General features: G+C 42.2%; 1 protein-coding gene across 5 annotated transcripts; it reads right to left on the bottom strand.

The window, feature by feature from the left end:
• Positions 1 to 37,864: 37,864 nt before the first annotated feature.
• Positions 37,865 to 118,175, bottom strand: SYT9 (synaptotagmin 9). Of its 5 annotated transcripts, none has more exons than XR_014167185.1 (8): positions 117,724 to 117,971; positions 79,560 to 79,905; positions 76,080 to 76,626; positions 48,106 to 48,226; positions 47,022 to 47,193; positions 45,061 to 45,190; positions 42,149 to 44,477; positions 37,865 to 39,170 (listed from the first exon to the last, which is right to left on the bottom strand). XR_014167185.1 is itself a non-coding variant. In XM_081906867.1 (7 exons), exons 1-7 carry the CDS (start codon positions 117,869 to 117,871, stop codon positions 39,096 to 39,098), a joined length of 1,539 nt encoding a protein of 512 aa, XP_081762993.1. In that variant the 5' UTR covers positions 117,872 to 117,971; the 3' UTR covers positions 37,865 to 39,095. The 5 variants fall into 5 exon arrangements, 3 of the variants coding, with proteins under 3 accessions (XP_081762993.1, XP_081762995.1, XP_081762994.1); XR_014167186.1 differs by lacking the exon at positions 37,865 to 39,170 and having other exon boundaries at positions 40,719 to 42,330; positions 44,319 to 44,477; XM_081906867.1 differs by lacking the exon at positions 42,149 to 44,477.
• Between the last annotated feature and the right edge of the window lie 12,411 nt (positions 118,176 to 130,586).

The raw sequence follows: 130,586 nt of genomic DNA, 5'->3' as shown, positions 1-130,586 counted from the left end.
CCATAGAGCAGCAGGGGCAAGCAGGAGAGGCAGAATCAGTAAATACAGAGAGGACCCATGAGGCCGAAAGGACACCGGAACCAGAACCACGACTGAGCGAGCCGGTTGCGCCAGACCAAACAGCCCCATCACAGCCAGCATCCGTGGAACACGAGCCAGAACCTGAACCCCGGACCAGGGAACACCACAGGCCGCAACGCACACGTAGGCCGCCGGCGTACCTTGAGGACTATGAATGCGACCTCCCGGGCAGGACTGGAACTTAGAGGGGAGGGGTGTTATGTACTGAGTTGAATAGGATCCAAACTGCAGCAGTCTGATTGGTCCTAGAACAATAGGCTCCAAAAGGCAGCAGTCTGATTGGTCCTAGAACAATGCAGCAGTATGATTGGTTAGCAGGAACCACCCAATCATGCTCCAGATAGAAGTGAATCCACAACCTGATTGGCTTACAGTAGAATTCCGGAATTAGCCAATCATGTGCAGCCCATTGTGTAAATAATGTATATAAAGCAGATACTCTGAGGGGACATGCATTCATTCCTCCTCACCACTATGAGCTGAATAAAGAGCATGAAATCACTTTGCGACTCTGAGTATATTTCAGATGCAATTCACTGCGATTTTAAACTGGGAAAGGATTTAAGCCAAGTTGTTTCCTTTGAACGTCAGTAAGGCTATGGCTAAATGCATATATTGGATAGCAATCTCCTCTCTATTTCTTTGTTGCTTTTGGTACAACTACCTATGATTTAAGGAGGTACACTTCTGCCAACACAAACCTTTCTTAAAAATGAACTGGTTCCTAGAGTCAATGTTCGATCAGTTGAGAGGCTGCACAGAAGTCCATTGTGTGTTCTGGAAGTTGAACTGCCCTGGGATCTACGAATGAAGGGCGGTATAACAATTTAATAAATAAGAATAATAAAAATAATTAAGACCTGTAACTGTTTTTTTATAAATGTGCCAGACCCTGGCGTCCATAACAAGCAGAAAGAGAGCACTCTTCTCACAGTTAAGAGATCTAGAAGACCCCAGTAGTGGTGCAACGCCATCACACCAACTCCTTCTGGGGGAGGGAGGGAGGGAGTGGCTGGGGAATGGCAACAGCTATGTGGCAAGAGTAGGAAGAGCTCTAGGTGGCAGTAGTAATTTATCCCCATCAAAATTTTGTGGGAGACTTTAGTCAAACATAACTATGCATGAGTGTTAGTGTATGAATGGGTTAAGACTAGAGAGTTCTGTTCCTAGACTCAGTTAGGCCACATCCCCTCACATCTGAGAGAGAGGAAGTGAGGCTGCTTCTCTTCCTGTTCTTCCCTCACTCTCTCTGTGCCATGTAATCCACCAGGGAGGACATGTCTAAGCTTTGCTCCAAGTTTAGAGGACGTGTTTGAAGCTATATTTCTGCACTTGCTACCCAAGAGTATTCTCCCTGTGTTCTTCTTGCTGCTGTGTGGATAAATGCATGAACCTGACCTTTGGACAGTTTTGAAAGTAAAGCATTTTAAACTTAACAGTGTGTGATCTTTTCATTGCAAGAGGGATAGAAAAAAAGGACAGCTGTATGCAAATAAAATAAGGAGGGATTAGCAGCCCATACTCCCATGTTATAGTGCTGTTTGACTTTCGTGTGTTTTAAATCTGACATTGGTCTCTCCTGGTGGAGAGTGTCCAAAGCACCCACATTTTGATTCCAGGCACCCTACACACATGGGTCACAGGGATTCCTATTTTCCTCCCACAAATTTTGGCCTTCCTGCCCCCCAAATTTCTGCTAGGAGGGAGTTTGGCTCCCCTTGTGTCCTGCTGCCCCTAAAATTTAAGCCAATGATTTGCCACAGAGAACTTTCATCAAATTCATACTCATCAGAAACTATGTGCATATAGTTTATTTATTTGTGAATGTTTATAAAAGGCCAGTAAGCTCAAACCTGTTTCTCTCTCTAAGCACATTCAGTAACCATGAGCTTACTGAATAATTATTCAGTTTATTCAGTTCCCATGGCTCACAGTTGCTTTAAATAATTGCTCCTGGTACCCAAAGAGTTCCCTATGTGGAATACCAGCTAGATAGCCTATTTGAACAAAAGGTTATCGCTGAAGAAATACCACACGGGCCTCCTTTTCACATGACATTTAAAGCCTTCCAATTAGCAAGTGGTATTAGATAAGCTGTCAAAATCTCTGTTTCAGTAGCACAACCTATGCACATATTACAAGATCTGGACATTTATTTCCCCTCATATGACTTTTTCATGACATTTTGGTTGGCAACCATCTGCCTCTGTAAAATAATAGATTTCCATTGTTGCTTTGGGTGAAAACCAGGTTATCTGAATGAAAGCCTGGAAGTGATATGGAGTCCCATACTTGCAACTGAGATATCACCTTGACCTCACAAGAAAAAAAAATACTTCTGTGGCTGGTTTAGCTGTAGAAGATTTCTGGAAGGTAGACTATCTACTCAAGCTGCCTGATAGGATCCAGGGTGTTGTGTTTTGGGATTGTCTCCCCCCTTTTTTCTTTTCTTTTCCAGATGAACTCTTTTGGCCTTTATTTCCCCTGAGAACAACTCAAAAGACAATGAGGGCTGTAGGTTCATCACCATGAAGTGCTATCACCATTTATTTAAAACAGGTTTATCGCTCAGTCCAAACCTACCTTACAAGGTTGTTGTGAGGATAAAATAGGATAAACTCCAATTTCATGTCAAAAGCTATATGTATATAGTTGTGCATTCACATGCTTTCTATAGATTTCTGCATTTTTGAAATAATCTGAAACTGACACACTACATACAGTATTTAGGTTCTTCTCCAGAAGGCTCCATGATGTTGTCACACAATTTGTTGTTCAGCATCATGCACAAATAGATATCACAACCTATAGTGCATAAACGAGCGTTCTTATAACAGTGGTATACCATTGAATATGCATTTCTACATCTTTCCATAATAGATGATTTATGATGTTAACATTTTTAGATGATTTTTATTGTATGGCTTTGCACAAAACTGTTGTGAACCATTCTGCTTTTCCTTTTCTGAATACTATATTACAACTAAATAAACAAATAAAGTTACTTGGGAACAAGGCTCATTGAATTCAGCAAGGCTGAGTAAACACACAGAGGATCGGGCTGCACTATGCTTTGTATTAGGTTGGAGGAAGGATTTTAAAATGGTACTTAACTTCTAGAAAATAGGAAGACATTGAGCAGATCAAACAGGGAGAAAGAGTTTGCTCTTGCTCTTGGAAGCAGAAAGGCTAATAAGAGCTTTTAGTCTGCCTGATTCATGTCTGAATCTTGTTTGGGAGTGTTATGATTCCATTTAGACTGCTATTATCGGGTCATTAGAGCTGCATCCAAGCATAGAACTGAAGGTTAAGACGCTATTAGAATTTTGTTTGTGCATCTGTAAATGGAGGAACGAGCACAGGGCTCATACCAAAAGTTTCAGCAAACCGGGTATCATCACAAGCCAGTAATATAGGAAAAACAATATTGTTCCCTTGAAATGTTCTGCTTCCCATGAAGTTTACATTAGGGTGCAGTTCTAAATATCCTCCCTGGAAGGTCATCCCATTGGACATGGTAGGACTTGCTTCCATGTAAATATCTGTAGGATTGTGCTGTTCTCCTAATAAAAAAGGTGTAAAAGCCTTATACATACCAAAGTATTCCTTTATTCTACACTGTGTTGCACCTGACTCTTTCAATGTTTTGTAGCATTTTATTCCATTACTATGAATATTTACACAGAGACGTAGGTCAAGGTGTGTCATGACTTTTGATTTACTCTCTGATCCTAAACACTTGAATGTGTTTCAGTGAAATTTATAATAAGTGCTTGATCCTTTTTATTCCTGTGATTTTAGCTTTGTTCTGACATAACGCTGCCTTAATGCAATTTTCTTACCAGTTGTGTTCCACCTTGGGAGGTTTTTCTGCCGAAGGATGGCTTACAAATAAAGCAACAACAATAATTGTTGCTGGAAGAAGCGCCTGGGAATAAGCAGACAATGCCCAATCCTACATATGACAGGCCAGAAGGCTTCAGTACCTCAGATGATCCTCAACCACCCACCATTGTTGGGAAGACTACTGCTGTCTGCCAGCCACCACTGCCAGGAATCAATCTTGCATGGACCCTATTCCACATTTGTAGCCCTGTGTGTGTAGCGCAAGGTTCACATTGATTTTTAATTATGCCAGAGAAACCACCCCTGAATTGGGATTTTCCCTTCAGATCAAAATATGTGGGGTCGCTCACAGAAATAACTAGCCAGATGGAGTGGCACCCCTGTGATTTGCCTTCTGGGAAGTAATTAGGAAATTTATGTCTGAACCAGGCCTTAGTTATTTACATTTGGATCCATCTCTTTCTCCAAGGAACTTCACAGACAAAACAGGAATGACCTTCACACCACAATCAAGATAGGTAGCTGGCTCTTTGCCTTAAGAGTGTTTTGCTATTAAGGTTTCTCAAGTATTCATCTATAAACGCAGGGTGTGAATGTGGCAAGGGGTGTGAAAAAATACAGGAATGATAGTTAAGATTGGCTGTGACTCCCTGTTGTGTATATCCATGGTGATGAATCCTGATTTGTTGCACAGTGTGGAGAAAGTGGATAGATAGACTTTTTTCTCCTCTAATGAAACTAGAACCAGGAGTTGGTCAATGAAGCTGAATATTGAGAGGTATGGAGCAGAAAAAGGAAGTACTTCTTAATGGATATGTTACCTCACAGATGTTACTTCACAGATGTTAAAAGGAGATGAGATAGATTCATGGGGGATAAGGCTATCAATGGCTACCAGTCACAATGGCTATATGCAGTGCTATTTTTCTAGAAAAAGAAGGTGCTGGAACCCACCATGAACACCTCCCTCATTCTCTTAGAATGGCAATGGCGCCCACCTGAGAGGGGGCGGAACTGAGTTCCAGCTGGAAAAAAGCCCTGGCTCTATGGACCTCTAGTGTCAGAGGCAGTATGTGCCTGAATGCCAGTTGCTGGGGACAGGAGTGAGAGAGTGGTGTTACGCCGATAGACGTTTACAAGATTATGCATGGTATGGAGAAAGGGGATAGAAAAATGTTATTCTTCCTCTTTCATAACAGTAGAACCAGAGGCAGACTTTGGTCTTTCATATTTCAGCGGCACGCTATGAGAGGCCCAAATTCATCACCCTCTGCCTCTTGCCTTCTGCTCAATTCATTACAACCTAGTTGTGATGCCCTGCAGCGTCTCGTACACTCAGCACCCAGTGTGATCGTGCTGCCCTAATTTGGCCTCTGCTAGAACTTACTGGACATCCAGTGAAGCTGAATGTTGAAAGATTCAGGACAGACAAAAGAAAGCATATCTTCATGCATCACTTAGTTAAACTATGGCACTTGCTCCCACAGGAGGCAGTGAGGGCCACCAACTTAGCTCAGTTGGTTAGAGTGTGGTGTTGATAACACCTAAGCCACAGGCTGGATCCCTGAAAGGGGATCAGCTGCATATTCTGGAGCATTGCATGGGGTTAGACTAGCTGATCCTAAGCTTCCCTTCCAACTCTACGATTCTAAGTGGCTTTAAAAGAGGACTGCACAAATTCATGGAGGAGAGGACTCTCCAAGGCTACCAGCAATGGTGACCATGCTCTGCCTCAGTGATGCTTCTGTATATCAGTTGCTGGAAACCACAATAGGGGAGAGTGTTGGGTCCTTCTTGAGAGTTTCTCATGGGCAGCTGTTAGGCCACCGTGGGAACAAGATGCTGGATTAGATGGGCCATTGGCCGGATCCAGCAGGCTCTTCTTATGATGTCCAGCTTGGGGGCTTCTCCGAGCAGCTGGATGGCCATTGCAGAAAGCTAGATGCTTGACTAGATAGGCCAGGAGGTGGGCAGAGTGCTGTTGCACTGACGTCCATCTTGCAGGCGTCCCAGCAGTAGCTGTTTGGTCAGGATCCTGGACATGATGGGTCTTGATCCAGCAGGCTTATCTTATGTTCTTCAATCTGATGCAGCATAACTTTCCTTATGCAATATATGAAATGGTCATTATAACCAGACAAAAAGAGTTCACATCAACACGTGGAAGAAAAAATGTACAAGTTATAGAAACATATGAACTATGGCAATGATTTGCAAAGCCCGATGATAGTGACATGCCACCATTGAAAAATGAAGCTGCAATCCTTTACCTACTTACCTGGAAGTAAGCAGCAATGAACACTATGGGGCTTATTTCTCAGTAGACGGGGATAGGATTGCACTGTTAATGAATATGTGACAGGGTACTAAAATTCAGTGTGGTTGTTGTATAGTTCAATCTGTTTCGTTTCATTTCACCCTGTTGTCAGTTTATTCCTCTTTAGCATGGCAGCTGCTTAAAGAACATAACTTGTATCTCCCAGTTGGTATAAGATTTCTGTCTCACCCAGTCCCATTCACAAGCTGAACTGAAGCTTCCCTTGCTGCTTATTCTTTAAATTAAAAGAGCTTAGACAGTCCCTTTAAACTGTCAATTATTTTAGAGATTTTTTTTTAATAAGAAGACACACAACAATATAATATCTGACAAAAGCATTGCCCACACTACAAAACGAGTTAACGAAACAGATTGTCAGTTTCCTTACAGTAATTTTGCAGCAGGTGAAAAAGACTCATTTTTGTGTTTCTGCTCATTACATAATTAAGCAATATGCAGAAAATAACACAGATGTAGTTGGGTACAGACTCTCAGTGTTTTGGAAACATGAACAGCATGCAAGGCATAATTACATACATACTACATTCTGAGCTAAATATTGTCAGTTTCTAAAACTGAAGGGCACAATTCTCAGTGTGCTGTTGCATAGCTCCTATTCATCTGAAGAAGACTTGCACAGGAGATCTTAGTGGATTGTGCTTGCTTACAAGTTATTTAGTACTATAAAACTCACGTCCTGGTTTTTGATCAGAAAAAGTTGGACGGTATGCTTTCATGCAACGTCATAGTTGATATTAAGCATATGACAAAATCTGCATCATGTCTTTTACCAAATCAAATCTCATTTCTTTAAATTTGCAACTCTAAGCTGCCAGGGTCACAGTTTGGTCCAATGTGTATATAAAGAAGTTGTGAAACTTATCAAATGCCAAAAAACCCCAAACAAACCCCAAACCCACAAGTGTTTAAATGTGATGCCCCCTTCAAGATTGTGTCCCCAGACCAAAGAGTCCTTTTGCTCCCAGCATCTCTGATTGACCCTATATGAATATGGCTGCTCCCACAGCCCTAAAAGAACAACGGTGTCCATTCTTGTAAGCTTCACGTCTGATGCTTGCCAGTAAAAAATAAAATAAAAAGACAGATTTATTTGAGCGTGTAATGCATCCAAGAAACAGCAGAATAAATTAGAGCTGCCATATGGTCCTTTTATACCTGTTTTTGTTCTTGTTTTGCCACGGACCTGCCTTTTCATTATCTAAGCCTGGGAAATACTCATGTTGAAAATAAGTAATAAGTAAGCGAACAATCAGGAGCAAAGGTTAAAATACCTGTTAATGATCAGCGTAGATATTTAATTATCTGTTCTGGGCTCATGTCCAATAAATACATAATAGATATTGAAACATGCACACCCCGTCTTACTTATGTGCAGCCTGGTCCTATAGGCAGGTACACAGTGGTTGAGATCGGCTTGTATTTTATGGGAGGGATTCAAGAGCACATTGCAAAGGTAGATTTGTACAATGAGAGAGGATTGAAGTGCCTCATCAGCCTGGGCATAACAAATCCTCTCTCTTTTTTTAAAAAAAACCCAAACAAACAACTTTTTGCAGTTAGGAAAGTGATGCACTGAAAAGTGTGAGATGAGCTAACAGTTACTGGCTGGCTATTTCAGCTGCACCATGCTAATATATTGGCTTGGCTACCATGCTAGTGCAATTCTGAGATTGTTGTACTGACAAAGCACTGCTCGCATTATTTCAAAAACATTTATTTCCATTGGTTGGGCCACTTGATTTTAAGTAAACTTTCTCTGAAGCAAGTTTCATTAAAACCCAAAGGATTGTATTGGAGTTTAGGATCTGGGACCTGCTGAGAAGTTTAGAGACTGGAGGTGCTAGATCCCCTTACTTTAAAACCAGGCTTGGGTGCAAAGACAGTTACCCAACAGCATTGAAAAGTGTCCCCTAATCTATATTTTCCCCATGCTACTAGAGTCACCAACATGGTATCTTACTTCCATGCACATATCATGTCTAGCTAGAGTGGGACACTTATGTCTATCACCATAAATGTCAAAAACAGGCATGATTTGGCATCTTTTGGGAAGTTGAACACATTAGACCTAAATTGCAGCCATAACAATATACAATATGCATTCAGAAAAAATCCAAATCCTAAGAAATTATGGATTTTCTATCTGAATCCATTTTTTTTAAAAAAAGAACAAACCGTTAACCCAGGCCCATCTTACTTTTAATGAGTATTATGTTGTATTTTTTATTGTTATAAGCTGGGTTGAATTTTGTGCATTTTCATGTGTAGGCTACAATTTAATGTTCTTTGTAAATTGTTGTATTCTGTTAAATCTCTCTAATTATTGTTTTGCACCAGATAGGTATCCAACCCAGAGTGTTGATTTTCAGCATTACTCACAGCCACCAGAGAGATCAAGGGTTACTTGAAAGTACTTTTGTAAATCAAGCAGCTGCTATTTAGAACAGAGTACAACTTAGCATTAACAACTGTGGTCAAAATTATTTTGTGCCAGTGAGGGTTTATAATTTTTTTATGCTTAGGAAAGTGAGGAGGTAAAATCTGTTAAGTGAAATTATTGACTGTGTGTGATTTAAATTACCATTTGTAATTGTTGAAGATGATTTAGTTTGAAGAGCAGTTTCATAACTGTATCCTAAACGAATAGAGATTCTGCTAGTCTTTGGGAAGAATTCTTGAAAACAAGTGTGAGTTATAGCAGTTGTCTAACTATATTTCTAAAAATAGCCAAATGAAAACTGTCTCAAAGAACAGCAGGCCCACTCAGTGTCTGATCTTTATACAAACTTACGTTCTTTACCCACCCAGTTATTTATTATTTTGAAAAAGATGCACTCCAGCACAATCTTTTCCTTCCCATTAGGTGTGGGCAAGATGTCATCCTACTGCAGGTGAAAAGGGCCTTGTGGAATTATCTTCCTTAGGATAAAATATATGTGCACACACTGTGCTGAAATCACTTTTGAAACAGAGTTGCAAAACTCCCATATGAACAAAGACACCAGGCAAATCCACCAGGCTCATTTCTGCAAAGTAGTTTTATTTGTTGACATTTTGCTTTCTTTCCTAAGTTAGATTACATATTGCATCTCCTTTCCTTTGGCTATGTCATCTCTGTTGCACGTGCTTCTCACAGTGTTGTGGGACCACCTATGTACTTTGCACAGGAAAGCTATTTATCTTTCGAGAGAGAGGTCATTATTATCGCTCATCCAGGAACTGCTTACAGAAAGCCTTGCTGATTTAGAATTGCCAAGGGATATATTAGGAGTAATGCAGAATTTTGGACAATACAGATGTGCTTTGCAAGCATACTTTATAACACTTTTCTTGGAGCTGTCTCTCCAAAATTTATTATTTGCTTTCAAGTAAACTTGGTTATGATAAGGCTTGTAAGTCACAGAATTGTTGAGGTATTTAAAGAAGCTGTTTATATATTGCGTGCGCACGCACACACACGTTCTTCTTTTTGTTCTTCTTTTCAGTTCCAGTTAAAGTGGCTTGCCTCTTAAGCCGCTATGTCAACAACTATAGTAGAGAACCTTGACCGCCTACACGATTCTGTCAAGGTCTTCTAACTTCCTTTGAACTGTAGTCACAAAATCAAAGAAACAGAAGGAAACCTGAAGACCCACTTCAGGGACAATGAACATAGGAAGACCATCATATGTACAGACCTGTGGGAAACTCACAACCATAAATTTCCTTGAGGCCATTTCAAAGCCATCTAAATTAGTGACCACCACCACATTTTGTGGTAGAAAATTCTATAGCATTCAACTATACCGGTAAGTTGCAGAAAGTGCCTGCCAGAGAAACAGTTGCTTCTTGCTCAGTCCTAACCATATATTACAGAGGAAAGCAAAAACAGAACAGCTGTCACATCTGCACAGTAGATTTAAAGCACTCTTAGGCCACTTCAACAGTTTTGGCTTTCCCTGAGGAATGCTGGAAAGCGAAGTTTGTTAAATGTGCTGACAGTTGTTAGGAGACCCCTCAGAGGACCCAGTTCACAGCACCCATAACAAACTGTGTGATTTTGGGGAGGAAGCCATGGCAGTACAAGTGGTATAAGAGGGCTTTAAATATATGGTGTGGATGTGAATAGGAACTATACTAGTTTAGGGTAAAATCCTCCCCTTTGCCATTAAATATTATGGGTACATCCTGCAGTGCTTACAGTGGGTAAGAGTGAGCATGCAAGAGTACATAAAGAGGGGACTGGCGTAGCAAATTTATATATTTTACTAATTTCGAGCACATCTTTGTATTATTGCTGTTTCCGCTGCTGTTTGCAAACTGAAGAGGGAACAAATTGATGTGCAAATTACTTAGGCGAAGGTTAGAATGTTTTTCGCCTCTCCTAGGAAGCAGATTATTGTAAAGCAGGAAAATATGAAATACATAGATGAGGAATCTGAAATGTATGAATTGGCAAAGTCCAGATCAAAGAAAGAAACTGGGTCATAATTCTGAAAAGTCCTATTCATTTATTGTCTCCCATATATAAAGCTTAAGCCAACTTGTTCAAAAATGCTAGTTGACAACATTTCAAAAGATTTCCCCATTTCTAATCACCCGTTTTGAAAAATGAAATAAAGAAAAATACAGGATTGGCAGACGGTAGATGGCTAAATTAATTATTTTAGCAAAAACACTTCGCTGAGTTGATGCAAAGACAGCAGCTTGCAGAAATACAGAACTGGAAATAAAAAAAACTGTTTGAAAGCCATCCTGCAAATTGTCTTTCCTGACACCTAAGGATATTGCTGATGTTTCCATGGCAACTGCTTGTTATTTATTTCTTTTTTAATTGCCTGTGCATCTCATTCTGGCTATGACGTTTGCACAACTAAAACTCGACACTTTGTGGTTTTTGTTTCTTTGATGTACAGCTTTGGCAGGCTACCACCTTTTGTCATTTTCCATATTTTTCAGGGCTTTGGTGGTCCACTGTTCTTTTTATGCTTCACACTTTATTTATATGGCAACAAAGAAGGAGCAGCATGTTTTCATATGGTAATTTTGCCGTTTCAGATGCAAACAAGATGCAAGGAGATGGGTGCCTTGACACCACTCTGCTCAGTGTTTCTCCCATACAAACACACAGTACTTTGATGGCTGTCACTTAAGAGGACTGATAAATGCTAAGCATGGTAATGTTACACCATGTGTCTCCATTCATTAGATATTGCTGAGGATGTGGGTTTTGACATCAAGGCACTATGATGCAGAGGCAAATCCAGGTTTGCTCATGAGTGTCCATCCAGCAGGGAACTGATGATTATGGCTTTCAGATTAGTATACCTGTAGAATATGAGCACATTGCAGTTTGTGAGCACATGTTTGTTGCCACCCCATTTTGCATGTTGAGGTGTACCCTTAAAACATCTCTTTTTTTTTTCCATGCATAATTTTTATTGGTTTACAAAAATCAAGGTACAAAACAAACTGTATCAATACTCTTATTGTTTCACAAAAAAAGGAGACTTCCTTCAGCCTTTCCACGAATCGTCCATACTAATAATAAACAATAAATCCGCATTTCTTTGTTTGTAATGCCGTAAGTCATTCTCGTTCGTCCGTTTTCCTTTGGCATTACCCTTTACTTCTTACAAAGCGCCTTTGAAACCCGCTAGTGTTATCTGTTCATCGGTTAAGCTTTCCAGATATTTCGTAAAACTTTCCCAATTTTCAACAAACCTCTGATCTTTTATGTATCTGATTTTTCCTGTCATCCTGTCCATCTCCACATAGTCTAATAGTTTGGATCTCCATTCCTCCATTGTCGGTACACTCTCTAGTTTCCAATTTTTAGCTATTAGAACCCTTGCTGCCGTTGTTGCATATTGGAACAATTTGTAATCTTTCTTCTTTATCTCCATTCCTACCAAACCTAGCAAGAACGCCTCGGGTCTTTTAACAAAGGTATATCTTAACATTTTCTTCATTTCATTATATACACTCTCCCAAAACCCTTTGACCTTTTGGCATTCCCACCACATATGGTAGAAGGTCCCCTCCCTTTCCTTACACTTCCAACATTTGTTGCAGGATCCGTACATTCTAGCTAGTTTAACCGGGGTCAAGTACCAGCGATAAAACATTTTCATTAAGTTCTCTTTAAGTGACACACAGACCGTAAATTTGAGGTGTTGTTTCCAGAGTTTTTCCCACTCTTCAAAATAAATATTGCGACCAAAATCTCTAGCCCAGTGTGTCATTACCGCCTTGACCTCCTCGTCAACTAGGTTCCAGTCCAGTAGATGCTTATACATTTTAGATAAGATTTTTGTATTATTCTCCAGAATCTCGGTTTGGAATCTAGAATTTTTATCAGCATACCCTTTGTCTTTGACATCTTTCCTAAACATATCATTTATCTGGTGGTAATGCAGCCAATCATATACTTGGGATTTAACCTGATCGTACGGCCTCATTTTCCACTTTCCTTCCTCCTTCATTAGCAGTTGTTCGTAGGTTGCCCAATTGGCTCTCGTATTGGTCTTTTTGACGGACATAACCTCTAATGGAGACAGCCATTGGGGTGTTCTGGGTTCTAGCACATCCTTATACCTTTCCCATACCTCCATCAGAGGGCCCCTGAATATATGGTTCCCGAATCCCTTATGTCCTTTCTTCCGCCCATGCCACAAATAGGCGTGCCACCCGAATCGATTATCGTGACCCTCTAAGTCTAGCACTTCCCTATCTTCCAATTTTATCCATGTTTTAACCCAGCATAAACATGATGCCTCGTAGTATAATTTCAGATCTGGTAGGGCGAAGCCTCCCCTTTCTTTCGTATCCGTCAATAATTTGAATTTTACTCTCGGCTTCCTCCCCTGCCAGATAAATCTGGAGATCTCTCTATGCCAGGTTTTAAATATCTTTGTACCTTTGATAACCGGGATGTTTTGAAAGAGAAATAAAATTCTTGGAAGTATCGACATTTTAATTGTGGCTATTCTGCCCCAGAATGACAGTCTAAGCCTACCCCACATTTCTATGTCCTTCTTGACTCCTTTCCATACTGTTTCATAGTTATTTTTGAATAGATCTATATTTTTGGGTGTTACCCATACCCCTAAGTATTTCACCTTCTTTGTCGCTTCTATTTCTATTTCTCTTTGTAATTCCTCGATTTTGTCTACATGCATATTCTTAGCTATTATTTTTGTTTTCCTTTTGTTTAATTTAAAGCCCGCTACTTCCCCAAATTGATCAAATTCTCCGAGTACCTCTTTTATTGAATCCAGTGGGTCTTCCATTGTTACGACCAAATCGTCTGCAAAAGCCTTAGTTTTGTGTTCGTGCTGGCCGACCCTGATTCCTTTAATTTCTTTGTTGTCTCTAATGGAATTTAATAAGACCTCTAGCATCGTTATAAATAGCAGTGGGGATAGTGGGCATCCCTGTCTTGTTCCTTTAGTTACTGTTATTTCTGCCGTCTCCACATTATTTATTATCAGTCTTGCTCTTTGTTCCGTGTAAATTGCTTTTATCCCATTGTAGAATTCAGTACCTACTTCCATATGTTCCAATTGCTTCAGCAGGAATTCCCAGTTTACGTTATCGAACGCTTTCTCAGCGTCCACGAATAGCAGTAGACCTTGTTTATCACACCTTTCTGTTAAGTATTCTATAATATTTATAATATTTCTTATGTTATCTTTCATTTGCCTGCCCGGCAAGAAGCCGGCTTGGTCTTTGTGAATACTTTTTACCAAAATGGCTTTAAATCTTCTTGCCAGGACTCCCGCAAAAATCTTATAATCTATATTTAGTAAGGAGATCGGTCTATAATTTTTGATTTGCTCTAAGTCTGAATCTTGCTTTGGGATTAGTGTAATCAGTGCCTCCTTCCACGTCTCCGGTATTTCTCTTTCTTTAAGAATGTTGTTCATTACTTCTTGTAGTGGATTCAGCAGAACCGGTTCCATCTCTTTATAATATCTACTGGTGAACCCATCTGGGCCTGGGGCTTTCCCATTTTTTAAGTCTGTTATTATTGCTTTAATTTCCTCTGTCTCAATTGGGGCGTTTAGCTTCTCTTTATCTGCTGTGGAAATCTTATTAATGTTCTTAGATGTTAAGTATCTCTCTATTTTTCTCGTCTTATTCTTTTCTGTATTTTTAAAGAGTCCTCCATAGAAATCCAAAAAGGCTCTCCTTATTTCTTTAGGTTTATTTATCTCTTCTCCTTCCACCACTATCCTGTTTATCGTGTTCTGTTCCTTTCTTTTTTTCAATTGCCAAGCTAGTAACTTCCCAGTTTTGTTAGCATGTTCAAAATTCCTCTGTCTCAATCTTACCCTTAAAACATCTCACTTGTCCACCTACTAAATTTAATGTTCAATGGGAACTCAAAGGACAACCAGCCCAATCCCTTTCTGAAGTAGCAAACCTTCAGCTGCATCTTCCCATCTAGCCTCTGCTTAAAGACCTGCAACGAAGGAGAATCTAGCACCGTAAAAGGCGGCCTGTTCCACTGGTAAACAGCTTTTATCACCAGGAAGCTCTTCCAAAGCTTTAGTCAAATTCAGATTTTCTTGTTGTTTGAAACCTTTGGGGACCTGTTAGGATATTGATGTTCTGTTCCACATAAACAAATGTGTGGAGCTGTTGTATGTCACATGTCTGTTTACATTCCAGCACAGCTTGCTGGGAACTTTCCTTTGGGTATAGCTTTTGCCTTTTGCTTCTTGCTCTTGGACACGAAGGAGAGCAGACATATTTTCTTTGTCCTGATCTACGCTGAATAAACTGCTTGCAAATATGCTTTACATATGCCTCTGTCCACCCTTCTGTCGTGAAGAGTTTGTTATCTCTGCTGGCTTCCATGCTCAGCTTCTGAAAGGCTTCTGAAGCTCCAAGTCACAGTTTTGATGCAGAAACAAGGACTGGAGTTTGACCGGCAACTGACTGGTGGGCTGGAGCCAGCTGGAGGCCTGCCCTTGGACGCATCACAACAGGACCTTCCCTCTGAAGCACAGATAGTCAGAGTGAGGCACTCCAGATATTGTTGGACTACAACTCCCATCTTCTCTGACCACAGGCCATGCTAGCTGCGGATGCTGGGAGTTTGAGTCCGACAACACCTGAAAAGCATCCCAGGTGGGTAGGAGGTGAAAAGTGTCAAGTTGCTCGTAAGCCAGAGAGTGAGATTCTGTGGGTCCAGAGTGGACTTTGGGGGAGTGGCAGAGGGGAAGTGATCAGGCTCCAGAAGCAAGAAAAGGGACGGGAAAACAATTTTGTTGTTTTAGTTGGTTGGATGGCCTATTTAACCAAGTATTTTGTGAAATTGGAAATCTAACTGGTCTCCTCACTGATGTTTATTTTATTTGCCTTATGATCATAGAAATGTATAGCTGGAAGGGACTGCAAGGGTCATCTAGTCCAACCCCCTGCAATGCAGGAATCTTTCACCCAATGTGGGGCTCAAACCCATGACCTTGAGATTAATAGTCTCATGCTCTACCGACTGAGCTATGATGGAGTTGCTAATCTGTTTATGTTACTTATTGAAATTGTTTCTATGAATCCTGTAATTTTTATATATCCCCAGTCCCAGCCTGTATATCTTCATTGCTCTGTTTCATTCTTCTCTGCTCTGGGACTGAAATACTCAATGAATATAAATACTACTACTGCTGTACTATTAGTAGTAATAACAAAAACATCTGTATTTCCTTATCGTCGCAACTGTGTTCCAGTTTTCTATATCCATCTTAAACTATGGTATCCAGAAATGGGCACAGTGAGATGTTACCAAAGCAGAGTAGAGTGGTAACATTACTTCTTGAAAGCTAAATTTAAAATTAAATATAAATTGAATTTTTGCGTGGATTTTCTTTTGTATCTAGATATTGCTGTAAACCTCTTTGGTATTTTATATGACATAGCAGTGTATACTTTTTTATATAAACAAGAAGTGAAGACTCTAGCACTGTTGCAGGAGAACAACTTGTCTCCTTGCAAGATAATGAGGGTCCGTCTCCAGCCCAACTGATATTTAAATAGCAGATATCAATGATGATATAGTGTGGATATCCATGCTGATTTCTTTTTCTTTTTTAAGAGACATTTTATGGAGAATCTATGGCCTTCCAGCTATCAATACCTGGAGGACTACAGACCCAGATCCTTGCTCCACACTACATCCCAGTGTTCATTGGTTCTTAAATTGGGCGCAACAATCGGATCTTCATCTCTGTATCCTTGTAGTCAGGGAATCATGTACCATTCACCAAGCACAGGAAATAGCCTTAATGTAGAGAAGCAATGTAATAAAGCTAATAGCAAATAATCCTCGTTTGGTGCAGTTCCAGTTTTTTGGGGGGTGGAGGGTGGGGGGTTGCAGTGAGAAGTGGAAGCTCCCTTTTCTTTTTAAAATGAACTCTTTACACAGTAATTGCTGGAAAAAGCAGAATGTCCTTAAAAAAAAGATTATGTGATCATGCTGGCTTAATGCATTGTGCTGAATGAAAAGTGCAGCATGTTTACAAGATGGATTTATGGTAATGACGCACATCGACATTCATGGAGATCTCTCTTCCGCTATTGTGTTATTCTGTAATACTTCATGTTGCCCCCAATACAGCAGCTTGAATCCCTCCTATAATGCATACGAAGGGTGTTTTTTTGACACAAACAACACATGACACTCCGTTTGTCTCCAGTAAGATTATATGCTACAAAATTCAGCAATGGAGTCTTCTGTCTAGCTATTTTACTTATCTGTGACTAGGGATGGAGGAATAGGTCTATTTTAGTTCAGTTTCAGTTTCTCATTTTTTCCAGGCTCAATTTTCAAGATTGGTTTGCTTTTGGGGGGTGGGGGAGTATGAGTGGTCATGAAAATTCACCATCATTATATAGTGCACACACTGCCTAATGTACACATTGTTGCAGAACAGTGTTCCTAAAATATCATCTATTCTTGTGTTTCATAAGGTATTTTGGAAAGCGCAGATTAGGTGAATTTGCGCTGAAATGTGAACTGAATCAAATTTCTCCTCCATCCCTGCTTATTGCATTTGTATTCTGCCCCATACCAAAGTTCTCTGGATGGCTTAATAAACAAGCAAAAGAAAACTTAAAAGGGATGGAATTCCTATATAAATACAGAAAAACAACAAAATGGAACGTGCCACACCCTAATAATAATAATAATAATAATGATAATAAACAGCACCATGTTATCTAAGTTATTTTAAACTCTTTGAAAATAAGAAAAAAAAGAAAAGAAAAGAGAAACATTTTGCCTGTAAGGTGAAAAGCTTCTTGTAGATGTGAGATTTTTATCGGGAAGACTTGGAAGTGTTAAGAAGCTCCCACTCATGCAGGCTTTCTATATTAGATTATAGATTTGCAGCCCTAACTTGTAAAGAAGAACTACATGGTTACATGCGGCTGGGCATCCCTAATTGCTTGCCCTGAAATAACTTTTTGTCCAAACATGAATGTAACACAAACACAAAATGTATGTTAGCCAGAATACGTATTTACAAAAAGCCTCTATCCCACTATCTAGCTCACATTAACAACAATTACATGAGAAAGACTAATTTGCTTGTTTTCTTTTTCTGCACCCTCCAAGAACAAATCATTTAGCACCTTTCAGAGCCTCCCACTCATTCCCCCCACTTGCTCTCACAAGGCACGATAGACAAGTCTCGGTACTGCGCATGATAGGCTAGACACTTTCAAGGATCTTGCCCACATTACAGGGCCAAAACAACTGAAAGAGTTCCTACCAAATCTGACCCAACAGTTCTCTGTACAGCTCCTCCAGAATTATATTAATAGTGCTACATACGAAGCTTGCTTTTACTAAGTCAGACCATTGGTCCATCAAGCCCAGTACTGTCAACACTGACTGCCAGCATCTCTCCAGGGTTTCAGGCAGGAAGCCTTTCCCAGTCCTACCTGGAGATGCTGGGGATTGAACCTGGGACCTTGGGCATGCAAAGCAGATGCTTCGCCACTGAGCTATGGCCCTTCCTCAGTGTTGAGTGCAAATGTGAGCAACTTCACCCTTAAAATACACTTAAGCTCAGCTCAGCACAACAGACTTCTGAGTGTTCCAAAACCTGTACATTTGGGCTAGATTTCAACTGCCTGTTAACCTTAGGAATAGCTTTGCTGGATGGCAAGTTGAGGATACAATGGTGAAAGAGAAGTTTTATTCACTATCATCACTGTCACACAGTAAGCTTACGTCCTCCCTGCTTCATTTCCTAATGCTCCCCTGAAAAGCAACCCAGATTCCACAGTACTGGAGAGGGCACTTCAGAGCAATTGGCCCTTTCCATCTCACCGTTCCATGATGAGACCAGGGCCTCTGAAGAACCAACAGCCACAGCAACCAGAAAATCCCCCCAAGAGTTCATGAATCCACTGGATTCCATATATTACTGGGGGCACCGTTACAGCCATTCCAGACTTCAGTTAAGTTGGGTCTGAGTCCATAAGGAAATGTCCATTCATCCATTAGTACAGACAACCATCAGTTTTTCCACCCATTCCTGCTGCCAGCTACCATTTGGAATACTTTATAGCTATAAAAAGGTAAAAGACCTCTGACAGTTAAGTCCAGTCATGAATGACTCTAGGGTTGCGCACTCATCTCACTCTATAGGCTAAGGGAGCCAACGTTTATCCACAGAAAACTTCCGGGTCATGTGGCCAGCATGACTGATGAAACCAGAGCAGCGCATGGAAACGCCGTTTACCTTCCCACTGGAGCGGTACCTATTTATCTACTTGCACTTTGATGTGCTTTCGAACTGCTAGGTTGGCAGGAGCAGAGACCGAGCAACAGGAGCCCACCCCGTCGCGGGGATTCAAACTGCCGACCTTCCGATTGGCAAGCCCTAGGCTCAGTGGTTTAGACCACAGCACCACCTGCGTCCCCTATAACTATATGTCAACATTAAAATCAATTTAATATTAACATGTGGGTTGATTCTTTCTACCATACCATGGACCATCGATATATGAAATCCAGTTTGATTCTGGCACCCTGAATAGATAAAGCTAACTTATATGAGTTGGCTAAATCATTTCCTTTACAGTACAAACTGTACAAAATACCTCTTTTGCTTATCTCCTTCTTGTTGTGATGCCCATAGATCTCTCTTTCCTGCAGCCTTCTAGAGTTGTCAGGCAGCTTTCTAACATCACTGCCCTGAATTCTAATGCTGTCTCATTCTCCCATTTTCATGCTTTGCTTTCTGAGTCATTGCTTGGTGTGAAGTTTTCTCTAGATGTCTGTCCCAGGTCCAAATGAGAACATTTATATGAAGCTGCAGTTTAAGTCCCTGAGTGGGACTATGCAGAATGATCTGTAAGATAACTGGTCAGAACAGTGAAGATTCATTGGCTGTTTCTATTCAGAATAAACACAACGGGTACCAGAGCAGATGAAAGAAAAGTGCTGGAAGGCCAGAAAATGTAACAAAGTTTCAGGCAAAGACCAATACATTAGCATGGATTAAAATGTGATTATATGTAAAACAGCTTAGGAATCAAACTGGGTATTACGCAGGCATTTTACTGAGACTCTAAGTGGAATGTGAAATACCACTGACATATTGGGTCCAGTTCAGTTCTGGTCAATACTGTTTTGTGTGTGACTAATGCCAGAAAGTTCAGGCTTGGGCATGAAATAATTCCATAAAACACCCAGTGTTTCTTACACACAGTAATAAACACCCAATAACCATGAAATCATAATTAGAATCAAGGCAGACCTTCCTCTGCAGCTGCTAAACTAACTAAAGAGATTGTTTTGCCTGGGGAAAGGATGTATCAAAGTAATAGACAGATTAGTAAGGGAACACTCCCACATTCCCAGTTACTCACAACATATACCCCCTCCCAAATACAACAGTGATGTATTCATTCCAGTTTGCAACTTGGATTTGGGCATTTGTGCTTGCCAAACATGGGGAAATCCTGAGGGAGTGGGCTATATATATACACGGATATAGTTTCTCAACAAACACCCAGGAGCTGAATTTGTAAGTAGCATGTAAGGAGAGGAAAATGTAGTTTATAGTAAAAGCTTGAATTTCTGAAATGAATTTTCAGGCATCATCCATGAAAACTGTCCCTCCCTCTTTCCTACACTTGGTTGCTTAATTCTATACTTGGCCTGATCAGACTCTAGCAGTGGCCAATGCTAACTGGGCTCAGATCCCATTTAAAGATGGAAATCGTCCATTATTTCTTCCATTACAGGACTGAATTAAGCCTTATTAAAATCCAAGGAATTATTTCCTTTGGGTCACCCAGTTTGCAACAGCCCACAAAGCCAGCCTCTATATTCACACTCAGTCCTGAATATGGCAATAATTCGCTTCCATTGTAAAGAAATGAGAGGCATAATTGCAGGACGATCATTCAGTAATTGCAATCCAGGTATTCTCAGTTCCTAAATCAAGCTTGCTAGTGCATGAATAAGCCCTGGGGATTGAAGTCAATTTGTGTTTTGTTCACTGCTGTCATTTCCTATATTGATGGACTGAGGCAGTAATGGAGTAATGTAAATGTTGAGCAATTAAAAATGTGAGGCAGTAGGAAATGCTCTTGGCTTGTTCACCAGAAATCTGACAGAAATGATTACCAGTGTTTATTGTCACTGCACAGTCAGATTGTTTAGGCTCATGCATTTTTATCTTATCTGTAAATATACTGTATAAATTCGAAAGACACCAGATTGGATCCTATCAAGTGCAAAAGAATGAAGGGGGTGTGTGTAAAAATTCCAGTACTGTTTCATCTTCCTTGCAACATGGCAGTCTTGCAAATGCTCAGAATGTGATGAGTTTGGGAAATAATATTATAGCTATACTTAAACTTCAGTTGGTTTCAAACTGGCTTAGCGGTCAGACTTCTATCTCCTTTATAAATCCCTGGGTGATATCAAAAGGTAATAATACTCAGAGTAGACCCATTGAAGTGACCAGTCCACCAATTGCAAGCGGTCTGCAGTGCCTATGACTAACACTGGAAATCACCCTCTATAATTATATTAGCAGGAGCACGATTATCTTCTTGATATAGTTACTTGTTTGTTAAATTTGATTCCTGTATTTTGCCACAGCAGCTCATGCCTGCTGAGGGTAATAAATAAAGCAATTTATGATAGGTTTTCAAGACAGCTTGTGGGCCAGAGGCATGTCTAAAGAAAAATCCCATTGCCTGCAGATCAAAGGGGGCTAACCAAGGCCTCCCTCGTAAAAAGTTCCAGAACGGAGAAGACCCTCTATCAAATTATCTCTAACTGTGCTTCAGTGGCTGGTAGAACAGAGAGAAGGGTCTTTCCTGAGGATTTACAAAACTAGACAGGCTGCTATGCTGAAATCCTGTTTCTAGGGCTAACCAAACATTTTTTTTTCTAGCCCCTCACCACTTACCATGACTTTATACATAACTCTCCCTTTTAACTTGCGCTTTCTTCCTGTTTTTGTCACAGTGTTGCTCAGTAGCATGTGGTCATTAGACTAGAGGGATTAGGCTAGTCTCCTAAATGTTCCCCTGGTATCTCCTTCCCAAAGCCTGGGAAGCTTTGGCTTAGGGAGGGGACATGATGCTCACGCACGCGATGTCAGGACCAAGCTGTCAATGTTTCCCTTTTTAAAAGGGAAATTCCCTTATTCCGAATAGGATTCCTCACAAGAAAAGGGAAAGTTGACAGCTATGGTCAGGACATCACATGCGTGACATCACCTCCCTCTCCCCCAATCACAAGCTGGAGCCTCTGGCCCTAACTGTGCCCCTGTGACAAATTTCACCGCATGCCACTGGGGTTGCTATTCCTTCATGTTCTTGGTGGATAATCTATCAGAGAATTTCTAAAACCCTCAAAAAGAAACAATTCCCAGGGATGATTATTCAGAGCAGGCCTGCTCTAAACATTAGTGCTGTGTCCCCCCTATTAAGTGCATACCACATATGGGGCGTTGCCATAGAGTCACATACTCAAGTCTAAATTTCTTCATAAGGATTTTTGAGACATTTTTTTATTAGTATGTTTATTTTAGAAAAAAATCCCAAGGGAACTGGAGTGCAAGCGTCATTTGCATGAGATGTGCACTCCACCACATTTCTAAAATGTTTTAATGAGCCGCTGTGGGACTATATGGATGCTTTCATCTTTCATGCTATATGAGAAGCTGCGGACTATATCTTTCAAATCCAGCCACACAGGAACACAGCACATGTCTGACAGCGATTATATGTTGCACGCAGGAGCAAAAACAGCACTTTGAGAAGCACCAAGAGATTAAACGTTGTACTGCATTGTTAAACGGTAGTTCTTACCCCCCTAGAAATCAGTGGGAGTAAAGAAAAAAAGCCTGTGATAGGATTTTGAGAAGCTATCGAAGCACAGTGTGCCCAGATCTGGGATGAGAGATTGCCAGACTGCTGACCGAAGACACTTAAAGGAACAGACTGCTTTCGAGGCCTGCCATCTTTCCCATCTTGAGTGCATGGCTCAGGTACGCACACCCTGAAGAGCCTAGGGGCTGTGAAGTTGTATGTTGAAACCTGTCTCAGTAATGGCTGCTGTTTCCTACAATTGGTGCTTCCAAGGAACTGGCTGCTTGTTGTTTTATTTACTAATATCTGACTGCACATGGAGGTTTGATCACATCCGGTTTAGATATTTTGACCGTCAATAACATAGGTAGTTGCTTTACACTGGGCCTGACCATGGGTCAATTTAAATCAGTATTGTCTTGCCCTAACTGACAGTGACTTCTCCAGGGCTTCAGGGGAGGGTGGGGGATTTCTGGATATGCCAGAAGCTGAAGATGGGACCTTCTGCACACAATGTAGATGTTCAATGATGATTAATTGCACCTCACCTCATTTTGGTGTGAGGTGAGAATATTTATGGCACGAGTAATAAAAAGAAATTGTTGTGTAGGTGAATTGAATTGAAACGTGGGAGATTACAAGGGGTCAAAAAAAATGGATGTACCGTGCCATATTAGAAGCAAAAGAACTTGTTTTGATGAATTGGAAGAGCTGCAAAAAGATTCTATTGAGCACATGGATTGATAATATGGACAGACTAGCTACATACGAACGAATTGCATGTCGACGCTAATTAAGAATGGATAAATATGAAGAAATCTGGAAGGAATATTTAAACAATAAGGCGGACAGAAGGGGAAGTATTGGGAGGAGAGGTGGGGAAATATTGTTAAAAAGGTGTAAAGGTAAAGGTAAAGGGACTCCTGACCATTAGGTCCAGTCGTGGCCAACTCTGGGGTTGCGGCACTCATCTCGCTTTATTGGCCAAGGGAGCCGGCGTACATGTGGCCAACATGACTAAGCCGCTTCTGGCAAACCAGAGCAGTGCACGGAAATGCCGTTCACCTTCCTGCCGGAGCGGTACCTATTTATCTACTTGCACTTTGACGTGCTTTCGAACTGCTAAGTTGGCAGGAGCAGGGACCGAGCAACAGGAGTTCACCCCGTCACGGGGATTCGAACCGCCGACCTTCTGATCGGCAAGTCCTAGGCTCTGTGGTTTAACCCACAGCGCCACCCACGTCCCTTTACAAAGGTGTAGTCATAGGTATATCAGTATTCAAATCTGAATTGTCAGATTGTGTTATTAGTGTTATTATAGTTTTTGTTTTATGTGTCTTCTGCGGTTGTTGTTTGTATTGAAAAAATGATTAAATAAATTAAAAAGAAACAAACCACAATGCAGATGTTCTGCCACTGAAGTACAATCCTTGATAATGTTTATAATGAACTTAAAAGTTCCTGTTTCCCACACTGGCCAACCAGTTGCCTATTGGAAGCCCAAAAGGCAAGACATGAGGAAAGCAGCCCTCTGCAGCTGCGCTCTCTAGCAACATTAAAAACATTCAGAGGCCCACTGCCACCAAGCCTGAAAGTAATATAATATATTTATTTCATGGCTAGTAGCTTATATTTGTGGTAGTTTATATGTGGAGCTAGGATCTTAGGAGCATCACTTTTCACTTGCTTACGTTTATCTGTGTATCACATTTTAATGCCCATTTACCTAATTTGGAGAGAGACTTTTTAGAGTGCCATGAAATCCCTTTTTTGTTTTTACCACCCTGAATAAAATGGCGTCATTGGCAAATTGGCCACATCCCTCACTGACTCCGGGTAATTTTTGAGCAAAAAATGCACGCTTCTCAATAGTAATCCTTTTGGGATCTAACATGAGAACTGCCCATTTATTTCCCCAGCTTCCTCTTCTCTAGCCAGTTACCTGTTATCTTTACCAGATGTGTTAAGTTTGCTGAGGTGTTTTCAGTGAGGAACTCTGTTTGTGAGATCGCCCCTATCCACCTGTTTGTTGAATTCAAAAAATGAAATGTAAGTTACCTTTGCAGAAGCCATGTTTCTGCAACACATCTTTAAGCTAACTGGCCTTGAAGTTTCTACATCCCCTCTGAAAAATGTTGTTACATTGGCACTGGGGTATGTAAAGACACTGGTCTTTTCAAATCTGGAAGACAATAGCTGCTTGCTCTTCTCAGAAGCCCAGCCATGTAGCTGTTCCCAGGTGATGATGGTCGTCCCAAACTAATACTGGAGCAAGAGGAGAAAAAGCTACACTGTAGACCAGTAACTGTGACCTGCAGCAGTTGTCTTGATAGTGAAGTTCTATTAGAAAGTTAGTGTGGGGAGGGATGGAAGTTACCTCAGAGGAAGAAACAGCAGCAATCTGAAAGCGTCCCAGATGTGTGCATTTCCTATAATTGCATAATGGTGATAGCCAAAAGGCCAAACTGAGTTCCACACTCTGTGCCACTATTATCTGTGAACCACCCTGAGACCTCCGGGTACAGGGTGGTATATAAATTCAAAAATAAATAAATAAATAAATAAATAAATAAGTGCAATCATGGCTGCATGACTAAGTTGGTGCCTCTTTGTAGTGGAAAAAGACTCCACATGAGTGCTACTATTTTAAGCTTTTGAGCTCTACTCAGCTTAATGAGCATGCTGTTGAGTTATATAATTTGGAAATAGAGTGCAATGGAACTTGCTCCCAAGTAAGTGTATCTAGGACTGCAGCTTAGCAGTGCAACAAGTGCCAGCAGGGGGTGCCTTAGCTAAATCTTTTCTCAGCATATATATCAGTGTCTAGTTACTTAATGGGTCTGCTTCAAGATTTTGCTTTTAAAAAACCGCAAATATTTATTACAATGTCATATAGGGGAAAAAAGTCACTTGCCTGAAAGGAGATGAAAAAACCCCATCCTGCTTTGCATCCCTACAGTCTGCATTATTAAATGCATGCAGATTGTTTTGATTTAGGGATGGGAGCTTTGTTTTATTTAGTGGCATGTTCACTGATTCAGATCACAAATTCACAGTTCTCATAAAAACAGGCACATCTTCAGCTGTTTCAAATTCAATTTCATGCAGGACGAGATTGTCTTGTCTCCAATTAGCATCCCATTGTGAAGTGCCCATCATTTTGATTTATCATTTCAAGGCGGTAATTTTCATACTGCATCTAAGATGATTATTCAGAACAACACTCTTAATAAATGTTGTCATCCACTTTTATCACTGTGGTTAAATAGATGTAGGAACTTTGATTAAAAGTGCAACATATTTTTAATATGTGAAAGGTTCCCTGGTATAAAACATGGCAATGCTTCTTAGCATTCACTCTGTCGTTCATTCAATCTTTCTCTTTCTTTCTTTCTTTCTTTCTTTCTTTCTTTCTTTCTTTCTTTCTTTCTTTCTTTCTTTCTTTCTTCCTTCCTTCCTTCCTTCCTTCCTTCCTTCCTTCCTTCCTTCCTTCCTTCCCTCCCTCCCTCCCTCCCTCCCTTCCTCCCTCCCTCCCTCTCTTTCTCTCTTTCTTTCTTTCTTTCTTTCTAAAATTAAAAGCATTTTTATAAGGGTCATACCTAATTGAGCATATATGCCTTGATTAGCTCCAGAGTTATTTATATAGTAGGGATTATTACATTTACAATAAATTAATGTTTGCTTGATGTGCTTTGCTTGATTATAAAATTTACAACCTTTTAATGATTTCATTTATGTATTTGGAAAGCATTAAATATCTCCGACTCAAATGCTTAATTAAATGAGATTTAGAAATGCAAAAAAAAATAGCAACTGCATTCAACTGCTTCTTTCCAAGTATTTTCTTCCTCTTGTTTATCTACCAGTGGTACAACTATATGGGTAAGAGTCAGAGTTAATTTTCTTATAACAATCAAGTTACAATTATATTCAATGCTAGTAATTAGGTGTACATTAATAACTAAGAACTCCAGAGGAGGATGTGCATCTCCATTCACATGAAAGATCTACCCCAAATTCTTCAATGGGTCTACAATGAGCATCAGTGCTTATCCACATGCAAATTTGCATCAGCTACATCCATGTGACCCTGAATAAAGGGGTCTTCCGTACTGGATAAGGGGAACAATGTTTAACACGTGGATCCTGCAAAATGTTGCAGTGTGCACTCACAGCCTGGAATGCTCCTGTTCAGGATTCCAGCCAGCCATGCCTCAGGATCCTATAAACTGTTAGAAGCTCAAGAAGGGTATCCTAATCCTAGCTTTTTGTTCTTATTTGTTTTATTGACACTTTCATTCCATGACTACTGAGTATGCTCAGTCCACTCTTGGGTTATATAGTTGTACTTTGGCAAAACTTGGGTGTTCCCAGAGCATACTGAAACCTCTTTCATGCTCTTCAGTGGTCCGATTTTGCCTCCAATCCTGTGTTGGAAGCCCCCACTTGAGTCTACTATTAGAGAGAGTAGTTCTAAAACAATCAAGACACTCAGCGGCGATGTAAAACAGATATGGTCTTCAAATGTCTTGGTTAAATAGGCTTCAAATGTCTTGGTTAAATAGCCTGTTTGAAAGAATGGTCATTGTAATATTCTCTTTAGGCCAGGAAACTGCGGTTAAGGCAATATATTTATTTACCGAGATATAAGAACTTGTTATTTCCTATTAATAATAATCCTCTACCAGGTCCAGCCTGTATAAAGCTCCTTCTCAGCATCCAGGCATGTGATTAATATCCTCTTATGAGACATCCTTTGGGAGCTGCTCTGAAACAAGTGGCGACATATACTACAATTATAGTGTTGAAATATCATTCATGCAGGTGCTATTTTGTGCACTACAGATCAGAGCCTGGTACCACAAAAAGGATAAGGAAAACATTGATATAAAGAGTGGGGAAATACAAGCTTGGAAGCATGGTGGTTGTCAATGTCAGTTAGTGTACTATCCGTGTCTTGTTCTTTGATATTATGGATATTATGATTTCAATGGTGTTATGCAAAAAATAAACAGTAGTAATAATTAGCACCTTATATTTGAGACAAGAAGCTTATGCAGTCAAGATGGGTCTGGATTTGTTCCTTCCAGAAACTCGTTCTCCAATAGGATTATACTGTGCTTTTTTCTGAGGGTACTTAAGGGTACACAATACTGACACCTCTCCCACCCCCCAATGTGAAAAGTGTGCCACTTATTGTAACAACTTCATGGTGAGTATCAACACCTTTTTTTATTTTACAGCACTGGGGGCATATCAGGTCTGCCAAAGTGTTCCAATATCCTCCCAAGTCTTTGCGTCTTTTTCTTTCCTCTGTCTCCCATATTTTTGTTTCGTTTTTTTAGAGTAAAGCCTGAAGGAGAGTTTCCACCCCCATTGTTCAGCCCAGACACTGAGGTCCAGCTCCGAGGGCCTTCTGACGGTTCCTTCCCTGCAAGAAGTGAGGTTGCAGGGAACCAGGCAGAGGGCCTTCTCGGTAGTGCCGCCCACCCTGTGGAACGCCCTCCCACCAGATGTCAAGGAAATAAACAACTATCTAACTTTTAGAAGACATCTGAAGGCAACCCTGTTTAGGGAAGTTCTTAACCTTTGATGTTTTATCATGTTTTTAATATTCTGTGGAGAGCCACCCAGAGTGGCTGGGGAAACCCAGCCAGGTGGGCAGGGTAATAATAATAATAATAATAATAATAATAATAATAATAAGAGTAAGGCAACCTCTGATAGAGGGTATTATAGCTGCCAAGTAACTCATGGCACACTACATGCTTTCCATTAAACCTTCACCAGCTTAACAGAGTGATACTAGTCATTCCACCTCGGAAAATAAATTTGAAACTGGATGTCCAACTACAACTCCCATCATCCCAGATCATTGGCTATGCTGGCTGATAGGAGTTGTAGTCCAAAATATCTGGGCAGCACCAGATTAGGGAAGGCTACTCTTGACAATACGATGGAAACCTCTGGTGGACTACTGCAGCAACGGTAGCCCTACCAAACTGCAGATTTCCTGAAAGCTTGAAAAACAAGCTAAGGTGGCTGTACCCACTTAACTGAGAGTAAGGCCCACTGAGCAAAACAGGTCTGAGAAGACATAGAGAGGATAGTGCTGTAAGATAAAATATGTCCAAGAAGACAATGCTGGAGATAAGTTGTGCAAATCAGGTCAGAAGCCTGAAGTAGAATAATTTGAGGCTGGTGTCAGTGACACCCTTGTATTGCCTTCAACAGATCAGAAAAGCTGATGATTTGCTGTGAATAGCAATAGTGCGAAAAAGCCAAACATCACATTTTTTCAACAGAAATATTTTATACAGTCAAAACTGTGACACAACAACTAATCTCTATTATAAGCCTCTGTTACTAATAAGAAGAGTTTTCTCAAACTCATTAATCCTTGAGATGTCTGTGTCCCTCCACAGTGGCCCACCACAGTACATAGTTTTGGCCCTAATAAAGCTAATTAAAAACAAGTGATAAACCAAAGGGGGAAATATTTTGGAAAGTGTTTGAACAAGCAAAGCACAGAGTAAAGTTTAAATGTGCTTAAGTTTACTGCTAAAAGAAAACATTTGCCAAATTTATGACTGGGGGAAGGGAGCAACGAGGCAGGAGAGCAGAGTTAATGAGTTAAGGCATGTCAAAACTGAACAGCAAGTTACTTTCTCATATATCCCTCCAACACAGTTAGTGGAAAGGATGACAAACAAGAGTTGAAAGGAGAAGGAAACCTTTTAAACATCATCACCCTGGCTGACATGTTAGATTTCAGAAACACCTGACTGGCCACACTATTGGAAATGGAATGCTGGACCAGATTGGCACTGGTCTGATCCAGAACAAAGGGTCTTATATTAATGTTATTTATATAAACACATGCACAACACCACACAAAGACAAAAGCTGAGGAAATAGAGAAGAACATCCTATTGGATCAGACCAAGTATCCATTTAATCCAGGCAAATGCCGCTAGGAAACCTGAAAGCAAGGCATGGAGGCAGCAGGCCTTGTATCTCCCAGCAGTTGTTACTCAGAAGACTCTTGCCTCTGAACATGAGGTCCCAATTTAACTATGGTGGGTTTATAATTAATCAATAATACAATAATATGCTTTGCATACAGGCTTTGGTACAGTGATGGTTTAAAATTGTGGTCAAGCTGCCACAAGTAGCAGTGGCTAAAGACCAAAAATGCTGGTGCCACTGCTAATGGTGGGTCTTATTTGCATGACCCGTTGGAGAATTTCTCCTCCTCCTAGAGAAATTTGACTAATAAAGTCAATACAATGTTCAGCTTTTTTTCTAATTACAGTGGTACCTCGGGTTACAGACACTTCAGGTTACAGACACTTCAGGTTACAGACTCCGCTAACCCGGAAGTAGTACCTTGGGTTAAGAACTTTACCTCAGGATGAGAACAGAAATCGCACGGCAGCAGCGGGAGGCCCCATTAGCTAAAGTGGTACCTCAGGTTAAGAACAGTTTCAGGTTAAGAACGGACCTCCAGGATGAATTAAGTTCTTAACCCGAGGTACCACTGTACAGTTTCCTTTTTAATGTCTCATTATTGAGAAGTTCTTTCCTCCCAGAAATTAAATGTGGCTGAAGGACTTTCTACTAAATTCCCACTCTCAGAGATTTTGAACTTGATAGTACTGAGGTCATTCTTCCTCAGTGGTTTGCCAACACTCCTATCTCTAATGATCTCTCTAAAGAACTCCTGGGCACCACTCTGCAGTGAACTCCCTCATCCTTTCTTGGCCTCCTCTATTCAAAAGCACAATAACGGAACATATTCCCCAAATTGCCAAAAATATTCACAGCTCAAATGTGAGCATAAACAAAAATTAATGACTAATTATCATAACATTTTCTCTTTCTGGTTGTTTTCTTCCCCTTAACTCTGATCAGGGAGGAGATAGTGTGCCCTCAGTGCTGCATTACATGTTTGGTCTGGCAGAAGAGAAAAAGACTCTGGAGAAAGAGATAATGTAGCACAGCTGGTTTGATAATTCTAGAATGGAAATTTGTCAGTGAGCCAAAGAGAATCTGCAGAAGAGTATGGCTCAATCCTTAAGTCCAGATGTCAGAAGAAGCAGAGGTCCTCTGGTCCAGACATTAAGTGGCATCAGACAAACTTCTCTCCTTTGGTGGAAGAAACAGCACAGGCAATTCTTCCAGACCCTTCAAGTGTCCCTATTTACAGAAGCCATCCTGGTTTCTGATTTGATCCCAGAATGTCCCACTTTTCCCTTAGGACCTCCCTATTTTCATCGGAGGGTATGGAATTATGAGACTCCCGAGCCAGGGAGCTAAGTAACCATTAGAAGACATCTGAAGGCAGCCCTGTATAGGGACGTTGTTAAATGTTTAATTATGCTTTTATATGTGTTGGAAACCACCTAGAGTGGCTGGGGCAACCCAGCCAGGTGGGTGAGGTATAAATTATAAAAATATTATCATTACTGTGGAATAGGACATCCATTTTTTCAATGGGGAAATGTTGGAGGCTATGCTCTTCTGAGGAACAGCAGAAGTGGGGCGACTTCTTCATCCCAGGTGACAGTGTGAGACACTGTTTGGCTTGAAATGCTAAGTGGCAACTAGCAAAACTAACAAGGGTGGTCAACCGAATAGGGACATGCAAGATCGCCTCTAAAATAAAAGTTTTTATGTTCCATAGACAGTGTGATTACTACTACATGGTTGGGGCCACCACATGTCTGCTGTAAACCAGATTCTAATTTCACACCACCATTATAGGCCTGGCAGTGCATGCAGTAACAGAGAGCGCATTTATCTTCCAGATCCATGTGGGAAGCTAAATGCAGACATTTGGAGCCACCACATGTACCCAATCACCATCATGATTAAATTGAACCTAAGCCAGTTAAGTAAGAGCTATTAGTCTCCAAAAGGCGGCTGCCTTTTTGCATCTCAAAGTGAGAGAAAGCACTCTAGCCCTCATTTCCATAGCAGAAACGTACTTACCTTAATTCATCCAATAAGCTCACCAATTTCACTTAAAAACTATCTGAAAACAAGCTTCTGGTGGCAACCGGAATTACTGACTCAGGGAACATTTCCCAGCCTGAGAACCGGATTAGAGGGTAATGATTTAATTGATGGTTGAGTGTGCAGGCAAAATGTATGTACAAAATAATTTCCCTAATTATGTCTTTTCAGGGGGCTGCAAGCTCTTATTAATTGGGTTTCAGACAGTAATTACAAACCAGTTGCAGTTTGAGGCACAGTGTAAAGTGGGCCCATGCTGGTTGTCTTGGAGTGAAGAAAATATCAAAACAAACAAAAACATATTGTTTGAGATTGTGATGAAGAAAGGAATTCAAAGCCATTAAATATTGGAGGGGAAGTAGCACTGCAGGGACGTATGTGCTTTTCTGGTTGGTATTACAGATGAAGAATTTATGGTCATTTATTTAAATTCTTTGGCACAATCCAGCCAAAGTTAAGCATTTTCAAGTCCAACTAATATAAGCAGAAGGAAGTGTGCATGAGCTTAACAGTGGAATCCAAAACATGACTACTTTGAACCCATTACATTCACTAAGACTTACTGCAAATCATGGGATTGCAGTCTATTTCTCCCATTGAAATTTATGGATTATCTGTGCTTAACTTAATTTAATTTGTATCTTACCCTTCCTCACAACAGACCCCCGGGCAGCATCATGTCCATTCCTAAGTAAATGTATTTTGGATCTGAATAGGTTCCTGATGTTTCTCCCTCTTCAAAAATTAGCAGCAGAGTGGAAAAAAGAAACATATATTCCTGTTGTTTTCACCATTTGTGATCTTTGTTGATGCTTTTGTGACTCTACCTTAAAATAGACAATGATGTTTGAAGGAGACTGGATGCTGTGCTTAATTTGTACCAGTGTTCAATGCCAGAGCTTAATCTGAGAATCCATGATGTTAGAAATGGGATTGTTCCCACCTTCACCATGGCAAGGACAAATATGTGACCTGGCTGAGCTGGAGCTGTTGCACCAATGCTGAGCAGAGCTGGGGAACCTGTGATAGTCTGGCAACAGCTGGGGTACCTCAGGTTTTCCAACTCTGTTTTTAGACACTCCATTGGCCATGTCAACTGATGGGGCTGATGGGAGTTGGGGTCCAACACTGGAGTGCCACAGGTTTCCCAGTCCTGGAACTGCTCAGGGCCAGGATCTAGAACAGGCCATGGACTTATGGCCTCCTCCCTGGTTGGGAAGCTTCAGCTTCCTAACTGGGCCTTGTGTCATGGGACCCAAACTGGGCTTATCAATGCTAGTGCTCCCAAGGGTGAGGAAGGGTGTGTGTGTCAGCTGTGATGAGGTCTCAACAAAGGACGGTGGGTCTTTTTGTTGTTGTAACTCCCTCAAGCAGGGTGTCACTCAGAGAAGCATCTTCTGATTGTGCCTCAGGGGTATCGTCTCCATTTGTGCTAGAGAGGAGGACCTTGATCTGGAAGGCCCATGGTTCAGTGGTAGAACATTTGCTTTGCATGCAGAAGGTCTGAAGTTCATTCTCCTGGTAGGCTAGGGAGAGAACAGTCTGAAATCTTGAAGAGACATTGCCAGTTAGTGTAGATAATACGAGATGGACCAATGGCCTCTCTCAGTGTAGAGCACCATGGTATTGATCCCCACATCTTTAGAAGAGGTCTTGTGAGATCTGGCAGGCCCTCACAGAATGGCAGGAAGTGTGCACAAGCAATTGCACAATGCATTTCCTTAACTACTGGGTTACCAGAGAGTGGTCTTTACTCCATATAGAGGTAAGAATATTGGAAATTAGGGGGAACAGCTTCCAGATCAGAAGTGATTCCAAACAGACTTGAGCACCAGTATCTCTCCCCTGCCCACAAATTAAACACAGATTGAATAACAACCTTCAATAAAAGATTCAAGATACTGATGTGCATACATTTAGCCTATGAGTATTTCCAAAAGAGCTATGTAGTTCTATTTGAATTGTGTATCTTCTGTAAGTATGTGGATTAAAGTAATGATTTAGAGATGCATATTCATAGAGATATCTTAGCAGGGTGTTAACTGGAGAGAAAAAGATAACAGAATGGAAAATTAGCCCTTTTGTCTCTGAACAGCTTTGCACCCCAGATATGTATCTCTGTTAAATGCAGAATAAGATCCATTATCCACACTCTGAAAACTTACATTCCTGCATTTGCTCCCGAGACTGCTTCTTTGGCTGAATTTGTCTTAGGTTATTACAACAACTAAAACTGTACGTAAACAGGAAGGATGTGACACATAGAGGAGCCATTGATTTAGAGGAGCAGTACTATTAGGGACGACGAGGGACGCAGGTGGCGCTGTGGGTTAAAGCCTCAGCGCCTAGGACTTGCTGATTGAAAGGTCGGCGGTTCGAATCCCTGCGGCGGGGTGCGCTCCCGCTGCTCGGTCCCAGCGCCTGCCAACCTAGCAGTTCGAAAGCACCTCCGGGTGCAAGTAGATAAATAGGGACCGCTTACCAGCGGGAAGGTAAACGGCGTTTCCGTGTGCGGCTCTGGCTCGCCAGAGCAGCGATGTCACGCTGGCCACGTGACCCGGAAGTGTCTTCGGACAGCGCTGGCCCCTGGCCTCTTAAGTGAGATGGGCGCACAACCCCAGAGTCTGTCAAGACTGGCCCGTACGGGCAGGGGTACCTTTACCTTTACCTTTTACTATTAGGGACAGTTTCATAGATATTTGTACCTCCTTTGGCTGGAACAATTGCTAAGAGCTTCCAACAAGCAAAGCCTCTCTTCGCAGTGAGGGGTGAAAAATGAATGCTGTCATTTTAGAGCAAAAACAAGAACCGTCTCACTCTGCTCCAGTGCTGCCTTACAGTACATCAGGCAGTTTGGGCTGACAGTGAAATGCAGGAATGAGGTGCAAAACCTTTTTGAACTTCTTTGAGGTTAGTGCAGTAGTTTTATACAAAGACTGGGGAGAGCCAGGTACAAATTCTCTCTTGAAGCGGTCACTATTTTTCAGACTAACACAGAGTTGCTGGGAAGAACTGTGTATGATGCCTGAGCTCATTGGAGAGGTTGGCTACAAATGCACTAAATAAATGTTTTCTTTCAACAAACACATTGCAGACATTAGATTGTCTGAACATTAACCAAGATCCTGGAAACATGGGCTGCAGTCCTGCGCCTACAACAAAGAGGGTACAGAGTGGCTCCAAATTTCTCGGCGGTACAGGAAGCGCTGGCAAGTTGTATGTTCAAATTTATGCAACCTCAATTTAAATCTTTTTGAACAATCACAGTTTTCCTACAAGGCAGGTTCATGGTTGTTTTGGAGAAAACATAAATGACAGCAATTTGCAATTCCAAAACATTAAAAGTATTCTAAGTTTTACCACATAAATTAAAATATGTGACCTTCTTGGTGACTCCATGAATGAAATTGAGGCTTGTGGTTTAATTAAATTGGAAATGGCAAACTATTCTATATATAGTCTGTAGATTATTGATCACTGTGTTAAAAGGGCAAATCAGCTCAAAGACAGAGACAAAGGCGATTCTAAATGGTTCCTGAAATGCACTTTTTCTCATTAAGGGACAGGCAAAGTCTCTCTCACACTGCAGGCACAACTTGGAAACATGTCCACAATGGTGACCTACCAGGTACTTAACTACCTCTGCTTTCACAGTCCTAGGCTGACAGAGTTTTTGGGCCCCTGATAGGCTGCCATATATAGGCCGAGTTTGGCTTGGTCCCAGATTGGCCGCATTCAGCTTTGTGGTTCACCGAAAGCCAGTGTGGGGCTGTGGAGTGTCATGCAAGGACTGGGGAGACTGAGGTTCAGATCCCAACTTAGTCATGAGCTCACTGGGTGACCTTGGCCCAAATGCTGTCCCTCAGACAAACCTACCTCAGAAGCGAGAATAAAATGGTAGAGAGACCTGTGTGTGGCCCCTTCAGCTCCTTGTTGGGCAGGCCTTGTTGGCCTTCATAGTGTTGCAGTTTATCTTGTGGTCTATTGCCTTGTTCAAACTTAATGCTGAACCAGTTTGTGTCAAATCTATCAGGTAAGTTGAAGCAGTTTATTGATAACTGTGATCAATCAGATAAGTACTTAAATAAAGCCAAACCTGTATTAATAAAAGCAAAACATTTAAATGGCAATCATACAATAAACTGATTTATTTTTGGTGCCTTCATATATCAGATACACACAATGGTTTGTGTATTCAACTGAGCCAAGAGAGGATTTTGCAAACAGAAAGCGGGAGTGGTGAATTTTGTAAGTCCCCCCTTTCTCCTGCAGTTCTCCCCATTACCTCCCATGCTCCATTTTCCAGGGGCTCCTGCAAGTGCCTGGGGCAAAATTTTGGGAGGGGACACAGAGAGAAAGGGAATGGAAAGGAACTGCCTTCTCTGCTTTCCATTCGCAGAAGCCCCTGCTGGACCAAAGAGCCTTCCATCAGCAGAGGGTCAGAACTGCCCACAACCCAAGGAATTTGCATTGATTTTGATAATGGATGTTGACCTGTATGCATTATATCTGCCAGCTTGTAGTGTGGATATATGCACACTGGGATGAACAATAGTCCTCCTTTTGGGAGGAATGAATGTTAATTGGAAGAGACACTGGAGACAGATAATAAGCGCTTGAATCTAGAAATCATTTTGGCCTCAGATCACTTGCTCAGGGATCAAGGAAATGAAGGCACTCCTGCTCTTCCTATTGTTCCAAGGTCTACTTAGCAGGAACACCTGCAATTCAGATTTAACAAATCTGTGTGAGAATAGTTCATGGTGCTGGATGTGACATTTTTTAATCATAAGCAGCCCTTGTGATCAACCTTGAGAAATTGGAAACAATGGGGCTTCGGCTCAAGACTTCCAGAAGGGTGTGTGTGTGTGTGTGAGAGAGAGAGAGAGAGAGATGGAAGGGGAGAAATGCCTGCATATTTTATGCAGATTATGTTGCACAAAACATTACCAACATTTACAATATAAACAGAAGTAAAATGGCATTTAGCTAAAGTGCATAACCTTTTCTATTTGTATGGCTTTTGAGAAAAGTCTGAAATATCTTTACTTATTTTCTTATAATAGAAGGAAACCAGGCATTGACAAATGACTTTAGCGGGAGATGGAGCTAGCGGGAAGTGACTTCATCTGTTTATAATTAGACAGGAAAAACAAGTGTATGCTTATGTTTTACCTCACCATCAAATGGGTTATAGATTTTTGTGTGTGTGTTTATTTGTCAAGCCAGAAGCTATATTTATAAATGCTCAGGGTGGACCACAAGAGTGGGCCTTAAAAGGACATGCTTTTCCATGGCAGCATTGGAACACAGTAGGGAAAGGAGCTTACAGAACGGGTGAACTATTCATACGATGCATTCATGTTTATTCATGACAGGAACCGTGTACAAGTCATCCCATGTCTATAAAATATGTCCTATGATAGAAAGACATACAAACAGCTTTGCTGGATCTGGTCAAAGGTCCATCTAGTCATTCTGTTCTCACCGTGCCTAACCCCAGATGCCTACAGGAAATCCACAAGGATGACATGAGAGCAGTAACTTTATCTGCTTGATTCCCTGCAACTGGTATATTGCTTTACTTTTTAATACTATGTATGTTTACCTGGAAGTTAGCAGCACCATGTTTAGTGGGATTTACTCCCAAGTACGTGTGCATAGGTTCTCAGCATTAGTCACCCTGAGTTTAATGCAGTGTCTCTCGGTGAGTAAAAGAAACATGTCTGAGTTTGCTCAGAACGGGTCTGAGTTATTCCCAAATCCTCTTTTCCATGCATGACCACACTCTACCTAAGCACACCTAACAATTTCCCTGAATGACATGTCAAACATTGGCAGATAGAAAGTCAGTCTTACTCATTTAAACAAGAAAATTATACTCTTGTCAATTTGAAAAATTAAAATGTGAAACATGGTGGGTGGGTGAACCAAATTGCAACACTGCCCTTAAATTGCTCAGTGGTGCTTAAGGAAATAATACTTAACTCTGCAGAAACTGTGTTTTATCCTGCAGATTTCCATTCCAACAGGGAACCCAAATAATGTATCTGTTGCATTGTCCTCTCCTTGTTGCATATGGTACTTGCTTATTTTGCTTCCAGCCTTAATTTATGGCTTTGATTCGGAGAAAATTACTCCACAGGTTGCTATCAGGGAACATGGAATTAAAACACTTTTAAAGCACCGAATGTGGGCTGTTTAAACATTCACTTCAACTTTAATATATAAATACAAAATAGGCATAAATTACAATAGCACAATTTCTTACGTCATTTTATTAAGAACAAAATAATTCGTACAGACTAGATCTATATAAATGAAACCACAGTACATTTTACTTGTGTTTATAAGAACGTTATACTTTTTTATAAAATTAAGAAATGTTAAATTTATTTCGCCCCTCAAACTGTTACTGCAAATCAATCATGCATTACCTCTACTGAACGAAGAGAAAAAAAGTCCACCAAACTAACAAAGCCTTGGCAAGGATGTGGGTTTACGCTCCAAATTAGACACTGAACATAGATGTACCAGGACTACTCATTGAACAACAAATATTAAAAGTATAGTACAATGTCTGTGTGTCATCAAAGCAAAGTCATATTTAAATACAACAGATCTCTTTACATACTTTCGTGATGAGCCTAAAATAAGAAGAAGAAAAAATGAGGAGGACTATCCAGCATGCAACCAAACAAAACATTGCAAATTTGAGAGATAATTATCGGTGAATACAGATTACTGTTTACCAAGTCACCTGCCTGGGCACCAGGGGTGGAGAACCCGAGGCCCTCCAGATTTTGCTGGACTACAACTCCCACAATCCTTGAGCATGATGGAAGTTGGGCACCCAACATCATCTGGAAGGCTGAGGGCTCCCCATCACTGATTTGCATCCTGGTTTGCTTGTAACTACTTAGTAAGCTAGCTGTGTTTCACCCTCCCACATCAGCCCTCTTTAGTGGTTCACACAAAGGTGAATTGGATGGTGTATTTATGAGCCAGGTAGTTACTTCTATCCATGGAGGTTCCCCGCTTGTTTAAATCATCATGTGGAAAGTGATGAAGCAAAGTGTGTGCATCACAACTATGCAGAATGCCTAAGGAGCGCTGTCGTCACAATGGTTTCTACCACTCCCTCCTCCTCAGATCAGGTGTGGTGGTACAGGCCTCCTGATCTGGCAAGATGAGAAAGCCAGCCAGCTTTCCAAGCAGCTACAAGCACACCGTGGCGTGCTTCCATTTGTTAGCCAACTGTATTCACTCTGCAGCGGCCAAAGGAAAACAGAAACAGTGAGGAAATGGAAAACAAACAGAGGAAAAAAAGAGCCCGGGTGCTTACAGTCCATCTTCTATACGTGCCTTGTCTGCGTCGTTTTTGTTAGCTTATTTAGCAGTGGAGGTGTGCATCGTGTTGCCCATCCTTCTTGAGTGCGGCCCCATCACAGTCCTTTAGATGTACACAGTTCATTTCACTTCACGGAGATGGAGGCCCTTTGAGAGAATTGCAGGACCCAGGCTTGCTTCCAGCTGCAGTTCCTTGCCCAACCCACTGTATTAGAAACAACCTTTTAATGCAATGCTTGAAGATATACCACACGGAATGCATAGTTCCATTAATATCACACCTCAGTTTGGCACATCTTATTTCTTTCAACTGTTTTTTTTTGTGTGTGCGCACTATAAACACAATATGAAGAAGGAAGCAACTATTAATGACGGGGGGAACAAAAGTAGAGTAGACGTTAATGCTCTCCCTTTCCCTTTTTTAATATATGTAGTATTATTCTGTTGTGGTTTTTCACAGAAGTAGCTATTTTTTTTTTAAAAAAAATGGACTGTATGGCAGAATTCTTTCCTTATGAATACCACTGCCATTATTTTTCCAATTTTACTCTGAGGTACAGTCATTTTATAGTACATTGCTCTTGACAGAATGAAAGAACACTGTGATAACTCAGGACGTTTCTGGCTGCTTTGGTCCAATTTAAGTTATGCCTACTTTTAAGTTTTCTCCCTTCCCCATTCATTAGCCATAATATATATATATTAAAAAGGCTGTACTTCTAAGTGTTCCTGAATACTGAGCACTGAGAAAAAGATAGCTCCAAAATAAGTATCCCACTGATTCCTTTAGCCTGGTTTCCTGCAGTTTAGGTAGGCTTGCCGTCTCTCCCTACCCTCTAATATTTCAGAAGTGCTGCTATAATCTCCAGTGCTTTCAGTGATGGCATGATTCATCCCTCTTTTAAGGACTTTTATGCATGCTCACTGCAAATAGAAAAAAGGATTTGAAGGCTGAACTCCTGTCTTGGGTCCCAAACCCTTCCATGGTTAATGTCAACGTTAAATTTAACATGGAAGTAGGCTGAGATCTCAGGTGTGAGGACAAGCTCAAGTAATATTTACCAATGCTAATTATTATGGGACACTCCGTGCAGCTTAATTCTGTGACTATAGTCCTCACATTCAGTGAATACTTCTGCAAAGAACAATGAATATACCTCTCAAGTAATCCCAACGGGGAGAAGCGTTCTGTATTTTCACCTGGGAATTTGACATGTAGCAGCAGAGGGAGCCAGAAAATTCCCAAAATGAGATGTTCATCAAAAATGGTGGAGCAGGAAGGTGAGAGGAACTTTATTCGCTATGGATTTTTAAAAGCAAACCTAACCATTCCACACCCCCCAGCCCTTGTGTCGATTAGAATGTAGATATATGTAATTGTCCACATAATCTACAAACTGATACACACCTGGATATGGCAACAGTTCTTACGAGATGGTCTGAGGACTGCCTTCTTTCTTTTTAAACCTTTTACAGCTGCTTTGATCAGATATTAAGTCCACTGTGGCTGTGCAGGTTAAAAAGTCTTTAAAAATGCTCCCAAGAAGTGACTGTACACCATATCATGCAGTCCCTTCCTGGGGAGTTGTACATAGAAAAAGTTGGCTGCCCCCAGCTATCTTTTTCTGTGTAAACATTTTTACCTGTGTGGCCACGAGGGACTTGCTTCCTGCTTTCAGGAGCTGTAAAATGTTAAAAAAGAAAGAAAGAAGCCATCAGACTACCTTGTAAGCACATGGTTCCCTAAAAAAAAAAGCAAACACCTATATGTAAATGATACACAGACCCATTCCATATATGTGAAACTGTCACAGGATGGATATAGTCTGTTCTGTACTCGAGGGCTATGAGGGGGGTACATGATGCATGAATTCATCTTTTAAAAAATGTATCTGTGACTTATGATCCTAGATACTGTGCCTGAATATGGCATAACAAAAAATGCTCCTTTAGTTTGCTTTAAATTGCAATGCATTTCAGCATAATCCGTTACAGTTTCTGTATTTCATATGGCCTGCTGTAAAAGGAACCAATTGCATAGATATCTAATTCCATCCAATGGGTGGAATTCAAGGTGGTGCTAAGTGGGGTAGACATGTGGGGAATGAGGCCAGCTCACACAGTGGGACTGCCCCCCATCTCCTCCCTTGTGCCCTAATATTGTTCTGGAGGTTCCTCAATCCTTCAGAGCAATTTTAGTAGGTCCATGGGGGTGAGGAGAAGGAGGAAAGTCCCATTCTGTGATCAGTCCTCATTCTGTGCATGCAAGAACTTTGAACCTTGTCCAGTATCATATTGGAATTTTCTATAATTGCCATTATTTTCTTCTCTTATCAGGAAAAAATATATAGCTAGAGGAAATGATGGGAGTAAAATTAATTTGCAAATCTTACTGCTTTTATTGTTCTTAACTATTCCTGTTTTAGAAGGGGCTTCATTAAAATGTACTAATTTGGAGTATGCGGCTTCACGTGTGCTGTGTGGAAATCCTCATGATACCATCAGGAAGGTGGTGGGCTAGGAAAGAGCTACAAACTCTTCTGCTGTTGGCATTTTTACCAAAGAAAACAAGGCAACAGTAGGTGATAGGAAAGGCTTGGAGTAATTCATGTTTCAGACTTGGATGCTTTTGCAAGCATGCACAGTTGTAACCCATGCCAGAAAACAAGAAACATACAGATTCCCAGATCCCCACTGTTTTGGTCCAATCTGAAAAGGAAGGCCGAATTGAACCCAACCCAAAAATCCGAATTCTATTATATTACTATGCAAGATTTAAATAATAATACATTGCAGATGCCAACTTGAAGTATATATGGTTAGCAGGACAAGATTAAGTGATAGTTATGGAAATGATTTATTCTACAAACTTGGAACAGTTATTTGACAACTTAATATGGATTCACAAACAGAATATAAATGTTTCATCTGAGTTTTTTAATTACTAGACAGTGCTCCTGATAGCAGAATGACTGTGGCTTACAATTGTATTTTTGATTTTGATTTTTTACTTAGTGATGCCCATTATTAATATCGAACATTCTATGCACTGGCTTTTCAGATTGACAAAAATACCCAACTCCTCACCCTCAAGAAAGGTAACAAAGATGTATTGGTCTACGTATTTTCCATTAAGGGTGTGATAGTCATTTCACATTTTGGTTTATAACAATCTCCGCATACCATGTAAAAAGTGCTTTAGTGGTTTGTTTGTTTGTTTGTTTGTTTGTTTTTCTCCAGATGAGGTGTTGCTGCTGTGTTGAAAGTCTCTCTCCAAGATTTGCTAATTGGACTACAGTTTATTCGGCCTTCCCCAAAGGGAGATGACCGGGGGCTCAGATTTTTCAAACCATTTAGGATCAGAGCTGCAAAGCAAATATAACAAATTTGAATTAGGCCAAACAAATTGTAATCTAAATAGCAAAACTTGCTAAAAGACTACCATGTCATAAAATCAACAAGTCTGGCCATACCACAAACCTACTTTATTTGCTTTCAAATTGAACGCGTGCCTGGAGAAGAGTAAAGTCCACAGGCTTTCTCACCAAATGTTTTTAAATCACTAGAATAGGCCTAATATTGTTATCTATTCTTTTTAATCTAACTCTTATATTTGTTTCTTTAATTGTACTTGGGTGGTTTTCAATTGTCAAAACTACTCAATGCACGACTCATTCCACAAGACCCAAATTCTCAAAATGCTATGGGTGGGAGTAGCTTGTAGTTTTGTTGTACTGTAGTGAAAAAGAAACGCAAAAAGTGCAGAGAATCCAAAATGAACCCAAAACCAAAAGAGAGTGTTTCTCAAGATGTTGAAGAAATGTATGGATTTTATTTTCGCAACAGCCCAAAGTGTTTTCGGCCTACAAAGGTATGGAGCACCTTTGGCCTTCCAGATGCTGTTGAACTACAACCCCCATCATGCCTAGCCATTGCCCGTGCTTACCGGGGCTGATGGGAGTTCTGGTTCAGTAACACCTGGAGGGCCATAGGTTCCGCACAACAAGTGACGACTTCTTCAGGGGCTGTAAGAACATATACAAATTGCGTATGAGCCTCTGTATACTTACTTAAATTGACAAATGGCCTGTCCATATCTCTGCTCACATTAACTGGCAACTGGAATTGTTGTCTGAAGGCAGCAAATGGCGTATTTTCTAATGAATCACACACAGGTGTTGTTAATTTGTGATAAAAAATATCAAGGACTTTCATTTCTAAACATGACAGTGCAAAAAATAAAAAAAAACCCAGGGGCATATCTCCAAGTGTGGAAGGAAATCCAATACTTCTTTAAGCCCACGTGGCACCAAAGTCTCTAGCTTCAATATGCACTCCATTTTTTATTCATGTGGTGTATTATTATGTTTTTGTAGCCCTTGAAGAAGACCTTTAAACAGTCATTGTCCAAAACACGTTGGGCTGTTCTGAAATGTGCCCAAAGGCCAAGCTACACCAGACGTGTTTGCAAATGTGTGGTTTCCATTTCTGACTTTTTAGTAATTCCACCTCCAAAAGGTTCCAGCCCTCTGCTCCACATGATCCTAATTTTTGGAAAGAGTCTGTGAAGGTTCCTGTTTTTCTTCTGAATTCTGCATCCTGGTCTTATACCTCATCTATCTATCTTGTTCTACAGAAAAAATGATATGAGATCTGTCTTTGTTCAATTGTACTTTAATGATTTTCCCCCTTATTTTTTCCTACTGTACAACTACATTTTAAAATTAATAGGACACACAAACACACAATTATATATTTCTTCAGAACCTTGAGACACGTTCTCTTTCGGTTTTGGGTAGTGTAGTAAGCCCCTGTGTTATTTTATCACAAAGGCACAGTACTGCTCTCTCGGTTTTGTGGGGGCAGTTGCCACTGATGGTTAAAAGGGATATGACACACAACTTACTGGAACTTCCATATCACTATTGTATTGTAATCCATACATTATGAAAACAAAAACTGCCTACTAATAGTTTGACCACTGACCTAATGGGGTTAGGTATATAAAGTGGGGTTAGGTATGTAAAACAAAGGAATTCCATTTTTTTCCACCTATGACAATACTTATCATAATAAAATGTTTTATTTTCCATGCATCTCAAAAAATGCATTATGTGGGTTGAAACAACACGACTAACAATGCAATTCATTGAAGGAGTATAGATGACAATATGGGTGTTACAGATAGACATGGGTATCTATGTTAGAATCAAAACTACAGAAAGCTTCAGAAACAAAAGTACATTTCCATCTAACAAACAGAAGTTTTGCATCTTGTGGTTTGGGATTAATGTATTCTGGGGTTGGGAAAGCGGGTGAGGGTTAAATAATGGAATTGAAGGGATGTCTTTACCCCTTTGGACACTCTGCGGAATGGCCCCTGAGAAAATGGCTAAGAAAGGGTTCAACAGGAATGCCAAATTTCTGCTGAATAGGTTAAAAGAGTGAGGAAGCCTCTTCGGCAGCCATCCATGCGCAGAAGGCCCGCATAACATTTCTGTGGAATAGGGCCCTAAATGAAGACAAAAGAAACAGAGGAATCTAATTGTAACTTGAGGAGAGCTTTCGACTGCATGTCCTGAACTCTGAGGACATTTTTAATTCCAACACAATTTGAGAGCCCTCTGGACACTGGCGTGGACTTACATTATTACCAGATAATAAATCATTATTTCTGTCTTGTATATAAACATAACCATAAGCCCTGTTAGTAGTTTCTTCATATGTGTAATCCAGTGGACACCACGCCCTGTAAAAGACAGACGTAATCCAGTACACAAGGATGTACTGGTATATGTACCCGAAGTTTTAGATATTATAAAAATCCACATATGCATGATATATGGATTTACCTTTAAGTTGGAAGTATTTTCACATTGCACTAAAAATAAAATCTCTCGGGATCAGATTTTGCTTGATCTTTACATCAGTCTTGCTTTAAGCTTCCGGATTCCGATGTGTCTGAAAAGGATTTAGTCTAAGCAAATGGATTCTTGTTTGAAGAGGGGGGGAAAGGTGTTTTCTCCAGCACTAGGGTCATTTTAAGAGCTTCTAGCATAATAGAAAAGGCAGTGTGTCAGGCGAAGGAGTCTTACCTCTGCAAGCAAATGCCAGTGAGCGATGGGCTTCCGAGGGTAGGAGAGCATTTCGTTCCAGTGGTCTCGCCCAAGGCTTTCCGCATCGTTGCCTACTTGACAGACTCCAATGACCTCATTGTGACCTACACTGTGAAAAGGTTCAATAATATTTATTTCTTAAAATTTCACATCCAGGAACCGTGTAATTCAAACCCTCTCTGAGCAAGGGTGAGCATTTGGAAACACATCTAAGGACTAAAGTTGACATGACTTTAAATGTATCTTTTTGCACTTAATGCTAATGGGATCTGAGCAAGCATGAAGAGGAAATTTGCACAGAAAATTCCTCACTCCATAGCAGGGGAGGAAAGAGTTAAATAAACACACCCACACCCCTGTTTGTTCTGATCCCATTAATTATCAACCTCCCTTAGCTGATGCAATTTATAGTTGTTGTTGTTTTTAAAAAAACCTTCACGTAAGAGGCATATACCTATTTTGCGGCATGTGTATTTTGGTCTTCAGGGAATGGAAGTTTACTTCTTGTATATAAATTAGAGCAGGCGGAGACAACTGCAAGCCCCATGTAAAGGCATAATGACATTTTTAAAGTCCCATTTACTGTTCATACTCTCAACATTTTCACTAATTCTAGGGAACATGTTGGCAGTGTGGACCCACCAAAGCAGCTTCTGTTGGGTGAAGCCAGAAAGGAATGTTATGTGTGTGCTAGTGTACACCTCTCCCTTGCTACTGCACCTAGATCTATACTGGGTTCTGGTGTATCCCTAGCCTGGAGACACAATTTAAGATATCATACCTCCAGCCTACCAGGAAGGTTCCCCATCACATGAGGCAAAAAGCACACACAAACTGAGGCAAAGGAAGAGAAAGAAGACTTGCCCAATGTTAACTGATTTTCCAGTTCATAAAGCCTTGGAAATCTCACCAATGAGCAGATCCAGAGTACAGTCTATGATGTGTATGAGTTCTTAGGCTATCACCTCTCTTAACTGGTCCGAAACTCCAATATTTTTAAGCACTCCATTCAAGGAGGAGTTGGGGAGTGTGACACTCCCGGCAGTCCCTCACAAGGGTCTGCCTCCAAATGGTCACTAAAGTCAGTTCCACAGCTGCTTTACTGAGTCCAGATCTCTCTCAAAATACCTGCTGCTATCACCTACTGGCTTATGTTACCTCAAGTTACACATACACCAAATGCATGGGATGAAACATATTTATCTGAGAATCCACCCAGATGTGAATTAAGGAACATAACATGCAGAACAAGCAGTCTTTATATACAGAATCTGAATAGTTCCAGTTTCCCGACTTAGCATGGCTATCTTAAACTATCCTAATTCTTTTAAATATATAATTTAACATCTCCCTCATCCCATATCTTCTTTGTTCTCTCTAACTCTCACAGCCACACTGTCTTTTCCCAACCTACACTCATGGCCGGATTTAGCTTTGATGAGGCCCTGAGCTACTGAAGTTAATGGAGCCCTTTATATGTCCAGCTGTCCTTTGTCAACAACAAATTGTCACAGTTTTTTGTGTTGAATATATGCTTATTTATGGCCCTAATAGGTATCTAAAGCCATTTGCACATAACAAAATATGTATTTTATCAAAGTAATTGTTGAACTGAAATACAATTAAGAAGAAGTATATTATATTTTGTAAATGTACATCCAGGTTTTTTTCCCCTTTAATTTTTTTGGGGGCCCTAAGCTATAGCTTGTTTAGCTTATATGTAAATCCAGCACTGCCTACACTCTCTGTCCATCACTCATTCTAAGTCCACCCAAATCCATTTCCCTGCTGCCATTCATTCATCCCCAGCTCTTTTGTCAAAGGGAGATCTTCTTTCTCCTCTCTGGCAGTTTAAAGAGGTCTCAGTGAGAAGACAAAACCAACTACTGTCATTCGATTCAATCAGGTCACTAGTCTGAAGAGATGTCCAGATATCTCACCGGTCATAATCCATAACGGCTATAAACAAGTTAATTTGGTCTATGTTTTCTGGAGGGACATCAAAGACTATGGCTTCATTATAAACAGGATTAAGGGTGTTCCGCTTAGTGGAAGTCTTCCTCTTCTTCAATCGTCTCCCTTCACACATTAGTGAAACCTTCACATAGGGATCTGTGTGAAGGACATAACAAGCATACTGGTTTATTTCAAAATAATCACAAGTTTAAAGCAATAACGCAGCAGATTTGTTTCTCTGATACCTTTTCCTTATAATCTTGTCATCTGTATTTTAAATAAAAGTAATGTTCTACAGTTAATAACCTCGCTCTCCGTGGTGTCTTAGATGACACTATTCATTTGTGGGGGAAGATTTATAGCCCAATAGGATCTCCATTTAAAAACTAGGGTTGATTTGAAATACAGAATTTGTTAAAGGACTAGAAATATGCAATAAAATATGCCACACCCACAATGAGGTAGTCAAAACCTGTAGTGGCACTGTACTGCATAATGTCGCCTAGTTTTTCTGCCCTCTGTTGACCACTGTATCATGGTGCAAAGTGGATGGCAGAATCACAGTTTTGCCCTTCTTCAGTACATATGATGACAGTGTGTGGCCCCTCCAACTCAAATGCTTGCAAGAAGCATTGGAAATAAACTGGGGTGGTTTTTCTACCCCAATTAAAACAGCCATGTAGTTTGGTAATGGGTGGATTGTGTGTCTTACCTGCAATTTCAGGTCGGTTTGGGATGTATTTCTACTCTGCAGAGTTATTTTATCCCAGATGCCTGGGTATACTTTTGATTAATTGTGTAACAAAGTACTGCTGACAATGTTTTAAAAGAGGATCAATGCAGACCCCTTGCACATTTTTGTAAGGAATGTGCCTCTGGGATATTTCACTACCTCAGTACAGAAAAGTACTGATGAAATGGTTCAGGACCAAGTGTATTTCCCTCCTCTAACAAACTACTGCATTTATAGTACTCAAAGGAAAGAGTATGCTAGGACGGTCATATGCTAAACTTGTATGATTACTTTTTAAATAGTACATTAAAATTGGAATGAAAAAACATTCCTACCTGATGCTCCTGTTATGTCCATGGCCTTCAAATTTCTAGCTTTTATTATAGTAATAGTTAGTCTACCAGCAGTTGGAAGATAGCAAAGTGAAAACATCAACTCGCCAAGATCCACTTTGTCCTGTAAGACAATAAAATACATTTGGAACAGTATTGAAAATTTCTCTCTGCATCAGTTAAAATATCCCAAATAAATTTATGTTTGCCGTGATATAATATGGATCTAAAGCAAGGACAATGTTTGTGCCCACTTTTCACTCTGGGGACTCAGCGACATTAGTAAAAAAAGAAAAAGAAAAAAAGCTATGAATGTATTATAAACATGCTACACCAGAAAGCGCAAGAGAGCAAAATAAAATTTCTATGCAATTTTTACATAACTTTTCTTCTTTTGTTATAACGAATTAATTTCTGACTTATTTATAGCGGGGGGTTTTCCCTCTGTGTAGATCCATATCAGAATTTAGCAGTCAGCAGCGAACTACTTCTGTACGTCACTTTTCTGATGCTGTCATACATTCAAATGTTACAACAACAACAATATTTATTACGGCCGTAGGCCCATACAGGTAAAAACAACACATAAATAACAGCTTGCGCACGTGGGGGGGGGGGAGAAAAAAAACAGCCGCTAAAACACCACTATAACAATAAAATACTATAAAGTAGAATGGCATACTATGCCTTAGTTAGCTTGTAGTGCTCCTTGGCGTCGCTTTTGGGTAAGGACAGCGACCAGGAACCTGGCCACTTTCAGGGTCGTATGAGTATCCTTATCCTGCAAGATTTGAGCAAGGTGGAATTTTGGTGGGGTACCCTCTAGTTTCTGTATGATTGATCCCAACAAATTTGCCCGTGGCACATTGAACAGGGGGCAAGTGAATATGATGTGCTGGAGCGACTCCGGCGTCTCCTTATCACATTCGCACGTGGCGGGGGCTTGGCCCTTTGAGAATCTATGTCTCAGGACGTTGGAGGGAAAAACGTTGAACCTCGCTTTGGTGAAGGCCAGTCTATGGGCAACAGTCGAAAGGGAGGAGAGGTATGATGGAACGCAGTAAGTTAAAGTGATACCAATGTTCTGGGGCGAACAAACACCTCCCCCCAGCATATAGTTTCGCTGTAGATCGATGTCATCCAGTCTTTGGCGGATCAGTCTTTGAGCAGTAATTTGGTCTAGTTTTAGGGAATCTGAAGGAGAGATTCCATAGCTCAGGAGTTTGGCATGAATTCTACTAGTCCAAAGGCTAGAGAATTCATCTCACCATAAGCATTGGACAAGGTAGTGGTTTGGTAATCTATGCCACAATGATAACCAATAATTGAAGACTTGCTTCCACAGGCAAGTTTCTAAGGATGCGATCTTCAGTTCTAGTCACATGGCTGCGTTGCTTTCGCACAGGGGGAGCATTAGGAGCCGACGTAGGAATTGATTTTGCAGTGTCTCAAGAGGAGCAAGATCTGTCATCACGGCCCAAAGCGGGGCAGCATAAGCAAGCACGGCAACCACTTTTGCCTTGAACACCATTCAAATGTTTGTGTTGTTACTGCCATAATACATTCCAGCCATTATTTTTTAACAGATGTGATATGTACATTGTTTTTTCCTCAAAGCCAGGCAACATTCCATGGCCATTGAGCATGCTATGTCCTCACTGGGCTTTCTGTGTGTTTACCTTCCTAATTTGTTTTCTCAAGTTTTTCTGCATTTCTGTACCTTGCTCTTGTGTATGGCTTGTGCTTTTGGCTACAGAAGGAGCCACCCGGGAAGGATTAATTATTAGTATAAAGGATGGTATGAAGTACAGTTAAACGAAAGCTTCACCTTCAGAGGCAATACTTTGTGAGGTACTGGGTGGCATTCAGCCAAATAATTGCACAATGAAAATGATTCACCACGCGAGGGAACAAGGTTGGAGAAGGTTGCTCTGAACCATTTGAAGAGTTCCTGAGGCCTTGCAGGAAGTTCCTCAGGTTTCTCACATTTCATCCCTCACTTCCTGTAAGCATAGCTGCCTGCTAGAAGCAAGTCATTATTATCTGTGCCCCAATTACCAGCCACTCCTGCCAAGCAGATATGCAAACCGAGAGGAAAGGCTGCCCTACTAACACTAGGAAACATTTTATTTTAAGTAAAATTTCACGTTTGTATTCGTTGAATCATAAGAATCTTTCCCATTTGGTAATAAAAATCTACACTAGGAAAGAAGTCTCTTTTTAGGGCTGTTTGATTATAATTGAATTTGAAAACACCAGAAAGCACAAAGCTTACTGTGTGCATTTCCACTGAGTCATATTAATATGTGATCTTGAAACTAGAAATCTCCATGACATTTTGCATCAAATTGAAATAATGATTTGTAGTAAAACAGGGATGTTCTTAACGCTTCAAGCTAATTTACCTGAAGAAATCATATTAACTAGAGTGGAAAATTTGAAAGGCCTGCCTCTTCAATTTCAATACTTAAATCTTTATTTAGGATTTCATGTAATTTGTCTCCAAAGCTTATATTTTCATTAACAGCAGTTGCATTTATTTTGCATTATTTCTGTAACGCAAGCAAGGTAAGAACACAATCCTTTTAGAATTACATATGCTATGATAAGATCAGACTCACTCATCAGTGTAAACTTCTCCATCAGAAATGCCTGTTACAATGAGGATAATAGTGACCCTCTGGTGATCAAGGTTTAGTATTGATGTAGGATGGTATTAGGGACGCGGGTGGCGCTGTGGGTTAAACAACAGAGCCTAGGACTTGCCAATCAGAAGGTCGGCGGTTTGAATCCCCGCGCCGGGGTGAGCTCCTGTTGCTCGGTCCCTGCTCCTGCCAACCTAGCAGTTCGAAAGCACATTAAAGTGCAAGTAGATAAATAGGTACCGCTCCGGCGGGAAGGTAAACGGCATTTCCGTGTGCTGCTCTGGTTCGCCAGAAGCGGCTTAGTCATGCTGGCCACATGACCCAGAAGCTGACTGCGGACGAACACCAGCTCCCTCGGCCTATAGAGCGAGATGAGCGTGCAACCCCAGAGTCGGTCACGACTGGACCTAATGGTCAGGGGTCCCTTTACCTTTACCTTTAGGATGGTATTGTTAAAGATAAAAAATAACCAAGCATTAGAAGAACAAGACTTGCTGAAGTAGAGTCAGCATGGCTTCTGCAAGGCCAAATCTTGTTTCACAAATCTATTAGGTATTTGAGAGTGTCAACAAGCATATAGCTTGAGTTGAGCCAAATGACGTACTTCGACTTTCAAACAGCTTTCAGCAAAGTACCTCACTAAAGACTCCTGAGTAAGCTTAGCAGTCATGGAATAAGAGGAAAGCTTGTCTTGGATCAGAAATGGGTTAAGCAGCAGTAAGCAGAGAGGAATAAGTGAACAGTTTTCCAAATGGAGAGAAATGCAAACATGGAGTTCCCCAAGAAATTGGTACTGGGACCTGTGTTTTAATTAGTTCATAAATGATATAAATTTGGGGGTGTGCTGTGAAGTGGCCCCGTTTGCTGATGATACAAAATTGTTCAGTGTCAGCAAAACAAAAAGAGAGTTTGAGTAACTCCAAAAGGACCCCTCCAAAACTGAATGAATTGGTGGTAAAATGGCAAGTGCAGTTCAATGTAAACAGGGTAGAGTGATGCATGTTGGGGTAAAAAAAAATACAGTGGTACCTCAGGTTACATATGCTTCAGGTTACATACGTTTCAGGTTACAGACTCCGCTAATCCATAAATAGTACCTCGGGTTAAGAACTTTGCTTCAGGATGAGAACAGAAATCGTGCTCTGGCGGCGCGGCGGCAGCGGGAGGCCCCATTAGCTAAAGTGGTGCTTCAGGCTAAGAACAGTTTCAGGTTAAGAACAGACCTCCGGAACGAATTAAGTACTTAACCCGAGGTACCACTGTATCTTAATTTCACATGGGGTTCTGATCTGGTGGTAAGTGAAGAGGAATGAGCCCTTCAAGGTAATAGTAGATAGCTTGATGAAGATGCCAACCCAGTGTGCAATAGCTGTAATTAGGAAAGGAACTGAAAAGAAAACTGACAATATTATAATTCTGCATTTGGAATACGGTGTACAGTTGCCTTGCCTCAAAGAGCATATCATAGAGTTGGAAAAGGTTCAGAAAAGAGCAACCAGAATGACCAAGGGGTTTGAACAACTCCCCAAGGAGAGAAGGTTACAATATTCGAGGATTTTCAGATTAGGAAAAAAGGTGAATAAGAGGAGTAAAGATAGAGGGGTATCTATGGTGTGCTTAAAGTGGATAAATTAAAGTTTTCTCCCCCCCCCCATAACACTAGAACTCAGGCACATTCAATGAAGCTGAATGTCAGAAGAGTCAGGACAGATAAAGAGCTTCTTCTTCAGGCAACAACTATGGAACTTGCTCCCTCAGCAGGCAATGAGGGCCACCAACATGGCTGGCTTTAAGAGGATTATACAAATTTATGGAGGACCTGGCTCTCAACAGCTACGGTACTAGCTGTGATGGCTCTGCTCTACCTCCACTGACAGTGTGCTGGGAGTTTTAGATTTACCATTTTGGCGAAAACACGTTTCAGTATATAAACATGTGCTGACAGTATCTTATACATAGGAAAAGGATTTCAAGAGGGGGAAATATAATGCTGGTTTTAATGCTGGTTTTTTTGCTTAAAATATTGTTAAGTCGCTTTGCACTGCTGTGGCAAAAAAGGTGACTAATGAATTTAATCAATCATCATCATCTAGTACGTTGGGGTACAGATGTTAAGGATAACAGGATAAAAGTCAGCACATCAGGGGACACTATTCAGAATAAGTACCTATTTTTAGGGGGAAACCAGGAGATGTCCGGAGATCAGAGATGAATCAACAAGGCAGTAGGGGTTTTTGTTTTTTTGTTGCAAAAATTGAATTAATTATTAACACACACCCCTCCAGGAAAGGGGCGATGCCCATTTAGAGGTCCCTAACCAATCAGAGATTGAAATTTTATGTCATGATCTGTGCAAGACAAGAGAAGTTGACAAGAGCAAGGAGGAGAACCCACAGCTACCTGCTGTGAGGTTGAATTCCCATCTCCAGAGGTGACAAATGTCTTCTTCTACTTGTAAGTGTTTAAACTCTTTCTGGATGAGAAGGATGTTCATCATTTATTTATTTTCTTGCTGAATAATAAAACACTACACTCGTCTGTCAGCTAGTGGTCCAGGTGATGCATCCCCTATTCCACTCACCCACAGGTTTGGGGAGTCTCTGGCTGTTTGTATGCCATCACTCCTATGCAGCTCTAGACCAATCAATAATTTTAAAGTCCCATCAATAGGCAGTATGCCCCTGAGTACCAGTCGCTGGGAGTGGCAGGTGGGCTGAGTTGCGCTTATGTCCACTTTGCAAGTTTCCCACAGGCATCAGGAGGACTACTGTGAGAACAGGAGGGTGGAATAGATGGACCATTGGTCTGATTCAGCAGGTTCTTCTTATGTTCTTATGCTAGAGTGCTCTGTGGAAACACTTTCTTAGTAAGTGTGAACTTGACTCGTATGGTGTGCCTGAATTCCAATGTCACGGTGTCTGCCTCTGTTAGCGCAACTTAGGGCAACCTGGACAACTTAATGCACAGTGTTCCAGACAAAACTCCCTTCATCGCTGAAGCTATCTAAAATGAAAATAAAACCCATGACCAGAAAAGCACAAAAGAAGGGCTAAAAGGAGAAATCAAACTCACGGTTTGAATCTCTGCCTCAGAGCCTTAAAAAATATAAGACGTTGAAACACCATGGCAGTGATAAACACAGGGGCTCAGTACTGCTTCAGATGTACAATTCAAATTTTGCCACAGGCAATATGTTGTCGGTTTGGAGAACATGGGGTGTACCTATGCTCAAAAGCCAGCTTTACAAATCAAACAGAGGCTCAGATTGAATCCTTAGAGGATTACCCACTGTTTGGCCTGCACTGCTCGCATCTATTACAGCTCCTGGCAAACTTTAATAAAACTGAAATACAAAAGAATGATGTGACAAACATCAGCAAATTTGATAAATCACACTGTGTGTTTTTCATATAGCCCAAAGCAACTGTGTAGCACAAGTACCTCTACCACATGCTGAGCTGTTTGGAAAAAATGCTGGGAAATAGTGGACCAAAGGGATCATGGCAATTTACTGTGGTGGGGAAAAATTAATAAAGATGCAATCTTTATTATTTTGCACCTTTTCATTTCCAATTAGATTGTCAGGCTTCAGTACATGCTGGGCACAAGCCAGCCTAAGAATGATTTTTAGATATAACCAACCTTCAACGAATAGCTGAACTAAAATAAGCATAGGAAGAAGCATGGAAGCAAGAAGGGGTGCGGAGGATCTGCTTCCCTCTGCCTTCATTGCTCCTGACTGTAAGACGAAGCTCAAAGGTCTTTGAGTGTAGGACTTTCACCAACCAAGAATTCACATCTTTTGAGTCTCATCTCCATTAAGACATGAGTTATGGATTTATATACAGACAATTCAAGAGGTATGTCTCCCATGCTTCTCTGCAAATCCACTCTGGAAACCTGGGGCAATCCCCAGAACAGATCTGGTGAGCCTGCAGGGCTGCAGGAATTCTGCTGTTTAAGTGGACGTTCTTATGGGAGCAGGATGCTATAAACTGGGTGCTATAAACAAACAGCAAGAGTATCTGGTCGTTTGAAATTTTACACTGGTGCAGCTCTTTTGGCAGCACCTTCTCCTTTCATCACCAGCACCAGGGAGAAAATTTAAGTCTCCCCTGTGTCCTAGATGGCATATGAATTGTGAAATCTTAATAAATTAAAGATTCTTCCACTCAGCACATCTCAATTATCCACACTGAAAAAGGAGACGGACAAGTGCGCAGGCCTCTGCTGTAGCCTGAGTTCATATATGAGAACACATGGCCACCCAAAACCCTGTGTCACTTAACAACTTAATTAAAAAATGAATGGACACAGGAACAAAATTATGTCGTAATTCTCAGAGAGAGGAAAGCGGGGGTGGGGGAGGCAGAACAGTCAGTCTTGACTAAATCCCATCAAATGGACCGGCAAAGGGAGGGGAAGGAGATGCTATGCTGGCACAGTGATGTTGCTATATACCTGAATGAAACATTGGAAGTAAGTTTGGCTCTTGACTGCCATTCACCTTTCCTTAGCAAGAGCTTCTCCTGTGTTACCAGCTGCAGTGAACAAGCCAGCCTACTCATTTCCTGCACTGTCTATGAGAGTCTACTTCTAATCAGATCATATTGAAAGGGATAGAAGTTCAATGCTTAGGCAGTACTGATGGCGAAAGAGGCGGCAGAAGCAAGTGCTAAGAGAGATCCTCACCAAGCTGTACGAGAAACTTTTGTAAGCATTATTAGGCTTACATAAGGTAGGCTCTTATGACTTAAAAAAGAAAGAAAAAATCCAAATTTAGTAAAGGAACGGCTTTGAAGAGCTCATGACGTGTTTGTAAGTGCAGAACTCTCTTAAAGAATACCCCAATGGTTACTCTATTTAGATGAATGCAAGACAGATTGAAATGTGATTGTTTTTAAAGGTGTTGTGATCACATGTTGCACTGCAGCTTTGCAAATCTCTGGGATCCCTGAATATGTAACCTCAACATAATGTTGAATGCTACCAGGCAGCATGCTGGTAGGCTACCATCCTTAACTAAGATAGTCATCTTGAGACCATTTACTCGTATGTAAAATAAATGATAGTGGCTGGTGCCCATTGGGGACTGGTAGGGATCCAGGTGGATCAAGAGCCCCTGACAGGCAAAGAAAGCCAGTTCTAGTTTTGTCCCCCCCCCTCCCCTCCCCCCCCACTCGGTTCTACAAGGGCAATACTGAGGCCCAGGAGAAGGAAGCTGGCAAGAAGTGCCAAACTTTGCTCTTTTTGGAAATAACGGGTTGAGGGAAGACCAGCAATCCTCTCACCTTCCTCAGGCTAAGCTGGTTTCCCTAAAAGCCCTTTTGGTTGGTGCGCCCCATTGCCCCATTCACACTAAATGGATCAGCCTCCACTGGGGCTGCTTGTAGGAAAATGGTTTCCTACTTGTACTTCAGGTACTTAATCTGTGTGGAAAAGGGGGAAAGCATTAGCGCTAAAACAAAAGCCTATACAAAGCACTCCGCGACAAAGCTTTTGTGACACTATACACATAATAAAATGTCACATTCATTTTATCGGCAGCGCTCGCCTTAAAATAACACGCTCTTAATCACAGTCACACAATTTCATTCAGGACTTCGTTTACTTTTCTGTAATAGGCTTCAATGGTCTATAGAGAAAACATTTCAGTATTCTGAAACAGAGCATTTAGAATTAAAGAGACTATTACATTAGCAATGATACTCAGCGGATGGTTTGGGTTACTAGGCTAAAGATTGTGGATATATTTGAGAAAATTGAAATCTGAACAGAAACAGAGTTACCTTTTATTGGACTAACCAGGTTAACTAGATAAGAGACAGAGCGCAGAAACGTAAGCCTACTCTTAGCTTATTACTACTGAAACATACCAGCTTCTACATCCTGGTTCCTCATCACTTATTTTCATGAAATTGATATACCCCTTGATTGTAGAAAAAGTCTCAAAGCATTTTACAAAAAAAGGATAAGGCAATAAAATAAATAAGGCACCAAAAAAATACAGTGTCGTGCCATTGAGGGTACCAGCTCCAGTATGAAGTGACACTGTGCAATTATGTGGATTTTAAAGGGGGGGGGGAATGGATTGAGAAAAATAGGGCAATTTGGATGAGGTAGTTTGCCTTGATTTTTTTATAAGTGCCCTGGAGAGTGATCTAATTTAGAAAGCAAAGCTAAACACTTTGGGAAGTACCCAACAAAGCAGTTCTGTTATGCAGGATTTCTGGCAGGGCAATGCTACATTGCCTCCATCCCCTCTACCTGCCCCCCCCAATCTGTTCTGACCTTTCCCCTTAACCTTCCAGAGTGGGTTTAGAGAAGGCGCAAGGGTGCATAGGGAGGTGAGCAAAAAAAAATAATCATTTTGCGAAAGGAACAGCTTCATTTGCCTAATAATGAATTTGGAATGGCCATCAATTAATTGTCACTATGACTCTACTCTGATCAAATATTTGTCTAGTGGGAAATGAAGTAGACACTGCCTTAGCCGTTGCAGATTCTGAATTCTGTAAGGAAATGTCTGTGCTTAAATATATAATGAATCAAAATAGTAAAAGAGATTATACCTGTAATCTAGAAATACTCAGTGAAAAGAAACATTCACCTAACGATACAGTTGATGACATTTAATAGAAAACTTTGCTCAAACTCTCAAAGGGTTCATATCATGAATGACTGCAATGGCCTATGTGTCTGCTTAGTGCAAAACCCTCTTGTGCAACAACAAAATCATATTTCTTGTAATGATGAAAATGATGGGAGTAGTTAAAGATCATCCAACTACTATTTAAAGAGGTTTGTGTAGGTCCAAAAGTACTGGCTGTGTTCAGGCATCATGTTAAAACAATGGCCTAGCACAGTACGAACATGCCAAGTCTCCACCTGCTTAATTAACAACAACAGCCCAACTTAAATTGTGGTTAACCACGGTTAATTTTAACCATAGTCCTCAGTTGTGATGACATGGTGAACTGAAAGTGAAAGCTTCTGAACTCCTTTTCTTTTGGATGTGTAAGAAGACAAGGAGGTTGTGGGTGTGGATGCGAGCCCAAGGGGAGGCCACATTCATTCACAACACCCTAAACGATGGCTCAGTTTGATGTTCAAATGTGGCCACTGGCTGAATGAGACAACATTTCTGTTACACTGTACAGTGTATGTAATGGCAGATTTCCTGGATCCAAATTTAATAAATAAAGAAAATTTTAAGGTGCCAATGATAAAGGATACTCATTCTTAAGACACATATTCTCCCCTTAGCAACTTCTCTATGCCTTTTATGCTAACCAGACATTAAACAGGACAATGGTGTTTTTTTGTCAGAATGGAAATGTAGAATGGAAAACCTCCACCTACTGAGTTGTTATCCTTTATGCAGCTGTTAATAAAGCACAGGAACCCTGCTGAAGGAGGAAAAAATGCAACAAAGATGCCAATTTTAGATGTGATCTAAGGACTGGTGATTTTCTGGGATAAACTGCAGCTGTTAATTACGGCAACTAATGGACTGCCTTAAAGCCATCCCCTCCAGCTAGAAAGCCATTCCCTTTAATCTGGTCTAGCTCAGAGACTCTCTTGCCTTCCCTATTTTACAAAGACCAAATCTCAATATTAAAAACAAGTTTCAGGGATGAGACCACGCTCATATTTAAAGGAACTTCTTTTACAACAAGGTGTATCCTTAAAGCAGGAGGCTTCAGGCAACACTATATTCAAAGCCTCTGGCTTCCAGATCTACTAGGTCAGGTGGTTCTGAATCCAGCAATACTTTCCCTAAGAAAATGCACATAAAAGTAGCTTTTAAGTTATGTTATTAAAAACGTTTGAAGTATAATCCAAGTACCCTTAAAAAGGGACAGTTGCTCTGTGCTTCAGTGTGACAGTCTAAATACAAAATGACAGGCGACACCTCAAATATGAACCACCCACTTCTATTATTATCATCCCAGTCCTTCTCATTAAAACATATGCACATGAAGACACAGCAGCTGTACATGTGTGCTTTGTCCCTGGGTATCCACATGAGTATTGGGATGTGAGTGGTGCTGTGGTCTAAACCACTGAGCCTAGGGCTTGCCGATCGGAAGGTCAGAGGTTCGAATCCCTGCTACAGGGTGAGCTCCTGTTGCTCAGTCCCAGTTCCTGCCAACCTATCAGTTCGAAAGCATGCCAAAGTGCAAGTAGATAAATAGGTACCACTCTGGCGGGAAGGTAAACAGCGTTTCCATGTGCTGCTCTGGTTTCGCCAGAAGCGGCTTAGTCATGCTGGCCACATGACCTGGAAAAACTGTCTGCGGACAAACGTCGGCTCCCTTGGCCAGTAAAGCGAGATGAGCGCTGCAACCCCAGAGTCGTTCGCAACTGGATTTAACTGTCATGAGTCCTTTACCTTTATTTTTATCCACATGAGTATTTTAAGAACCTGCCCTTGGCTCCAGTGAAGCAACAGCATTTACTTGAAGCTGGGATGAATGGTCTTCATATTTTTTCAAAAACTTTTCACGTTTTCGAAAAGCCAGTGGGTAGAGTCCAACGTACCACTGATATAATCATTCTGTCAGCACAAGCCTTTTTATTTGCCAGTCAGAACGATCTCCCCCCCCTCACCGTGCTGTTTTTGGGGTTCTCCCACCCTTCCATAGTGGATTTGTGGATGGGGGAAGAGAAACCCCCCTGTGTATGTGGGAGTGCTTGTTCTGGCTTCCACTAGCACACTGAATTAGTTGAAACCAGCAAAGTATCTTATTTCCCCCCATTACTCCAAACTAAGGACTACAAATGATTTGGTGGGAAATCAATTCAAGTGGGAAATTTCCCACATTACTGATGCCTTATCAATGTTTGCACTGAAAAACAAACCTCCAAAAAATCTGGCACGGCCCAAACTTACTTCCTTATAAATGTTGTTTTCACATCAGAAATAATAATAAGGAAAGTTTATGAGCCCAACATTGCAGCTTAGAAAAAAAAGACAGACCGTACAATCAAGGGCATCACAAAACAAACTTCAGGTGCTTCAAGCAGGGCTGGATCCAGACACATCAAAGAAGCATTTCAGTTAAACGCGTTTTAAACTTTGTATGAGAAATCGGGTTGGCTCAAACGGAACTCCAAAGCGCCATCTGGTGTCACAAACAACACATATAAAACGCCTTTTCTTTGCTAATGAAGCTGAGTCCCAGGTGGGAACTGATTGTGTGAATTGCGATGCCATATCTATTTCCACAACACCCTAACAGATGTAGTTTCGTATTTCTACATTTCGGTATCTTTTGCCAGCAGTATCTGGACTATCTCCACCATTAACAGTTTTTCATCTTTGTTACATATCAAATGAAAAGCTAGAAAAGAAAACTGAAATGTACCAGTCTTAACCAATGGGTTTATGATAGGTTCACACTTATATCCCCAAAGCACAATTATTTATTGCTGAAGGCTTAAAAATAGTCATCTTAATATCAAGTGAATGTGTCTGCATGTACAATGAAATTTCTTGTAAAATGTTTCTTACATCCATTTTTGTCCCATTTTTGTGTCGCAGATCATCCTGCCCAATGGACAATTTCCAATACACCAATGGAAACTTTTTAGTTTTCAGATTTGTGCAGTCATTGATAAACAGCAAGGAAGTATTCACCGTGTCATACAAGCGATAGCAACACAGCTTCTACACAGTTAAAATGCATAAATCTTGAAATGAGGTGGGTTGCCATCCCTTTCCTTTTCAACCTGATATAAAATCTCAATTCTTTTCAACTGTTGAAGCACACACTTACTAGCTATCTAGTAATGTGCCATTTTGTAAGTACCTGTTGACTACAGTGTTGTGAGAACTATCACAGAAATCTCATTAGTAGTTCACTGTTAAATACAACATTCATACTTAGCTGGGTGTAAATATCATTGATTTTATTTGGACTTACTTCTGGGTAGACATGCCTAGGACTGCTATTAGTTACCTCTAGAGGAGCCAGCAATTTGAGCACCTTAGGGAAATCAGCATAAAGTTTTGAGACTTTGGTTCTTTCAGACAAAAAACAGGTTCTAAGTTTATTATTAAAGTCTGGATTCTACTTATGCTTCTGAATGCAAAGTGTGGTTTGGAAAACATATGTAATAGACTGGCAAAGGGAAATTCTGACAACCATTTTGGTATCTTTCTCTATTATAATTTTAATTAAGCTGTCAATACCTAACATCCAGCTCTTTTCCAGATTGATTCATTTTCTCTCTGATAAAAGGGCCTTGGATGATTAAGCACTTATGGTGGTGACAAGTTATGCTTGCCATTTGTCTAGGAGGGAATTTCTTACAAAGATTTCAAATACTGTAACAATACAAATGCAAGTGGTTGTTTTTCCTATACAAAAACAAGACAGTTGCACCAGCCCAATGATGAAAAACAATAAATATATACCAAGATGCTTCAAGAAAGTAATTTTTGTTCTTAGAAGATGGAAATATTTCAAATTACAAAGCCCTCCCTTTGGGTTATTTTAGACTGTCCTTCCATTCTTTCAAAGGAACGAGGACTCTCCTTCAAGTTCCAAGAAAAACAGAAAAACTAACTCCTGCTGCTCATAGTGAGCGGCTGCTGGGAGGGACAGAGAAGCCACGTGGCAAGTAGCCCTCCATATTAAAAGTAGAATGCGTACAATTCACCCACATAAGCTATTTTCAGCAGTATCTCTGTGGAAACGATAAGAGGTCTCGCTTGTGAATAAGGCTAAACAGTTGTTTATTAAACCATGGCTTAAGGTAAAGGTAAAGGGACCCCTGACCATTAGGTTCAGTCGTGACCGACTCTGGGGTTGCAGCGCCCATCTCGCTTTATTGGCCGAGGGAGCCGGCATACATAAGCCGCTTCTGGCGAACCAGAACAGTGCACGGAAACGCCGTTTACCTTCCCGCCAGAGCGGTACCTATTTATCTACTTGCACTTTGACATGCTTTCGAACTGCTAGGTTGGCAGGAGAAACCATGGCTTAGTGAGATATATAAACCCTGGTCTTGATTTCTTTACTGCCGGCAACACACAATCTGAAGCCATGGTTTGTTGTTGTCTTATGAACCATGCTAGTTTTAACTTTGGCTTGCTGTTTGTTGCATGTGAATTCTGAGCCATTGGCTAACCATAGTTTGTTTGATCGCACTGCTCATCAAACAACAAAAGCATGAGAGGAGCAGCGGTAAAACAAAACTAACTTTGGATAAGCAAAGCTATGGCTTGTTTAAATAAAATGTAATTCTGTGTGCTCCATTCTCTAAAAGAAGTTCATTGTGAGGAAGGGAAGACACAGAAAGACGTTTTCTGATTAATTATGTGCCCCTGCTGCAGCCAGGCTTTCACAAGACGTCTTTGCAAATGTGGGTGAAGCTGCATAGCTCAGCAGGTGAGAGCATGGTGCCGACAATGTCAAGGTTGCAGGTTTGATCCCCGTAAAGGACAGCTGCATTTTCCTGCATTGCAGGCGGTTAGATTAGATGATCCTCAGGGCCCCTTCCAACTCGATACGATTCTATGGTATTCTATGGAACAGGGAGAATATGTGAGCCAGCTAATTTATATAAGACTTTCCAATGGATTTCATGACCTGCCAAAGGGTGTCTCAATGGGTGTCAGGAACTGGGCAGAGGAGGAATGGTGGAGATCATCTCCTCAGCCTGACCCTTCCAGGGAGGAGGAAGAGGAAGATGGTATAGATTTACAACAGGGGTCTGAGGGAGGTCACAGCTCAGAGGCAGATGAGGGGGAAAGTTGGGAAATCATGGGAGAGCCAGAGCAACACCTGGTAGACACGTCATTGGGAAGCATTCCAGACTCCCCTCTCCCAGAACCCGGAGAGCCTTGAAAGTAGGAGAACAAAGAGCTCAAAGACAGAGGGCACGTAGCAGCACCCATAGAGATGACGAATGAGGAAGTGGGAGAGAATGGGGCTGGAGATTCACTCAGGACGCCATTATCCAACAGGCCGGATTCTATAGCCTCTCTCTGTGAATACTGAATAAAAAAAGGACGGTAAGAAATCTGCCCTTATCTTAATACTTTCCTGGGCTGGGAGTTGCTGACAGCATTTTGACAACGGGAAAGGCCTGCAAGATGAGACCTGCTCACAAGGTAACACTATTCACATGCACGCCTCTGCAACGTGGTTTTGATTCATACCGAATGCACACAATGTGGAGTCAGAGCAAGAAGCAGATTTTAAGAAACTGGCCACCTATTAAAGATAAAATGTAAAGAGAGGGAAAATATGAAAAATCAAGGTGGTTATTGGTCACAAGCAAGTACACTAGATTTTAATTTGAATATGTAATCCATGGCATTGGTGCTTGAAAGAGCCTGCAATACTTTAAGTAGATGCTTTACATGACCCTGCAAAATATTGCTTTTTCTCCCTCTCTTTACTATTTTGAGCTAATGTGCATGAGGCAAATGTGACCTTCTAGTTCTCTTCTTTTCCCATGAAATTTGGGGAATCATTTCCCAGAATCGTCTGGGGAATCTAACTGGTGTTGCAGGCATCACTGAATCTGATGTAATTTAATTTAACATTAAATTATATGTCTCCAGTATAACCCAGTTATGCTCTCAAGAGAGACAGCTTCCAAAAGAAGAGGAAGAAAAACTATATTAAAAAAAAAGAAAAATAGAAGAGCACAGGCTGCATACACCAGAGACATGAAATCCTAAAAAATTCAGGGTGGGGGTGGAGAGGGATCAAACCCTGTTCAATAGAGGGTGACCTATGGTTCTGATATCTTGCAGATTTAAGGCTAAAAATAGCCTGAGGCATTGAAAACAAGAACAGTATGTGCAATTCAGGGGGGCGAATAAATTCTCATTAGACTCCATGCATTTAACCAGCATCAACAACACTGGGATTTTTTGAGAGATGAATTCTCAAGGCTAATGAAAGACTCTAAAGTTTCATCTGCAAAGAAACAGATGGGGATATTCTCTGACTTGTTTAAAAAACTAAACAAAAGTGAGATGAAGGTCTACTCCCCCCCACCCACCCAAAAAATGCTCTATCAGGGATACTGTGCATTTTGACAGTAAACTAGCATGTATAAAATTGCTTGGAGGCAATTCCAAGGCTTGGCCAATATAAAAAGGACAAAGTTTATATAATCTCATTCTAGGGAAAGATTCCAGAGAACCAAGATTTCAAGCGTTGGCTGCTGTACTTGCAGATTCTCTTAAAACTAGAATGTTGTGAATGTAACACAAACATTGCAGTTAACTGGGAAAAATATTTCAGTGCCAAGAGTTATGCTTATTGTGCAATTAATTTGCACACTGCTTTATGAGGGCAATTGCAATGAGGTGCGGTTTTAAAAGGTTTAAATAAATAAAGAGTTTTATCCAATAGTTTTCCTCCACTCAAAGAAGGCTTTTTGTTCCAGTGAAGCCTTCTGTGAATGGAAGGGATGTGTTGAATTTTAGAATATCTCCCTTTCCTCTTGAGTCTCCTGCCTCACCTTCCACACTGTTTCAAAAGGTCCACCAACCCTCTGGGATGACACAGGGGGCTGCAGAAGCAAAAGTGGGAGGAACCAACAACATTTCAGGTGTGTGTATATAAAAAAAAAGCTCAATAACTTTCAGGGTGTCCTGGCTTTTACTTTTTGAAATCTGGCAGCCCTACGGTTGAGCGTAAAGCTAATCTCAAGCAGGCCAAACATGAGCAGCTGTGGAACAAAGATAAAACAGGAGTGTGGCTTCTTGAGGTCACACAAAAGAAGAAGATGGAAACTACTGTTTCTCAACTTCAAAGTGATTTGGAGGATGCTATTAGGAGACTGCAAAAGTGGTGATGCGGCTGTGATGGCAGAAACACTGAACAGAAATGACATTGGTGCTGACCTGGAGAGAATAAGGATGAACATGTCTGACTCCAGCAACCACCTGTTGGACTTGGGTGGGGACATTCCATGTGATGCTCTACCACAAGGTTGCAAATGTTATTGCATGAAGCCCAGACTAGGAATATAGTCCCAACGTGTGCCATTAAGGATGGGCAGAATCTTCCGATTACACACCTTTATTATTCCATGGTTCTTTTATGCCCCAAATGCCACTTCAGTTGGAGAATTTCATAACATTATTTTTTAAGTACATATTCATAAAAAATAATGTTATGAAATTCTCCAACTGAAGTGGCATTTGGGGCATAAAAGAACCATGGAATAATAAAGGTGTGTAATTGGAAGATTCTGCCCATCCTTAATGGCACATGTTGGGACTATATTCCTAGTCTGGGCTTCATGCAATAACATTTGCAACCTTGTGGTAGAGCATCACATGGAATGTCCCCACCCAAGTCCAACAGGTGGTTGCTGGAGTACATATTTTTATGAATATGTACTTTAGAAAAAATGGACGCAGGTGGCGCTGTGGGTTAAAGCCTCAGCGCCTAGGACTTGCCGATCGAAAGGTCGGCGGTTCGAATCCCTGCGGTGGGGTGTGCTCCCGCAGCTCGGTCCTAGCGCCTGCCAACCTAGCAGTTCGAAAGCACCTCCGGGTGCAAGTAGATAAATAGGGACCGCTTACTAGCGGGAAGGTAAACGGCGTTTCCTTGTGCGGCTCTGGCTCGCCAGAGCAGCGATGTCACGCTGGCCACGTGACCCGGAAGTGTCTCCGGACAGCGCTGGCCCCTGGCCTCTTAAGTGAGATGGGCGCACAACCCCAGAGTCTGTCAAGACTGGCCCGTACGGGCAGGGGTACCTTTACCTTTACCTTTACTTTAGAAAAAAAGAACAAGCTTCTCTTAAAAAGAGAATTTTATTGTGCTTACACAAAACTGCAGCAGTAGTACCCCCAATAAAATCTAAAATGAAAATGTTTTTTTGTGTGTGTGTTGAACCACTAAATTAGATTCTCTTTTCTTCCTACCATCCAGCCTAGATGGTTGGCTCCAGATGCCATTTTTAATGCACCTAATTCAATTCATTTAATTCAAATGTTCCTCCAGACTGAGTCCAGAATCCAGACCCAGGTCACTAATTGGGGCGAAGGCTGGATGGCACACAACCAATCTGTGCAGGTAGCACACCATAAAATGATATAACAGTACTTTCAGTACCCTTAACAAGCTGCATTTTCCATGTTGTTGTTGTTTTTTTACAGGGAAGCCATGACTGACTCTAGCTCCTTAAGTTTAGAGCCCTGCAGCCTACTACTGCTAAGCCTCTCTTTAAGGGGGTTTAAAAGTGTCAAGTCAAAATGACTGGCCAGCATCAAGACCTCTTATCTTCCAGCACAGAATATACATTTCTTCCCTCAGTCATGCATATAGCTAGTATGAGACATGGATGGGCACACCATGTATTTTGCAAAAGAATTTCAAGACCAAGGGATTTGGTTGTGCTCCTGAAGAACAATTTATATTTGAACAGCTTTGGGTTCAATAAAGCATACTTCGGGGTCCACCTGAAGTTTTCCTCCTTTCTCTTCCTACTCCATGTAGTCACCTACACATGAAGCTACACAATTCAAACAATGATTCCCATCTCAGAAGAAAGAAAAATCACACAAATCAGGCTTTTGCATTCCCAGGTTTTCACTTGCCATCAGCATCCCACACAAACTTAGGAATGTGACAAAGGGGGAGCATAAAACACCTTTTTTCCAGCTTGCGAAAATTGCCTGATTCATGCCCCAAACAGCTAAATGACATAGAGGCATAATGGTTGGATAGAATAGTGGTACATACACACAATGCTTATCAGATAGGTTTTGGGTTGTTGTTTTTTTTAAAAAATGATTTTTATTGCGGTTTTATAATTGCAAATTCCATAATATAAAATATCAATATCCAATCCTACCTTAGCGATACATTTACAGTCTTCTCCCTCCCCACCAGACTTCCCTCAACTTCCCCTTCTGGTTTGTTACATTGTTATATTCTGCATGTATATATACTATTAGGTGTTGTTGCAATATTGTCCTCTATGTTTAAACTCAATAAAATTGTGAAAGTTTATTCATATCCTGCCAATCAGTCCATTTATTTTTGTTGTTTCTGCAAGTAGACTGTAAATAGCTCCCATTCCTTTTTGAAGTCACTGTTATCTTTTTCATGTAATTTGTCTGTTAACTTCGCTAACTCTGCATAGTTCATCAATTTTTCTTGCCATTGTTCTTTTGTTGGCATTTCTCCAGGCTTCTAATTTTGGTAATTCTTGATCTAAAATACCTATCAAAAAGGCTTCTGGCTTTTTTACAAATGTTATTTTAAACATTTTTTTCCCAATTCATTGTATATCATTTCCCATAACTTTTTAATATGTCTACATTCCCACCACATATGGTAAAAGGTACCTTCCTTTTCTTTACAGGTCTTCAATTCTGTTCTATATATTTTGGCAATTTTTACTGGTGTAATATACCATCTATATATTAGTGTTTTTTTCTTTAAAAGTTTTGAAGGACCATCTTTGGCCACCTTGATTGTGCTGGCTGGGGATAATGGGAGCTCTATTCCAAAACAGCTGGCACCAGCTGGATTCCTTGAACCATACAATAAATCCTATTGTCAGCTCCGTTGGGTGTGTGCACCAGAGAGACCTGATGCTTTGCTTATGCCACCTTCAACCTTTTGAGAAAGCTGTCGCCTGTCTCCAGGCACAAATTACTTAATTCCAACTTAACAGGAACTAGCATAACATATTTTTAAAACCTGTCAGTTTCTAAAAAGAAATGGGAACCAGAATTGGAAAGGTGGCTTGGAAAATGTGAATTATCGCACAATGTAAAACAAGTTGGTGTGCGCACGGGGGGGAGCTGATAGTGCAGTGAAGCAGCCGAGGTGCTACAGAAAGTGTTTCTTCTGTGCAGAGCGTGAAGAGCAATTATATTCCTTTCTCTCTCTCTGTGGTTAGGGTTTCCCCCCCCCTTGTGAAATTTACATCTCTTGATTTATCTGAACAAGACCTACAGGGCCAAGACCTTGTTTAACCTTCCTTGCATACTTGATTAAAGAAGGAATGCCAAAACCAGATGTCGTTCTTTCCACCCCTGCAAGCCATCTATCTGACAGATTTTTCTACCTACTCCTGAGGCTCTAGTCCACCCACCTGGAGCCCTCCAGATGTAGCTGCCATCAGTCCCAGCCAGGATGGATTGAAAAAGGTTGCTGTGGCCATATAGACAGGCAAAATGATGCAACTTAAAAGTATTAATAAATGTCATATGTGACACTTGATTATCGGTCTGAGGACAGTCTCCAGCCAGCCCTCACACTGCTCTTGCCAACTGTTCATGCCATCTCAGAAAAGTGGGGCAAGGACACATATTCAGCAGAGTTTAGTGCACAGTGATCTATGGACAGCTTCATGTGCACAACGGAAATGGTGCAAAAACACACAAAGTGGATTACATTCCCATGATTTCTTTGCATTGCAGGTTTTAGGTTACATGCATTAGTCCCATATTTCCCTTTGGGGATTCCAAAAATTCTTACAGAGAAATAATTGCATCATAGAATTGTAGAGTTAGAAAGGACCTTGAACATCGTCTAGTCAACCCCCTGCAATTCAGGAATCTCAACTAAAGTATCCATGACAGATGGCCATCCAACCTCTGCTTAAAAACCAGCAAGGAAGGAGAGTCTACCACCTTCTGAGAGAATCTGTTCGCTGTTGAACAGCTCCTACCATCAGAAAGTTCTTCCTGATATTTAATTGGAACCGCCTTTCTTGTATCTTGAAGCCACTGGTTCAGGTCCTATCCTCCAGAGCAGGAGAAAACAAGCTTGCTCCATCATCCATGTAGCAGCCCTTTAGTTGAAGATGGCTATCGTATTGCCTCTCGGTCTCCTCTTTTCCAGGCTAAACACACCAAATTCCCTCAACCATTTCTCCTAAGGCTTGGTTTCCAAGATCTTCGATAATCTTGGCTGCCCTCCTCTGTACATGTTACATGTTTCAGCTTGTCATTATCCATCTTAAATTGTGGCACCCAGAACTAGACACAATACTCCAGGTGTGATCTGACCAAGGCAGAATAGAGGAGTACTATTACTTCCCTTGATCTGGACACTATACTTCTGTTGAGGCAGGCTAGAATAGAATCAGCTTCCGCCCCCACTGCTGCATCACACTGTTGACTCATGTTAAGCTTTTGGTCTACTAAAACCCCTAGATCCTTTTTACATGTACTACTGGTAATCCAGGTGTCCCTCATCTTTTATTTGTGCAGCTGGTTACTCCTGCCTAAGTGTAGAATCTTACACTTGTCCCCATTGAAATTCATTCTTGCATGCATGTAGCTCTGCATATATGTAGCTCTATTCACTGCTATTCTATAATTTAGTGTAGATCTATTTCTTATATATTTTGTCCCTACTGAGATTCATTTTGTTAATTTTGGCCCTGTTCCCCAATCTGTTAAGGTCATCTTGAATCCCGATTCTGTCTTCTGCACCAGTAGTTACCCCTCCCAGTTTTATGTCATCTGCATATTTGATGAACAACCCTCAATTCTTTCATCCAAGTCATTTATAATATGTCAACAACAATGGGCCCAGGACAGAACCCTGTGGTGCCCCATTTGCTATTTTTTTTTACAGAATGGCAAGGAATTATTAGTGAACACCCTTTGGGTTCAGTCAGTCCACCAGCTACAAATCCACCTGACAGTTCCTTTGTCTATCCCACCTTTTACTAGCTTCTCCACAAGAATATCATAGGGAACTTTGTCCAAAGTCTTGCTGAAATCAAGATACACTACATTCACTGCATTTCCCTGATCCTCTAAGCTTTCTTTCAAAAAGAAAGAAATTAGATTCGTCTGGCATGACTTGTAATCACAGTATCATTTTCTAAGTGCTCACATATCAACTATTTAATGATCCTTTATAGGACCTTTTCTGGTATTAATGTAAAGCTGCTGCTGCTGCTGCTGCTGCTGCTGCTGCTGCTTCTTCTTCTTCTTCTTCTTCTTCTTCTTCTTCTTCTTCTTCTTTTTTTTTTTTGAAGATGAGGTCAACATTTGCCTGCCTCCAGTCTGAAAGGACCTCACTTGTTCTCCAACAATTCTAAAAGATTATAGATTATAGAGAGGCTCTGTGATTACACCCGAAAGCTACTTTAATACTCTTGGGTGCAGCTCACCAGGCCCTGGAGATTTGAATTCACAAAACTGTCCTACAGGAGAAGGAGCTTGTCTGTGACATAATGCATTTTTTTATTATTAAAGAATGAAGTTAGGTAACTGCAAGGGGCCTGAATGCATTTCCTTCTCCTCATATTTTCCCCTTTATTTCTTCTAGCAGAAGAAATTGCTCCTCCCCTCCCCGCAAAGCATCGCGGACTTCCCTATGAAACCGAGTGCAGCTTGTCCTGGGAAACTATTTCAGGGCAGGAGCCACTCAGAAATCTCAGTGCACATATGGCTTGTAGATCAGCCTGCTGGATTAGTCAATGATATGTTTCAAGTTTTCAGTGATTGCTGTACCTGTTTTGTGCTACATCAAATACATGTTCTCAGCTACAAAAAAATATCAAATGTCTTAAGAAGCGGAGCACCTCAGAATTGAAAGGACTGTTATCTTTCCTGGTTTTTCTTTTCTTTTTTGTTAGAGAGACTGGTTTTCCTCCTCATTATCAGCTTACGAGAGCAGATACGCTGAGAAATGACAGATTCTTCTTCTAGGTATAATCTTTTGCAATCACAGACAACATTGCGATATTGTCTCGAATTAGAGCAATCTTTGAAATGATATAATAATCTGCTGCAGACAATGTAGGAAACTTTTACTTTGATCGGAAGAGGGATAAGGGTATAACGCTGTGGAACTAGCTATTAATTCCATGCAGGTTTTTGTTGCTGCTCCTGAGTAGGGTAGCTTGATTTAAACCAAGTACATTTTCAAATCAGCAAGAGAAGAAACCAATTTTCAACAATGATTCAAATCAACTTGCCCATATTCAGCTGTATTTCCTAAACTCCTCCTTGGCCCTGCATCCTGTTTTGCCCTTCCATCTGGATTTATTCTAAACATAAACTGTAAAAAATTATACTCAAAATTTTGCCAATGTTTGATTACAATGATAATCCAATATTTTTCTGTGATTATGATTACCTTGACATGCTTTAATTAATTACACCTAGATACCTGTTTGTCCTCTAAGGAGATCAGGAGAGTGTACATACAGCTTCCAGGCAGGCTCTGCTTCTGGGGAGCATTTAGGGTGAAGCTGGATTAGCTTCAGCAGTAAAACTGCACCATACACCTTCCAAGAGTTATCTGCGCTATTTGCTGGAGGCCACGTGGGTGGCGCTGTGGGTTAAACCCAGAGCCTAGGGCTTGCTGATCAGAAGGTCGGCAGTTTGAATCCCCGTGACGGGGTGAGCTCCTGTTGTTTGGTCCTGCTCCTGCCAACCTAGCAGTTCAAAAGCGTGTCAAAGTGCAAGTAGATAAATAGGTACCGCTCCAGCGGGAAGATAAACGGCATTTCCGTGTGCTGCTCTGGTTTGCTAGAAGCGGCTTAGTCATGCTGGCCACATTACCCGGAAGCTGTACGCCGGCTCCCTCAGCCAATAAAGCGAGATGAGCGCCACAACCCCGGAGTCGTCCAAGACTGGACCTACCTTTACCTATTATTGGGCTGCTCTTGAAAGGGTCCCCTTTTTGGGGGGTAACAATGGCTCAGGGTGGCCGGTCTTTTCCTGTGGGCATTGCAATAATCCATCTAATCTCCATGGTGAGATCATATAAACATTGAAGTGGGGGCCTAACTCGTCATGGGAACTCCTCAGTTTTTCAAGGTAGGACAAGACTTGCCTATTTACATTGCCTTCTGGTGACTAGGGTTGGGGGGGGGGGGAGAGATGTTTAAATGGATAATAATCCCTTGGAAAGTGTTGACCCAAATAATGCCAAAACCAGTCCCAAATCAGAAGTAAAATGCAGTTGGTTATATGGTAAATATATTTTGGGTCAAAATACATAAAATACATTTCCTTTTGAAGTTTGAAACAGCCAAGATTTAGAGTGGAGTATGGTCAAAATGTGTTTTGTTTTCTGTCTTCTATAATAAATCAGTTCTGTTTTCCTTATCACACAGCTCAGTTGAAAGGTTCATGAGCTCTGGCAAGATTCCACATATTCGATAGAATGAATTTTATGCTGCTTTGGAGGGTACAGAACAAGGAGTTGAGGTTGCATTTACAGTGTTTGAGAACAACCTCAGGGAAACATAGGGAAATGATAAGGAAAATATGCAAGAGTTCTTGGTTTATATTGTTAGCTGTCCATAACTTTACTGCCCGAATCACATTTGCAAATATTAAAAGACTATAAAGCTGTAATATCTTAATTTGAAAACAGTGTGCTGTAAAAACGTCATTAATCTTGAGTTTTTCATCAAGGAAGTTTCCAGTTGGGTTATGGCTCCTGCTGAGACTCATTTGCACTTGGGGGGGGGGGCATGTCCCACAATCAAAATAAACACCAGAATCCCTTGATCAATTTGTACAAACCAGGCTCCGCATTATAGATCAATGGCAGTGTATCCAAAGTTAAATCACTTTCGACCAATTTCCATCTGAACAACAAAATAAAGAATGTGTACGGAATGTACAGATGTGCTGAAATTCTGCTCTGCATGTAACTAATTCGGATGCTCTGCTGTTAGCCTAAAAAGTATCCAGATAAAAATGTGTGTGGACTTCATAAGATTATAGTGTCTTGGAGGAAATTAACTACTTTCTGATTTGTGAAACCAGTTTTGTTGCTTTTGTTAAATTATTTACTTGTGGTTTTTATCTTGTATTTTATTCTGTGAACTGCCCCGAGATACTCTGATGAAGGGTGGTATATAAATTTAATAAATAAAACAATAAATAAAATGGACACAGTAGCTTCCAATGATACAGCTTTCACCAGCAAGGATCTGGTTTTGTTGTTTTTACTGCTGGTGAAATTGTTAACCGCCCCGTAACTGTTAAGAAGAAATGTTTGCCTGTTAGGAATATTTAAGGCCTTCTGAGATTATAGGTTTCAAAATTTAGGGTCCATAACTATTTCTATTGTGGAATTAGTGCCATGGATTTTGAGAAACAGATTGATGCTTTGAAACCAGAAGTCTCTCATCTAGTAAGTACATAGTGCATCATTTCATTTAATGCGAGGTTAACTTTGTACATTATGGCTGCCGAATCTTTGCTTAATGACTGGGTAATTGCCTATGGATCGCTGCCTGTTTGCTGTCATAAAAATACCGCCCCCAATCAAGCTTCCGCCCTGACCGCTGTATGCAGTGGTAGCAACACTGTTCCATATAGTCGTACCAAAGGTTTGGGAGGTTAAGATTGGTCCCTTAGGCTTAACAACAGTAGGAATAGATGCTTGTAAATAATAATAATAATAATAATAATAATAATAATTCATTACTTATACCCTGCCCATCTGGCCGGGCTTCCCCAGCTTCACAGAAAAGGTAGGTTTCGAGGACAGAAAGTAGGAAAAGTGGAAATATGATGACAGTTCCATGCATGAGGGGCAGTCAGGAAGCAAGAGACCTTCAACAGCTGAGGATGGCAGAGCTTTGGGGGGCCCACTAGGGGCACATTGGAAGATGGCCGACAATAACATCTCTCCGACCCACACAAGGTAATTGAGAGGCTGTTATGGGAGTATGCCGCCTCCCTGCCCCCCCAAGGGAATGGGGGGGACTGCCCTTGCCTGCTGTGCCCATAAATCACCCCCGGATTCGAGAGGGTGAGGGCACTAGGCAGAACGCCCTTGTGTGGACTTTGGCTCTCCTGGACGCTGTCTCTGATCGCGCCACTAGCTGCAGCAACTTGAAAATAAACAATTAGGAAGAAGCAAATGCACATATTTCAAGTGAAGAATGGGGAGTAAAGACTGCTAATTGAAGAGACCTCTGTGAAAGAAGACAGGTTGGATAAACAGGAATATATCATGAGAAGACACATCAAGGCTCGTTATGTCGGCAGTGGGACTGGATGGGGGGGGACTTTTCTTTCTTTCTTCTATGTGATTAACCAATAATCCCCCCTCACAAGTCAGAAATGCCGCTTAAATGACCTAAGCTGGATAATTTAAGACTGTGTGGAAATAAATTCTAACCAAAAGCATGTTTTAAGGAGATCGAGGAAAGTACAAGAGCTTTGGGATGACGCAGTAAAAAACAGCATCACCATTTTTGCAAGTTCTGTCGAAAGATTTATGTCTGGGAGGAGGAATGGATTTGTTTTCATACTGCGGGCGAAGCTCCTCAGAGGTCTAAAGAAGGCGACAGATTTGTGAAGATTAATGATGGTAAGAGTGCTTTTATTTATGGAAGTGATGATATATGGAAACCATCTCGATATGGCTATTGGACGAACGGAAAAATTCACACAGGATTACAACTTGTTTTTACCTGCTTAAGGAGATTATCAGAAGAGGTCATAAAGAGAAAGGAAAAATATATGAAAATAACAAGATGAGATGTGGGAAACAGCAAGATAGGACTGGATAGAATTATGAACATTATTTGGACAGATTTGTGGACATTAAAGCAGCAGCAAGAAGATGATTGGATCCCCTTCGGAACTTGAAATATGGGTCCCCCCAACAAAAATTTAAAATTCGGCTTTGAAATTTGGAATTTATGTGATGTGATTTGATTTTATTGGTCGGTTAAAAAAAAATTATTTATATATATATATATATAAATAGGATGGCAGAGCTTCAATGTTATCCTAAAATGTTTTCTTCCCCTTGCTTGTGAATAACCTCATGAGACAGCTGCTGGTGCAGTACTTTGTAAAGAGAGGAGAGGAAAACTATATGGAGAGTACAGTAGATGAAAGCCTCACAAAATGCTGTGGCTAGACCAGGCTTCCTCAAGCTCGGCCCTCTAAAAGATGTTTTTGGCCTACAACTTCCAAGATCCCTAGCTAGCAGGACCAGTGGTCAGGGGTGATGGGAACTGTAGTCTCAAAACATCTGGAGGGCCAAGTTTGAGGAAGCCTGGGCTAGACTGCTGGTGGGGTCAGAATATTACCAGCATATAACGCCAGGGTTTAAAAGTTTGCACCAGCTGCCAAAATGCTATTGGGCGAAGCAGTATATAAACTGTTGAAGTAAGTAATAATGAATAAATATTGTATTTTTCTACAACTCCACAGTCAAGAGACAAATGTGTGGTTCCCCAGTGGTGTAGTAGTAAATTTTAAAGGGAGGAGCTCATCATGTTCCAATATCCATGCTCCCAAGGAGAGTTTAAAACACAATGGCTGTGCTTCAGTTCACCTATTGTTTAGGAGAGAGCAAATTACGTAGGTTCACCTTTAAATGTGAACTGAATCAAATTTCTCCCTTATCCCTAAATACAATTTATTAGGATCAGCATTGCTGCTCTGCTGCGCAGTTTCCTGCAAGCAAGTGCCATTGATCTATTTCAGACTGCATGGATTCAGCTTGTAAAACACACTGGGCCTCAATAACAAATCCCCAGCTAGCTGAAATGCAGCCATTTCATTTTAATTAGAAATGCAGACAATTTTGCAGAAAACTACTACTGCAAGAATGAAGTAGGGATCTTATGAAAGGAATGGGAAGGCCTACCCAGCCTCTATTTCCTCTTTCTGTGACTTTTTCTATACCGATCTTACAAATCTGAAGGCTTCATTATCGCCTCATTCACTTCCCAGAGCAAGGAAAATCCCCCAATTACCACATCGCTAAGGCTGATGACATTATTGCTCCTGTTCTGACAAACAACCTGGAGTTGTGCTGCCCTGCAATACTTATCCACTACACCACTGCTGGTTTCTCTCAGCGGAACTAATCAGGAAAAACCCCAACATGCTCTACTGTTCATGTACGTGGCACAACAAATGAGCAAAAAGTCTCCTAGGTTGGTGAAGTCTTCAGAGCTGTCCAAAGATTATGGAAATGTATCTATGAAACTGCACTTACAGAATCAAGAATGCAATGGGGGTTGGGAATGTAACTCTGAAATTCTAGCTGGAAAATGTAAGGTAATAATTTTTATCAGAACAGAACACACAAGCCTACCAATCTCTAAAAAGTTATCAATTCTCTGTGATAAATCATATAAGCCAATGGAAAATCAAATTAGCAAGGAAAATAATATTTAAGAATGAAATTCAGGGGAAAGGCACAAGCTTTTATATAACACCACAGTAATTCCTCCACATAGAATGTAGTCTTTGGACTAAGTCAGTTTCAGGTAGATACAATAAGGGGTGACTTTTGCCACAAATCGACCACTTTGACAGCAGATAAACTGGGCAACAATGTAAAGAGGCAGAAAATAAAATCTCAGAAGGGTCATACTTACATTGGTGACATATTCAATATCCTTCCAAAGATTACACTCCCTGGGAAAGTCTGACAACTCTAAAAAATTATCCACTATCACTTGGCCAATCAAGTCATGCCTGGAGAATCGGTCAAAGTCATATACAGAGAAGTGGAGTTTCCTCGTGCTCAAATCATTGTAAGGAACAGGAAATAAAAAAACTTCATCAAACACTGGGTTTAGGGTCTTTCTATGCACTTTAGTCTGGTGTTTTGTTTTCCTATCTGGAAGTAAGTAGATCTTGACATAGGGGTCTGAAGTCCCAGAGAAGTCCTTTGCTGGCAGGTTGACAGCTTTGTGAATCTTCACTATCAGTTGCTCCAAGTCACAATCATATTTCACAATAAAGTTGAGCTTCCCACAAGATTTGCTATTGTTCCTCCTCCCATCATCTGTGTCCACCGATCTTTGTTTATACAGCTCAGGCTTGATGCGCCCAATCCCTGTCAGCTGCTCCTGCTTTTGGATCTGCTGGATGTTGAAGTCTGGGTTTGAGAGATTGAGCTGCCTTCGGAATGAATTATGCCTTGAATAAAAACAACAAAACAGACTTGATTAGACAGGTGGGATTACAGCATCTCTACAGTGTTAAAGGAAATAAAAAATATATAATTAAAAAAATGAAAGCTTAAATCATGATTTTGGACAATTAAGAACGTTTTTTATATGGTTTCCCTACCACACCACTTATCCATGCAACTTGTATAGGTCGTTGTGGACTTCTTACCAATCATGCTTCTAACTTGACTGCATCCTCTCTTTCCAATCACCTGGGCAATAGGTAAGAGGTTGGTGGTGCTTTCCCCCCTTTGAAATTTCCGCTGTCCCTTGATGGTTCCTCTCACTGTAACCTAGCTGCAAGCAAATTTTACACTGCCTCTTGATCAAATATTAATCTAATTCATCCTTGATCCCTTCCACAATTTATGTGGATACCACAGCTTTCACACTCAGTTTCTGACTATGCTGCTGCTGTGTTCTGTTCTTCCAGTTGCTCCACCTATATAGGTCATTCATCTGTTCTAAATCTTGCCAGAGGTCAAAAGTGCCTTGCTACTCCCCAAATACAGTGGTACCTTGGTTCTCGAACCTAATCCGTTCCAGGAGTCCATTTGACTCCCAAAACTATTAAAATATCAAGGCGTGGAAGCCGATTTGTTTGGGAGCTAAGTTGTTCAAGTACCAAGGTACCACTGTGCACAGCAGTATAAACAAGTACGCATTCATCTACTCAATGCACCTTATGGTTTTTTATTACCATAAGATGTGGTATAGCCACGATACTAATAGCTTTCGAAAGGCGGGGACAAGTTTATGGTAGATGAGTGTAATAATTACTACTGTATTCATTATGATAATAAAAAACTGACCGCCTAAGGTGCCCCATTGGCAGAAGCCCTGTGCAAGAACTTCTGCTTGAACAACTGGGATTCCCCTTCTTCTCTCCCTATCTGCCCCTTAAAACTGGCTCAGGAAGGAAGTCAGGGGGGAAAAAAAACCCTAACAGTGTTCCGGGGAGGAGAGGGAGGTCATTCCATCCCACAAGCTGAAATGCTTTTGCAGATCATGCGTATCAGCACAATGTGGAATTTCACCCCATGTGTTTGGAGAGATAATATACCTTTGTTTACCAGATGATGGGGCAAACTGCAGAGGAAAGCTATCTTCAACATGTCTTGCTTGTGAGGTGGTTGTACACAGTCAACAAGACTGAGCTGCACTGGGCTAGCCATAGATCTGATACAGTTCAGCAGTTTTTTATGTTGACTCTGCCCCACCAGCATTAGCTCTCCCATATTTTACATACACTCCTCTTCACGCAGTTTTGTTCAGTCAGTCTTCCCCCTTGGTGATTTCACCTCCCACCCACTCCACCAAAGCTGTGGCTAATACCTAGCACTTCCTATTTCAAACTCTCGCAAGTGTTTTGTTAACCTGTTCTATTTTTGTTGAATTCTTTGCAGGACTATATCAGCACCCACAGCTGCAGAGGTAAGTGAAAATGAACATACTTTGCAAGATTAAATTGAGGCAGCCCTTCAGTTACTATAGGATTTCAACAACCTGGCAATTACGTCTAGTTCATAAAACAGCAAAAAATGAGTGGGGCTCTTTCTATACGTTGCCTGCAAGCGTCCGGCTGCTACGGCAACATTTGCAAAAGTACATGCCATTCAAGTCTGACTCTAGTACTTTTGCTAATTCTCTGCAATATTACTAAAAGCTAACTGTTCCTGTTATTTGGGGGAAATGCTTAGTCAGAATGCTCAGCTTTTTTAAATTTTTTATTGAGAATAGGATTTTTTTGATACAAGTAAAATAATGTACGTAATGATGGTATAGAAGCTTACAACTAACAGGTGAGTCAGAATGTTTGTATAGATTTCTCAAACCGAACATCTATAACACTTTTCAGATCAAGGTGGAATCTACACACATATAAAAACTGTTCTGAAAATGCTACTTTTTAAAGCATTTTTAAAAATACAGTACATTGAATTTTCCATAAGGCTCATCATCGCCATCTAGTGTCACATTGTGCATCGCACTTAAAACACACTTAAAATGTTTTATTTGCAGCTGTATTAGCTGAGTCCCAAGTTGTAGCCAAAACTGTATACAAGGAAGAAAGGTGTGATGGATGATTTCACGAGTTCTAAAATTGTACTGAAATTACCCACAATATGAAAACACCCTGAAATGCATTTACCCTCCCCTTTTTTGTAAAAAGGAGGAAGAGGATGTGCCAAACAACAATAAATGGGATGGCACAGTGTGGACAAATTACTGACTTGCAATCCTTTGGGATCTTTTCCATCTTCTGAAGCACTAGCTATACCAATGCAGACCAACACACTTACTGACACACAGCCACAAGTGTCAAGGGGTACCCAAGAGACTCTGCCTCCCTTGCTTCACACAGGATGCTGATTTGTGACCCAGTGTGAGGAAGGTGGTCAGGCAAGCCTCAGGCGGTTGGAGAAAATGAAGTGATCCCCTTGGTTCCTTCTCCTAATTCCCATTCTGAATACAGTAAACTGTAGTGGTCCTTTCTTCCTTGGCTTCCCCTTTCCTCTGGCCTTTTATGTTTGATCCTCCAGCCACACCGGTTTGCTGGCTCCTTTGTCTCGATTACAACCAGGCCTTTACTCAAAAGTATTTAGAGTGTACTTTTATTCATGAGGCCCCTTTCAGGATCATGGGAACTGGTGAATGAAGGCAAGGGGATGTGTTGGTTGCCCATCTCTCCCACGATCAGGAATGCTATCTCTAAATTAGTCTCTGATGCCTTCTTCCTTTCCCATCAAGAATCCTGCTCCTGCACCTGATAAAGCAAACACAAACCTCCACCTGTGCAGTCCTTGGTGACCAAGGAGCCTGTTAGGTAAGGGATACTTTTTGGCACAGTAAAGCTTTTTTACTTTGGGGGCAACTCTGTTCCTTACTGGAGCTACTGACCGTGCAGAAGGAGTTGGCTCCGTGATCTGTCGATGCATCCGGACATTATGCACACAGTTTTCCTTGGTCCCTGCCTTAGCGTCCAAAGGGATGTCAGGGGATGTGTGGCTAATCTTCATGGAAGAGTCGGGGTAGGTGGTAGGTTGTCCCAAGTAATCCTCGCTATACTCGTGGTCATTGGACTCTGTGTCTGTATAGTTCAGGGACTCCTGCTTGTCTTTGTTTCCAGGCAGGCCACGTTCTCGCCAAGGAACCCAACACAGCTTCCAGGACACAAACAGAGACACCCCAAACAAAGCAAGTCCACATGCTGTGACAACTAAGGACAGTAAACTCACTGTGATATCTGAAAAGAAGAAGGAAAATAGACACATGTCAACACTGGAAGGAAAAATCAGAGACTTTAATGAAATAAACCTTGGATTAAGAGTGGTATACCAATTTAATAAATAAACAAAATTTTTTGTGCACAGAAGCTGCTGGGTAGGTCAAAATTTTGGTACTGTTTTCCTTCCTAACTCTCCACTCAAGAAAAAAAGACATATCATCAAACTAGCACAGGACTTTGTGGTGCTCACCGAATGCTCTTTTACAAGACACGTTGATTTATCATCCAGACTTCAAGAAAACCTAATGCCTCTGCTTTATGTATCACATCTGTCTCTGTCTCCGCTATTTCCACACTTCCTCCTCCTCTCTCCTATTCCGCAGGCCCCTTTGCACACACACCACGTTCTCCCTCCACAAACGTAATGCCTGGAGAGAGCAGGGGTGTAGGAAGGGGGTGTGGGGTGCCACTGGGTGTCATCCTGAAGGGGTTGACATTCAGCGTGCCCCCCCACCTGCGACTCCCCCAAGCCCGGTGAGCGGCAATGCAGCGAGCGGCAAAGCTGCAGCTCTCCCTCTTCCTCTGGCTCGCTGTAGGGGAGGATTGCGGCACCACACTGAGATCGGCCCCTGGGGAGGATCGTGCCGCCGTGCCGATCGCCCTGTGGGCAGATCGCCCCACTTCTAGGTGCACAGCATGTGTGCCACTCCAGGTGCCAGGGCATCTAGCTCTGCCCCTGGGAGAGAGAACATTGTTACAGCAGGAAAACAAACAGAATAAAAGCTTCTGCCATGGATTGCTTGTTTTTAACATGGTTTACAGTTGATCTGTTTCATACTGCCATCATGGTACATCTGCAGCAGCACAGTTAAAAGCCTTCATGTGCCCCAGCTGCAACAAAGCATGTCTCTTCCGTACTGGTCTCTACAGCCACAGCAGACTCCAACGGTTTGACTTCACTCCCAAAGGCTCATTCCTCCATTGTCTTCTGAGACAGATGGATGCCAACTGGCATTCGGACACCTCTTGGAGCCTAATGGATGGTAAGACAAGGTATCAAGATTTTACATCAATGAAATAATAAAAAGCTTGTTTCCCTTTTTGTTTTGTGTGTGAGTGTCTCACTGTGTACACACACACACACGAGAACATCACACACCCTTCAAAGAATGTACGTGATTAACGTAGAAGATGTTGCTGAAATTTTGAAAAGTAGCTGTTTCTCTTTTCAAAACAGCTGCAAGCGCGCAGATGCTTTTTGTCATGCAGGACTATTTACCCTTTTGTGGATAATAATGTCAGGCTTTTATTTGGGTACTCATTGACAAGGCCCTCAAATATATTTTAGCAGGGACCTCCCAAGGCAGTACAACAATCCTTGCTGGTGACTAAGCGGCAACAGAAAGAAGAAAGGCCTTTTGTATTGTACATGGTAAGTGGAAGTCAGAGTATTTCCATGTTTCCAAAAACCCGATGGCTATAACAACCCACAGTCTATAATTTTGGGTAACAACCATCCCTCTTTCAAATTGTTCTTTAACCTGGAAGCCTCCAAATGGCTCACCTGTTTTGCTGTTTTTTCCCAGCAAAGCTTCCCCCTCCTATTTTCCTGGGGTGTTCTAAGTCACAGGGAACTGACAGAATAGGCAATTTGCTCACCTTTCACAAAATCCTACTATTATCTTATCTCGTAGCCATGCTGACACATCTGGGTTACTACAGAGAGAAACAACAGAAAGAGGCTAAAAGAAACAGCCATTTACAGAGATTTTTGCAGAGCTTCTTAAATATGTGCTGCACCAAATATACAGAAAACGTTCACAAACAGTGAAGCGCTCCTTGGGGAAAGGCAGCAGTGGGGTGGGGGTGGAGAGAGAAAGAGAGCCTTGCAGGTATTTTTAAAGGGTTACAGGAGAGCTACTAATGGCCATGCGGGACAGAAGAAGGCTGCTCAGCTGCTAAAGAACCATTAGAAATAAAACCACAAAACTGTGTGGGAAATGAGACTGCCCTTTGTCAAGCAATGCCCCGTGCCTGGGAGATTTATACAACCACAGCCTCATTCCTGGCCCCATCCCTGATGATGTGCTCTCTTCCCCCATGACGTCTAGGCATGGTGTGTGATGTCTGTAATGGGCAAGTCTTCATATGTACTGTTGAAAGCACCTTCCTGTCTTCACAGATACCTAGGGCTCAAGAGGTGTGATGCTGCAGGTGGGGCCAGGAGGCGTGGCCTCCTTCCTGCATCTATATGTTCAGCCAGTGCTTTTTTTCTAGAAAAATAGGTGCCAGTAGACACCATGAAGTTTTTACAGTAAATGCCACACTTTTTAACAACAACAAAAAGAGGTGTGGGTGCTGCATATCCTCAAGTACCCCCTGAACCCCCACTACGTCTAGCTATAGGTGTGGAAGGCAATTTCTGAGAAGGGGCAACTACTGCAATGGAATTGCTAGTTCCTAGAGCAGGCATAGGCAACCTTGGCCCACCAGATGTTTTGGGACTACAACTCCCATGATCCCTAGCTAACAGGACTAGTGGTCAGGGATGATGAGAATTGTAGTCCCAAAACATCTGGCGGGCCGAGGTTGCCTATGCCTGTTCTAGAGTGAGGAAGAAGGAAAAGTAATCTCCTCTCACTGACTGCTAGGAAACTGGGACCCCAGCAATAGGAGTTCTACACCAAGGGGGTTCCGGCAGCAGTGAAGAGACAGCCAAAGTGTAGTAAGGATGCCCTACAAGAAGCTTTGCAAAACGACTCACTATTTCATTTGTTTATTTTTATTTTCTGCCCCTCTATCGGAAATGGTTCACGAGGAGGTTAACATTAGAAGGAAAAGAACGCACAACTCAAGCAAACAACAAAAGATGCAAGCTCCCCACCTACAGAAAGTGAGCAGATCAAGAAGAGTGTGTGTGTGATCAATGAACTAGGGGGACTAGGCTGGTCTCCCAAATATTCTCAGTAAATTAGACTATTAAATCCTGGTGCCTCCTTCCCAAAGCCCAGGGAGCTTCTGCCCAGATTTGGGAGGGAGGCGCGGTGCCCAAACGTGGGATATCAGGATATCACCCTCCCTGAATCGCCCTCACAAGCTGGTGCCTGTGGCCCTAACTGTCCCCTATGAAAACTTTCACCGGACGCCACTGATCTCTTGAGGATATATTTGTAGTCATGTATTTAGGAGACACTAACGGATCAGTAAAATGAAATGCTTTGCTTTTTCAGCACATTCCTTTTTTTATTCCTGTTATTTCTTTTATGCTGATGTGTTTCATAGTCACACACACACAATTTACTATGACTAAATGGTGCTGCTGACAAGGCAATCGTTTGCAAGCAATCTCTTTGATTACCGAGTATATGATTCACACCAGGCAGGCCCTATTCCTTTCACTATTCATAGCTATTAAGTCCCTTGCGGCATCCTTGGAGTAGAGATGCCTCAGGTAAGGAGTGTTCCAAGCAGTTGTCTCTCCAGCGTTAAAATACTCTATTCCTATGGAGCCGCCTTCATATTACTTACACTTGTGATTTACCCTCAACCTCACTACATCTTCCTTGGTGCAGCTCAGCTCCTCTGAACCTATTTATCTAGGCCTAAATATATTCCTGCAGGCTGTTATGTCTTGGCTCAGAGTCAGGAACTTGCACCTCCCTGCAACAGACCCTGGCTGCCCAAATGTACAGAAGCTTCAATGGAACTGTACAGTTTTCAGGCCTTTGTTAATCTTCAAGGTAAAGGCGATTTTTTTCTTACAAGCTCACTTTTCAAAAGAATCACAGCAGTGCGCCAGCACCTCAACAGCTGTAAAGGCCACAGCTCAGCTGCACTGACAGTAAACACAAATTTTGGGGGTGTCCCACTTATTCTTGCAGATAATCAGAATCTCCCTTATATCATACAGCAGAGTTTCTAAATATTAAGGCAGAGGGGAGGGGGCATATAATTCTACTATCGTAATGCCTGGAAATTCTAATCTTCACCATATCAAGGTATTTGTCCTATCTCCTTGGAAACTGGTGTGGCATAGCTACCTTGTGACTGTTACCAGCAGACCATCTTTGTTTTTGCAATAGTCGGCGAAGGCTGAGATGGCCTATCAAAGCTTTCCTCCCCCTCCCCTTGTCTTTCTCATTTTCTATGGTGGTACATCAAGGTCAGCAGATGTGGTTCATGCACTGCTTCAAACCAGTGACCTTACTTTCCCAGGAGATTGCAGTCTCTCTGCTGTGTTTAAGGAGGTTTTCAACAATACTAGGTCATACTACTGTCAGGAAGAAAACATATTTTTACTGACTGCATTTTTATATGTATCTGTGTGAAATTCAAACTCCTTTTTCCCCAGCCCTACCCGCTTAAGATCTAAGAGTGTGAGCATCCCCAGAGGTCCAATTTATAGCATTTAGGCTCCTTATGCCTCCCCATAAGGAAGAGTAAAAGCAGTAGTTTAAACTTTAAATGCTTCCACGTTTTCAGAAAACACATTTAAGGAGCACGGGGGCCCCATTGTCATCCGTTGTTGTCTTTCCCAAAGGAGGGAATGCAAAGCAGAAAGGAGAGAGAGCACTAAAGAGTTACTAAACAGCATTAAACATTGAAGTGGCAGACAACTTAGAAATACTGTACACACACAAACAGAGAAAGGAGAAATCTGAACTACAAAGATGCGTTACTTTCCCTTAGCTCTTTTGTGTATACAAGAAACGACTGCCTGTTTGTCACACTTATGCTCCCCCCCCCCCCCGCACACTGAGCGGATTCAATGCACCTTGGCATTCCTACCTTCTACTGGCAATATAATTAAAACTACAAAACACCATGGATAAGATAAGGCACTGGACAGCCATAACTCTTGGTGACCTGCCAGTCATTTGAAGCCACCAGTTAGGAGAGTGGAAAAATTTGATGAGATCATCATAGTTGGCAACCATCTGCCTTGGGGGAGAGTGCCTTTGCAGGCGAAGTCAAACTGTTGGGAGGTTGCAGCGCCTGCTGTGGCTGCAGAGACATGTTTAGTTGCAGCTGGGGCAGATGAAGGCATCCGGTTGTGCTGCTGCAGATGCACCATGGCGGTTCTTCTTTCTGCACTCCTCCCATTGCGCATCAACTGATATTAAAAATAGGATAAAGCCCAGTAATGCCCTTGCGTAACGGGAGATCCCAGTGCCAGCTACAGACAGACAGAGTGAGAGACTGTTTTGCTGTTCTGGAGGAGCTTTTTCCAGCAACTCAAAGGGCGATGAGGTCTTGTCTCTTTAATGCTTTGCTTTCTATTCTTGCATAGCAAATAACCCCCTGATAAAGGATCAACTTGGGGTTTCTTTTGTTGCCTTGAAAAAGAGCCCCTTTCCCTTTGGCAAGACAGCAATCCCACACAATTCTGGCCTACCTACATTAACTATGAACGGGACAATTTTCACACACACCTAAGCAAACTGTAAGTAAACAGTGAACCGCATGGGAAAGGCATGGATAAGAGCAGCAAGTCATTTGGGAACCAGCCCTCATAAACTTTCCACATTACACTGCAGCAAGCTAGTTGTAATGGGGGTGAGGGGGAAGAGAAGTACTGTATAGCCAACAGCAAGTGCATCTCTGGGATTGCAACACATGTGGAATTGGATATATAGCACAAAATTCCGCTTACCTTGCTTCACGGATACAGAAAACTAACACATCGGCAATACCTAGTGGAAGAAGCCAGATGAGAAGCAAGTAACATTTCTCATGGCCAGGAAGTAAATTTTCAAAGGCATTTTCAGCTTTTTTTAACCTTACCTTACACTGCCTCCTATTTCCTGGAACATGCCGTTAAAGTCCACCAATCCACATACCCTCCATTCTTTCAGTCTTTGCCCCAAATAATAGGAATGTAAGCAGCTGGCTTATATCAAGTCAGACCACTGTTTCCTCTGGCTCAGTACTGCTTACACTCCCTGGCAGCAGAACTCCAGGCAACTTTCCCAGCCATCCCTGGAAAAACTGGGACCGAATCTGGGGTTTTCTGCATGCAGAATATGTGCTCTATTTAATAATTTCACAGCGGATCCTGGGACAAACAGACCATGGGCAGCACACACCTGTGTAATTATGGTTATTTTGGATAATGTTCTCCGAACCTGGAGTGCTATACTGCAGAAAGTACACAGCCCAGCATTAATAGTATAGCTCAGAATAAAACACTAATACTTTTCTGTTAAGCTAAGTACCATATTTGAAGTTTCCCACTTTATGAGCCAAAAAAGGTTGTCTGCAGATTGCTGAGTTGCTATTGAGTTTACACCAAGATGGAAGCCGCTTGTTTGAAAACAGCAAATACATTCATGCTGGACATTTCTTTGCACCTGCTGTTCACCTCCCATTCTGCTTGGATTCAAAATGTTATTGAATTTACTATAGAAATATTAAGTACCCTTTACAAAAAGAAAAGATGCCACATACAGTCCTCTGCAGAGATTTCTGTAAGAAGGGACCTTTATCCCCTTGAAGTATGAAAAGATGCAAATGTCAGAAAATGTAAAATGAGCTTACTGTGCCAACCCACTGAAAGAGAAAGGGCACTCTGAAATCTATCCACTTTTGCATGAAAAAGGCAAAAAGCCTTTAATCCTCACTAGGGCTAGAATATAAAATTTGATAGGTTACCATGAACTACAGCAATGGGAATAATTTTTATTACTTATTCATGATCTGACTTCTTTATTCACATAGCATCTTTTCTACTAAAAAGGGTGACGGAATAATAATAATTTTATTATTTATACCCCGCCCATCTGGCTGGGCTTTCCCAGCCACTCTGGGAGGCTTATAAGATATCTAAAAACATAATAAAAACATCAATCCTTAAAAACTTCTCTAAACAGGGTTGCTTTCAGATGTCTTCTAAAAGTCAGATAGTTGTTTATGACATCTGAAGAGAGGGCATTCCACAGGGAGGGTGCCACTACCGAGAAGGCCCTCTGACTGTAACTTCACTTCTCGCAGCGAGGGAACCAGCAGAAGGCCCTTGGAGCTGGACCTCAGTGTCCAGGCTGAGTGATAGGGGTGGAGACGCTCCTATGGGTATACAGGACTGAGGCCATTTAGGGCTTTAAATGTCAGCACCAACAATTTGAATTGTGCTCAGAAACGTACTGGGAGCCAGTGAAGATCCTTTAGGACTGGTGTTACGGTATATGGTTCTGGTGGCCAATCCCAGTCACCATTCTAGCTGCCACATTGTGGATTAGTTGTAGTTTGCAGGTCACCTTCAAAGGTAGCCCACATAGAGCGCATTGCAGTAGTCTAAGTGGGAAATAACTAGAGCATGCACCACTCTGGCGAGACAGTCTGCGAGCAGGTAGGGTCTCAGCCAGGATTAATGCATGATATTATCCCATTGCACCCTATTGCTTCTCACCTTGCAACAAAACAAAACAATGCAGGATTCTTAAAATAATTGAATAGGTTATAAACTTCTGTCAGATTCTTCCAGGCAAGTGAGTCTATAGGATTGCAGCTATAGGCACCTTTACTATACAACAAGAAGACACTGATCCATCACTAATTTGCAATTCTTAGTTATGTTAATCCAGAACTCTGCAATTTGGAAAGGGCAGCAGGCATAGGGAGTAAGCACTATTGAACACAATGGGATTTACTTCCAAGTAGAAATGCCTAGGTTTAATCTGTCTCTAAAAGTATATTGCTTTTAGAGACTGGTTTTGCAGATGGCTAACAATAATTAAAATGGACAGAACATTTCCTATTGACTATGGAAGCACACATGGAATTTTGAATCAGGCTGTTAAAAGAAGTACGGTAATTAAAACAATGAAGCTGGTCAATTGGAAAACAAGGAACAGGTCCATTTTAACTTGCTGCTCTGCTCTGATCCTATATGGTCACAAGGAAGCAACATTCTAGTCTGAGGGAAACTCATAAGTGGTTTATAAATCCTTCCCAGGGAACTCTACCAATTGCAGCTATGTAAGGACAAGATAGGTCTTCCAATGATTTTCCGCACCCTTAACAAACTACAATTCCCAGGTTTCTTTGGAGGAAGTAACAACTGATAAAAGGGATTGACAATCTTTAAATATACTGTATAGTGCAGCGAGGGCCCCCAATCTAAGTAGACAGGAAGTCTTCCAGGAAAAAAAACTTTGCATTTTATATCCAAGAATATCATGAAGAGAACACTATGCTCTCCAACCATTTTATATGATAAGTAAGAACTGACTATACAAATACAGTGGTACCTCAGGTTACATACGCTTCAGGTTGCATACGCTTCAGATTACAGACTCTGTTAACCCAGAAATATTACCTCGGGTTAAGAACTTTGCTTCAGGATGAGAACAGAAATCGTGCTCCGGTGGCACGCCGGCAGCAGGAGGCCCCATTAGCTAAAGTGGTGGCTCAGGTTAAGAACAGTTTCAGGTTAAGAACGGACCTTCGGAACGAATTAAGTACTTAACCCGAGGTACCACTGTACAGACTAGAGAACTGATAGTGGAGGTCCCCCCCTTTTTAAAAAAAAACAAAAAAAACCCTGTCATTTTCCAGTTCTTTCTTCCATTAGATTACAATTCTTACCTAAAGGCCTACTTAATCTCTTCACAGTAATGCTGCCACAGGCAACATGAAGGATACAGCTATTCATGTCAATCATCTGTGCGTTCTAAATAAAGCATAGAGTAACACACCCATATTTCAGATACGAGTCAAGAGACATTACACACATTTCTTGCTCTTTAGTACTCCTTCGTCTTTCCTTCCAGTCATTTGAACTAACATCTTAAAAAGCAAATTACCTTTCAACTACTTAATGCAGATATTACACATACTTTCAGAATAAGGACAGCATAGTAATTATTTGTTATTTGCAGACTAGTTGTTCCAATAGGAACTCTGTGTATGTATGCTGATGTTTTTACACAGTCTCAAATTCAGTAGCCAAGTGATGGCAATGTGTAAAATAGAGAAAAGTTAATTGTACCAATCAGAATGCTTATTGTGTCTTTTCAACCGACTGACAGTAGGCACTGCCTTGTATCCAGTTAGTGGGGAGAAGAGAGAATAATGAAGTATTTTTCTTGTATACAATTTTAAAGGATCCTGCTGGGAGTGAGACACACATCCATATAAAATCTAGCACAAAGCAGCCCCAATCATAATCATAGTAATAACAGTTTAGTGCAGACACAATCAAACGCACAGAATGGATTGTTTACGACGTCTTCGCAGACAGACAACAAATTGCTACTCTTGAATTGTTCTAATCTAATTACAACCACAGGTAGAATAATAAATAAATATTTTTTTTGCTTATGCCCCATCAGAGTGGTTTACAATGTTGAAAACTTGCACCATAAATTTTACAAGGGTATAGCTTGTAACAGCTTACTTTGAAAAAATAAATCAATACTTGAAAACTCCACACTGGAGCAACAAAGCTGGTTCCCCCCCCACCCCAGCTACCTCCAAAATTCTCATATTAAAAGGTGATATTGTGCTTGACCTCCCACCCCAAAGAGAGATTAAATTCTCATAAATGTTATTTTATGGAACAGTTTTTGTTGGTGGTAGTCTATGCATTCTCTTGAGCTCACAGAAATGAAGGATGGTATTTGATCTGTCCAAAGCAAACACAAAAATCCTTGATCATTATATCCTTCATTATAAAATACTAAATTGTCACGTTGCATGTTTGCAAATTCATGGAGGCTTCATTATATCATTGCCTAAGAGATGGCAGAAACTGGATCCCATTCAAAATGTAAAATTCATGGAGAAAACCAATATTTATGAATACTTGATTAGGCTGTGAATCTGAGAATGCCATATAAAGCCAAAGCAATCAATGCTAAGTACCCAGCCTAGGAAGGAGACTGAGACTGAGAGAGATAGAATCCACAAGGGAGCTTCCTTCAAGCGCTGGGAAATGTGCTAAGAGGCCAGTGTTACCAGCAAAGATACACCAGTATTAGGAATCTGAAATCAAACCAAGTGCATGGGTTTTTCCCCCAAACAGGTTCAAAGTACCTTTTGCATATGAAATGCTATTCTCTTGACACTACCTTATTGTGCTGTGGAAGGGGATGGATCCTCATTCCTGGTTCCGGAAGAGCTGGTTTTGAAAAATGTTGCAGGATAAAACAACCGCCAGCAACCAGGCCAATTTACCTGCATTTCCTGCAACATCCATTTAACCTCTTCTTGTACCATTTCTAAAACACGCATCCAATTAAGCTTTACATAAAAGCTTTCCCATTTAGGGCAGCAAATTAAGCAAGAGGAGCTCCCACAGGGAATGTAAACAGCACTGTGTGATCATAGCTTAAAAGAGAGAATCTACAAAATAGGCAGCGATAGGGAAAGCAATGTTCTCGCGTCACTGATACCCACTCATAGTGACTGGGCATGCAATAAAGCTCAGAAATGGGGCCTGTTGGTGTTCAAAAGCTTGATTTGCCTCTTCGTCACAGTTACTTTCAGTGAAAAATTGGAGTAGCAGTTCTGCTAATGGCTGAATACTAATTACAGGTGGGATTCAGCTAACCAACCACGTCAGCTGAAGGACTTCCTGCTTGTTCAACATGGATTTCCCTCCGTCTCTGCCCTCTGTGTTTCTGAAATTGGCTTGGGCGGCTGGGTGGAGAACAGGGTTCAGGGGAGGAGGATCGTCCCATCTGGCAAGGATGAAAAGTGAAATGTTGAATTCCACCCCACAAGAATCTGCAATCCCCATAATCTAACCTGGCACTGACCTTTCGAGTTTTTCGATAAGCTGACAGGTCATAAGGTAAAGGTAAAGGTACCCCTGCCCATACGGGCCAGTCTTGCCAGACTCTGGGGTTGGTGCGCCCATCTCACTCAAGAGGCCGGGGGCCAGCGCTGTCCGGAGACACTTCTGGGTCACGTGGCCAGCGTGACATCGCTGCTCTGGCCAGAGCCAGAGCCAGAGCCGCACACGGAAACGCCGTTTACCTTCCCACTAGTAAGCGGTCCCTATTTATCTACTTGCACCCAGGGGTGCTTTCGAACTGCTAGGTTGGCAGGCGCTGGGACCGAACGACGGGAGCGCACCCCGCCGCAGGGATTCGAACCGCCGACCTTTCGATCGGCAAGCCCTAGGCGCTGAGGCTTTTACCCACAGCGCCACCTGCGTCCCCCTTGACAGGTCATACTGAATCCTAAATTCTTTGAACAGGTGCCTTGTAGCAGCTGGCAGTTAGAGGCCCCGTGAAGTAGCAGTTAGGATTCAGCTAGAGCTGATCTTTTCACTCTCACTGTTACTGTTGTTTACACATAGGTATTACCTTTTTCTTTTTTCTTTTTAAAGGGACGCAGATGGCGCTGTGGTCTATACCACAGAGCCTAGGGCTTGCCGATCAGAAGGTCGGCGGTTCCTTGTTCGGTCCTTGCTCCTGCCAACCTAGCAGTTTAAAAGCACATCAAAGTGCAAGTAGATAAATAGGTACCGCTCCGACAGGAAGGTAAACAGCGTTTCCGTGCATTGCTCTGGTTCGCCAGAAGCGGCTTAGTCATGCTGGCCACATGACGCGGAAGCTGTACGCCGGCTCCCTCGGCCAATAAAGTGAGATGAGCGCCGCAACCCCAGAGTCGTCCGCGACTGGACTTAACGGTCAGCGGTCCCTTTACCTTTACTTATTACCTTTTTTAACAATCATATTTTTATATTAAGACAACATTTTAAAAGATTTTTCTTCAGGCTTTGATTCTCCACAGCTACAAATCAATTATTCTTTGCAAAGTCTAAAAAAAAAAAGAGCCCACCAACATGTTAGAAGAAATTATTACAAACCCCAATGGCAGCTCAGTTGGTATCGCATGAGATTCATAATCTCAGGGTCAGAGGTTCAAGACCCACGTGGGGCGGAAAGATTCCTGCTTTGTAGAGTGTTGGACTAGGTGACCCTCATGGTCCCTTCGAGATCTACAATTCTATGATTCTATTATTCCCCTGCCAGTTCCCTCCTCAAAACAACAAATCATTGCAAAGATTTGTTAGCAGTAGGAAGGAGCCCCATCTCACTACCTCAGACAGACCAGCTATCTTGCCACACCACACCACTCTTGATGTTAACCTCGTTGTCTTGAGCATGCCCTACTGTGGGCAAGGTTCAAACCATAGTTAAGCTGTGAGCCGTCCAACTGCAAACCATAGCTTGCCAATTTAGAAATTACCAAAAGCCACAGACTTAAATTGTCCTGAGAGAAGGCAAGAGAGCCTTCACCATTTGAAAAGCCGCTCACCTTAGCCCTAAAGAACAATGATATTTTACCAATAATTTTACTGCATACATTCCTTTGGGGTTTCTAATAATAAGGCAGTCGATAAGTATTTCAAAATAATGGTAGGAGCAAGACTGAGGAGAATGGGATATTGCTTTTCAGCTTACTTTCTCCCTTACATTTATTCTGTTTTCACTGCAGTGTAGTTTGGTTGTAATGTCTTTATTCTCTTGTTATTTGTATGGCATCTAGAGAATTTTATCATCATAAATATAATAAATGTTACATGACACTATTTTTGTTTTATAGTTTTTAATCTTACTGTAACATTTAAATTAATGTAGTCTTGGGGGGGGGTTGTGCCTGTGTCATAATGCACCCTGAGTATGAGGGACACAGGAGGAATAAAATCTGAACAAACAATAACACAAATTATTTAGCTGTAAGTGGGTACATGCTAATAGAATAAAAATACAGGCTGTGTTCAACCCAGAGACTGGATAAAACCACATCATAAATCAGGCAGGACAGGTACAGGAGGTATTTCTACAAATTACCAAGCTAATGCAATTTAAGAGAGCAAAAATGTCTTGCAAAGCAGCAGCACTATGATTATTTTTGATTTGTTGCGAACAAAACTCCTAACACAATTATATAGCTTTGCCTCTCTGTATGAAGGAAGCTGGGAAGAACTCTGTGTTCTAAGATTTCAAAAATATTTTAAAGAAAGCCAGAGCATAAAGGAACCTGCTCAGTCAAAAGTAATGTTGCCTTTCTTCGGTTACCTCCCAAGGGAGAGTCACATATGAAGATTGGTGCCATTTAGGAGAGAAAATAAAACTTCAAACATCCTACATGTTCACACTGCTTGATAGAATTTAGTAAATCATCCTGATTTTGCCTTGATGTATACTGGCACTTAAAGTAAATGCTGCTGGCCTCCTTGGGAATTGTCAACAGCATTACTGATCACCTTGTATTTTCATACTTTGTTTACATAGGACAGGAGATGTTCAGAAATCCTTCTAACACTTTTTGAAGCAGCACCCCCTCATAACGCCTTGCCTGGATTAATATGAATGTCTGCATTGCAAATGAACAATTTGGCCCACAGTCCTTGGCCTGCGGCTTTTCAGCAGCAACAAGTAAAGGACTGCAACTGCAATTAAATCTACATTATGACCCATTCATTCTCCAGTGCTTCACAGGTATTTGAAACACCTATTGGCTTCTGCTAGCAAAGGGCAAACCATGTGACAGCTGACACGCCACAGTGAAGTGTTTCAATGTTGAAAATTGCCATGTGACTCTATTCTTCTGCCTCCCACTGATTCACAGGAGGGTAGGACGGATTTGCTACAGTAGCTGAAGACACACGCTTCTGAGGATGAAAGGAAGAGCATGGGCAAGTGGACTACGTAGGTATTATACACAGATCTGAATGAAATGCTAGAATGTAAGCTCATGTGGCCCTATTGCACTCAATGGAAGTAATAGATGAATCTTAAAAGCTGTACCACATAGGCAGCTTAAAATAGGGTATTTCCATAGCTATACTGGGGTAATGTTACATACACAACAATACAAAGTGCTAATGGGAGTGCACTGTTAGAATTAGGTAAAGGTAAAGGTACCCCTGCCCGTACGGGCCAGTCTTGACAGACTCTGGGGTTGTGCGCCCATCTCACTTAAGAGGCCAGGGGCCAGCGTAGTCCAGAGACACTTCCGGGTCACGTGGCCAGTGTGACATCGCTGCTCTGGCGAGCCAGAGCCGCACACGGAAACGCCGTTTACCTTCCCGCTGGTAAGCGGTCCCTATTTATCTACTTGCACCCGGAGGTGCTTTCGAACTGCTAGGTTGGCAGGCGCTGGGACCGAACGACGGGAGCGCACCCCGCCGCGGGGATTCGAACCGCCGACCTTTCGATCGGCAAGTCCTAGGTGCTGAGGCTTTAACCCACAGCGCCACCTGCGTCCCACTGATAGAATTACAGGCTATCTAAATCCTGAAATACTCCAATTTAATGAGACTGTGAACAGGTGAGGTTGGATGGGCACATACCATGCATAACCAATGGCTGCTTCCTTCACACTCAAAATTTATCAGTGGGAGGTTGAAAAGGTTTACTATCAATTCAGAGCAGGTCTCCCCATCTTTTAATTTAAAGCAGATTCAAAGGGCTCCCAACTGGATGCTGGGGGGAAGAGAGTGTTTCCATTCAGAATCTCTAAACATCTCATCTACTTTGGTCCAGAGACTTAACCAAATGCATACGCTATAAAGTGTTAGAAGCAACAAGAATGACCACATTCGCTTTTACTCAAGAGGCCAACAGAAGGAAGATGATGGCTGGAGGTGGGAGCAATTCAAAGCATCTTTCAACACTTCACTAAACAATTTTTTTATGAAAACTCATCTATAATTCCATACTTTCAAAAAACATTAAGGAGGAGCTTCAGTTTTCTCCCTGAATCTGTGGGTGCTTTTGTACCCACCCTCTTGGGAAAACCTGCACCAGTTATACATTCTCTTTTCAAGCTCACCAAATGTACTACCCTGCTGTAATAACAGGGAAAATCTGATTCACAGGGCATCTTAAGAAGAACTCTAGTGCAATTAGGAATGCATTAACACTTTATAATTCAAAAGTGCTTTTCATACTTCCTCTTCTTCTAAACAAGATGTGTCACTGCCGTCCAATTATTTGACTTTTAAGCATGACTCAGCAAACTCCTCAGAGAAACTTTCTGCAGTATTAGGTGCCAGAACTCAAGAAAGCTAAGGGTGGAATTTGATCCTGTGTAAGCATTTCAGCTTGCCAAACAGAAAGCTTGCCCTGTTTCTTGGGGGTGCTCCCAAACCCACCCCCAGGGCCAATTTCAGGTGTGTGGGGACATGGAAGGGGGAAGGAGAGGGAGGAAATCCCCACTGCGCAAGCAAGGTTTCCACCACGGATGAGGTTCACTGGGTGAATCCCATCCTGTTTTTTCAGTTTTTAAGAATCCAGGACATTAATACTGACAGCCTCAGTCCAAAAAGGCGAATCCCTCTTTGTTACAGAGTTCTGTCACCAGAAACACCACAACTGTAACAGTTTACAAACAAAGAGGTATGGTGTCTTTTACGATTGTTGTTCTTTCAGTTGCAGCTTTTAGTTGTTCTATTACTGGCATCAACTAGCATTAGTGGGAGCAATGTAACATATAAACCAAGAGCTAATGATTTCTACCTGTAAAAAATCTGTGACAGTCGGGGCTGGCCCAACAAATTTTACCGCCTGAAAAAAAAGAGCAAGCTCCTCTTCCCCCTGCTCCACAGCTCCATGCACAAAAGCCATCTGAACTGGTGATGGGACAGTGTTCTCCAGGTTATCTTAGGGGTGCAGTCTAGCTAATGGGGTGCAGCACGGGTCTGTCCGCTAACACCTAAACAGCACTTCATATCTCCACTGCCTAAGACAGCCATCTCACTCTGTCTAACGGCAGAGCTAGCCCATGTGAATGTACATTTAGAACTTCAATAGAAGTTCGCTAAAAACCCACCGTGGGTTAGGTGGACAAATTTCCATTTCAGGTGTTACATTGCTCATGTTAGTAGAGCACTTCATACCAGTGACAAAAACAATCAAGGCTGGTGTCTCAATCTCTACATCACTCTAAATACACTTGAAGCTTTGGAGCATACCGTAGCTAATGTTGCTTCTATACAGATTTTTAAGGTACCCAGTTCAATGTAAGGACTGTGGATGGTAGCCTACTTGATAAAACTTTCATTCACATACTTCCATAGATCATGGAAAGAATGGAGGGGTGTGATGTGAATAGGCTATTAGTCTATCTCACATTCAGTAGTTTCAGGCTATTAGACCACAGACACCATTTGAAAATCTGATTTTGAATATGAATGAACAAAATATTATAAATTTTATACAAAATTTGGATAATGTCATGCTTATGCTTATATCCTACTTCTTGAAAATTAATAATAAAAAATAGAAAAATAAAAATACATTCTTGACTCCACAGCCCAGGGAATAATACCTAAGATACCACATTAGCCATTTTAATGCCTGATGTACTTTTGCTTTTCTTTTGCTCTTAAAAACATCTGGCATGCCAGAAGTAGATGTTATGAGTATTTTTTCAGTTGGCAGTTCAGAAGGAATTAATTTCTGGGTACCAATAGGAAATAACTTTTTATATACGGTCATGAGTTAAATGTTCATGATCTCTGCTCACAGTGGCAGCTTGTCAACAAAATAAGAAACAACAGGAGTTGCAGGTCAGGGGAGACTACAATGAAAGGAGAAGGCAGTAGTTTTTGATGGGAGGAAGGCAAATTTTCCCCATAGCAGTGCTGGTCAGATGGGTCTTTATTATTAGCTCTTCATAAGTTCCTCCACACCCGCAAGGCCAGTCAGCTGTTCAACCAGGTATGATATGTCAGTACCTCATATGAACAACTAACTGGGGGAGGAGAAGGCAATGAGGGGTTTTTAAGGCCGCAGATCATTATGGCTCACATTTATTAATTTAAGCCTAAAAACGAAGGTGGTGCGAATGGGCAGCTGTCTGAACCCAGAGAAAGGGAAAACTATATGGGAAGCCTCTACCGAAATGGACACAATAAAAGCTTCTGATAGAAGACAGCTACACTAATTCCCGAGTTTGGAAAAGATATGCAGATCCAATTCCTCTGGAAAAAGTTCACAAGTTTTAGTTTCCCTCAAAAAAATACCTTGGGTGTGTCTCTTAATCAGAATGCTTAGAATGTGCCCTGAAAATTGGTCGCAACTTTAGGAAAAATTACCCTTTTTGGAAACCATAAGTCTTCCTTCCTTAATTTATTTCACACAATTTATACATTGCTTGATTGTAAGAAACCTCAAAGTGGTTTACAAAAAGACAAGACAATAAAACAAACAAAAAAATTACAACCCTACTTTAAAACGTACAAAAGTTAAAGTACTAAAGCCGATTAAAATTACCTCAACTTTCTAAGCATCTGTATAGGCTCGTCTGAACAAGAATATTTTTAGGAAGCACCAAAAACATTAAAGCTCTTCTAAAATGCAGTATGAATGCTTAGTACTATTGTTAAATGTGTTTCATCATGTTTGCTGTACATGTATTATAGCCACTTCTTAAGAATTCACACTTGAGTTAACTTAACACTAATTAATCACTCCATAGCACCCCTTAGTAAACCTGTCATGCACAGTGATGGTGGTGAAAGAATGGATTTCTCTCACCTTTTCAATGAAGTGGAGGTGATGTGGAGATTCTGATCCAAATTAGGACTCACAGCTTGTGACTGTATATGTGAGACAGAGTTCGTCTATATAAAATAATAGAAAGTACAAGGATGGATAGAGTGATGTAACCTATTGTGTTATGCCCACCTCTCACAGATTTGACTGGCACCAACCCATGAGACTTTTGGGTGCCAATTAAAAACCACACACACACACACACACACACACACACACCTATCAGTATTTAGCTGAACTAGTTCTGAAGTCAGCAGCTTGCCCTGACTTGTTGATTTGTGGTTTGCAATGATAAGCTTTAATATCATACTGATTTTGTGAAATCTGCTTTTTCATTAAGTATTTGTTTTGCACATTGTACCCTATGCTGGGATTATTTTTAATGAAGAGTGGACTAGAGAGGCTCTAAATAAAATAAATAACAGGATAATCCAAACCCTCGATGTGGAGGGAGGAGTTGAATGGAGTGGAAGTGTCCCCCGTCCTGGCCATCACCATTGGAAGAACTCTGCCATTGGCAGGGAAGTCCCACCAAAAAGGTGAGCCCTATCATGCCTGCCAAACTAGTAGGCTGAAGGTAGTGTTGGCAGTGATGCCACTGGTACCAGCCTGCGGAAAACCCTGAAATGGAGCATTTTGACACAGGGCTCAGGGCTAGCGCAGGACCCACTCGTCTCACCTTTAGTCTGGCACAAGCAGCAGCTATAGAAATGGCTATGCCTCCCTACTGAGCCCCATCACCCCTGGCCATGGATTTCTGAATCCCATTTTTTGAAACTTGTCTCGCTTTTAAATCCCCAAGCTGGTCCAATGGAATATACCATTTCCTCTGCTGTCTTTCCCACATGCCCTTTCTGGTACAAACTCTTATCTATTTAGCTCTATTTGACGCCTGGTATACTAAACTGCACTTCCAGACATTAATTAATTAATTAATTAGTATTAATTACGTGGGAGAAGGTCAGAGAAAGAAAGAAAAAAGGCACAATGAAAAGAAAAGAGTGAAAATGAGGCTGCGGAAATATTGAGATGACTCATTTCCACTCTTTTTAATCCCTAAAGTGATACGAGAAGAAAAGAATGGATAATATCAAATGAACAAACAAGAAATGCATACAAGAAAACAAGAAGGCTTGTGCTAAGACAAGAGCTTTGAAGGCTGGATGGCATGTTACTTCGCTACCACCTTTAATTAGCAGTTATAAAGCATGACAGACAAAGCATTTAATTCTGTCTTTTGAAATCTTAATTTAAAGATCTAAAGATTTATACACACACACACACACACACACACACAGGAGTTACTCTTGGGACAATGGAGATAAGATATATGGAACAATTTGCTTCAGGTGTCCAGGCTATGCATATAGGACTGTCCTGTCCACAAGAAATTTCCTATTCTTCACTTTGGAGGAAGCAACTCCATGCACATGTTGTGTGTGCTCAGAGTTTCCTTCTCCGCATAAGAAAACGGGAAATCCTCAATATGGCAGCTCCATCCAAAGAGACACAAAGGTCTGGCTTGGGGCAAATGTCGGTCAGGAGGATACAGGAAAGTTACATGGTGTTGTGTTTGCCCACAAGCAGGGAACAGAACTGAGGAAAAGAGCACTTAAATAGCATGACAACATTGAGTGAGTTAATTTGCTACATTAACAGATTAAATTCATTGACTAAAAAGGTGCCCCGATTAACTGACTGGAAGATTTGCTGAGCTGTTTAAAATACAACAGCATATGAAGCCTGTAGAGGACAGGCTCCATCTTAGAAAAGTCATTCTCCCTTTATACTTGCACATAAGTAAATGCTTCTAATGCGGTACCTGCTGTTCCTTTTGCAGGAAGGGTAGGATATAAATGTAATAAATAAGTGGAAATAAACCAGGTGTCCTCTAAAAGTGAGGAACTTTTTTCTTCTTTAATAGAACAGTAAATCAAGCAACAAATATTTCTTTATTTCTTAATCTTTATTTATTCTTCAAAATTCCTAAAATCTGGCAATATAGCAACGAAAGATGCATTGGCCCGTTTTCATCCTCACTAGCATTTGGGTATCACAGATTAGAACAGTAAATCAAGCAACAAATATTTCTTTATTTCTTAATCTTTATTTATTCTTCAAAATTCCTAAAATCTGGCAATATAGCAACGAAAGATGCATTGGCCCGTTTTCATCCTCACTAGCATTTGGGTATCACAGATTTTACTGAATGCAGCTTTCCACAAATCACCAGTTTAACAAAATGAAGCTTCTTCCCACCCCAATTTATTTTCTATTTATAGATTTCAAAACATTTCTAAGCAACTTAATATTTAAAAGTCTCTAAGGGTATGCATGAAATAACAAAGAAACAATGGAACACCATAACTGAAACAATAAAACAGCATAACAACATTATAAAATGGGGGTAAAAACAGCAATTATTACAATGTGTGGGTGTCCTCTTCATGAGGTCACAGGAGAAGAGTAGAAGATCGTAAGTAGCCAAAAACACCAGAAGGAAAGCCCAACACACAATTCAATTTTCTACTATGTTTGCTTGCACAGAATAATTTGTCAGTCTTTCAAAACAAATGATAAGATGTAGTGAATATATGTTCACTGATACCTATGTTGCTATTATACTTTTAACACATAAACAGTAAAAGAAAAAATGTTTATTCACAAAACAGCTCACATTTTAAAGCAGAGATCTGTCTGTAGTCACAATTGGAGCATATAGGTCCTGTTTTCTCAAAGTTGGTCTTAGTATAGGCCCTCTTCACCACTAAGCATAAACCACTGAGATGAGAAACATGATTTACTTGCTTTGGTGGCGAATGCCACCATTTTGCTAGTACATACGTACACCCTGAGACTCCCTAAATAATATACTCTGCTCCAGCACTGTCAGCTGAAGGAAAACGTTTCAGACCAAGCCAAAGATGAGAGAGATCATCATATTTTCACAAGTCAAAATCCTCAGATACAGAAGCAAACCAACAGCCTATTCCCGTGTGCAAATAGGTCTAGATTGGGAACCATTAGAGAAGGCAGAGGACGATCCTCTGATGTGTTCAAGCCACATGAAATTATTTTTCAGGAGTGCCTGTATTACAGGCTAACACATCGCTCCCAAAGCACAAAAACCTTTGCTTTTAAAAGGGTTGGGGGGGTACCATTGCTATAGTTAGTAGTGAGTGGTGGGGTGGCATGGGTAGGGCTGCATTGCTCTCCCAGTTTCTGAGTGTCACTGCTGCTTCAATGAGGTGGATTCTAGGTAAGTAAGTACAGGATCTCACCCAAAGATAAAAATCATGACTTCAATGGGTTAGGCTTAAAGGCTGGCATTTCTCCCTGACATCTCTCTTAAAAAGATGAAACAGAAGGTGAGCAGCTTTACTGAACTGGTTGTCTTTACTAATAACTCGATCAGAAAATTATAAATCTGAGATCTATTTAATTTGGGTTTCTTTTGTTTTGGTGGTTTTGGTTTACACTGGGGGGAAAATAAATTGATTGATTTGATACTCTAATGCCTAACCGGAGTCAAACATGCCTACAGAAATACTGAAAACAACTGTGACCTGCAGTTTGACTCCTATTATTATTTTCTTGTGACATTTGCTTTAGTTTTTAAGATGAATAATTAATGGCAGCATTTACAATTCATTTATCCCAGATGTCCTCCTCTGGAGTCAAATGTTTTCAAAGGAACCACAGGCTTGTGCAACATGTTGCCTTTTATTCTGAAGATTGCATAAAAAAGGCAGGTGGGAACAGCAGGGGCAGGGCAAGAGTTGGGAGAGACTCACGGCCTTCCCCTTATGGAGGGTCAGTAATTTAAGCGCAGCAGATTTCACCTAATACATAAGCACCTGTGTAATATAAATGCGCAAAGTGCTTGTAAATCTTCTTTGCCTGTTCTTACAACAGTGCTGGCAAATGCTCCAATAGCAGTTGCTGTAATTCCATTTTATAGACTGGGTACTGAGGCTGCGGGAGAACATTCAAGTTGTGCTTTGCAACAGGGTCTGATTCAACATGCTGTGATCAAAGGGCAGTGCGGACCCCATTTAGGGCTATGTTGAAATCCACTCTTGGTCAAGGCAAAGGTGATTCACCTGCGAATGAAATATAGGCATGCAAATAATATTTTTTGCCTCTTGGAAACTTAATACATAGCAACTTATAGGAATATAGGAAGTTGCCTTATACTAATTCAGACTAAACAAAAAAATTCCTTCCAGTAGCACCTTAAAGACCAACTAAGTTAGTTCTTGGTATGAGCTTTCGTGTGTATGCACACTTCTTCAGATACACACGAAAGCTCATACCAAGAACTAACTTAGTTGGTCTTTAAGGTGCTACTGGAAGGAATTTTTTTGTTTTGACTATGGCAGACCAACACGGCTACCTATTTGTAACTGGAACTAATTCAGACTATTAGTCCATCTAGCCCAGAGTTTGGGAATATCCACTCTGTGGGCCTAATTCATTTGGGTTTTTCCCAAACCACACCCACTTGCCCCTTCCCATCATCATATGTGATGTCAGGTGGAAGGTAGATAAAATGATGACCTTCATTCATTTTGTTTTAATTCTTTATTTTACTATGTATTTTGTGGTTTTTTTTAACTTGCATTTTTATGTGGTGAACCGCTGAGATTTACAGGTGAAGGGAGGTATACAGTTCTTATTCTTATTCTTTAGGAAATGGTAGTCAAAAGTCAGCCTCAGGCTTGTCTTCTGGCCAATTTAGGAGAGAGGGATCCATACCCTCCAAATGTCCTGATTTTCCAGGGACAGGCCTGGAATTATGATTATTATTATTAATAATAATATAGTTTATTATTTATACCCCACCCATCTGGCTGGGTTTTCCCAGCCACTCTGGGTGGCTCCCAACAGAATTAATGATGATGATGATGATGATGATGATGATGATAATAATAATAATAATAATAATAATAATAATAATAATAATAATAATAATATTTTAAAAATGATAAAACATCAGACATTAAAAACTTCCCTAAACAGGGCTGCTGATTTGATCCCTGAATGTCCCCATTTTCCCTGCCAGTGCAACTGCTGTTGAGCTTGGGGAGGAGAATGAGTTGGCACTTGTCCCAAGCGATGACAGCGGCTGTGGCTGTAAAGAAGCGCCCCATTGCCTCTCCGTGGCCTCTCCATGGTTGCCACTACCAGCCTCCTCCCTGGGTAACTCACAGTGGCTGCTGAAGAGAAGGCGAGGAGGATGAGAGGCTGTGGCCACCGAGGCCCAGCCCCTAGTGACGCGCCAGCTCTGAGGGGCAGGCAGAGGGCAGGGCTGCCCTGGGCGGAAAGAAAGGGGGAGTGGAGCGCTTATTAAGTGCTTTGTGCACCCGCATCTAATCTTGCCCCTTTCTAAAATGTATTTATTGGTGTGTGTTTTTCTTTTTTGTAAATCTAGCAAAGAATAACACAAAATTGGGTTTAAGGAGTTTTCTCAGGACAGTAGAAGGTGTGTGTGCTGTGTCCTGTTGTTGTAGTTGTGGTGGCACTTGCCCTTCTTCTGTGAGGAAATGCTTGAGGGGGAGACACAAATGAGGTTCAGTTGGGGGGGGTGAGGAATCTGCCTGTTTTCATCTGCAGAATATTGGAGGGTATGCGGATCCAGAACAATCCCTGAATACCAGCTCCCTCCTCCTTTCCTGCTACTCACATGACCACATAAGGAGGACTGTGGGTGAGAGGCGGGTACTGTATTGCCCTGTTCTGGGTTCCACCTTGAAGCTGCCTCTAGCCTTTTCACCCATCCTTGGCATCTACGGTATTTTAATTATGGAAGCAATTTCTTTTCAAACGACATTCCCCCTAAATGCTTAAAGCTTGTCACTTGCATTACCTGTAAACTAGGCTCTTGTTACCACCTTCCATAGGACAGATGAGGGGAACAGAGGCAGACTGACAGGTCTGTAAGGGCATAGCAGAGCTGCCACATGATTTAGTTTTTTAAAACAGCATTGACGAAGAGAAGTAAAAAGACATCACACAAACAAACGAGTTCCTCACAAGTATCAGGACAAAGCTTTCCCCATTTCTCAGTTAAATGGTGTTATTTGAAAGTTATGAGCCTGCTGGTAGAAGCCACAAATACCATTAAAATCCACATTGTCACAGTTATGTAAAACAGTAATTAGAAGGACCCAACCTTGCTTGCAGAAAGCCGGGAGACCCCCATTAACAGATATCTTTTAGCCAGTGTCTCCAAAGATATTTGGCAGTTACTGCTTTTTCTGCCTTGCAACCCGAGTACTTGAACATTAACCACTGACACTAATTAGGTTAAGAGCCTGTCCCTTTACTGTTAATGTTCACTGTAGCCAATTAATTCAAGTACAATGTTAAAGACAAGTTGAACATATCTCTTTTAAGTGCCTAAAAAAAAAAAGGACGATGGAACCATGTTTGGGGGCATGCTTTAAACCCTCCTTCCCTTGTAAAATACATATTATTAATGAAAGAGCTTTTTTTTCTAGAAAAAAAGTACTGGTACCGCTTGAATACCTCCAGAAAAAAAGCACTGATTAATGCAATATCTGGGTCAAAATTGTCCCAATTTAATTATAGTTTTAAAAGGACCAGTGAGATATATTTGACAAAATCATACCAATTTACCAATGTTAAACAATAAAACTGTATTAAATGTTTTATAGCATAGTGGATACAGCTATAGTTTTTGGGGTCTTTAATGATCTCCCCCATTAGTTTCTATATGTATAATGAGTCACTTCCTTTCAACTCAAATCTTCCAGAAATGCATATTTTGAAAATATTTTAACACCTTCACTGCTGCATCAGTTTAGAGCCTATATATTTTCAGTGTACAGTGTTTCGTCCCCCCCCCCCCATTTATTTTCATTTGAGTCTGACCACAACGTCATTAATGAAAGCTTCAGATTAAAGTGAAGGAAGAACGAGCACGTCATGGAGTATTAAGTGGAAGAGGTTGGAGAGGAGAGTTTTATACAATCTGTGTAGCCCTTTGGGATCAATGATGATGCCCGACATTAGGGGTCAGGGTTAAACCACAGAGCCTAGGGCTTGCCGATCAGAAGGTCGGCGGTTCGAATCCCCACAACAGGGTGAGCTCCTGTTGCTCGGTCCCTGCTCCTGCCAACCTAGCAGTTCGAAAGAACGTCAAAGTGCAAGTAGATAAATAGGTACTACTCCAGTGGAAAGGTAAACAGCTTTTCCGTGCGCTGCTCTGGTTTGCCAGAAGCAGCTTAGTCATGCTGGCCACATGACTCGGAAGCTGTACGCCGGCTCCCTCGGCCAATAAAGCGAGATAAGCGCCGCAACCCCAGAGACGGTCACGACTGGACCTAATGGTCAAGGGTCCCTTTACCTTTACTTTTAAACTTTTTCAGCAGGGGGCTGGTTCACTGTCCCTCAGACCTTGTGGGGGGGGGCGGACTATAGTTTTTTTGGGGAGAAGTGAACAAATTCCTATGCCCCACAAATAACCCAGAGATGCGATTTAAATAAAAGCACACATTCTACTCATGTAAAAATGCCAGGCACGCCCCACAAATAACCCAGAGATGCATTTTAAATCAAAGGACAAATTCTACTCATGTAAAAACAAGCTGATTCCCAGACCGCCCACAGGCCGGATTTAGAAGGTGATTGGGCCGGATCCGGCCCCTGGGCCTTAGTTTGCCTACCCATGCCCTACATAAACACAGGGAGGGGAAAACTATGGTATTTTAGAGCTACCGGCTCATTTGCAAGCTTTGCCAGAATGCTCAATTGCTGCCATCCTGCACTTCATTGAATTCTTTATAACTGTGCGCAACACGGATAAAATGCTACCAAACCAGGATGTCTGTGTCATTTATAGAGTCCATTTGCACTTTGACAGAGGCATCAAAATGTTGGTAAGTGTGCCCCTAATTCAATCCCATCATAGCTAACTTACTACATCCTAAGCCACAGCTTGAAAGAGTTACTCCACCTATAAACCCACAATTCCTCACTATCTCGACTTTATAAATGTTCTTCCCCTTCGGCTGAAATTTGTCATGCTTAAATTAATCTTTAAGAGCTCGTGCCGTTATGAAAATGTTTGACCAAAATCAGTTGAATCACTTTTGAGTTATTCAAGCATAAAATATTATATATTTTCCTTCTTTAAAAATTAAGGCATCTTTTAAAAGAAAAGGTTATTTATTTTAGCTTATTTCAGCTTCACATTTTCTAAGGATTTAACCCCAGTTAATGATTCTTCACATTAAACAAAGGCATATGAAGGAAGTGAAATAGGCTGCACCAAATGTTTGCAAGGGAACAATTTGAGGGCATTGTGGGCATTTATTCCCCAAACATTTTCCTAAATCCTTTTTACTCCAGCACTGTTTACAGCCATTATTTCCCTATGCTGTTGCAGCATTATTTAATTCCTCTAATCTCTTTTTCATCTCAGCCAGTCAATAGGCATGGAAGATGAGGTAACATCACAGAGGGAAAATATTATATTGAGAGCAATTCCTCTTGGACTGGTGATTTTAATTAGGAACATAATGCCCCTCTGAGCTGCCAAACCTCTTGAAAATTGAGGTGAGGGTCCTAAGTGGCACAGGCTGCCTCCTTTAAAGTGGCATCTTGCAAGCTCTTTGCAACTACATTGTGCTGCATGATTCCAGTGGCAATCTATCTGACTGCAAAGCTGCAGGTAAAGGATGCCTGTTTGCTTGTGCAGACTGAATTCAAACCAAACCTGCAAATGGACAACTTCAAATGGGCTCAATGGTGGTGCCGATCAGCTGATAGGCACTATCAGTGATACCCACTTGCTAAGGAACAACTGGGAGTGCCCTTTCAATTCCCAATTGTTCCCCTGCAGCTACATCTTGACCTGCCCCACAGGTCACATGGGGCCAATGGATGTGCTTTGCAGAGAATGGACTTGTGGGCCAAATTAGACCCCTGTGGCCTAGAGCTATCCTAGCCAATTACATGCCCCACCCCAGCACAATTTTCTTTCTAAAGTGGCAAAGTGCTTGCAACCTGCCATATTAAAAGGAGGCGATCTAAAGTGTGATCCCTCATCCTTTCTTGAGGGCAGGGGCAGCAGCTGCAATCCCTCAGATTGCCAGAAGGGAGCCATGGGAGTGTAAGGTTGCATAGACTTGGTTATCCTTACTTAAGCCCTGTTTGAAAAATCCAGTCTCTTATTCAAAAATATCACAGAATCAATGGATGCCTAACATACATTATTTTAATGGTCCTCACAATAAAACTGTCTTTGTAAGTCACCAATATCTGGCTCTGATAAGGCAGTAAGTTTCAGACCCAGCTGAACTAAGCTTTTCTCTTCTCTTTTCTTCTTTCTTTTCTTTTCACTACTGACCTACCTTCCCAGTCTCAGCAACCATGACCCACCAGATTCCACCCTAGTTCTTCTCCTGTTCCAGAATATGGAGTGCCAATGTTACTGAAATTTAAATGTGAAAGCCCTAGTATTACATAATGGTACTAACACAACGGACAGCCCCAGAGCAACTACAGTGGTACCTCAGGTTAAGTACTTAATTCGTCTGGAGGTCTGTACTTAGCCTGAAACTGTTCTTAACCTGAAGCACCACTTTAGCTAATGGGGCCTCCTGCTGCTGCTGCGCCGCCGGAACACAATTTCTGTTCTCATCCTGGAGCAAAGTTCTTAACCTGAAGAACTATTTCTGGGTTAGTGGAGTCTGTAACCTGAAGCGTATGTAACCTGAAACGTATGTAACCCGAGGCACCACTGTAGTGTCATCTGAATTGCAATACAGTGGTGCCCCGCAAGACGAATGCCTCGCAAGACGAAAAACCCGCAAGACGAAAGGGTTTTTCGGTTTTTGCGACGCTTCGCTAGACGATTTTCCCTATGGGCTTGCATCGCAAGACGAAAGCCCATAGGGAAATCTCGGGGACCTTTTTTTAAATGCTGGCGGTGGGGAGCAAAGCCTTTTCCCCCCCTCCGGACTTCAGAAGAGGTCCAGGAAGGCCGGCGGGGGCGAAAGGCTTTGCTCCCCACCGCCAGCATTTTAAAAGCGGTCCGGGATAGCAGGGAAGCGCTTCCCGCTATCCCGGACGGCTTTTGAAGCCTGCCTAACCGGGGGCTTTTAAATCGCCCCGGGACTGTCCGGGGCGATTTAAAAGCCCCCGGAAGGCTTTTGAAGCCTCCCCCCACCGCCCGGCTTCGGGGCATCGTCCCGATGCCGGGCGGCGGGGCAGGAACGCCTCTCCCAGCCGCCCGGCTTCGGGGCATCGTTCCGATGCCGGGCGGCGGGGCAGGAACGCCTCCCCCCGCCGCCCGGCATCGGAACGATGTCCCGAAGCCCGGCGGCGGGGCAGGAAAGCCTCCCCCGCCGCCCGGCATCGGAACGATGTCCCGAAGCCCGGCGGCGGGGCAGGAAAGCCTCCCCCCGCCGCCCGGCTTCGGGGCAGGAACGCCTCCCCCAGCCGCCCGGCTTCGGGGCATCGTCCCGATGCCGGGCGGTGGGGCAGGAACGCCTCCCTCCGCCGCCCGGCATCGGAACGATGTCCCGAAGCCGGGCGGCCGGGCGGGAAAGCCTCCCCCCGCCGCCCGGCTTCGGGGCATCGTCCCGATGCCGGGCGGTGGGGCAGGAACGCCTCCCCCAGCCGCCCGGCTTCGGGGCATCGTCCCGATGCCGGGCGGTGGGGCAGGAACGCCTCCCCCAGCCGCCCGGCTTCGGGGCAGGAACGCCTCCCCCAGCCGCCCGGCTTCGGGGCATCATTCCGATGCCGGGCGGTGGGGCAGGAACGCCTCCCCCCGCCGCCCGGCTTCGGGGCATCGTCCCGATGCCGGGCGGTGGGGCAGGAACGCCTCCCCCGCCGCCCGGCATCGGAACGATGTCCCGAAGCCGAGCGGCGGGGCGAGAAAGCCTTTGTCCCCCCTGCCTGCCTTCCCAGGGGCTTTTAAATCGCCCCGGACAGCGGAGAAGTGAAGCCAGAAGAGGTCGGGGGAAGGCGGTTTCCATAGGAACGCATTAATTGATTTTCAATGCATTCCTATGGAAAACCGTGCATCGCAAGACGAAAAACTCGCAAGACGAAGAGACTTGCGGAACGAATTAATTTCGTCTTGCGAGGCACCACTGTATATGCCTCAAGTCAGGACCAGGTCACATGCTGCACAGGAATAAGCTTCTTCCCCACTTATATGGCTAGGCTTCTCTGCTAGAAATATTCTGCTCGATGACAGATCAAGCAAAACACACCCTACCCACTAGCTTTATCAAGCATAATGCAAAGCAAAACTGAATTAGGTATTTTGTGCACATATGATACACATACAGTAAGAGGCTATACAAGCAAGAGAACATTCAAAATACATGCTATCCAGGGTGTTTTCACTTTTAGTTTTCCTGTTGATAATTTATGCTGCTAGGTTATTCCCCCGCCCGCCCTGCATGCAGAAATAAGAGCACACATATACAAGTAAAATATTAATGACAAGACCCTGATTCCACTGGCATAAAAATGTCTCACACAGTTCATTCAGAGCCTATCTGACATCCTTGACTTTGTGGGGGTTTTAATTTCCTAGATCTAAGCATCTGCTCCTAACTTGAATAAATGATCAAATGTGACTTTTCATTCCTTTTGCTCACAAGCTCCAAAAATCCTATATCCTCTGTTAAACCAACAGCATCTATTTACACTGTAATTTGTCAGAAGCTGTTTTTAATATAAATAAGTAGCAGCGGGCCCACTGGCTTGTTTTCTGGGCTTCAAAAATATGCAGCCCAGCATGGCAATAAGGAAGAGAAAGCTTTATTTGGTTTTGGTAGTCTCATTCTTCCACTCAGTGTGGCATTAATGAAATTCAGCATGATTAATGGTCTGGCCTTTCTATTTATCATCCTTATCTGCATAAGTATTTCCTGATCTCTCTTTTCATCCTATTCTGGGGCTTCACCACAGTCTCCTATGACCTTTATGAATTTTTAATGGAAAGTTCCTAGGGTCAGATCCTTACTAGTTTCTCAAGGAAGAGGCCCATTCTGGGGGAAGAGTATAGAGCACAGCAGTTGCTAAAAACCATTTTTCATGGCTGACAATCTCAGGTCACAACTTTGGTCCAGGTCATGCATGCCCACCAATGTTAACAGGTGCTACCCTAGAGAAAACGCTCACAGTAGTCCAAATTATTTGATGGGAATTGGAGTGCAAAACATCTGGATAACTCCAGGTTGTTATGTGCCTTGTCTGGAGATGGGACTTAAGAAGCTGTTACTGCACTGAATACAGCCATTGCATACTCAATGTTCCTGCACTGGCTCCATGTCCCTGGTATTTGTTGGGCAGGTGGGGTTGAGGATACTTGCAGGAAGATAGGCATCCATAAACCTGTAAATGTTACTACTTGGACAATTTACAAAATGCCCATATAACACACACACACACAAAATGAGTAGCTCCAACTCCACTCTACCCCAACTTAAAAATATGCAGAAAATTGAGGTCCAAAAACCCAGGTAAATAATAACAATAGCAATAGCAATGCTTGGCTCTTAAAAACAGAGAATATGCAACCTTCCCCCAACCTGCAGTTATCCAGATGTTTTGCAGTCCAATTCCCATCAGATATTTTGGCTCCCGCCACGCTTCCTCATCCAGCCAGTCCCTGACAGCTACACTCCTTACCAACCGCTGTTCCACTCTCTCTTGAGTACCTTTGCTTGACTAAAGTGTACTCTTTGAAAATGTCTCTTGCTTGCCTGCATGGAGGGCAGTGTGTGTGTGTGTGTGTGTGTGTGTGTGTGCAGAAACCTGACTTTTCCATGGCTGGAATGCAGCCTACCATGCAAAAGTAACAGTCACATCTGCTGCTCCACCCATTTTGCCTCTGCCCCTCCCCCCCAGCACTGTCATGCAACTTCCAGAAGTTTGCCTACATGGAAGGCAGCCCTCGTCTTCCACAAGGGGCACATTCGACATGGCACTATGGACTTTGACCATTTAAAAAAGCTGATAGGATAGAAGCTTCTACTCTAACTGCAGCTCTTGCACCGATGCAATTACCTTAGAGGGGTAAACACACAACATCCCAGGGAATGGTGCGAAGCTGCACATGAGGTTACCACCTTGCTGAAGCTAAGCAGGGTTGGATTTGATCTATGGGAGACTTCCTGGGAACCACATGTACACTGCCTTGGGCTCCATGATGGAAAAGGAGAGAGAATATAAATGTAAGAAAATATCAGATAAATTACCTGAGATTTTCCCTTAACCAGCCAACACCTTCAAAATTGGCTTATTTCAAACAAACCATAGTTTAGACTTACTAGTTTATTGGGTTTGGACAAAATGACAAGCTGTGGCTAATCCGAAATGAAAGCTTTTGATCTTGTGATCAGAAGCAGGGGGGAAAGGAGACTGAGGCTTAGTGCAACTCATTCCCATCATGACAAACCATATGTTGAAACTAGATCAATGACATTTCTTCATTTCTGTAAAAACAAACTGATGCTTCAAGATCAGTTAGGCTGAATCTGTACTCATCATATTTCAGACAGTAGCTGGTCAATATTTACAAGGGAAATGACAGCTTAACTGTAGTGCATTGCCATAGTGCTGCCTACTGCTGGGGTCACATGCTATAGGACTATGTGACTCTGTGTTGGCCAGCAGGTAATGGCTTTTCCTACCTGCTTTGCCTATTCTCCAGCCCCGGGAGCCTTCATAAGGGAGCTGTTTCCAGAGGAAGAACTGTGAAGGGAAAGATACTCTTGTTTGCCATCAGCAGGTGGGTGGTTTCACTTGTGCTGCCCCACCTCCAGCCTGAAGAACCTTCAGAAGGGAGTTGCTGCCACAGGCATCATGTTGTTGTGTTTTAATGTGATAAATAGAGTGATAGTTTATGAGTCACGGGGCACAGAGCGTGTGTGTATGAACTTAACAGTGCTTTGTTTCTTTTTTGGCTGCTATATTGTTAATGTTGTTAGTATTGTTTTATAGATGATAAATGCTGTATTGATTTGCTAAACGCATATTATGACTTTTGCTTTAATTGTGAGGTTTGACTTATTCTTTTAGGTGTTGCTTTGTTAAGAGTGTTTTATAGAGTGTAACTGTTTCACCGATGATCTGTTAATTATGCTATGTGATTTATGCTGTATTTGTGATGTTCGATTACGTTCCATCATGTTATTGTTATTCCTTGTTTGTAAACTGGGATTTACAATTGGGAATTATTGGGATTCATTTGAATGAGAAATATATACACTAATCAAAGAAATATAACAAATCAAATAAATTGTTTTACATTAAGCCACTGCTTTTTTTCCTTTAAATATATATATATATATGTTTTAAAAAATATATATGTTTAGGAGTACTCATTTTCCTACTCATACTGAAATACTGCCCCTCAATGAGGCCAAACTTAGATTCACAAAATGTTTAGGGGTATGCATCCCCATGTGTCCCCCATAGCATTAAGCTATGGATACACATTTTCTGCACAGTGAAGGATCCTGTAAGGGCATGTGGAAGCGAAACAGGTTTTCCATACATGCATCCACCCTGCCATACATATGGAAGCACATTCCTAAGCAGGGGCACTTGCTTGTACAGAGGCTCATTCTCACTCAGGAAACCATGGGCTTTAAATGAAGTATTGATTTAACTGAGAACTCACTGTGTGCAGTGTGTAAAAGAGTAGTAAAAATGATTGCTCTTCATTTATTTTATTCATCTGAAACATCAACCATCTTATATACTTCTTAGCAACCTTCCCTATAAAGACCAAATCCCCTAATGCAAACATTTTTACCTGAATTAAGCTAAAATATTAATAATGTTGGAGTCAAGCTACTAATTAGAAAGGTATTTTTTCCCTCAGTTGGCTCCATGCTGTTGCCACCATTCTTCCAGTCCTCGAAAACCTGAAGAGACGTTCTTCAGAGCCCATTAATTGCCTTCTACTAACTCAATGAGACGGCTTGTCTGAATAAATCAAGCTGTCTTTGGCCTGTCTACTATTGATGGGTTTCTGCCGAGCTACAGAGAACACTACCTTCCTTTTTTTTGTAAACTCAATATATTGTTTTCCAACCAGGATGAGACATTCGACTTCATGGCCAGAAAAGCACACAGCACAGGGATTTCTTTTAATGTGTTCTTCACACAGTGATATTTCAAGCACTGAAAAGTGAGTTAAATACAAAGTCCTAAAACATGTACATATCACTTCATGTATAGCAACAAATATAAAGCCATGTGAATGCATAGATTTTACTTTGAAAGCACAGAAGTGTATCTCATTATTTAGGAAAGCAATGTGTCAAGAACCACTCAAGAAGGTTGTATTTATACATGGTTTTATTAAGCCCCGGCACCCACAGCAAACAAGACCTGTGCATATTTCTGTACTGGAAGATGCAACGAGGTCTTGAGTACATAGGGGTCTTAGCTGAATGTCCACACTCTATGAGGACTGCGTGTACAACCCCCAATACTATAAGCCAGGCAAACAGCACCAAACACAGTCAACAGCGGTACATTTAGCCTGGAGAAGAGGAGACTGAGAGGAGATGTGATAGCCATCTTCAAATATCTTAAGGGCTGTCACAGGAAAGTTAGGGTGGGCGATATATCGTTATTTTGTCTCTTATCGGTATGAACTCCAGACCGCAATAAAGCTTTCATATTTTTTCACTCTTTAATATATCAAGACAGGCAGGAAGCAGCACTTTACTGCAAAGTAAATGGCCATTTCCTGCCTGCTCATCTCCAAGGCATAAGCCCCTGCCACCTCTCAGCTGCCTAAAGGGCTTTACTTTGCAGTAAAAGCTGCTTTCTGCCTGCACAATCTGCAAGGTGCAAGCCCCATGCCTCTTGCTAGAGACAGACCCAGCATAGCAATAGGCTTCCTTGCTGAGGCAGGGAGATTTTGATCAGCAAAAAAAGTTTATTTTCTCCCCATAAGATTCATGTTGCTTTGAGGCACACACCTTGCCTCTTACTAGGCAGAATAGAGACCCAGCTCAATATCCAGGTAAGCACGGTATCAGGGTCTCTACTCTGCCTAGCAAGAGCCACAGTGTGTGACTTAAAGCTCCGTGGAGCTTATTGGCAGAAAAAGAAACTTTGCTTATTGGAATTTTTTTTCCTCAGCAGTGCTGTGGAAGGAGATTCCGTTCTTCATTTTAAGATCAGTGTGGTTTGGCTCCAGCTTCTGTTCTGAAAAGGATCAAGGGGTCTTAGTAGACCACAGGCTTAACATGAGTCAACAGTGTGATGCAGCAGCAAAAAAGCTAATGCTACACTAGGCTGCATCAACAGAAATATAGTGTCATAAAGGTAAAGGGACCCCTGATCGTTAGGTCCAGTCATGGACAACTCTGGGGTTGCGGCGCTCATCTCGCTTTATTGGCCGAGGGAGCTGGCGTACAGCTTCCAGGTCATGTGGCCAGCATGACTAAGCCGCTTCTGGCGAACCAGAGCAGCGCACGGAAACGCCATTTACTTCCCGCCAGAGCGGTACCTATTTATCTACTTGCACTTTGATGTGCTTTTGAACTGCTAGGTTGGCAGGAGCAGGGACCGAGCAACGGGAGCTCACCTATCACGGGGATTCGAACCGTCGACCTTCTGATCGGCAAGCCCTAGGCTCTGTGGTTTAGACCACAGTGCCACCCGCACTATTTTGCCTTAGTCAGACCACACCTGGAGTACTGTGTCGAGTTCTGGGTGCCACAATTTAAGAAGGATATTAACAAGCTGGAACATGTGCAGAGGAGGGCAACCAAGATGATCATGGGTCTTGGAAGCCCAGCCTTGAGAGGAACGGTTGAGGGAGCTGCGTATGTGTAACCTGGAAAAGAGGAGATTGAGAGGAGATAGAGTAGCCACCTTCAAATATCTGAGGGGGTGTCACATGGAAGATGGAGGCAGCATGTTTTCTCTTGCTCTGGAGGGGGCAGGACCTGAATGAATGGTTCCAAGTGACAAGAAAGGAGATTCTGACTAAACAACAGGAAGAACCTTCTGTCAGAAAGAGCTGTTCGACAGTGGAATGGTCTCCCTTGGTAGGTGGTACACTCTCCTCCCTTGGAAGTTTTTAAGCAGAGGTTGGGTGGCCATCTGTAACCTAGTTTTAGCTAAAATGGGGGCATCCACACACAAGAGGAGGTATTAGCAGGCTTAAGGAAACCTCAAGGTTTGCAGATGTACAAAAAATGTTTAGAAGAAAAGCACCCCCAGGGCAGGTGGAGAACCCAAGAACAGCCCAACACAGAACAAGTATGCTCAATAGCCACAGAAAATTGGAAAAGAAAATGGACCTGGCTGCTCAGCTTCAAGAACTGCTGATCAGCTAGCTAAGAAACAAGGCAAGAAGATTAAAGGAGAGAGTAGAAGGTACACAGTAATATCATTAGGTCTTTTCCTCCATTGTCCTTCAGTCTATTTGTCACTTTCTCCTTCATCCTCTAAAAGGAATGGGGAAAAACAGACACAAATACAAGAAGTATAGAGAGAATCTTCTTATAGTCTAAAGAGAATTCATTTGCTGGTTCACACCGAGAAGCTATTTTTAAATGTTGTTAGGAACAGAAGAAGTGAGAGCTTCCTAAAGAAACCAATGGAGAAATCCAAGGTTTCTGTGTAACCAGGACTGGACACCAGTGTAGCCACCACATCCCACCTTCCCCAAATGCAATTCATCGCCACCATATTGCAAGTTGGAAAGGCTGTGGAAGAGGAAATGGTTTATGACAGGCCTGCAGTGTAGTTCATGTGAACTATTGCAGCTTAGGCTCTGAGTGATCTACAACAACTCTGCAGTGATCTCCAGAAGTATTAGACCCCAATTGAAGGTTGGATTCAAGCTAAGTGAGCAGTTTTCAACAGCACTGCTGAGGTATTATCCATTGCCTTTATTCCCACATTGCTGGTCGGCTTGAGAAATATGCAGTGCAGTTCAGTGTTGCATCCTCACTGCAGACTTACGGGACACAGTAGTCTTCTGTTAACATTGCTGGACAGAGCTACTGAGGCTGCTCTGGATTTCCAGTAAAAAATACCCCATACATCTCAGGTTGAAGTAAAAATCCAGCTCCTTAAGCTTCCTTCTGGAACCTCATTCCAGGCCAAATCCATCAGTTCAATTGAACTGCATTCCCCTTTAAATGTCCAAGAACTAACAATATAAATAAAACATACATGAATCAAGTTCCAAGTTACAACAGAGAGGGACTCCTGTATTCAATGTTAACTCCCCCCCCCCTTCTACTTAGCCACAGGCCCTGGTAACACCTGTGGCACACTGTAACATCTTGTTGCAGGGCTCCATTTGTAAGTAAATAGGATAACTTCAGTAGCGTGATCCAAAATTCCCCCCCCTTGAAGTCCCGCTAAGTTCAGCAGAATAAACTTTGTAGTTAGTAACCCACAGTTTCAGAAGAATATAAATGCCACTAAGGAGGCACTTCTTTGTAGCTTCCCATACTCACAGTTTAGTAGTAAAGTAATCATCAGGAAAGCAAAGGCAGGTATTATATACAATGAGAGCACTTCATGTGCATCATATTGTGTTAAGTGCATGATCTACGCTAGCCCTGTGAACAGTTATGTTTCCAGTGCAAATGGGTTGAAGAGCAATACGGACTAAAGACGTCCTTGGGAGCTGCATGTGCACTAGATAAAATTTCACACAGAGAAACAATGCAGATTTAGCTTAGGCCTTTGGTGATTTATCCTGATATATGTGCATATTTGTATCAGGAAGATCTCTGATCTTCTTCAGCAGCCACAGAATGGATCAACATTCTTGCAGAAAGTAGAGCAGCAACAAAGCAGCTGGAGGTGCTTCTTTAAGAAATAAACATTTAAATCAGAACGTTTATCAAAAAGAAACCAAAGGCACTGCACTAAAGACATAATCTAACATAAATCCCATAATCAGCCCAAGAGGCTGGTATGCAGTCTCTCTGGTAGTAAACAAGAGGGAGGGGACTCAAAAGCTTGTCAGTGAATAAAAATGCTACCATGGAACATAGTATAGAATTGTTCCTAAGAAAAGCAATAACGTAAAACCCATCTGCTGCAAAGTATAACATCCTGCCTCTACCTTCCACCCTGCAACATCTTAAGTGCGTTTATGCATAAGTCAATCCTCTGTGATTTCAGGAGGACTTATTTCCAAACAAGTATACTCAGGATCAGAGCTCAGTAGTCATTTCAAGACAGAACAGAAGCACCTATCAGTTTAACAATTCAGCATGCCCACCTCGCTTAAATCCTGATCCTGGTCAAATCAACTTTCCAAAGTTAGCTGCTAGCTTTCAAATAGCTCAGGAAGCAAGCAACTTCTATGCTATCCAGCAAAAGGATTACAACTAATTAAACGATAGTAGCATCCCTTTGCTCCGTTAGTCCCAATACAATCAGCCCCCCCCCCCCGAAACATGTTTTAAAGAAAACAAGGTATGCTGCCAGTTGATTTCCATAATGAAACCAACGGTACAGAGATGTGTTATATTGCAAAATGCTTATATTACTCGTAGGAGATACAGAAGAGCAATTTAACGCTCTGTCACATTTTATTTGATTGTTGTGCACGTGCGCGTGCTTGTGTAAGCAAGGCAAAGAAACAATTCCCGCAAGATCTGAATAGCTTAAGAGCTTCCCAGCTTGTGATGCCTTTTGAACACACCGCCCTGGTCCCACAGCCATGATTTGGTTCCTGGAGATGTGTTTATTCCGACAGTCCTGCATACGTGCTGGTCATACAGCAGCAACAGAAATTCACAGGATCTAAAAATAGTTCCGAGATGGTACCTTAACTCTGCCCCATGACCATGTCTGCAACACTGCACACACACACGTGTTACATGGGAGCAACTCTCGCTCAACTCCCAGGGACTTCCCTCTGAGTGAGCAGGTCCAATATCAGGATGCAAACCCATGATCCTAAAGCCATGCTTAAGAGCAAGTTCTGTGATTATCAACAGGATTCATTTCTGCATCCATTCAAATCAGCACGTAAGATTCCATTGAAACCAATGGGTTTGGCGCCTAAATGTGACTAGGGTTGGGCGCTGTGTCCAGGAGGACGGCGTGCTCTCTGGCTGCACAGACCGGGAACATCAACCCCGGCCTCACCATTTCGGGGTAAAGTCCTGGTCGCCTCAAAATCAGGGCGGAGGGAGATGTCTGAAAAAGGGAGGGATGGGATCGAGCAATCACTGACGCGCCACCTCGCCAAACCCAGGGAACTGAAGCCCCTTGTCCCGCTGAAGTTCCTTCCCGGCCCCCCCCCACCCAGGATCGCGGCGCTTACCGGAGTCTGTGGGCCGGGGTCTGCCGCTGTCCCGCAGGTAGTAGTTGAACTCGAGGCAGCGGTCGTTCTCCACCGTCCCGTCGGAGCAGAGCTCGACCAGCAGCTTCAGCGCTTTCTGGCAAATCTCGTCCTCCCTGCCGCCAGGCATCGCCCCCCAGCATCCTTGTGAGTGGAGAGGAGCTCTCCGGTCGCTCACACGCGCTTCTTCGGCTGCCGCTGCCGGCCGCCCGTTTGCCGTCGCCGCCGAGGCATCTGGGGAGACGCCGGCATACTGGGAAGAGGGAGCAGCAGCAGCAGCAACGCCGCCCCTCCTCGCCGCTGCCCAACTTCGCCTGGCCGGCCTCGGCACTGTGCAGGAGCCGCCACCGCCGGGCGTGACCACGCCGCCCGGACGAGCAGGAGAAGGAGGACCCCGCCACCAGTTGCGCGCAAAGCCAGGCGCCCAGCCAGCCGCGCCTCGCTCGGCTCCAGGCGGCGCCCGAACGGCTCTCCCTGGCGGCCGCGAGCCTAACTGCAGCAGCCCGGCGCCAATAGGGAAGGCGCCTCCTTCCGCCCAGCGCCCAGGCTGAGGCGAGCTCGGCGTTTCCCCGTGGGCGCAGAGTTTAACTCTGAGCTGCCTGTGATGTGGAGGGCACGACTGTTCCGCGGGGGGCGTGGTGTGGATCTGTACCGTTTGCCGCTTTGATCTGGCGCCTTTTGCGGAGAGCACAAGACGGGCACGTCGCTTTGCGGGAGCCGGGAAGAGGAACCTGATTCAGTCCCGCGGGGCTCGCTTCTCTTGCGAGCCCCCCCCAGCCGCCTCCCGCTGCCCACGCTGCGCTTCTCCGCCCCCGCCCCTTCTCCTCTCTGTCAGCAGCCGTCTGTGTCTGATTTGAGAGGAGAACGGAGGCGAGGCGAGGCGGCTGCAGCCAGCGACCCCCCTCCGCCTCCCACCCCGGGGCTACCAGAAGCCCCCCTCGGCTTCAGCTGGGGACAGAGAGCGTGCCTGCTCTTCCCTGCGGGCCGCTGCCCCATTGGAAGGGCGGCGGAGGAGCTGCAAGCCGGGGTGCGCGCCATGAGCCTCAGCCTTGGGGTTCAGGGGCCAGTGGTGGAAGCAGGGCCAGTGGTGGAAGTGCGGCGCTTTCGCCGGGTTGCTGGGCGCGGGGAGCCCAGCAATTACTTCCCTTGCCCCGGATTAGGGGGCGCAAATTACTTGCCTTGCCCCGGGTGCTGACAACCCACGCTACGCCGCTGCTGGAGACTTGACGTTCCAGGCACACACGTGGAGCAGCTGCCTCCGTGTGGAATTCTCCTCAAGTACTTGGGGAGCCACATGAAGAGAAAGTGCTGTTTTCTTGAGGCAAATAAAACAAAGCTGATTCCTAATCTTGGTGCTTTTAAAAACAATTCTCTCATAAAAAGTTTCCTTTCGCAACACAGTTTTTCTTCACACACAATTTTCTCCGCCCCCCTCAGTCTACAATGTGCAGGCTTCGGTTTCTGGGCCAAAATGCTTCTCTTCCTTCTTTATTCCAGTGAAAGATCAAGCCACACAAAGCCTCTCACCCGCTTTTCATCAGCCACTTTAAAAATGGTGGTTCTGTTTCATTTTGCTAAGTGGGGGGGGGGGGACTAAGTGTTTCATTTTGCTAAGTGGGGGGGGGGGGATGAAACAGACAAAATTTGCCGCACATGAGGTTGTTTTTCATTTGATCAAAATAGGGTCAGTATTTTCCAACTGGTTCAACTGCACACATATACCTGCTAATCCTTAAAGTACCAGCTGGTGCCCCAGAGGAATCTTACCACCTGCTAGTGCCCCCCCCCCATATTTTGTGAAATTGCATGAAGTAGTTTCACACGCTAGTGCATGCATACTGCTAAGTAATACTATGTATTTTCAGGTTATGTTGGGTCACATCATGGAGGCCCGGTACACTTATTTATTTCCCCAATTTATACTTTGCCTTTCCACTTTTAACAGAGTGTTCAGAGCACGATATAAATTGTGATAGACAATATAAATCGTCGAGAGGGGCTGGGAGCTGGGGGCACTGTTATATGGGGGTTCCGTTCCTTTCTCCTGGGCCGTGTCCTTGGCCGGTGTTGGGGGATGAGTGTTCAGACCCCTGGGCTCTCACTTGTGGGGTGCATCAGGGTCCCGTCCTCTCCCCCATGCTTTTAATATGTATATGAAGCCGCTGGGAGAGATCATCAGGGGGTTTGGGCTGGGTGTTTATCAGTATGCAGATGACACCCAGCTCTACCTCTCCTTTAAACCAGAACCAGTGAAAGCGGTGAAGGTCCTGTGTGAGTGCCTGGAGGCGGTTGGAGGATGGATGGCGACTAACAGATTGAGGTTGAATCCTGACAAGACAGAAGTACTGTTTTGGGGGGACAGGGGGTGGGTGGGTGTGGAGGACTCCCTGGTCCTGAATGGGGTAACTGTGCCCTTGAAGGACCAGATGCGCAGCCTGGGAGTCATTTTGGACTCACAGCTGTCCATGGAGGCGCAGGTTAATTCTGTGTCCAGGGCGGATGTCTACCAGCTCCATCTGGTACACAGGCTGAGACCCTACTTGCCCGCAGACTGTTTCACCAGAGTGGTGCATCTAGTTATCTCCCACTTGGACTACTCCAATGCACTCTACGTGGAGCTACCTTTGAAGGTGACCCGGAAACTGCAATTAATCCAGAATGCGGCAGCTAGGCTGGTGACTGGGAGTGGCCACTGACACCACATAACACTGGTCTTGAGAGATCTGCATTGGCTCCCAGTACGTTTCCGAGCACAATTCAAAGTGTTGGTGCTGACCTTTAAAGCCCTAAACGGCCTCGGTCCAGTATACCTGAAGGAGTGTCTCCAGCCCCATCATTCAGCCCGGACACTGAGATCCAGCATCGAGGGCCTTCTGGCGGTTCCTTCGTTGCGAGGTTACAGGGAACCAGACAGAGGGCCTTCTCGGTATTGGTGCCCACCCTGTGGAACACCCTCCCTTCAGATGTGAAGGAAATAAGCAGCTATCCTATCTTTAAAAGACATCTGAAGGCAGTTCTGTTCAGGAAAGTTTTTAATATTTAATGCTGTGCTGTTTTTAACACTTGATTGGGAGCTGCCCAGAGTGGCTGGGGAAACTCAGCCAGATGGGCGGGATATAAATAATTAATTATTATTATTATTAAATAAAAGACACGGCAAGAAGCACATTAAAATCGTAACAATCCTCAGTTCTTCTAATAGCAAACTCAGCTACTGAGTACTAAGAGCTGTGGCCAAACCAAGACCACTAAAAACCAAGAGGGCTATAGCATCCTCCTAAGGGCAACCTCAATATTTTCAGAAGTATGGAATAAAAATAATGTTTACAAACAGTCAAGTGGGAGCCACAGAGGGTAAAATGGGGTATCTTGGCAGAGGACATGGCTGGCAGGAACCCTAAACAGGAGCACTCCAAATGACAACATTTTGTTCCCAGTGGAGAACTTCCTGGGACACCTAAACGAGCAGAACTGAATTCTCTGCGCATCAGCTGACAGGCAGGGAGTTCAATCCTGCTTTTCAGCAGCAGGATCCAGCCATGCCTCTACCTGCTACTTATCACATCAGATGTGAGGCAAATGGGGGCCAGGTTTGGAGAACACACAATGGGGAAGGAAGCCTGGTAGCTGAAATTTGTCCTGCAAGCTGGAAATTCTAATGCTAATTTGGGGCCAAGCCTGGCAGACAGTAGTTCTTCAGCTGCCTCTTTTTTCTTTCTGTACAATGGCTAAGCAAGAGAAATGTGGGCTCTTGTGTTTCTGGTTTAGCAATTTGGCACAAAGCTCAGGAAGAGGGCCCAGTATGAGAAGGAACGAAATGGGAGTTGTACATGTAAGATTTTCTCATGTAGACCTTTTAAAACCAGAGATGTCCCCCCATCTCCTATGCAGAACTGCTAGTCTATTAGGGTGGCTGTGACACACACACACACCTTGTGATACCTGATTTGGGGTAGTTAAGGAATGGCTGAAAACTCAATTCTGCCTGGGTATTGTTCAGAACAGCACAACCATGGTAGAAACAGAAAACCTGGGAGGGAGTTGGAGGAGAAAGAGTATGAGTTTATGTGTGGGAAACACACACAGAGAGGATAAAATGTCAGGATGATACTAACACCATGGGTAGTCAGCAATTAAAGGAGATCTTCCTTGTTGATTCTTGTAGAGGAGGAGGCCGTTCTTCTGCACAATTCTGCTATAATATTTATAAACAGTTGGTGAAATGCCATATGTTTTCTATGTCTCACTACCTACTCCCATTCAAAAATCATTACAGTCGCTCAACTAATTGTTTTGCAATTATTTTCTATAAATAATGCATGCGCAGACTGCTGCTTCTGACTGTTGGAAGGAAAAAGCCTCATATTTTACAACATTAAACAAACCCCTTTTGGTTTAGGAACGGAGATACAAGCAGCTTTTTATACAAATGGAGAATGTGTCTGTGCCTAGGTCGGGAATAGTCTTCAGTATGTGCCACATCTACTTGACCTATTTTAAGCTACGCAGCATTTTACCATGAGCTGCTTAGCACAGACTGGATGTAGAGCCACCAAGAACTCAAGAGTCCCTTTAAAAAATAAATAAAGCCAGAACCCAGTGGTATGTGTCTGTTGTGATATACCGGTAATTTGAGAAGGATAACAAGGAGTCTTAAAAATCTCTTTTATATCACAGGTCTGCGAGAGATTGCTTTTAAGATGGAAAGGTGATTATTATAGTATTTATGACAGTTTATTCTCTTTAAGATGAGGGGAACTTTTCAACTAAACCTTCAAACTGCTTTTAAAACCCCCACCTGCACCCACAATCGGAAGCAGCAAGGTAAAAGTTGTTAATGACATGTTCCTTGAACGTCTGCTCATGCATCATGGAACATACTGTAGGAGCGTTAAGTCTCTCTATAATAAGGCTCTGACTTTAACCAAATATGGAAGTGGATGCCTAGGACACAACATAGGGAAAGGTGCAAATTTCAAGGGATATTTCTGAAATTTCCATACACTAAGGGGAAACAGCTGGAACAGAGAGAGAGATAAAAATGGTGGAAGTAAAGCTCTGCCTTTTACTCAGGAGCCAAGTCAGGTATAGGTATTGTTGGGCATCTGCCAAGGCCAATTCAGGGCTTCCGCTGCTGATCCTAGAAAGCTAAAGGTGCCTTACAGTATACATTCATACACCAAATGCAAGAACACATAAAAACTATTAAATATAGCAAGATAGTGACTGTATCTTCTCTACCACGTTTCAGTTATATTTTTGTATGCCCTTTTTATTTCCTATAACAGTACATACAAATGGTATTCCTTTCAATAAAAGCAGAGTTTGGTTAAAAATAATCAAAACTACTAAAATCCACAAAATACTATAAAACTAAGAGTAGATTCAAAGAGGGAAAAAAGGGAAAGGAAGCATAAAAGTAGGAGAGACAAACTTCAGCTAAAACTAAAAGTCAGTGAATGCACTTAAAGCCTTAATTTGCTCTCCTGAGGCTTAAAACACAGGGGGACAAACAAGCCATCTAAGCAGGAAATTCCACAACCTGACTGCCACAATAGGAAATGCCCTGTCTTTTGTCTCAACTAATTGTGTCTCTGAAAGTGATGGGACATATAAACAGAATGCTTTTCTCCACCAAATGGATCAGTGCTGTGATAGCAGTGTGTGTGTCTGTGTGTGTGTGTGTGTGTGTGTGTGTGTGAGAGAGAGAGAGAGAGAGGGAGGGAGGGAGGGAGGGAGGGAGGGAATGATTTGCAGTACTGGGCAAAATCTCTTAGTATTTGCATTGGGGGAAATTCCCCATTGGCATCAGCAAGTAATTTTTCCCCAATGCAAGTGTTAGCATAAGAGAAGAGACCCCCCCCCTCAGGATAGTAACAGGGAAGGAAATGGTAAAAATCCCCCCTTCCCATCTGATACGATCCCAATAATTAGGTACTTCCCCTCCCAACTGATGCTATTAGCATCTTTAGAAACCTACATGAGATGAATTGAACATCCCATTTAGTTGGATGGACCCTCAGTCTGAATATTCCTTGCCCTAGGACGATACTGTAACGTAACTACTTGTATCAAATCTAGTGAGGAAGCTGGTCTCAGGAAAGTGATTTTTGATGCCTGCCTGGCTTGGCAGAAAACCCAGCCTCAAAAACAAAGAACAGAGGGGGAAATGAAGGGCCAAGCGCCAACTCTGCTGAAATCCACTAACCAAAGTTTCCTCAACCAACAATACCAATGTTTGTGTAGAAATAGGTCTGATCTTCTCAGCTTGACTTTCCTGCTTTGCTCTATTTATTTTAAAAATGAATTTGGTAGCTTGAAAATGTATATCTTGTTACTCTTATTTTTTTTATTTTAAAAGATCCTCAAAAGGAAGTCTGCATTCAAGTTATTTTGAGATGACGGTTTCAGGAGCTAGTTCTTTTTGAATGAGAAGGAGACTCACTTTGGGAAGAATGGTTTTAGAAAAAGTATTTCTAGGACAGAAATTTTAGATGTCAAGTATAACTCTAGCAGTGCAAGTCTATGGATGCCTACCCAGAAGTAAGTCACACACAGTTTAATAGGATTTATTCTGAGGTAAATGGATAGAGGAGTTCAGCATATTTCCAATAAATCACTGGAAGTTGGGTTATTTCACCTAGAGATGATTCATTAACCGTTAAAGACACCTTAAACTCAGCACAGATCTGCTGTGATGCCAAGTATTTTTTGGGTGCAGTGAGGAACCTCGGATTTTCTACATTTCCACTCTAAAAACAGTTGCTTAACACACTGTGGCCTTTCATTTCCCTCTTAATAAAATTTGCCAACCCATTGGATAATTGTTGGAAGCAGTGCTTCAGGGATGCTAGAGATAAATCGGCTTTCGAATTTGGCTTATTTGCTACTTTTCTTTCTCCCCCCTTTTTAAAGTGTTCTATTGCATTGAAGCAGGTGCCATCCATTAACATCCTTTCAGGTTTTCCAACATAATACTGTGCATCAGTTTTCAGAACCATAAGCAGTGCAGCTTTCATAGGTTTTCCTCCATGGGAGCCCTGTAATCTGCTTGTGTGTCAGAATTAGTTAAACAGCATTGCAGGGTTCTGCTTGATGAATGATAGCTAGGCAACTCCAACACAGCATGTCCTTATACAACCGTAGACTGTTTTGTCTTGCGTTGGGCAAAGGCAACTACATACAAATCACTTAAATACTGCAAACCACCCCTAAAAGCCCTGCTGCTGCTGCTGCTGCTGCATTTGGAATGTATTTATTTGATAGCAGATATTCCATCATTTAGACTAAGAAATATTTCCGGAAATGATTCTGGAAAAGACTAACATAAAGAAACTACCGGTAAGTGGATTTGAACCAATTCTACCCCCCGAAAAGCCGAGTTGAATTTTGCTTGCAGCTAAAATCATAAACCAGCAATTCAAGCATGGGATTGGGTGCTATCTAAGGAGGCTGGAAAGTGGGGGATGGCTTTCCCTTCCTACACTGTTATGCATTATTATTACACAAAAGCAGCTACACTCTGATTATGATCAGGCATCAAAGTGCTTCTAAATGCATTGGGCTGTGCTTTCCCTGCAATTTAATCTGCAATATTAGGAAAACAGGTGTTGTTGTTTTTTGCTTTTCTTGTGACTCCCCCACCCTTCCACCCTCTTCTACCTGTCATCCAAACTGACATGATGCCCCAGGATCCAAGAGAAACCCTTTGTAGCCCAAGACAAAGAGACAGGATTACAACAAAGTGTTCCAAGGAAGATATAAAACAGCACAGCCTGAAAACATGTCATCTTTTCTAATCACACAACTGAGCATTCCAGGTGCCAGGTTTGTTTCCCACAAACCATTTACAGCTGGTTCATTTCCCCTCTTTTGATTCCTGTGCCCATCATCTTGTTACCAGAGGGGATTAGATGTCTCAAGGTGCCACAGCTCCTCCAGATAGGCTGTTTTTGCCACCTGATGCTACATTTAGGAAAATGCAATCAAAGTCAATAAAATCTGGGTCAAAAGCTCTCTCTCTCTCTCCGAGAGTCCATCTTTACTTCTGTGGGGTTTTTTATTGCTTTCCTCTTACCTGTTGTGAATGTTGCTGTTATACTCTCTCAGGAAAACATGCTCACTTGGGAGAGCTTTTTTCCTGTGGTATTACTGTACTTGATTTTCTGAGCCTGCCTGCTCCTCATCACTGTCTTAAGGTAGTGCGATCTCACTTCCCTTTGCCCCTCAGTTGCATCTTGCATGTACGGAACTTCCTCACGTATTGTGAGCTGCCATATTGTGGGAATTGGTGAGGCATGTGAATGTCAGAGAAGATTCATCAAGTCTTGTTCGGTGTATTTCTTGGAGCTAGTCCACACCACAGAGTTTACCATATATCTGCAGCTGTTTGCTTTTAATTTGTGTAACCTGTGTAACATGACATTACCCTAAAACAATGCCAATCCTGATACTTTCCTCCTGTAGATTTGAGTTTACCTGATATGAAGGTAACCTGGGAAATTGGGCTTAAACCTGCTCCACTTGGGTTGCAGGTGATTTGTTTTGTTGTTTTGGGTGGGTTAGCCAATCATCCCTCGAGACTGTGTAAAACGTTCTCGATTTTCAGTATTTTGGTTGAACTCAGCAATTTCAGCAGGATGGAAATGCTTCCAGAATTTTTTTGACTTTTCCCAGTCCTGTTTGGTGTCATTGTTCACTCTGTCTGCTGCTGCCTCTCTGGCTGCTTTCTCTTGAGATCTACAAAGGATGGTCCTTCAGAAATGTCAAGGGAACATAAGGAGGGATTTTGACTCAACAGAACCAACCTCTTGTTTTGGAATCCACTTCCTTTGTTGAACATTGATGTGTTCCAGAGGCAATTGCAAACCACTCTGAGGTGTATAAATATTATGAACTAAATAAACAAACTTCTCAGTTTAGACTGACTTTTGGTGGCCTCTGTGTTTGCTTCTTTTTTAAAATTTTGACATTAATTTATGCACAGGTCTATTTTGTTTTGTGTGTGTGTGTAGCACTTTGGTTCTTAGGATCAGTGGCAACCAACAAAAGGGCACAATCCAAAAAACATACTCATAGGATTGAACAGGAGAATCAAACATGTCCTTCGTATGGACCCATTGGAATCAATTAGACTGAAAAATGCTTCACTTTGGCTGGATTGTGCCCAGAATGCTCTGCTTCATTGCAAATGCATAGCTGGCCTCTTCGGGTAGCTGGCTTATGTCAATAATACACCTAGCATTGGGACAAGTGCTTTCATTTGTGGAAACAGAAACTGTAAACTGCGTAGTTCAGCAAACATTTTAAAAATATAAAGGTCTTTACTGATTAACCTTGCCATCCCCCATGGGATGGAAATACATGCAAAAGTGCAGCCTGCCATCTTGCCCTCTGTCAATACTTGCTTGTCTCTGAGTTGGAGAGTAGGTTGACCCTCTTGTTGCAGCTGGTCTTCTAACAAACAGTGGGGAAGCAATGTGAGATTTGGCACTCCACGAATATACTGAATTAGTATAAGCGGTGATTTACCAAGGTACCTGCTGAGATGATGTTCTTTCTGTCTGACAGTCTTGGGCACCTCCTTTCTCAGCAGAGGCACTAACAAAGACGTCTTTCTTTGTTTCGGTTTGAGCAAATCCCAGAACGTTACAGGAATAAATGAACTCTGCTGCTGTGCATGCTGATTTGAAAAGGAAAGTTGACTTACTTCTTTGGGTTGACATTTTTAGTCGCTGGTTGTTGTTCCTAGAATCCCAGCAATGCTAACATGCACGATGGTAGGATCCCAGTGGTAAAGCCACACATTGACCCAAAACTCTACATTCAAGGTAAAGCATTGATAAAGCACTCAATAGATAGACTACAACATCTGTTTATAGTTACAGAATAGCTGAAAGGAACATTTTCACCTAGACAAAAGTGGTGCTAACAGCAGAAAGGTCTAGTGGTGTAGGAGTTCTGACGTGGCACTTGAATGGTAGGCTGGGGTAGACCACCCCATACCAATATTCCTGCCACCACCACAGGCAGCCTCAGCTGGATTCCTGATGCTACAACTGTGCATGTGGAAGAAGGGAAGAGGGACTGGGAAGATGGCATGGGTGGTGGTGGTGAAAGTGTATTGATTCTGGTCTTCTTTGGCATTAAGTTGCTGTGGTGCCATGATCAATGACACTGAATGGCTGCAGAACCACCTCTGGCTACACTCCTCTCTCTAACCATAGAATCACTCTGCAGAGCTTGCACTCAGGGGTGTACCTGGTCAGGGTGGCCCCTGCCCTGGGCACAGGCCCAGGGGGCACAAAATTACACCTCTCCACTGTGGCTTGGAGTGGCCAGCAGCCCGTCTGCACGCTACCTAGGTTGCTTCTCTGCTGCTCTGGCAAGAGTGCAAGGGACAGGAGCGCCGATACATCTGCTTGCCAATGGTGCAAGGGAGCCTAGGTGCGCCTGAGCTTGTATAAAATTGACAATTGTAGCATTTGATTTAGCTCTGGGCTGCCCCGTGGATTTTATTTCCAGAGAACGTGGCTATTGTAGCTGTTCAGTATGTGTGTCAAAGGGCTCGTCCACACATCCACTGTGCTGTACCTAGAAAGCATTGGTCTTAGTGGTTTTCCCCTTGCCTCACTCCTTTCTAAGGGAAAGCCCCCTCTTTAGTGATCGATCAGAACAAATGGCAATCTGGGGGAAACCCGAATTGCCGTTTGCTCTGATTGAGCACTAAAGAGTTGTTTTCCCCATGGAAAAGCAGTGGAACAAGAGGAACTGTGGATAAGACCAGGTGGGTGGTAAGTTGAGGGGAGCCCAGCATTGCTGTCCTTTTTCTATCCTAGAATTATTGCTTTACAGGGGGGAAATACCATACGAAGTGGCTCTTAAGTATTGCTTCACAAAACGATTCTTTGCCTACTCACCTTGTGAACCTTCTGCTTTTTGCATGGCAATTCCAGGGGAAGCGGTTTTTATTTATGAAGTACGGTGGGGGTAGGGTTGACATGAGAATGATCCTGTTTTACAGCAGGAGGCAGTGCTGTAAGAACTTCATGTCTCCTGCAACTCTATAATTAGATGCTTTTATTATTTGGTTTTGTGCTTTTTAGAATAAAAGCCACTAAGTGCCTCTATGGAGAACCAGTCTCCATGGCAAACTGGCACCTGGCATTATTACCAGGGCCTTCTAAATGGAAACAACTTGACCAGCTCTGACAGCACTAAAGTTCAATCCCCACCCCCATCTAAAGATATGTGAAAAATGTCCCTTTATTTTCCATGGATTTTTCTGCTTTGCTACCCCATAGATATTCATGCAATTGCCATCAAGTGCCCTTAGATAGCCAAAGTTTTTTGGAACTGCAAGTATAATTCAGATGTTGCCATTTGCTCTCTGTGAGATGCAGATTCCCATTCCCGAACCCCTAGCTGTCTAGGCAGGGGCAGCCACACCATTAGATAGAGTGAGCCTCTTCTTAAAATGGGCAGAGGATGGACCTTCAGTTTGACCATGAAACTGCCCACCCACTTTCATTTCAATAACTGTCTTCAAGGGAGACATTGCATAAGCTTCTCCTCTTGGCTACATAGCAGGAAAACAGAGAGGAGGAAGTATGGACCTAGGAAGAAGCTAGAGTCATTCATGTCACACTTGTTCAACAGTAAATGATTTAGCATTAAACACGAACATTGTGGGCAGCATTGTTCTAGTTGATTCCCTCTTCCAGGTAATTCAGATGGGCTTAAAAATAGTTCCAGAACTACTCACAGCCAGATCCTTTTCCTTAAATCGTGTTCCTTGAGATGATACTCTGAGCCGTAGAATAATCTTAAAAGGCACCAGAAAATTATGTTTTTGAACTTGGGGAAGGAGCATCAGTCAGATTTAGGAATGAAAACTGACAGAAATTCACTGATCAATAATTTATTTCCAAAGTTAAAACTTTAGATCAAGGCCTGGTTGCCCATGAGGTGATGTGAGGCAGTTATGCCAGGAGGCAGATCCAGCCTCTGAGGAGTGAGCTAGTGCTGCCTCCTCCTTGCCCACCTCCATGCCCATCCTTCTCCATGCCTACCCACCCACCACCTGCTTGTTGGCATCCAGGGATTGAAAGGCCAGCTGGCTAGCCCCCAGCTGGATCGTCTCTCTCAGCCTTCACGCTGCGGAGATTCATCGACCTCTGCTCTGACATAAATCAGCGACTCAAGCTTGCTGCCTTGAGCACACTATATGTAGCAGAGTAAACTGCACAACAGAAGAAGCTGAGGCTGTGGATACATACTAATACTACAGATTTATTTTACATAAATCAGAATAATGAAACATGTTGTCTCTCTTTGCCGTCTTCTCAGAGAGAGACTCAAAACAAAAGCTATACACAGAGCAGAAGTTCCGCTCACAGGACCCAGCAGTCTGTGCTGGAATGTAAACAGACATGTGATACGCAAAAATCCCATGTCCGCAACAAAAGGTAGAATGGAGTCTCCCAACACTGCTCTGGGGGCGGGGGCCTGTGGAGAAAGAGGTGGCATTGGGGGGCATTTTCTAAAGCTGGTCCAGCTTTAGGTTCTTACTTTACAACTTAGCCCCATTAAATAAAGCGTGTTCTCCATCACGGAGAGCACGTGTTGCGGTTGGAGATTCCAAGATACCTTGCTGTTTCTGGGCAGATGGTTTGGCCAACTCGTAAGCAGGGGCGGGCTGTTACTGGGGAAAATTAGATGTTGCCATTTAGTGATTGACAGCCCTATTTGTTAAATACAAGGCACGCAGCAACAGACGCCCTGCGTGCTTCGGATCACCTGCCCTCCCTTCCCTAATGTTAGGCTGTTTGCTTGACCTTGCTATT

Source organism: Podarcis melisellensis (assembly GCF_964234715.1).
Source record: "Podarcis melisellensis genome assembly, chromosome: 1".
In the NCBI taxonomy this organism is placed as follows: Eukaryota; Metazoa; Chordata; class Lepidosauria; order Squamata; family Lacertidae; genus Podarcis; species Podarcis melisellensis.
This window is presented reverse-complemented; position numbering and strand designations above follow the sequence as displayed.

Bases quoted from the DNA above. Each gene is read 5' to 3' on its own strand.
- SYT9 (XM_081906869.1), bottom strand. From the start codon at position 117,871: ATGCCTGGCGGCAGGGAGGACGAGATTTGCCAGAAAGCGCTGAAGCTG. The intron at 79,906-117,723 runs GTAAGCGCCGCG...TCTTCTTTTCAG, and splicing joins ACCCCGGCCCACAGACTCCG to ATATCACAGTGAGTTTACTG. The intron at 47,194-48,105 runs GTAGGAATGTTT...TCCTTCACACAG, and splicing joins GGACATAACAGGAGCATCAG to ATCCCTATGTGAAGGTTTCA.